The 118,462-nt window shown below is 38.7% G+C and overlaps 1 protein-coding gene across 3 annotated transcripts; it reads left to right on the forward strand.

The window, feature by feature from the left end:
- The first annotated feature begins 24,204 nt into the window (after positions 1 to 24,204).
- ARHGAP18 (Rho GTPase activating protein 18) lies at positions 24,205 to 95,115 on the forward strand. 3 transcript variants are annotated; one of them, XM_013959127.2, is made up of 15 exons: positions 24,205 to 24,238; positions 55,842 to 56,041; positions 57,841 to 58,076; positions 60,976 to 61,048; positions 66,725 to 66,894; positions 69,114 to 69,279; positions 71,961 to 72,052; positions 75,145 to 75,222; positions 76,942 to 77,101; positions 79,630 to 79,712; positions 80,974 to 81,180; positions 81,963 to 82,109; positions 88,092 to 88,216; positions 89,427 to 89,488; positions 92,731 to 95,115. In XM_013959127.2, exons 2-15 carry the CDS (start codon positions 55,864 to 55,866, stop codon positions 92,820 to 92,822), a joined length of 1,869 nt encoding a protein of 622 aa, XP_013814581.1. In that variant the 5' UTR covers positions 24,205 to 24,238; positions 55,842 to 55,863; the 3' UTR covers positions 92,823 to 95,115. The 3 variants fall into 3 exon arrangements, with proteins under 3 accessions (XP_013814581.1, XP_067149842.1, XP_067149843.1); XM_067293741.1 differs by lacking the exon at positions 24,205 to 24,238 and adding an exon at positions 24,551 to 24,618; XM_067293742.1 differs by lacking the exon at positions 24,205 to 24,238 and adding an exon at positions 24,594 to 24,618 and having other exon boundaries at positions 55,848 to 56,041.
- Positions 95,116 to 118,462: the final 23,347 nt, after the last annotated feature.

Raw genomic sequence — 118,462 nt, forward strand, 5'->3', positions numbered from 1 at the left:
AGTGATGAGTCCCTTGGCTTGTAGCATAAATTCCAGTTATTAAGTCTATTAAATATACACACTTGTATCTCATTTTTATTTTTCTAGTCCTTTTATTCATCCATTTTTCCTGTACAATATCCTGGACTTTCTCTAAATTGATATCCCTAATTTCACGCTATCAGCAAATTTCACGTTCTTCTTTTTGTGCCAATGCTATTCATGAAAATATTAAATGAGAACATTAGTGAGAAGGAACCTTGAGAAATTTTATTAGGATTCTCCCCCCTCCACCCGACCCCAGCTCTTCAATTTGCTTCTCAGCATAATATATTCCTCTTTCTTTTCAACTAATTCTTTCCCCAATTTACAAACTTGCACTGTTCCTAGTCTCCTGTTTATGTAACTGTGTATGCAATTATGCTCCTAATGTGGTACAATATCAAACGCAATAGTGAAGTCCATATAGGTTAGATTTACTGCTCTCTCCCTCATTAATAAAACAAGTAAGTTATTCTATGACCAAAATCTATTTTTATCTTGATAAAGTCATGTTGTGTTTTGTCCCTTTTTTCCATTTACATTTGTGTTTCAAAATATCCTTTCCTTCAGAGTTCTTACAAGACTTTCACATTATCGAGCTCAGAGTAAGAGGTGTAAAGTTGCCCAGACCACAGATTTTCTCTTTCCAGTTATATACATTATGTTGATATTCTCTGGTAATATAGCATCACTTGGGCTGATAGATATTTTTAAATACTTACTACTGAATTACTTATTTCATAGGTGAATTGTTTCAATATTTGGGGCAGGAGATTATCTATTGCACCTGACTTCATCTTATTAAACTTCTAATATTCTGCTTCCTCCTTGGATGTGATAATATTTAGTGTTATACACACGCTTTCAGTAGTTATCTGGCGTTTGCTGTCATTCTCCTTACAGAAAATTGAATTAGAATGTTCACTTGTTTTGAGGGGGGCCACACCAAAATTCTATGATCCCAGTTCCATTCTTACTGTGTAACAACTTCACTACAGTTTCACTTCTCTCTTTTTTATTTCTATATTTTGAAAGAGTAGTATGCATTTGTTTTAATTTATATTGCAAAGTCTCAGGACCTGTGAGCTGTCAGGACTCAGCTTTTGGCAAGTCTCATTTTATCTCTATGCTTTTTGACCTCCAAGACAGAGCTTTCTAGTCTCTTCCCCATCACTTTTCCTTGTAGGTCTTTTGCTCATACCTAATACAGTTTTTAGATAAATCCATTTGTTTTTTCAACAGAAGATGCTGGACACTTGTCAGTTGGATTATGAAGCTACCAACTCTTTTCCTTAGAGGATGCTGAGCATATGAGAAGCCCAAGCTGAGGCTGTAAGAACAGAGAACTCAAGATCTTAGACTTGGGCATCATCTGTGTATAAGCCTATAAACTCTTTTTGTTTAAAAGTGACATAGGAAGAAAACAGGCATGCATGCCGCAAAATGCTGTTTTAGTAAAGACTTACTATTTAAAGTAGTTACTTCAGTTCATTTTGACTAAAATGGGTTACTGAATGATTAGGTACCAGCTCTGCAAAGATTTCAGTCTCTTCCATCAGCACATCTGGCTCCAGAAGAGGATATTTGTTCATAGCTGTTTTGAAATAGCCTAAACCACTTTCTGAACAACTTACAATAAATCACAAAAAAATCTCAAACTGAAATAAGAGTGTGCATCCAGCAGTCTACACTCAGTTAAACTTGACCAGCTTTTTGGCCAAAGAAGGCCATCACCAATTTTCAAAGAGCATCTCACTCTTGTGTTTGTGAACGTTTCGTTTCTCACCATTCTGCTCCATGTGATACCTCCCAGAAACTACAAAGGTGGGAGGCTTCACAGAGCCCAGAACACATGGAATAGATGCTCACCATTTCAGTTTTTCACAAGGCTTCCTCCTCACCATCCTCTTTCTCCTCCTTTATTTTTTCCCTTACTCAACCCAATGAATCCTTGTCTTCTACTGTATCTCTCTGATTAATATGAACGTATTTGTGCTAAGCTCTTACAGAAGCGGTGAGTCTTGAGCATCAGTATAGGCAAGTGAATCTGAGCCCAAGGGAGGGACCACAGGTAAGTGAGGCCAGTAGTAAGCCCATAAGCTAGCTTTGCAGTATTCTGCACACAGTGAAGTAAATAGTGTTTGCCTTACCAGATACTTTAGGATTTTTGCGTTGTTGAGCTCCTATATCCTATTAGCTGTGTGTTTGACCTCTCTTATCACAAGATTACTAGCTGCATTCTGTGTTCAGTGAAAAATGCATTGCTTGATTTCACCTTCCTTATCAAAACCTACCACAAAAACAGATTCATCAAGATTAGCACACCTCATGGAAACCACATAGTTGGCTTTTTCTTGATGCCCAACAGCTAGGACTATACCTTCTGCATTTAGGCAACACAGTCTCCGTCCCACTCACTTGAACCAGTGTGCGAGGTGCAGCAGAAAGGAAGAAAGCTCGTATCACTGCCTTGCAGGTGGGAGGTCTGTCATTTGGGGAGCGCTGGCTGGCGGACTTCTCTCAGACTGTGTTCTCTCTTTCTGACATTATCCATCAAGCTGGATCACCCATCACGGGTGATCCATGTGGTGGTTTTTACAACACTGGAAAAACTATAGCTGCAGTAGCTCTATAATCATTCCCGTCATTCTACTGTGAATAGTGATGCGCTGCTAAACACGCATACACCATCATTCCCTTGCTCTTCCTGCTTATATACTAATTTCCTCCTATCTTCACTCACATATCCTCTCAGCAACAGCCTCTCATCAGCAAAACTGACTGCAATGAGTAATTGAAATGCTTAATATTCCCTTTCATTTTTTGCTACAACAGTGGTCAATAGAATCACTGGATGCTTGACTCCTGTCATGTAGTAAGTATAAATTTTTGTCAGCCTGATTCTTCCTTTGTACTTTCAAAACCACCTTCATAATCTCTGGCCAAAAAAATGAAGCTGGTGTAGCCACTGGAATCCATCAGCTTGGAGGGAATAGTTGCATCACTTTAATAAATTTTCTCTCTGCAGCTCAAAGATCAAAATGAGAAACAGTGCTGCATGAAGTAAGCTCTGAAAGATCAGAGATTTACAGCATGAGCTTGAAGTACAGTGAAAATTGTTAGAAAATCCACTCAAGAAAATAATTTAGGCAAATACATTTTCTCTGCTGGAAGACAGCAACCCAGAATAGCTCTTAGCCACTATGTTACTGAGCTGTGGGAATCTGAACGATTATCAGATGGGCTAATCAGAGACTGAATTATTTTATGGACTACTGATAGTGAAGTCTAGCAATGTTATTACAAGAGTCAGTGACTTCGTAAGGAAACTGTGTGTGGTTGCTGTTGTGAAAAATATTCTTCCCAGTGATAGTACTAGCAAGCAGTGAGAGAACAGAAATACATGGTAATTAAAGATGCCCAGGCCTAAACATAGAATACAAGAAAAAACAAATGGCAAGAGTGACCTTTGGAGGCAAGCTTAACACAAAGGTGTCCAGCAAAAAGGAAGCGGTCATAGGTGTGCCATAAGAAGTGAAACCCTCATAGCTCATGTTCTCAAAAAAATTAGTTTTAAGCAGAGACATATATTTTTTTATGGAGCTAAAAATTTAGTTTGGGTCTTTCTTACGGCCAGTCTAGTCAGCAGAAAGATTGTTTTTCTTTCTTTGATTCTGTTTTATTTAACATTGCTCTCCAAGTTGAAATGTTAGTAGTGGGTGTAGTGGGGAATCTCCTCACACTCTGATCAGGGCCGTGTAGTGACATCAGGGACAGTACTGTAATATCTGAAGCAGAACCAAAAGGCTAAGGAATTTACGCAAAATAATGAGACCCAGTACTACTTGCCATGGCTTACACATATCTTCTCCTTCCTTCTCTTTCTGTACAATTAAAGTTTCCTCTAGCAGAAATTAGAGGTTTCTCCCTCCCCCTCTCCACAGGCACAAATCAATACCTAAGTCCATTCTGTAAGGCAATCTGATTCTTTAATTTTTCTCCAAAAAACAGATTTCCGCAGATGGCTTATTCAAGATTGATTCTGAATGTCAGAATCTGCAAGTAAATGTTAAAGAGGCTGGGGACATATCCTCACCATTGTATGCAAGTAATTTGCATTGCAAGTGTACAGGGAAACTCCATAAAGGAGATACTGAAGTGCTGAATCCAAGAACTGTGATAATAGCCTGGTGAATGGCACTGCATTAGATAATTAACTTGTAAAGGCGGAAGCCCCAAAACCTCAGACATTTCAATAAAAGTTTCATTTTATCATGTGAGCCTGGAAAATTAAAACAAAAATATTGTTCCTTTTCTTTGAAGTTGAACAGTCAGATGAATTTTACTTTGATGCTAGGGAATGGTAGTGGTATTCAACTTTAAACAAATATTAATTGCTAGAAATACAACATATCTGAATAAATGTAGCAGAAGAAGCATTTGTGGAAAAATCTCAGCTTCTGTGAATGAACTCAAATTACTCAAACAATTTTTTTTTTGGCACAGGAATTATGGATGCCGCAAATAAACATTCAGCTCTGAGTATGAGAGTCAAACATGAAGTTTAAAAAACAAACAAACAGTCTGCACTTGTTATTAAATCAAGCAGAAAAAAAAAATTAATTAAGTGGTACAACTGATACAAGAACTGCAGAATCAGAACTCTCTTCTTGCCAAATATTTTGCCAAATAAAATTAGTAGAAGTGGTTTTATAATCCTTGGTTATCAGAAAACAAACCGTTTACTAATGCGTTTATTGGAACTCCTTGATATTCTTATTGTTTGAAAATAAATTATAAAACTCCTTGGTACAATTTATTATGATGGGCCTCAAAAGAAAAAAAAGATGTGTATGGAAAGTGGAGCTAAGTAGGTTCATTAGATTCAGTTACAATTTGTAATAAAAGACAGTCTTGGTATTCAGGGAAGTGAACTAGTGGTTCAGTTCATGCTTTGCAAAAATGTCACATTAAAACAGTTGAATGGTTGGGATATTCATTCACTTGAAAGTGAATTCTTCAGCTGAGGATTCTGAGGATCTGTAAGCTTATGCTCCTTCAAGTAAGGATAAAAAAGTCTGACACCCAACCCTCATGACAGTATAATACTTCTGTTACTTCAATAATACTTCTGTAATATTTTAGTTTGGACGTAAAAGTGAACACAAACTGTATGTGCAAATAGCATTCAGTGGAAAGAAGGCTAGACCACTTTTAAATATGAATTCTAAAACAAATTAAAACTATTAAAGTACTATTGTGTCTTTTATGTTCCTTTTGCCTTGGAATTGTTGAATCAATTTTTACGTGAAGTTCTGTTGTATGATACACACTTAACAGCAATTAGGGGATAGTAGAAGCCCAACAGTCTTTAGTGTTTGCGATTGTCGAGCATAAGAGATTAATTTATTAAAATGGAAGTAATGTGCATTATTTTGTACTTCACAATTTCCTCTGTGAGGAAATGACTCTCTCTGAGGGTCTAATAGAGTGGCCATTGACTCTGTGTGCAAACATCCCCTATAGTTCGTGTCGTTGAGATGCGCAGAGGAGTATGCGCATGCAGAAAGACACTTACAGTTGTGATAGCGTTGTGACAACTAGGAGAGAAGTGTGTTTTAGAACCACTTTCAGTCCATGTCAGAGAATGAAATGGAGTCTGCCACATGAGTAAGTTGTGGGACCTTCTTCCCCACAAATTACTGGGTCTGGATTGCTGTAGCGAAGAGTGGGTGCTAGAGTCTCCTGTGTATTTTTCCTATAGGGAATTTTAATTTTGGTTAAACAATTTTGGTCTTCTGCTCTTCGCAGTAGAGAAACATATGGTCCCACATTTGGTGGCCAGCACTAGCTACAGATTAACACCTTAGATAACTGCTACATTTTGCTATTATGACAGTAAATGCAATTAGACCTGGGCATAGTGACAAAGGATTCCACAGCCAGAGAAAAGCACGTGCTCTCTACAAATTAGAGAGCCAGTATTGATTTGTAATTATATGTATGAGATAGAATGGTTTATGCCTCCAATAATCTTTAAAGACTGCCATCTGCTTCTAGACAAACTTAAGAAGTGAACTTAATTTGGAAAAAAGCCTGCCGTGGGTAGTTAAGTCAGTTAAGGGATCAATTTCTAATAAAATTGAAGGATTGGGCTATGTAATAATCCTTTGAACTACCTGCACTAGCAAATTTGTCCTTAGCTTTTGTTCCCCAGTGTTACACTGTCATTCCACTTTCTGTTAAATTATATGCCCAATATGGTCCTATTGAAACAAAATGTAGGCTGTGTTTGAGAGAATATAAAAGATGACTGCTATCATAATAGTAAAAATAATAATAAAACTCATCAAAATGTAGATAATAAAAATATATTAAAAACCTATCATTGTTAAATATAATAGTGATATAAAGTAAATGCTTTTAAGATTAATAATTTAAAATAGGAATTATGAATGAATGCACATGTGCATACACGTACATACAAATGGGATCAACAAAGACCTTCAAGAGCAGGAATGCTTAAGTAAATGTCAGTGTGAAGTATCTTTCTCTTCACAGGCACTCAGAGCTACGTTTTTGCTCCTAAGCAAGAGCAGTTTGCCCTCAGTGAAGTCCCTCGTATACGCTGGATTTCCCCTGCACTCTGCGGCCTTATCCATTTACTTTGGACTTTTTCGCTCGGCAGGATGCAAGGTCAATTTCAGTGTGGTGAAGAGGAAATCCTGTTGACCCGCATATAACAGATTTAAGTGCAGTAAGGGTTGCTCTATTCTCTTTGAAGATGTCTTTAGAGCCAATGGAGAGATATCCTTTTTAATGTTTTTGGCTTAGCATTGCTATCCATTTAAGGGTTTATAAAAGCAAAAAATAGCAGATTTATAGATCCTTCATGACATTTTTGCTAAAGGAAACGCTACATCATCTACTAAACTGTTAACAATGGATATAGTTTTCTTAGATAAGTCAGAAGTTCAGGGTAGTGTCAGAGTTTAGCCACATTAGTCATTTGTGATGGAAGAAAAGCCTCTATTAATGCTTATGCACTAGGATTAAGATGACTTGAATTCTGTAATCCCTCCTTTTCGACTGTTGGCATCATGCTGCCATCTGACAACAGCTGTTTCTTTTTTAATCGAATGTAAAAACTTCTGGGAGATTGTTGCTTGCACCATAACAAGCTCAGTGGTTCGGACTGTTCTTTTTGTTTCAGTGAATGTGCGTGTTCATTACAATGAAGCCCTTTTTAATGTATAGCCCTATTGCATACAGTATAGTCTTGTTTATTTTTGGCATCTACTTTAGTAAGCGCCTAAAGAACAAGAAGTGTTCTTCAAAGCTTTTTTTAGTTCTGTAATTAGGGGCATGCCATGTGGGACAGCAGAAACTAAAACTTGTCATGAGAAAGAAACAGGCTTCTGGGTCACATAAAAAAAAAAAAAGAGTAAGCATTGCATGTTGTGACACTGCAATTTACACTCTTGGCAGAAGGCCAGCTGGGAAGTTCACAGAGCCTTTGAAGCTTCTGGAGCTGGAAGATCCTGCACTGGAACTGGACAACAGGCTGGCACCTCTGTCTTTCCTGCTATCTGCTACTTTCATATCACAAAATGACATTCGGCTCAACTATTCCCCAAGCTTCAAATTGTTGGGTACTTTGGGGGAGCTTGACGTCCTTAAATACATTCATGAGAATCTTATTTGGACACTGTTGGATCATGGAATAGATAGACTCTGGTCTGACTGATGGCTACTGTAATGTTTGCATACATTGAATGCATTTAGTATTGGAGCTAAAACAAGGCTTTGCTAAATGACAAAATATTCCTTGAAAGCAGAAGACAGAACATTTGGATAATTTATAAATGAAATCTTAGTAGTTAGCATTAAAAAAAAATCCTTTTGAATTGGTGATGCTCAGAAGAAAAACACTGTTGGAGTGAAGTGGCAGAATTTAGCCTATAGATCCTGCTCTTCTTTAAGGATGTTTTCTGAGTTTGGAAACTCAGCAAAACGCAGATGCAGATAGAAGGGGAGAAAGAAAAATTGGCACATGTCAAGTTAGGCAAATAATTTTGTCCCTTTCAAGAGCATAAACTCTCAGTTGAAGGATCCCATGAAGTGCTCTATTCCAGATGAAGTCCTTTGAATTCAGAATACAGAGGTACACGTTTACAGAGAACAATGAAGGCAATGAAAGGCACCTGTTTTGCATCCACAGTTATCCAGCATTATGTAGCCACTGTCTCTAATACATAGGAAAGGAGGGGAAGGATTCTCTGAGTGTCAATGTTTGCATCTGTTATGCTCTGATAAGACAATTATTATAAGCAAGCCTAATTATTAATGGCAGAAATGCTCAAAAACAGCTTTTAAACTTCCAGCAGCAAAACTCCCAACTTATGCTGGGGGAAACAGGATCATGGCTGAGCCCTCGGCAAATGCAGGAATCAGTGGCCCAGTAACTGTGCTGAGAGGGAAAAACATCACTGCTTGCTGCGACACAAAGTAATCGGATTGGGACTGTCTCCTAATGACAGACAGAAAGAATAAACAGTCTTATTCTACTGTCTACTCTCCGTAGCACATATGCAGTATGGAAAACAGAATTCTTCATTTCATGTTTGAATATGATGATTTCAGTGGCTGAATGAGTGAATTGTCTCCAGTGTGAGCCCCGTACCATGGACTGCATGGGCATAGAGACTGAACTTCTCATTCACGTCTAGAATCAAGCTCTAGAGTTTGCACTGCCACATACTTGTAATTTAGAGGATCTTTGGACACATTCTGGTGACATTCATGCTAAGAATGTTAGCTTAGCAAATCACTGGATTCTGCAGTATATATTAGCTGCTTCCAATAATGTGACTTGGCATGCAAATATGAATAGTTGGAACAAGATAAAAAGATTACAAAGCCTAATAGGTAGAATGAAATATTGCAAGCATTTTTCTGACACTGCAGAATGTGTAGTGTTTAGTGATCAAAAGAAAGGAAACCAAGTATGGAATTCTCTGCTTGTTATATTGAAGTGATTTACACCTATTGTGTAAAGTTTATGTAATACCACTTCTAAACAGATGAGTTCTTGTGAGTATTCTCAGGAGAGTTTCATTGATTTGCGCCATCTATGTTGGTTTAGTCTGAAGGAAATACAGTTTATTTAAAATGCATTCTTAGGTCCCAATCCCACTGCCAAATAATGCCACTGCCATATAACACCAAAATCAAATAATCAATGGGACACTGTAGACAGCAGTATGAGCAGGATTATGAGCTCTGGGAATGCATGTGAATGTAATTTTTAGAAGGACATAGGAGCTGATAGTCTATATTGACATTTTATAGTGAGAATAGATTTTTTTAGAAAGTCCTCAGTTCAGAGTTGTTCTTAATAGTTGTATTATTCACTTTAGCAAAATGTGTGTGACAGCTGTAATTCTTTAACTCAAAATATCAGTCATAAATTAATGGGCTGGAGCGATGCAGAGGATGTCTTTTTGTTTGTCCATTGACATTTTTGATATTTACATTTCCAGTCAGGGCATAAATACAACAGTTTCGCCTGACTAAAATGCTCTGTTAAAATTTAAAGATGTTTATTTTACTAATACATAATTCACTGAATTAAGATAACATTGAACATCCACTATGAGGTAAAAAACTTGGCCTGCAAATTAGAAAGAGGCCTGTGTTCTGTAGATAAGTGCACTGACAATGTTATTTCTGTGTCTAAAATGTTGCAGCTACTGGGGTTAGATTTGAAGAATTGCTTCATTTCTGCAGCGCAGGAGCAAGCCAAACTATGCATTACAAGATCCAGGTTTAGAACTGAGTTCCTGAGCATTATTTGTGACCACAGTACATTACATGTGATCCAGCTTTCATTCGGTGGTGATGTACCGAAGTCTAATGAGAAAACTGTATTGTCAAAAAGTTTAACAAAGTCACTTATCAAGTTAATGTGGTGTGTTACTTTTTCAGAAGGTTAGTTTTTAGAAAAATGCAATGTAATAAAGTTTTTCTTACTGCCCTAGATACTGAATCATGATTTATATTTTTTTAATCATTCATACACATATTTATTGTCCCAAGGAATCAGTATTGTTTTTAATTAGTCTATTTGAAAATAAAAGTAGCCGCACTGGACTGGACCAAATTGTCCATCTTTGTGGCATCCTCTCAGTGGTTGAAAGACGCCTCTAGAAGAGTTTTAAAGCAGGGCCAACGTTAGGATGCTTTTGCCAGCTTGCAACTATATGTGTTCAGGCAATTGCTGAGCCAGATGTTCTTTCTATGTGCTTAGTAACATTCAGTGGATTTCTTTTCCGTGAACGTGTCTGGCCTTGCCCAGAACCTGTGTAGGCTTTTAGCTTCCACAGCATCCTGTGGCAAGGAATTCCACTGCTTGATTACACAGCATGTGAAATGCCACCACCTTCTGTTGGTTTGGAACCAGCTTGCTTCCTCTTCGCTGCATGGGATTCCCCCCAGTTCTTGTGCTGGAAGAGATGGTGAATTGATAAAATTCTTTTTTTTTCCCCTTCAAGGTTTGTATCTCGCTAATTTAGGTCCTGCTCTTCAGCTACAGACTATCTTCTCTGTCCTATTTGTTGCTTTTTTAAATTGGTCCATAATTATAGTAGCTGACAGTAGAATCTCTAGGATGACTTGTATGAGCAAGGTATACCAAACAAAGCCCTGAATTAGAAATGGTATTTAATATAGTTTAAATATGAATATAGTTTAAACATAAGCACAGCTTCCATTATATTTTATTTGGTGTTGGGGGCAACAAGCCTGTTAACTTAAAACCTGGTCTGACTGTATATTTTAGGCAAATACATACTTTATTATTAATTGGTGTTGTTTACTTCAGCAAGAATATGTTATGCCAGAAGAGTTTACTGCATACCTTTATGGCTTTAAAGACTCATTCTGACATACTCAGAGTACAGAAAATGTCACTTCTGTATGTATTTGTAAGTATATGCCCAGTATTCTTCTGTATTTTGGTATATTCCCAGTATTTAAGAATAGTACATAATCGTATATTTCAAAACTGTTGTACTCTCCATCCCTAAATGTGAATAATACGAAACACAATACACACATTAAATCTTTATATTTTGAAATTTGGGCCCTTGTAAGGCAACTGCTGTGAAACTTTATTTTAAAATATCACCCTTGCTTTTCATAAAAGTACTTACCTGTAGTCAAAAGAATGATAAATTAGGTTGACTAAAATAGTTACAATATTCTGAACTGAATAGTTAAGTGCAGAGAATTCAACTGACTAGAGCAGAATATGCAAAGCCCTTGGAAGTTGGCATTCATGGTGGCAGAATATGACAATGTCCTAAAATTATTACCATTTCACAGCTTGTTGGCAGTTAAAAAATGATGTACTTGCTTCATGGAGAAAAATACAATTCCATTTTTGCCATGTAACAAGTACTTTAGGCAGCACTCAGGACATTTAAAACTATTATAGGTATATACTGTAAGATATATTTCTGCATAACATTACAGCCCACATTATACATTGTGCTGATACCTTATGAAAATATCTTCCTAAGATTACTGTAATGAAATGCACTTTGCATAGATTATGTTGTAGAACCTGATGCTTCCACAAATAGATAACTCTAAAACTTGGGCTATAAAAGGGAAATAATCTTCAGTTTGAAATCTGTTGTAATCATCTTTTGCAGCAATTTTGTATTAATTTCCAGTGATTCCCCAAAGCAATCAAAGGGAAGAAAGTGGCAGGAAATTTAAAAAAAAGTGAATGATTTTGTCAGGCATTTTGCATTTTCCCTTAGCTATTTATTCATGGAAACACACCCCTGGGGAACTGCTCAGGTGACCCAGAAGTAGCATACAGACACATGGTCTCTGTGCTGATGCTTTGGTGAAACTAAAACTAACATGTCTGAAAGCTCAATAGCTGAACTTTGATTTTCCTGATTTTTGGACTTTTCTGGTTGAAAACCAACCTATGTCAGTGAGAAATGAGATTTTTTTATAAACAGTAGCTATGCTAGTAAAAGCACTACTGCAGATGCAGTGTAAAAGTGCTTTATGCTGGTACAGCTACCTTAATTTCTGAACAGGTATGAATGTTACAAGTACTCTTTTTTGATAAAACCATCTAGAATAGGGTCTTCTTGTCTCTTTACCCATTCTGGAAGAGTCAAAGTGGCAAAACTGGTGTGTGGAAGGTCCTAACAAGAAAGCCACCTTTCAGTAATTCTTATAATTCTTTCAGTAAGTGCTCCATAATTGGGCTCTGTTGAAAAGAGCCCAGCCTGAACTGTAAATGTGCCTCCGAGTGTGAAGGTAAGAGGGAGCTAAAACTTGACAATCTTGTCATTTCAATGGAAGCATTTGCAGAAGAATAGTAAGTGAATCTTTGTGGAGTTTCACACTTCTATTCCTTGCCCCCCTCCTATTTTTTACCTGAAAGAAAGGGTGGTCTAAGTTATTGATCATATTGCTGTTTCATAAAAGACTTATGTAGTACAGATAATGATGTTTAAATAAACCAAAATGTGATCTAATTAAAAAGTGCAAATGAAAGGCATATTTGGGAAATACTTGGTTGTCTTTATAAATATCCCCCATGTAAAAAACATGCAAAAAGCAATTTAAACATTACAAAAGTGTCATGAATCCCAGTCCCAAACAGAGAGCAACTACTTCACCTCATGAATTTATGTCAAATTTCTGAACTGACACTCATTATGTCAAATTTACTCCACCTCATGACTGGAGGACTGTCTGCCTCCCACTGCGCCATGCCCTGGTACAGCCAGCGGCAGTGCAAGGGAACTAAAGTCCTCTTAGGACCCAGCCTCCTACATGTCTCTGCTGCTTCCTCTCAGAGGCAGCCATAAGGAGCCCGACTGTTCCAAAAATATGCCCAACTGATGCTGAGCTCACCAGGTAGGAACTTAGGGCTAAAATCCTTGGCCTGGGGAAATCAATACATGCTTAGTCTCTGACTTTGCTGGGGTCAAACTTCTGCTTCACATGTTCCAGCAGTAGAAGAGCTTCTGAATTCCACTGTCCTGTCATTTATAGCCCCATTTCCAAGGCTTTCTCATGCTTTGGTGAAGTAAGGCTATTTTTTTCATGAACAGTGATGATCCTGGTGATGGAAGTCCACTAATTCCTTGTCCTGTGACATGGATGTTGGAATTACCTCTTAGTAATTTGTTTTTGAATATGTTACCTGCATTGGTTGTCACTGAAATTGTTGCATGCTGTTAATAACATTTATCATGTCTCTCTCTACTAAGAACAGAACCTATCACAATGCTAAGGTAATGTCAACTAAGCAAGTAAAAAAGTTAGGAAAAGGATTAAACAATATCTTGTAATAATTTAGTATTTAATATAATTTTGTAATAATTTAATATATATAGAATAATATACATTAGTTAATTAATAATTAAAGAAGTTAGAAATGGAATATTCCTGATCCGTATATGTCTGTTTCTACAGATGATGAATGAGAGATCATATTTGGACAGTTTTAGAGCTTTGTTTATTTGTTTGTGGCATATGTGTGCTGTTTTTGCCACGTTTCCTGATTTGTCCTTTAACTCAATACCCTATAGTTTATCCTCTTAAATCTAGATTATATATGATAGCACAGAGAAAAGTTAAACACAAATAATCTAATTTTCATATGAATGCTACTTGATTATCACTAACCTGCTAAGCTGGCACAAGTGCGATTTTATGGTATTGCTTAATTTCACTGTTACAGTTTTGGAGAAAATCTGGGGCCTCTTGTGGAGCAGAGGTGCTTGTCTGTAGCTGAAGCTTTTGTGTATCAGCCAGCAGGTGGCAACTAGGTGAAAGCTCCTATAGATGATTATCCCCCTGTGTACTTTTGTAAAATGTTCCAAAACAAAGTTAAATTGAATAGGTGCTAAATTCACTCAAGAGCAGCAGAGCTGATAGTATCAGAAGTATCTTCTTTGTAAACAATGTGTTCTACCAAATTTCATCGTCATGCATACTCACATACAAGGAGAGGCTCTTTTCAGCAAGAATTTGTGAAATCCCCACCTTAAATTACTGAAAGCATTTACTTCTTATATAACAGTTAGAAAGATGGCAAAAATTACCTTAGAAAAAGAGGTAAAAACAAAACAGTTTTGAAGCCTACTTACACAGGGATTGCCAAAGTGTTTAGTTACTGATGAGTAGGTGATATGCTCTGCATGGAAAAGGTGTAATTTTTTCAAATTTTTCAAAAATGTAATTTTTCATTAATGCAAAATGCGCTCCTCATAACTTTGTCTCATACACACGAGTTCACATAATGTAAGTTAATAGAGCACTTTTGGGGGGGTTAAAGAAGGGTAGAGAAGAGAACCTGATGATTATTTCCTATCTTTCGATAAACTGTCCCGTGATAAGAGAGCAATGTCCTCATGACAATTTCGAAATAGAAACATTGGTGACCGAATTAGAGTGCCTTCTGGCAATTTGATTTTATATTTAGCAAAAACACATGAAAGTGCGTAAGGATGTCCGTTGATCCTACGAACTGCTTTCTGTCCCTGCGGAAAATGGATGCCTCCACTGATATAAGTTAGTAGCACTGCTATCATTGACGTTAAAGTGACGGGGTGTAACCTGCTCTCTGTAATTTGGCAGAGCTCTTTTGGCCATTTTGTACCTTAGCAAAGCAAGCTAGGAGGGGCGCAGCCCAGTGCGGCCAGCGCGGCACAGGCACGGCAAGGTCTCCTGTGCTGGTGAGGGCTCACGCAGGATTGCCCCTCTTTGGGAGCGATCACCGACTTCTCACGCCAAGTCCTGCTGCCCGTCATGGCTGTATGCCTCAGAGCCCCTCCAAGGGCAGGTTACCCTTCGCCTGGGTATGCCTGTGCAGCCTGCTCTGCAAACAACCCCATGTCCCTGGCATGTCTGGGGCTGAGCTCCGTGGTTCTCCAGTGAAGCTATGAAAGCCAAATCTGCCCAGGTTGAAATCTCAAGAGACTTGATCATAGGTGCCCTCAAAATTTATATAGATTATATATATATAAAAATTTACACACACACACACACACATATATATATATTCCTTTCTTCCCTTTATTCACACTTATTTATAAGATGCTTCAGGTTCTGAGGGTTTTTTTGGAGGACATATGGTGAACAGTATTGTCAATAGTGTGAGTTATTAAATAATAAGATACTATATTGATTTAAATCAAAGTAAATCTGATTAATTTTACATAAATATAATTTTTTGTGAATTTCTTCCGAGTGAACTGTAAATGTTTTGTTTTTCCTGCAGAAACTACAAAGATTATATCCTGATGTAGGCAAACTTTCAAGTTTAGCCTTCTGTAACACCGGCTATTGCTCCCAAAATACACAGCCCTGGTAGCATATTCTTGCCTTGTGTTTCTACAGCTCTTTCTGAACTTTGTTCTACAAACCTGGCACTCAATCTGTCTGCAGGCAGAGATGAGCAAATTAGTCGCAGCAAACAATTTATTAAATTTAGTCATTTGTGACTGTCGCAAGTGTACCCTTAGAAGACTGTGGTCTTAGAGGCTACAAATTTAATGCTTTCTTTAAAATTATTTGTGACTAGAGTGTGTGACTACGCATCAGCCTAGAAATACTTAAGTCCTTTTGATTATTGCTAGGTACACTGCACTGCACTATAGCTCTAATTTTGCTTTGAGTTTTTACAGTTCTTGCTGTATGACTGGTATTTTTTCAGCTCTATCATTGGCTGCATTCACTCAGAAGGAACAAACACTCATATATCTATTTCTTGTATAATTTATTTCATAAATATTCACATTAATTTTCCCTGCAGTTGCTGTTCCATCATGTGAGCTACATTTTGAATGGCTCTGAAGAGCAAATAAAAAGCATCAGAAGTACCCTCAGAAACAAATAATGTCTTATTCCTACAGTATATATTTGTGAATTTTTTTGTTCAAAATTTGGCTAATCCTCATTACAATAACTTTACTGGAAAATAACTCCCAAAACCCAAATATTATACACTTATTTTCAAACTTAATTCAAAATTGCAAGTGCTAAGCTTTGCCTTCAAAAATTTTTTTGCAAAAGACATGGTAAAATTTCAGTTGTGTTAGCTGATGATTTTTTACAGCATAACAGAAATGAGCCTAGCAAGCTGATGAAAAAGACAAGGCAAGAAAAAATAGGAGACTTCTATTCCTCCCTTCTGATTTCTCTCTGATACTTACAGATAACAGTTTTGCGATATGGTATTTCTTAAACTGTAGTCAAGGCTTCACTGGTGGCTAAAGTATGGTGCCCTTCTTTTGGGTTTTAGTGAAATTTCTGGAAAATGCAGTTTTGAGTTGATACAAACCATTTTTTAAATCATGTTGAATTCAGAAGATTGTTTCAATTAAAAATAGCAAAAAATAATATGGACAGCTTGAAATATTCTGTATTAAAGGTTGTAGAATTTGATCTTAGTGTGCACAACATATGAGAAAAGGAAACATAGTTTTGTTTTGTTTGGGATTAAAGAGAATGACCCCAAATGAATATTTTTGTTACTCATTTCAATGAGAAAAAACAAAGAATATTTAGCTTTGGGTTAACCTGAAGTCAAAAGTCTTTGAAGAAAAATCTTTTTTTTTTCACATAGCTCATGACTCATTTCAATTTCAGCTCATGACAATTGTTTCTTTCATTGTTGTGAAGCACCTGTCAGCTAGTAGTGACATTTCTGGATAGCTGTGGCTTAGTCGCTTTAGGATTCTGTCACAGTTTCATGAGCTTTTTGACTAAACTGAGAAAAAGCTCTTCTCCTTCATGGCTGCTGCATGTTTTACTTTACCAGATGTTTCTGTGCTGCAAATTCAACTGTGATCCAATCTGCAGACTACAGCAAAATTAGCAGGATTACAGAAAGAAGAGCACTGAGCCAAAATGCAGATAGACTTAGAGAGCATTTGAAAGATAATGGTCTCAACTTCCTAGCCAGATGTAGACTGAAAAAACTGTTCCGACCCCCACTCAAACCTGATATAAAGCAGCCGGGGAAGTAGCTGACACAGACTGTGGACCTGACTGACAAATACAGTCTTTTTTTTCAAAGCAGCAAATTGTATTGTTATTTTCAAGTAGGTTCTCCACACTTGCTAGCACCATCTCTGTCTGACTAGATCAAACTTCAGCTGGTCCGTTCATCTACCAGCTACACTCCAGATGCTGGATATAGCATTCGACCTCCTGACTTGACAGGATAGGAGAAGGAGTTGTGAATCATGGGAATCATGAGTTCTTCTTAGCTCTGCCTCCTTAATGGGTTTGGCGTTGGAGAGACAAACACAGAATTTTTGAAATTCATGTGACAGCACTCTCACAGCAGAAAAGTGAATGCTACCAAGCCAGTCTGTAGGTATTCCTAACAAGAAATTTCAGAATGACCTTCCTGTTTGTGCTTTGGTGTGCAAACTGATCAGCAAATCTGTTCAAACTGGATCATATACATGTGTTCAAATCAGTCACAGAAGGACTATAAGCAACAATGTGACAGAGACATTTGAAAAGCTAATGTTTTTCACACTAAAGTGTTTGTGATATAGTCAGGAAAGTATTTGTGACCTTGTGCAAGACCCCAGTTCTTCATCATTCAGGACCTTCATGCTCAGGAAAGATCAGTTCAAATAGGAACAGACAGGAAAAAAGGCAACAAGGATGGTCAGGAGGATGGAAGATCGCTCTCTGAAAGAAAAAAACAAAAGCGTGTGGCTTGTTTAACCCAGCAAAACTGTTTTTGAGGCATAATACAGCTGCCTTGTATAAATGTAACATGGAATTGAACATGAACATGAGATCCCATGCGCCAGTGTTTTACTCCGTATTGTTATTTCATTTTCATATACTGGTAGAGTACATCTACCTATGCAGTGAGAGAACTAGTCTAGGAGAATTAAGGACTGAGGCCATTATATTCTGAAAGGACACTGTCTCATGTAATTCTGATAAAAAACTGAATTCAAGTTATGACTAGTGGCATACTTCAAATGATAGTTTATAAAACTAAAATTGTATCAAAACTAGCTCAAGGGAAAGGGGGCATTCAGAGTCACCAGTGAAGATCCCGAGGTCCTCAACATTGATGCTAACTTTTCAAGGGTGGCATGAAACTTCGGTTGTAGTATTAAGTTTTCCCCAAAAGTCTTGTACCTCATATGGAGACACTGTACTACATTTATCATTTGTTCTCTGTGCCTGTGGATGCAGAAATCCATGCCATATTATTCCTTTTTGATCATGCACCAGAAGAAAGTAAGTATAGGAAAAAATATGCTGCAATTTTTTGGTACCTTTTGATGCAATTCAACAAATGGTGAGTAATCTTCATATTATTAGCCCTGTTATATGGATAGAGAAAGGGAGGCAGGAACTGGTATGAGGATTTGTACAAGGATGCACAACAAATACATGTGGATAAATTACCATTACTGAAACTGGTATACCTCTGGTTAATTCAGCAGCTGTCTGACCATGAGCAAAACCAAAACGGATGAAATGGGAACCTTAACCAATCAAAATTCCAGGTGGTTTTTGCAAGGTAAACAGATGGGTTGCACCAGTAATTACTGCTTCACCTTTCCAAAAGTTATTAAATTAAGAATTACCAAAGCAGCCACCAGAGTGCACCAGATACATTTTAGAACAACATGCAAGAACAGAGGGGAACCATACAAAGTGTCTCTGCCTCTTGTTTTTTATTATGGGAAACAAATCAGCTGTTTAAAAATGTATGTGGAGGACAGTGAGGGAGAAGGTCAAAACTTTCAGAAAGCAAGGTTGCTTCTATGTTAATTGCAGGTTGCTTACTGAAATTCCCCTGCATATTGAGCTGTGTCCAGATAGTATTGGACATTCTTTTTCCATAAAAATTCTGATGAAAAATTGAATTGAAGGTGCTCACTAGCTTGCAGGATCACACCATAAGAAATGTTCCTAATGTGCTGGCTATCAAATGTGTTTTCAGCTTTCTGTGTACAAGTGCATGACTTCATCTCCGTCTTTGATATTCAGGGACAGCTAAGCTGATCTAAAACACCTCCTACATACCAGTACTGTACATCTCAAAGTACTGAATACTCCACACTTTGTATGCCATATGGTGCACATTTTAACTGAACATTGAATTTTCTTCCATATTTTCAAAGACAACGTAAAAACATTAAAGGTGAAGCTTATCTAACCAGATGTGGACATTTGCATGGGACTTACTCCTCTAGTCTCCCTTTCTAGTCAGAAATAGACAATTTTAGAGCATGATTCATCTTTTATGTTCTAAAGTGGACATCTAAAATAGGACAGATGATTTTACCCCCTGAAACTGCATTTCTTCCGTGGGCTTTCACAGGAGCTTAAAATGACTAGCATAGATGTAGACATCAAGAGTTAAATAGCAGAAATCTTACCCTGAGTGTGTAACATATAATATTCTTTTCTATATTATTCCTAGCATTGTTCATTAATGGCTGCAGAAGAGTATTCAAGTATGTGGTTCTTTATGTAGCAGAAGGGATCAATACATGAAGTATTAAGCTTAATAAGGGTTAGACTTCATCTTATGATATACAGGCCTTTTCCATCTGTTAGCTGGAACCCCAGAAACACAGTTCAGACAATGGAAGTGCTGCCATTTCATTTGAACGTGAATTATGTAAGTGAGCTAATGAGACATTTTCTGATCTGTTTAAAATCTATCTGAACAAATTTTACATGAGATACCGTCAGGCAGAGGATGAAACTAGTACAACCTGCACCATGTCATTAAAAATATACATTATAAGTCACTGAAGTACAGTTGTGATTTCACTGCAGCACTGCATTGGTTGTCTAAACACTTCGATATTGGTTCCGAAGGGATCTCTGGCTCTCAGTGAGAATAAATATAGATAGTACCATTGGAGACTTGTAGGGTCACCTGTTACTATTTCATTGAGCCAATACTACTCAGTTGATTGCATTTTTACCTGGTGATAATTGATGCATCATCAGCAAACATGGAATATGAAAATCACCCATCACATGGAAAAATAAGAATCATTGTGATTTTTGAATTTTTCATTTGAGAAACTTAAGGGAAAAAAATCATTTGCAGTGATGAATCAAAAATATTTTTCAACAAATATCATACCTTGTAAAAGCAGTGATAAAGGACAGTACTGCTGAGAAGTGTTCTTTTTAGCAATTGCTTTATAAAGAGAGATTACATTAAGCACAAGAATCCTGTGTAATCTGGTTGACTCTGGCAACTGAATATATTAAGTGTAAAGGTACTGCATGACATCTTAATCTAAATATTTGAACTCTTAAAAGGAGTTTTTGGATTCTGTAGCAAGACAGACTGATTTGCAATCTCCTTTCTCAATCATATCTCTTTTTACCATAGAAAGCTATATGTCTCAAATGGTGCACTTATCTAGCTGATAATAAACAACCTTACTTTTCAAATGATTATTCCCATATCTTTTTAAGAACATGAATATTAACTGCAAGCTCAGTAATTACTGACTCTCTCATGGGTTTAGGCAGAAAATTGACTCTGGTCAAAAAGAATGGTGATATTCATGTCAGTTAACAGCACGGGTGCATCTGCAATCCAGTTTATCTAGCTGGCTCCACTGGAAATCCAGAGTAATTTCATCAAAGAAAACTAAACTATGTTGGACTTATGCCGTCCTAACAGGACAGAAAAGAATCCTAATCAAGTTGTCAAACATAGTAAAGGAAGTGTGCCTAGAGTTAAGCTCCTAAATCTGCAGGAGCTGTTATAAGCTCAGCACATTTGAAACACGTCATATTAAAGACAGATTTAAGAAGGGAGTCTGTATCTCTGATGTTTTTGAGTTATCATTAATTTAATCTCTAATCTTATTTATTAATAGAATTTCTTTCTTTCTAGAACCTTTTCCCACCCTCCTCCTGGTATCCTTACAAAAGCTTTCTTACTCCGCTCTTGATTAGTAAAAACTCATTCTGGGTTTTGCCACTCTTAATTTTTTTTTCCCCTGTGGACTAGGCAGAATGCAAACATTCTTCTCATTTTCCATTTGCAGTAAAATTTTCTTTGAACAGTCCCTTGTGACACCCCTTTGGCTGCATCTTGTTTCTGCGTTCTTCTTTTTACAGCGGAAGTACAGTATTTTGTGCCTTAATTTTGATGTGTTTTAACATGCTTATCAAAGAAAAAGCAGTTTATATTTTTATCCTTATAGCAGCTAATATAAATTCTGTTTAGGCACAGAGCTTTGAAAAGTACTCATTAAACACAGAATGTTTTAAATATTTTTGCTTTGTCTTTCTGTTATTTTTTTATCCATTCTTTAAAGTTTTACAACTAAGTACAGTATTGGCATGTAACCAGTTAGCTGAAGATCTTTGAAACTGCCAGGTCCTAAAGACCCTAGTGTTTGTATTTTAGTTTTCTTGTTTTAGTTTTAAAGAAAAAGATTGGTTCCTTAACAAAATAATTTTGTATTCTGCATAGCCTGTTCCGCAATCAGCCACACATGTACATTAATAAAAGAGCCAAAGGCAATAGTCAATAAGTGCAGTGACAGTAGGATGTGTTCTCATTTTATGCTGCTGTACTTCTAGGGTGATCAGTGAAGGTAGCTGAGCCTTGCTTGTATTAGCGGGTGAGAAATCAGGCCCCAGTTTAAGCTCTTCAGACAGAGCCTGAGAGATATACAATAGTGCGGTACATTTGCAGTGGGAGTACAAGGAAATCTTTTTACAGTTTGAAGTTTTACAGTGGTTTCATATCCTTGTGCGTGTGTGTGCATGCCAATAATTTGTCCCAGTGTATTGCGACTGGTGCACACTACTGCTTAAGCTACTGTAGCCATGCTGCTAAGCCCTTGCTTAAGCGTAACTGTAGCTGTGCCTTCTCCTTCATCCATTCCCTTTGGAAACTGAGAATTTCTGGGGAAGTAAGGCTGTACCAACCTCTTTTCTATGCACCGTAAATCTGCCCTGATAGAGCCAGTTAAAAAATAAAGAATTTCACATTGTTCCAAGTGGACCTGTTTTCTTTTTTTCTAATTTATATGTGAAAAGCTGGCTCAAATCTGCTGGTACTACTCCCTTATCTTTTAGTAAAACATTTAACTTTTAAATCTAAATTTGAAAATTTTGATTTAAAGTATTACAGTTTGCATACAAAATATAATTTAGTTAAAACACTTTGGCCAGCCACCTACAAATACTACCATGTGAGTGGAGATAAAACATTTTACAGAAGCCATGGAAGAGTCAGGCTATGCTGAAACCCACCCCTACCAAAACTCTTTATATACATTTAAGACTAAGTCTTAAGCTGACCTTCAGTGGTGTAAGAAGTGGAAGGGCCCCTCTGCAATGGTTGGTCCGTAGAAATTCTAAGCTAATTCAAAGCTAAGCTTTGTTGTGGTTGTAATGTTGAGACTCTTCAGAAAATTTCATGGGGCTACTACCCTTTCTTAAGAGGTAAGGGACATCCACTTTGACATACTGTAAAAGGCCACACTTTTAAGAAGAAACCTATTTGGTGAAATTGTCTGGTTAAGTCAGTGACGAAATTCCTACTAGTTTCAATTATACCTGGATATCACCCATGAACTCTGCAAAATGAACAGCTATAAATATCAAGTGTGTTCAAGACTGACTCTGAAGGACAAGCTGATCTTGCTCAAACATGACGACAAGTTCTTCCTGTTTGATTCTTAGCCGGGCCAATTTTAAAGTGTCCATAGGTCAAAATTACTGTGCTGTCCCTGCTTGACAGCTCCATTCTAGAGATGAGATGCATAGAAAAATGGATAGGCTATATACGCTATTGTTTGCAGCATTGCTGTTTAGGTGCAGGCTGGTTTAAATAAATGGAGATGCAGAACTCCAGGTATCTGCATGCTCCGTAACATCTCACATAGTACAGCCCTTAATTTTTCAGATATTTAATTGCATGCAAAGCAGTTGCATGATTTTTTTTTAGTTTTAAAAGGAAAAGGGAAATTCAGTGCAATAGTTTGATACCAAAGTCAATACATTCACTTAATGTAGCGAGAAACTGTAATTCAGACAAATCATATCCTTCTGTGAATGCAGACACAAATTGTAAACCTACCTACTGTACATACGTTTAGAGGATATGTTGTAGTTGCCATGGAAAGAACAGCTGTCAATGTTGCGGTTCGGATCCTGGCTTACCCATTCAAAATTAATGCAAAGGCAGTGAATCTGACGGCTCTAGCCTTTGTGGATGGTGCAGTGCCATAGCTGCCATTCCTAGGTGCAGAGGAGGTTGTCCCTAAGGAAAAGGCCTACCCAGAGGCTGCCTGTCCTCTGGCAATCCCTGGCTGGGAGAAGGTGACCTTGGAGCTACTGGTGGCAGGGTTTAAGACATTACCTTGTGTCCTTGCTTGTCCCTGCCACTTACTGTGATTCGTATAATGATAGTTTATACATGAAGAAAATCATTTTCATATATGAAATGTTGAAGCAAACAGAGGGTTATCTGTTCTGATTCAGTGAAATGGACAATGCACAAAGCAAACTGATGGAAGAAAGAGGGTTTTTTTTTGTCTTCATACTGTGTTTGAATCATAGCAGTCTTAAAGTGATCTCTAATCAGAGCAAAAATTCATATGTGGCAGACAGCAACCACAATCCCAAAAAACTGTAAAGTTTTCAAAGTGCAGAACTTTATAATTGACTGATTTCTTCTTAATATTTTGCAATAAACTCTAGCCTGAATAAGGAATGACACTGTTGAATATTAACATGGTGTATAGAAATACAAGAATGTTAAAGCTGTCGCATAGAAACACATTTTGCTTTACAGTTCTATTGTTTTACTCCCGATTCATATGGCTTGTTGCAATAACTGCATCTACTCACAAACGAAGCCTTGCTCCTGCAAAGAAAACGAAAGAAAGAAAAAGAAAGAAAGAAAGACAGGAAGACAGGAAGAAAGAAGGAAAGGAAGAAAGAAGGAAAGGAAGAAAGAAAGAGCAGCGTGAAACATTCACTTCACTTTATTCATGTGCGCTCTCGCATTGAAACCGGCGGGGGAAAACCCGAAGAGAGAGGGGCTCCCAGCAGCGGCCGGCACTGCCGTCGCCTTGCGAGCCTGCCCGCCGTGGAGATGGGGTCTGGGAAGCGGCCGTCAGGAAAAGAAAAAGTGTGCATATAGATATAGATATAGATATCTTTTTTTTTTTTTTTTTCTAAAGGGGGGCGTTGTGAGCTCACATCACGGGGCTCATATTTGCCGGGCGGGAGGGCAACCTGTGCCGCGCAACCCTGCCGGCACCTCCCGGGCGGCAGCGGCGGCAGCGGCAGCGGCGGCGCAGGAAGCGCTTCCGCCCCCGGCCGCGGCCCGGCCCTGCCCCGCTCCGCGCCCGGCGGGAGGCGGCGGCCGCGCCGGGCCGCGCCGCGGCCTCGCCGCCCCCTGCGCGCCGGCGCCGTCGGGAGCGATGCGGCCGCGCGCACCATGAGCTGGCTGTCCGGCTCCCGCGGCGTCGTGCTGACGGCCTACCACCCCAGCGGCGACCCCGGCGGGTGAGCGGCGGCGGGCGGGGGCGCGCGGCGGCCCCCGGGCCGGGCCGGGCCGGCGGCAGGTGCGGCGCGGCGCGGCGGGGAGAGGCGCCCCGCTGCCGGCGGCCGCCCTGCGCCGCGCTGCTGCCCCCTCTGCCGCGGAGAGGCAGCGGAGCGGGCTCCGCGCGGAGCTCCTGCACGGGCTGGTCGTGTTTTCTTAGTCCCCTGCGCGCCCTAGCAAGTTTTCTCCGTCTTTGCACTTTTCCCCGCATTTTTCCAAACTTTTTTCCCCCCTGTTCTCTAATGACTTCCGCACTTCACGAAAACCCGAGGCGTTTCGCAGGTGTGCTCAAGGTGCAGCGCCAGCAGCAAACGCCCGCTGTTGCCACGGCGCCTGCCGTTGAAAGCGGTAGCGTGGGGGCTGAAACGAGCTGCGGGCGTCGTGAGCCGGCTCGCTCGCGGCTGGGCATTTTTAGACCTAGAGCGCGGAGGGTTTGTAGGGCGCAAGGAGGGGTGCTGCCCGCGGCTTCGGAGGTGGCTGTGCCCTAGCAGTTTCTGGGAGCTGTTTGTGGGATACCCTGCACAGATTTTCACGCGACCCCTTTGCACGTTACTGCTTTGTTCTTTGCATTATTATTTTTTTTTTAATGAGATGAGCTGAAATATGGTGTGGGTAAGGGCAAGATAATTTTTTTAAGGATTTATATTTTTTGCTTAAAAGGCAGAATTGATGACTGGCCAGCCTGAAGGCTGAGAAACCTCCTAGTGCCTCACAATGAATGTTTAATATAGGCAGAAGCATTGCAGGCTTTTCCATAGCAGCACCCGGAGAGACTGTGTGTGGAAAGGAGTTTTGTCGTTATGGCCCATTCAGTCTTGTCTCTCTCTTGCTGGAACTGTCAACAAAGGTCCTATTGAAAAGGGTGGGACTTTTATTAATGCTGGGGAGCCAGCTGAAGCTGGAAAGGTATTGAAACTGGCACATGACTTACATGCGTGCATAGGAAGAGCATTTCTGATCAAAGAGATGGCAGTCTGAGGGGGGGAAAAAAAAAGGAAGTACCATACGTCACCCTGGACAAAAGATAACTGGTACACCACAATATGTCACACCAACAGTCAGTCCATGGCAAAGGCAAGCGCTGACCTGAGAAATACAGCCTATCCAGTGTTTGAACCACAAACCCTCTTGTTTGTTGAGGAACTCCCTTCCTCATAATTAATGGTAGTAATAATTCTGCTTTAACTCCTGCTGTCAACTTAGCTATGTATGTAAGGGCACTGCAGATCCATTTGTTTACTAGTATATGCAAAATATGTGCATTTCTGCAAGGAAATCACAAAATCTACCACCTTCTCTATTACTGTTTGTGGTGATTTTTCTAATCTAAGGTTTCTCATACCTCTCCTCAATTTTATCACTCAGAAAGGACAGTGAAAACCACTTCCCCTGTTCCTTGGGATAATCCCTGAATAACGATCTGTGTTTCTATAAACTTTGTCAGGATTGGTTCCCTCTTTCTATGCAGGACTGACTAGATACGTAATTGCGTTGAGCTGCAGTTACTCTTCACCCACGGAGGCCCAGGATGAATGAAGGCAGTCCTGGGCACCCGCTCCGTAACCTGGAAACTGCTCTCCTGTGCTAATACAGCAGTGTTAGGAGGAATGATCTCATGAGGTTCCCTCTAATTTGCAGCTGCTTCTGGAGGTTGCCTCTTGGGTTAAGTGAGATATTGCCATACAAATAACAATGATCCTTCAGGAATTGTTCTGATGTGGAACAAGCCCTGTGGGTTTAAAGGAGTGTATGTGGGGGGGGATAAAATGTGAAGAGCAATCTCCTTTTCTTACATATATCATAGAAATGTGTATGTTAAAGCTAGGTAGAACAGGGGGTTCCCACACTGAGTTTGCTTGAGTTCCACCACTGGCCCTGTTGTGGCTTTCCAGGCCATGTTACTGTTGCTATTTCGCTCTCTAAACTAAGATCCCAAAGAATGACTCTCCACCTTTCTGCTGTACCCCTCTAAATTTGGACCTTAGTCCTATGCCTCCCATCTTCATTAACCAGGATCTCAACTCCATGGTTCTTATACTTCTGCTCTCGCCCACCCTATATCCCCAGTCTCTTCCCACTTCACTTCTGAAGTTAAAGACATTTGGAATTTTATTTTCATGGAAGCAAGGAGGGGGGGCAATTACTTGTAATATTGCATTTTTTCCCAAAAAAAAACTTTTCTCAAAGTTTTGAATGTTTCTGTGGGAATTTTTTTCCCTTTTTCTAATCAGTTCCATTCTGCATCAACATTCCCAATATGTGCAGAACTATGTGATAATAATAAAGGAAATTCCCAAAGCTGTATTGTTCTGAAATATTTTGTGGAAGTTCTTCCATTATTCATAAGTTCTTCCATTATGCCCTGCACAGTATGTAAGCATACAAGTTCTGACATCCAGATTCTGATTTTACTACTGGTGTGAAATTGTAACTTATTTTTCTCTTTTTAAAAAGAACAAAACAAAAACAACAAAAACTTCACTGTCTCTAAGTTAGCATCCCTCTGCTTATTTGAAAATTCTTCAATTTTTAACAGGGATCAAAATATTAGGAAGACTAAGAGTTAAACTATGTTGAATTATTTTTTTCAGGGACATTCAAAAAAAATAACTGTTAGAGATTACATTGTCTTCTGAGGATTGGAGATAAATCTCCTACACGGTACAAATGTCCTGGAAAAAGCAAGACATTGACTGTGCTCCAAATGCAGTGACATCCTAGGAAAGGGCTATACTTCCTAACCATTTTTTTTCTTCAGGCCTAAGAGAAGTCTTGCTTCATAAAACTCTGAATTTTACTGATCTGACAAGTAAATAATTTTTCAGCTGTTTTACACTTCTTTCTGGTTCTTTAAAAGCATGCTGACCCTGTGAAATGTAGGAAAGGCCTATATTACCACTGGTTCATTAGGCTAAAATCTAAATCAGCCTTAGTGTGATTACTTTCAAGTTTGACAGTTTAGCAATATTGACTTGATCAGAGCTGTCGTCTTTGCAGACAGTATTTGTTTATTTTATATTTTATGTTAAAGTAACAGTTGGAGGAATATCTTCTTATAAATATATTTTATAAATTGGTTGTGGGTAACTTCTGTAGTATACTTATGCTTTTATCTAAGAACTTTTTAGAGAAATTGCAAAGGCAGATTACCCAGTATCAAACTGAATTTTAATAGCTCTCTTCCCCATATTGCTTAATTTTTCTCACTTCCCAGTTTTAACCCATTAGATCCACTATTGCTTTATTGACTCTCTTGCTACTTGTATTTTGGTGTCATCCCCTTTTCTTTATGATGTCCACCTACAGGGTTGTACATTGTTTCTTCTTGTTTTTCCTGCAGAAGCATTTGTAATTACATGGACTGCAGTAAGTAAGAATGAATCTATTTTTGGTCCAACGCCCTGCTCCAGCAGCCGTTTATAGGCATGCAACCCTCACGAACACAAAACACGCAAGTCACCTGCTTAAGCATAGGTGTTCAGTTCTGTTTAGGTTCCTTGCTGGGGATTTTGCCCCTACCTGCTGTGGCAGAAAGGCCTGCAGGTCCTGTGTCAAGTTTGCCAGCCACATTTCAGGTAGTGACAGGCTTTTCATATGGCTGCGTGTGGCTACCTTTGGGCAGCTGAGTCTCATCCAGAGAGTCGTCTACAGGACTATTCCTGTACAAGAGTGAATGTGTACGTATACATACATATACATACATGCATATATATATATATATATATTTAAGTATATTTAAGACCAGGCTAAGGCCAAGTCAGGAGTGTTCAGTGGATTTGAAATAGGATATAGCAAAACCGCAAGTAACTGAATGCAGGCAGAACTAACTGCATGCGTACCAGTGCACTAGGAAAATAAAATTGTGTTATGCAGCATTTTCAAGATCCAAGCTTAAAATCCAGACTAAGTAACAGTTAAATGATTTTAAAAGTTGTGGCTGTAGATGGTTGCCTGCTTTTCTCTCCTCCTTACCTTCTGTCTCCCCTAGGAGGCTGCCATTGTGTGCTGTCTCTCTCTTCCTGCTCCAAATTGTCACGTGAGTCAGCGTCTCCCTATATCTGTTTCCAGTGAGTCACGGTGCCTGCTCACCAGCAGCCAGCACGTGCCCTTCGCATGCGCTTAAACTCATGCAGAGGAAAACCAGTTGGAGTTTCGAAGCTTTGCAAGCCGGTGCCTTTTTAACATGATGTGCTCCCAAAGAGCCTGTGAGTCTTCACATTGCTAATGGCTTCCGAAAGGACTCAAACATTGCATAAAGACGAAAACATGGTTCTCCTCAGAGGCTGTGTGGTTGGGCTCCCCCTCGCTTATTCTGCCCTATTTAAATCTTGCGCTGGTTAGCTGATACGCACTTGCAAAATGAGAACAAGAAGTTTGGTTTCCCTTAGGTGGAACTAAAAGCCCATCTACTTCTGCAAAAAGTGCTATAATCTTTCGCTACCGTAAAAGAGAAGACTGCCACCTCCTCAAATCTCCTGTTTTGAGTGACGCCTGCTAGCTAGGACCTGCTCTCCCTGAGGTCCTCTGCCCTACTTCATTACTGAATCCCCATGACTTACATGGGGAGATGTCAACTGAAATTTAGAGAAGTTGCCCTTTGTCTGTGGATTACTGTGTTAGTCTGCTTAAAACAGAATATTTATTTTTACGTATCTTTAAATATGGGCCTTACTAACTCATGGCAGTAGTATCTGTGTTCACTGTGGGGATCAGTGACAAGGAAGGGGCACAAAAACTTGGTGTTTTCTACAGACAACTAACCTCTAACCTTACTCACTTGCTATTTGGTCTCCCTGAGAAAGAAATCAGAAGATAGAAGTCCTTTGAGCTTCAAATAAGACAGACTTTCAAACAGTGAATTGTCCACAATATATAATTTTTTTTAATGTTGACCATAATAGACAATACAAATCACATATACAGGAGGAATTTATTCTTTCATTACCAGAATTATCTGCCTTGTTCATTGTTCAAATATTTACTCAGTTTGATCTGAAGACTTAACAGTTTGTATCTCAAGCCCAGAAAAAATGCGGTAGTAAGCCTGAATTCAGGCCTTTTCTCAAGGCCTCATCTTCCTCTCATCTTCCTTTCTCCAGGGAGAAAAGCTCTCATTGCTCTCCCCCTCCTCTTTTCCCACCAATGACTCACTCTCAGCAATGAAATCCTGCGTAATCCAGTATGCAGGACTAAAGCCCTGTGAGGCATACATGTAACACCCAGTGTTCAAGCAGCAAACAAGCTGATTATTAGAACTGACTTACACTAGTAGACCCTTTTGCAATTTCTTTTGCAATCTGCTAACTCAGCACAGATTTCAGGTTTTCCATATCATCATAACATTTGTTGTTGCTAACCCCTGTAATCTGTCTTTCATGATGCCAATACGGATGGCTCAGCACAGAACCTTCTACGTGTTGCTTTGTTTTTGCAAAACAAAGATCTATTGCACCACAGCTGACTTTACAAAATCATAGCAATCTTTTACCTGCTAGGTTTACAGGTTCTACATAAGCACAGTCTTCATCTAAATGCATTAAAAAAATCTTTCCTGCCTTGGATTTGCCTGGTAATTTGTACAGTGTTTATTGTCTGATGCAGACCAACATACTCAAATGGAGCTGATAGGCAGCAATGCACTAAGTCGCTCTGGTCAGAATCGCTTTTGTTTCTTTTGTGCTTTGTGAATATATGAATCGGTAGTATACTGCAGACACTTACTTTGTTGCTCAGTTACCACTGTGTTAATCCCAATAACCTGATCTACAGACAGCGAGATGTGGAAGCCCACCATTTCCTGCTCCCTGGATTCCAGATTCCCGCCTTCCTTGGGTTCCCGCTTCGCCAGTTTGCATGTGATTTCTTTTTTGAATTTATCTGGCTTCTGCCTTTGGTTCTTAATATGTCTTTCTAGACATTAAAATATGTCTTTCTAGATTAAAAAGCCCTCCTAGTGCCTTTTAACCTATTGTTAAGTTACTACTCAATTTTACTTTGCTAAACTGAGCAAATAATTCTCTTTAAGTCTTGCTTTCTCCAGTCTAAAAGCAGTTTTTGTGGCTCTTCAGTCTCTCCCATTTTCAGCATCCTCCTTTACATTTGCCCTGCTTCTTATCCTGTCCTCCCCATGAACCCAAATTACATGGAGTACTTCAGTGTCAGTCTCATGAGTGTCACCTACAAATGTAAAATCACCTCCTTACTGCTATTTACCATCTCATCAAATTGTATATATCACAGTCACATTGTCTTGTTTTGCTAAACGTCCTGGTGGGACTTGCTTTGACTTGCATGTGCTTTCTGAGCCCTAGATTTGCTTAAGTTCTCCTTTTTCGGTGCAGTCCTCCGTTATGTAGACATGGTCACTGTTCCTTGCTCTGACATGCATTTAGCATCTGCCAGGATTATAAAACATGATTCCAACAAGCCCAGTTGATTAAGTGACCTACATCATTTGTCATCATAGATGTAGATTTGATGTTATGTTCTTTGCTCTCAGTGAAAGTAGTCCATTCAGTCCTACTTGAGATTGGGCCCTTAGATAGATATAAGATGAGAATAACTGCGCTGAATCAGTGGAACTACGTAGCATAGGAGGGGAAAATCAGGGCCCTCTGAATGTAGGCTCTCTTTTTTTATCTTAATGACATACAGAGAAAGAGATATCATGCTTGTCTAGCTATATGTGGAGCATAAAAGCCTTTTGAACATTTTAATTAAGGGCTTTCCCTTTTTTCCCCAAGTGTGTACATAGCCAGATAATACAGAACACAGTACAATATGTTACTAGATGTGCTGTTGTTAGCATGCAGACTTTATTCAAAAATAGAATGTAACTAAACTTCCGATGAGGAAAGAGCCAGAGGAGCCTTGTAAATCTGAACTTTTATGTTAGCTCTAAATGTGATATGACAGGAGTATTTTTATTTATGTCTATAAGTTCTTTTTCTTTGAAGAGCAGAATTGTTGAACTTGTTTTCAAATAAGCCTAATGGCATTTTCAATCTGCTTATATTGTCACTCAATTAAAAAATGTTAATTAACTATTATTGCCAGTATTTTACTCTTGTTTTGTGACTGTTACTAGAGGTTGGAGTTGAAAGCTATAAGGCTTTAAAAGGCTATTTATGGGTGCTCCAGAAACATTTGCAATGCAAGAATCCTTTTCTGTAATTAATGTTTTTTTACTGGAGTTACTGAGTATGTACCTTCATTTTTTTCCCCTTATGAACTGGAATACTACAACTGAACTGAGCCCATAATTACAGTAAGTGATACAGAGGAGTTCCTGCTGTGAGTGGCATTGTAGATTCCTGTTATGTGTGGGTCACTGATTATCCACTTCAGACTCCTCAGTTAATGAACTTGGCCAGGGAAGAGAAATTCCACACTTATAATTTTTTGGTATTTCCAACATGACAATGGGCTATTTTGTGCGAGCTGCTTGTTTTTAATGAACCTGTCTCAGCCTTGGAATCTTGATCTCAAAATAATCGTGTTCAGGCAGGGAATTTAAATATTTCTAGCCAAACAAGCAGGAAAAGAGTAGTTTTTTTTTTTTTTTTTAAGAATTTGGAAGTATAAGAATAAATAGACCTGGTTTATGAAGGTTTTCTAAAGTACGATTTTTAACAATCATTTTTTAGGGCACAGTTTTAGTCAAAGCCCAAGTAGTGTAATGGGGTGAGCATATAAAGACTCCCCCAAACTCCCCAAAAGGTGAAACTATGAACCTTTTGGTCATTGCTTTGTGTCAACTGGCTTGTATTAGTGCAGAGTAAAAGTAGGCACAGAGGCAGTTACTTTACCCGGTCACACCTATCCCACACGGAAAAGCGTGGGATATACTATTCAGTATACCCCTTCATTCTGTCATTCTGTGAGTCTTTCTGTGTCCTGTCCTTCATGCTACACCACCCTGGCCCCATTAGCCTTGAAGTGCTTCCATTAGAACTTCAGGGATTTTACTTGACTTCATTCTACAACATCCTTCTTTTCTAGGGAGGCCTCTTAGGCCAAAAGGTGGGAAATGTGTAAAAATATATTAGAATATTTGCTTTGTAGTGCCCACAGTATTTTTTGGAGGACTCAGGGGTTTTGGGGTGAAGTGAAGTATTTGAGGAGGAGCAAAATGAACGTTTCTGGTATGTTTAGAAAGATGGTTGAAGTCATCCCATACAAGAGAAAGCAAAAAGGTAAGAGTAATGCTGTCTTCAGCGAATAAATAAACATCTTGTCATGTGTACTCAGTGCCAAACTGCAGCAGAATAGTGTATTTTGCTTGATTTAACATCAGTACAAGTCTTTAGTTTACAGCTCCTCAGACCTCCTTTTCTTCCTGTCCGCCGGTCCTTAAATCACATAGACAACTTTCACTCTGACTTGGGGAAGTCAGATATTTTGACTTCACTTCCCCATCTGAAAAGAGGGAGACTACTTAACAGGATATGTGAGAATTTTTTTCCAATGTTTAGTGATACAGCATTTAGTAAAGTACCTTGTTTGTTTAATTCTTATTTTTTTAAAATCATTTGATTGTTTTTAGCTGATTTCTGAGTAATTGTCAGAACAATAGTTGGCTAGACTCAAGCTTACTGTTGAAATATTCCCTCTATCAGAAAGTCTCTGCCTTTAATAAAATACAACATCAAGGTCCAGGAGTATACTGTACCAAGATGTAAATGGGAGCTTTGCCATTGATTTAAGAGAGTGCAACGTTAGCCTTTAACTGTATAAAAAAAGCAGGAAGTTCTTGTACGCTCTTAATGGCCCAAGCATTCATTTAACTGTGATTGTAGCCATCCTTATAAGTCTGTGATCCCAGGTACAAGCTAAGGAGCTTAGAGCAATAACCAAAAGTCTCTACTACAGAACAGCCAGGAAGCAATGGTAAATACTGTTATATACACAGCTGTTACTTACCTGCCGGTCATAGCGTGAGACCAGAGCTATGGTTACCATGGGCCAATGGAAAATGCTTTCTCAGCAATTGGTAAGAGGACGATAAATCTAACAACATCTGTAGTGTGGTTTCTGGAACCTCACAGCTTGATTTCCTTTGCTGGAACCAGGTAAGGGAAAGCCAGTAACAGCACTGTCATTGTGGGAAAAGTCATCCCCATCGCTATCGCTCATGGAGAGTGGGTGGTTGGGTCTCACTAAACTAGTTTGGATGGCTTGGCCGTGCCACCTTTCCTAGAGAAGCCTCTATTCCAGGTAGACTTGAGGAATATCCTGTTCTGTTGAAAGTGTTATCTCAAGAGAGATATACCACATTTTACTGAGAGATATACCACATTTTACTGAAATTTTTTACCTTCATCGCAGAATGTCTCCTAGCGCTTGTCGTTAACCAGCAGAGGCTTTGTTGTATAGTGACAGTGGGTGCAAGTCACGGCCACATTAAGTTAAGCGCGGACTGAAATGAGCGTGGACTTTGCTGAAAGCAGAGTTTCCTTCCAGAACCCACCTACACATTCCCAATGTTTTTCTTGCCTGGCAGTGGCATTTCTTAGCTGGTTGAGGCAGGCTGAGTTGGATCAAAAAAATCCAACTGAAAACAATATTTTTTGCAAGTGTGGTTTTCAGACAGACTGGTTTCTTAACCTGGCTCAGCAAGTGACTACACCAATGACAGTGCTGACAAAAGGGGAGTGATGGAAACCCCCAAGAAAGGAAAGATTTGACAGAACTCTACAGCAGCAGCCTACATTTGTGTCAGCTTAACATGTTCCTTCTGAGGCTGTGATTTGATGAGGTCACTCAGTTTTATAAGTCCTGGTACTGGCTATGGCCACATCATGTAAAGGGCTGATTAACTCTGTCAGTTCAGAATTGTTAAAAATATTTGATGGCTTAACTTTGTACTGGCTGGGTTTTATTCCGTCCAGGTATAGTTTGTCCTTTTGCAGCCACTCTGAAGCTAGCATAAACTTAAACTCTGACTAATTTAGTCCTGACTCATAGTGTTTGGTGATTCAGTAGTGCATGTCTTCTACCTGCAAAAAGCATGTTGCAGTGTGAGAAGAGATCCTTGGGATCCAGTTGCATTACCTGGTGGGAAGTGCTGTGGAACATCTGTGCTCTCCTCACTGAATTGTGGGTAAGTTGCTTTTGGTCTCATAATGTACCATCTTTGCAGCGGTGAATTAAAAAAAAAAAAAAGTGACACAAAGATACAAAATGGAGAAATATAGCTCTTATTGCCATTTTCAGGTGCTAGGCATGCAACTGCCATGGCTGCAAAGCTTCTGCATGGGGCAGAGAGCTTGTGCTTGAATCTACAACAGCCAGTGCAAGGAGCCAGTTTTGTGATCGAAGCAACTTGTGATGCAAACCTGATATAGTCCAGAGGACCGAACATTGTGGGTAATAGAGGTGGACACAGACTGCAGCTCTATGGTAGTTAAGCACTGGCATGGAGACTGCCTTGGGAGAGTAGAATTAGGAAGTGATGGTCCTAATTATAGGATGGAGAACTTACTGGCTGCTGGTGACTGGTAACCAGTTTGGCTCTGAAAAAATCAATGATATAGGTTACTGCTGTCAAAGTGAGCAAATCTATAAAGCTTTTCCACAAGATAGCATGGCTGGTTCTGAGGAACAGACAAATTCTGTGAAATAGGCCCTGATGACTTGACAAAGCATTGATGGGTCCCATTTCCATTCTGTGCCACTTCCTTTACCTAGTCTACAATTAAGTTGTATGTAAAAAGCCATGCAGCTTGTTGGATGACAAAAGGTGATGTTCTGACAAAATCAGATCCCCACGGTATTTTTTACTATTCTATTTCTAAGTCATTGCCATATTTGATAGTTTGTCAGGACAGCTGTTCTATTACGCACAGAAGAGCAAATGTGCAAAACGCAACGGAGATTTAGCATCTTTCAAAATCATTTAATTTTTTTTAAACACAGTGAGCAGTGCTTCACAAAAAGAGACAAAAGCCCAACTTTGATTACCACACTCTGTAATGAAGTAATTTAAAATACAACTTCTAAATTACAGTAATCAGTTGATAAGCTTTTGAAAGCTTGCTGGATTATACTGTGTTTAAACACACCTTTCTTTGCTCTGAACTTTGCACCAGAAAGATCACTTTAACTTCTTGGTGTGCAGGGTAGTACATCAAAGCAATATCATAAATGAGAACTATAATCAAAATAAGTCATATGATTTACTGTAGAAAACAGAACCAAGCTGTGTTTTCATCTCAGTAATATTTTCTTTTGCAAGAGTAAAGGGGTTAAGACATTAAATATATAAGATATTATACATATCTTATATAGGTCATTAAAAATATTAGTACTAATTACAATGTCCAAACATCAGTCCAGTGACCTGAATTCTTTCTGCCTTCTCCTTTCAGAGAAGGATATTCACACTATGGTACTTGTTGCTCTCTAAGGTAAAAGCTAAGAAAAATACTGTGTTTGAATTTGTTACTATGGATGGTGTGCACAAGAACAAATTAAAACATTTTTTTTCCTCCTGGTAGAGTAGGGACAGCTCATCAAAATTTATGAGGATTTCACTAAACACAAACCTCAATATAGGTTGTTATGATTTCTTTTAAGAAATTTCGCGTTAGATAAAAATATATTTTTAATCTCTGAAATACAGATTAGGTGAAAAATCAGTTTTTATTGTATACTTTTGGAGAAGTTGCAAAGTGAGGTATAGTTACTTAGCAATGTAAAAAATGCCTTCAGTGAGTGCATCTTCACAGGACCATGCCAGTGGGAAGGGAGGTCAAAGATTAATTCAGAATAAGCAACTTTATGTACTAGTCTCTTCAAACCATTCCAACTGTATGCTGTGATCTAAGGTGTGTAGGTAAAATTTTGTAGGACCCTGGAGCCAGTCTCTTACAGGGATTTTAGCGACTGGAAGTTCCCTCTCCTATGAATGCTGGGATTGCTTCCCACAGCTAGATTAGCAGGCTGCCCTTAGCAGTAGCTTTTTTGGGGCATGTCTCCCCCCATCTCCCTGTCTTGCAATAGTCTCAAATCCTTAAGCTAGCACCAGGCTGAGCCTGTTTGATTGATAGGTGTGTCCTCTCCATCACTATAACAGTACAGCTGTATTAATGTGCTGTTGAGCCTAGGTTGAGAAAGCATTTCCTTTAACCGAGCTTGTGTTTTGGGTTGGTTGTTTGGTTTTTTATTTGTTCTTTTCCCCCACATGTGGTATGGTGTTGACACAGGTGCACAACTTCTGATTTTGGACAAGGTTGGTGGCTTCTGTACCATGCTCCATTATGTCAGTCTCTTGGAGGTTTTTGAACCTCTGTTTCCTTCATGCCCTCCCAGTCTTGTCACATGGATATTTTCACATGAAAATATAATTCAGCTTTAATCCAAAAGGGCTTCAGATCATTAGAGGGTGTTTCTCCAAGTAGATTACCTTGCTCAAGTCACTAGTGGGAGATAGTCTTCATAAACAGAAGACCTGGGTATACTAATACATTAAATTTTCATTTTATTTGCAATCTTCCTTATAGGTAAGGGTATGGATAATCTTAGTGCATGTACATGCAAACATTTTAAAGTGGGTTAATTGGTAAATATTGTTTTTTACAACATATCCTGGCTTCTCACAAAATATCTTTGTATACAGCTATAGTTGTAATTTAGTTTGCTGGCTTGGAACACTAAGTTTTTGGTTAGCAGTGTTGCTCTAGACAATAATTTTTGATATAAAAACCTGTTATTAGGCTACTATATACCTCTGTCTACAATTCTGCTTTCCTTTAATTGTGGCTAGAAGTTCTTCTCTGTTTTGATGGATTTCTGCCCTTCCATTCTATAATACATACATTGTTTTAATATATATGCTTATATAGGGATAGATTATCTGGAATTCTGTGGGAGTCTGATTTCTGTTCTCTGTCGTGTGAAGATTTCATCCCACCTGAGCATACAGGTCATTTTGTACATATGCCTATTAACCTCTTCCTTAAGTTTTGTTTTATTTTCCTTTCATTTTGTTTTATTAAACTTGCAGATGAGGACTGGGAGGTAGAAGCTTTTTGGTACAGTGTGCAACATCATCTGTTAATGAATATCTCTGTTTTAATATATGATATAATGGGGGACTCATGCTCAGAACAGTGTAGAACTGCTTAAAAGCTATAAAAATTGAAAAGGTTTTCTGGTGAAGTCCATCAGATATCCCACAATACTATGGTCTTTGCAAAAAAACTCTGTTCTTCAGAATGCTTGGAAAGTTGGAAGTCTACAAATGAAAAGTAACCAGACAATTTCTCATTTTACACACCATTGTTCCAATAATTTTAAAGGCTATTCAGCTGTTGCTTTCATCTAAAACTTCCTAGGTGATTAGAATCTCATTTCTCATTCAAGTAACTTATTCCCATATCAATAGCGTGATAATATAATGGAATATGATCTATTCATATTTAAGGCTGAAGTTGTCTTACTTTTGTAGGGTTCTGGAATTGCTAAACACGTTTTGTTCTTATTCTTATCCCAGGTTTTATTTTTTAGATGCATCCCTCATTTTATGTATAAAAAGATACATTTATGCCAATACATTCTTTATATCATTACTGAATTATTTTCTGTTTGGTTTTAAGACCTTTTTCTCACTTACCTGTAGCTTAAATTGTATTAGGAGTTTTCTTAAGACTGATGAAATTTGTCTGAGTCAAAATATTAGTGTGAAATTAGATATTTTGACTCAGGGCGGAAAAACAAAAATTGTTCAGGGAAACATACCCTAACATCATAAGACAATTTTGAAAGTAGGAGCAACACTTTTGCAGCTTATAATAATCAGTGGGTGAATTGTAGCATTTTAAAGCTTTAATTTTAAACTTTAACTATCTTTCTTTTGTTCTGTGGGTTGTCCTGAGCCAGCCAGAGATGATACTTTGTCCCATTTCAGGCTGCTGGTGTCACCAGAAGCAACTGCTAGTACTTTAAACACGGAAATGACTTGCAATAATGCATATAATGTGTAAAGTATTTTTACCATACACAGCAATATCTCTATGTAATTGCTAGAGCACATGTTCTTTTGGCAGCACAGCCTTTTCCAAGCTTCCCGTTCAGTAGTAAGCTGAACTATATTCTTGCTGCAGACAGTGCCTTGGAAATACCTGAGTATTATTTGAATGCAGGTGATTGATTGTTTTGCTGCCTGTAAATGATGGTGTTTTTCTCCTCTTCTCAGGACACTGGGGCTCTCTTGCACAGGCCCCATGCATGGGACTTTCATGAGAGCTAATAAACAATATAAGGAATGGGCTGCAGCAGTAGGAATAAAGAGGGAGAAAACCACCAGTGAATCAAAAGGGCCTTTCAGTGGAGGGATAGCTGAACACTCCAGAAAGCTTAAAAGACTGCAATCATAATTCAGTCAGTAGCATATTTTATAGCTAAGTCAAAGACAATATGGAATCCATCTTGCCCTTTTATAGCTTTTGCAATACTACCCCCCCCCCATTACTATGATGAAGTAGAATTCAAAATGAAATGGAGGTGAATTTATATGAAAGAGAATCTGGCATAATCCTATTGATTTCAAAATGTAATCAAGATAATTAAGCAAATTGTCAGGGTTTTTATTTCTTTATTTTTAAGCAGTACCTAATAAATTCCCAGAGTCTTTTGTGGGTGTGAGCTTAACTGTTTGAGCTTAGTAAGGAACAGGATAATGCTGAGGTAACTAGTAGGATAACTACTAAGGATGGCATTTTCATCCATCTTTATTACAATCCACAGCAAACCATGTTCTCAAGAGGAAGGAAGAGGGAAGTTCACCTTCTGTATATCTCTGTGGGACCTAGAGGAATTACTAGAATTACAGTGTAGAACTGGCTATTGTTCTGTGACTGTCGAAGTATGAAATAGGGCACCAGCATCTCCAGCTGGTATTTGTAATTCATGATGAAGAGACCAGTACATCAGAGGCATGCTGCTGAGCTCACTTTTTGGCCCCACCAAGCCCCCAAGGGCTAAGTGGTGAAAATACTTTGTCTGCACCCACACAGCAGGTCCTCAATGCCTCTAGGAAGCACCTTGCAGCCCTTACTGAGTGCCGTAAGGCGTGTATCCCACGAGCCTGGCAGGGCTCACTGGTTGTCCTCTCTGCCAGCAGCTCGTCTACTGTGTGCAGAGTGCTGGGGCATGCCATGTAGCCATACTCATGGCGCCCTGCCTGCTGCTCTCCTCTCATAGCTACCTGATGGATCTTACTATATGACTGTACACGTGCTGTTAGTAAATCCGTAGGGCCATGTCGTCCTCCAGATCAAGAGCAGGACATTCATTTATTGATACAGAGGCTGCCTTTGTGGCTGGTCATCATTATGTCTGGAGATGCAGAACACATGTTTCTCAGGCCTTCATCCTGATCCCAAAGTACATTGCTTTGCTCATTGGTAGTTGTCCATGGGGGTAGTCTATCAAACAGTAGCCTGACAGTTTTACCTCAGGAATTTCACTGTCTCCTTGATGGTCTTCAGTCTCTGTGAGTCCACATGCCATGCAGTCGGCTTCCAGCCAGCTGCCATCTGAGAAGTTTGGGAATGTACTGCTGCGGTGAGGAGTCATGACACGCTCAGCTGTGCCAGGATACGGGTAGGACATCCGTATCCATGTAGTGCCCTAAGGAGGAGGCCCTAAGGAGGCCAGAAGAGGCTATTGGTCTTTTTCCATTACCAGGGCTCCCTCATGCCTCTTGGTTTTACTTTTCCAGAAGCACCTGCTCTGCAAGATTGCCACCCAATTGCTGCTGCTAGGCATTTGGGACTTGGCCTGCTCATCATCTGTTTGGGTGAGCTCTCCATAATATTGAGGAAAACATTAAAGCAAGGAGATGTTGCCAAGATGCCTACATGTTCTTTCTGCTAGATACACCAAGGTCTGCCTGCCCCAGTTCCTCTGGCTTGATAGCTTGGAAGAAAGCCAGGGTGGTTGGCAAATCCAGCTGTGTCATGCTCATATATGGAAAACTGCTGGACAGATGCGACTCAACTGTATATTCTGGTTCCGTTAAAGGATATCATGCAGGTGTTTTCCTAAGGACCTCTAGGATTAAATGGCATTAAGGAAAAACTAATGACAAGGCTCAGTCTGAGTCCTGTGTCCTGTTCTGGGAAGTCTTCTGCGGTATCAAGATGAATGAATAATACAAGGGAAAAAGTAATGGCACAGGGTTTTTTTTGTGTGAGGTGGCTTAGCTACTCAAAGGGTCACTGTGATAGGCTGGCTTGTGCTGTGTTTGAAGAGGCCTGTGTGTGAGGACAGGGGGATCCAGGGATCTAGCACACGGTTGTTTAGGAATCCAGATTTAGGCTACTCCAAGAAGGGTGCTCAAAGGATGGTGTCTGCCTCTTGCAATTACTGGAAAGTGTGGGGTGGCTTTGAGGTATCGCCCTTGGGGGAATTCCCCTGAGGGCCCTCTGAGGTTGCGCTGGAGTGAAGACAGTGTGAACTGAGAAGGACCTGAGCCGAAGAGCATTACTCGGGCAGTCTTGTGGAACAGTGTGGAGGCAGCTTCTGTGTATTATCTCATATAAAGCAATATTGTGTGTACTTGGTAACAAAAAGCCACACTGATTCTCAGAGGGCATTGCAAAAATCTTGCTAACTGATTTGCTTAGTTCAGGATGAGCTGTTGTGAAACAGCAAAAAAGGGAAGTTGTCTAGATGGCAGAGTCAATGCCAATAACCCTGAATTCTCTATTGCACTTTCCAGGTTTTCAAAGAGCGAGGGGATATGAGTACCTCAGGTAAAGACACACAACAAGGATGGCAGAAGCTGTCAAGTATACAAACCAGTCTTGCATTTAGAGAATTGAGAATTTGGCAAATAGTATTGTTTAGGTATAAGGGTATTTGTCATCTTTGAATGTCTGCTTTCTCCTTTATGTTAAAATGTGTTGTAGATTTTGTGTTACAGAATTTCAACTTCCCTTGCCATTGCTCTGTTGACATTAATTATAGGTTTTAAATCCTTCTGAAGCTGACAAGTGTATGCTTCCATTTCGGTGTTAAGCTATTAGAACTTGTACAGTCTTTATAAATATATAATAAGGCTTTGTCCAGGTGCCTTACTTTGGTGAGTGGATTATTCTTTATCCTTTGAGATAGAATTGACTGCTTATACAATTAAATTGACTGCTTACACAATGAAATATTTCTTGTGTCCAGAGAAACTCTTTAATATTGCAAGAGTGTGTTTTCAGGGCAGAAAATATTAAGAAGCAGTTTCCTTTAGTGCCTCTGGTAGGAAAGGGCTGAACTGTGTCACCTTGTTGGAAATCAAAAGATGCATTTCTCTCCCAGATCAGCCTGGGGACAGGCAGTTCCTTCCTTGCCTTCCCAGCATTGCTGCTATGTGCTGGTCCCCATGAGGGAGTGTGCATTTGAAATTTTTAGGCTTAAGGAAAACTTCAGAGCTGGAATCCCCTGGGAGTCCTGCCCGGGTTGGCAAGGCAGCCTGCAGGACGGGGACAGATGGAGCCGTAGGGCTGTGCACCTTTGGAGCTGGGAGTGGACTTGCTGGGCGCGATGTAGCTTCTGCCCTGTTTTGCCTCACATCTTGTTCCCATCCCTGTCTAGATTTGTAAGAGCTCTGTGTACCTGGATCAAGCCCATTCAGTCTCTCTCTCTTTCCTCCTTCCCCTTTCCCCCAGATTTTAGGCTTAGGCCACTGTCATAATATGATGCTTTCAAATTAATTATAATGGAATTTTCATATGTGACTTAATATTGCATGCAGCAAATGTTCTTTTCTGTGTACATACGATACTGTATAAAGACATATGGTATTTATTTGTAGAAGATGCGTATCATAATGTGAAGTACAGATGTCCTGCTTTGGGAGCTTGGTCCTGTAACTAAAAACCGCAGATAGCGATACTTAAGAGTATATAATATTGTTCTTGTTCTTCTGTACACAGTGTATGAACATATGGCCAAAGAAAGTATAAATTTGTATTTATAGAAGCTTCTGCATATGGATTGTACCTTATTTCAGGTTTTATGCGAAACATTGTATTTCATTTTTCTTGATTATTATTGGGATCTGTAATTGTAGCTTCTTAGTTTTATGAAACTAATATGTGCTATTTTTACCTTGTTTATGCAAAAGAACATGTCTAAAGTCAGTCATGAATTTAACTCCTAGATATATGGCGAAATTTAAAAAATAGTACAGTGTCATTTTTTGCTTGCATATTATGCCGTTGGTGATTGACCCTCCTCTGAAGTTTTTTGTTTGGGCATGCAGTGTAAGGGTTGTGACTAATGCTAATGATGCAGTCATTTCGAAAAGACTGATTGATAGTTAGTGTTGCTTTATATAACTGATTGGCATCTTCCCAAAATAGGCTGATACCTTTTTAGAGCAATAATCGTGGAGAATGTTATCAACTGAAAAACTGCATGTGCCACCTACATGCTGATTTAGAAACTAATATCTGTCATATTTATAAGATGCTAGTAAAGAAAGGGGCATTGGTTGGGAAGATAAACAGAGGATTTTCCTAAATAATTTCTATTAAGAATTATCATCTAAATAATTTCAAAATATAAGTAATTCCTAAATTGTTTTTACATAATAGCTAAATCCCAGAATTCTTGCACTCCCTGTCTGCATCCTCTTTTTGGCATACGTAATTTAAACTAAAGTTGGTAAGAACTCTTTTGTTTAGTTTCCATAATTTTTAAAACATGTTTTCTCATTGTACTAGCAGCATATTTTTTTCGACTGTAGAACAAACAGCCTTTGCATTCTGTGAATATCAACCTTCCCTTTTCGAAAACAGTTTTGAACGTTTCCTCTTGTCTACTCAAAAGGATGACCACAGTCTTCCAGGCCTGTGTTAAGTTTTCGTGATCTCACTGCCCCTGTACCGACATGGAAGACGCTACTTACTCCAGAAGGAATCAGATTAAGAGTAAAGAAAGAAAAAAACCTAATGCTGTGAGTGGAAATAAGGATTACTTGTGTAAAATGCTAGATTAACTAATAACCAAGTACATATGGGATTGCTTTTTAGGGTTTTTCATTCTGAACAGTTGGTCGTATTAAGTAATTAGTTACTTAATTAGTGTATTTGTTTATTTTTTCTTAATTTCCAGTGTTTGTTTCTTTTCTGTTTTTCCCCTATTGTTTGTTTTGTATTGTGTTCCCTTTGTTTTCCCCCTCTCTTGAAACAAAACAAACCCTCTTTTAAATCCTCAGTGTTGGAAGTTTTGTTTTTATAATCAAGTCCTGATGCCCAGACTTTGTTAACAGATAACACAGCTGCCAAGGCCGTGGTGGGCATTTAGTGGTCTGGGACATCCTATCGAGGGAGACCCAAACTAATTCACTACTCTGGATAATCTGACTTGCCCTCCACATTGTTCTTCTAGAACCTGGCATCGGAAAATGCACGGTTGCTTCTTGAGTTTCTCCTTTGCCTACATATTGGAGTATAGAACATTTCGGTTGCGAGCGGAAAGGGTTTTTTTGTTGGTGGTGTTGGTATTTTTTTTTTTTTCTCTCTTAACCTGTGGTAGTTTGAAACAAATGACCAGTTGGAGCTCTTAAATTACAGACCATGCTTCTACGGCATGGCTGCTGCTAGTTTCCAAACTTGCACATCTGTGTACTTGATCTGTAAGTGAAGTGACATACAGTATTTATGCATGCAAGAACCAGTAAAGCTTTGCAGGGAGCTTGGTTAAAAAATCTGCCCACTTTTATATCTATTCTACCAATATTTGGAAAACCAGAGATGGTACCAAAGGCAGAGAGGGAAGGGCTGACTCTGTGGTCCTTAATAGCTTCCTGCTTTCTAATTTGTCTACTGACGTCTTAAAAACAACCACCAATATGAGGGGGATGGAAGATATTAACATAATTTTATTTTATTTTATGGGGTTGCTGCTGGGCTGTAGAACCTTTGGAAGTGTTCATTAGTGCCTGGGATATAACAGAGAGGCCTGAGAACAATGTAGTTGTTACATCCCAGGAACAGATATTTCCCAGGAGTGTTTGCTGAGAAAAAGGAATGCAGTAGCAAAAGAGAAGATGCAATGGCTGAACCTGAATTAAACCCTGCTGCCTGTCCCTTGTGGAGCCCTTGGGGCTGGTCTCTCTTAACTTCCCCTTGCCTTCAGGGGTGCTTTTTGGCCTCTCCAATGTTTTGCTTCGGTTTCTGCACAGACCAGCATGCTTCGGTATCGTTTAGTGGTGGCCTGCCTTGCGCAGTGCTCTCCCACCAGCTCTTCATGCAGGCTCCTCTGCTGCTGGATCTCCATCTCTTGCCACTTTTGTACGAGCGTGTTTATCCACTTTGTCTTCGTGGTTCGTTGTTGGTGGTTTGTTTGGATAATGAAAATAGTTTCCTTACCGAACATCTTGAGACTCTGGCATAGATTTCCTTGCATTGCTGTTTGGGAAGGCTCATACAAATTAATTTATAATTTATTCTGGATATTAGGTTATATTGTAATAAATTGACTATGTATGCGTGCCAGTTTCCTTCAGGCATAAACAGTTACTGAATTGTGCTGTAGGCCTTATATTTATAACTAACAGGGTTATAGGCCTAACTAATAGGTTCTTTAACATGGTAAGAGCTAATGCTTTTAGAAAGCTAATCACTTTTAGAGGCACAAAAGTGACTCCAATATCATTTCATGTCTGTAACTGTACTTTACTAGATGGTCCTGGTATTTGTCGGAATAGCTGAAATCGGGCTTTGCTGACAGGCTTATTTTTTTCACTGTGAAAAGAAAAATAAATTATTTAAATCTTTCCTCTCTGTGCCTCTCAATAGTGGAATTACAAGTACTGTATCTATTTCACTTTCCATTTTATTCTCTTTGATATTTGTAGGGTCTGAAGTAATCTTACACAGGTTTTATTCTCTTCTTTGTGAGAAGATTAGTTCCGGTGGTTTTCTTACAAGATTACCGACTTTCTTTTTTGAACAAAATGGAGTGTACTTTTAAAATACATATGATATGTCTGAATATTTTCCCAATAAGCTGCATGAGAGTTATTATAGAGAACATATTTTGCATATATTTTTGTAACGATATTAATTGTAGAGAATGAAAAGAATCAAAATTACAGAGGAAAATGTGTGTCCATAGGAGGACAGATGATGTGGAAGGCAGTTAGAAGGAATGAGAAAAGTATGTAAATGGACTAAGGGACAGAGTGAAAGATATAACAGAAGAGATCCAAGTGGCTCCATTATTTTCCTTGTTTTCCTAGCTCTGTGCAATATGTTTTGTTTAAAACTAGAGCTTTAAATATGATTAGGGTTGTCTGTAAAGGAAATATGCTGTGTGTCTGTTGAGTTTGAGGACTAACTTCTGTTTTCATTCAGTGGGACTCAAGGTTCTGTAATGACTTCCAGCTCTTCTGAGAATGGGCATGAGTTGCTGAGGTACTTATAAAAATGTTGCCAGTTGTGTGACTGTATATATACAGGTCATCCATTAGGTTCCCTCATCCCCATGTTTTTCTCTCTGGCAGATTTGGCCCTCCCAGGAATAGTGATTTCTCTTCCTAAAAAGTACGCTCTTGCACCAGAAATTTCTATATGTGGGCAAAAAATAGGTATATATTTTCAAAGCCTTTGAGAGTCTTAGAGTTTTCATTCAATCAGTATGAGAATTAAAAAGTATTAGACTGGCAGAACCTGACATGCTAGACTCTATTTCACTTGGTCAATACAGAAGTAAGCACAGCATTTTTTTCTTCTGGTGCTTAGTTTAGCAAATTGTGGCAATTTTATCGCAAGTCTGATCGTATGTGATTTGAAGCCACAAATCCGAGTGCCATGAGACTCACCTTTCACTAAAAGAAATAAGCAGGCTTCTGTCTCTTATGGTTGCAGAATAAAGCTGAAAACATGAAATGAGAATATTGAACAGCTCAGGCACTGACAGACAAACAGCCCCCCCCCCCCCCCCAACAAGAAAACCCAATTATTTCAGTTATTTTGTGGGGATGGTTTTTATGACTGCAGTTGTGAATCCTGCATTCCCATTTGTTCAGGTTCACTTTTATTCTGAAACAATCAGGAAAGACATATCAAATAATTTTTTTTGCAAATGTTCACAAAGTTAATACACAGATGTGTATATATGTTACAGTTGTGACACCTTCTTTGCTAATAAATTATTTCACATATGCACACACAGGGACCAATGATCTTGAAACATACTATGTAACACCATTTTAGATGGATGTGTATGTGTATCAGTTTACCATAATTATAATTTATCTAATCAGAAGTGGGAAAAATAGGTAGAGTTTAAATGGCTGTGTAGGAACAAGAGGTCCTATTAAAGGAAAAGTCATGAAATATTTTAGTATTCTTAGAACTGCTGTATATAATTTGGGCAGCTTAGCTTTTGGCATCATATTTGGAATATCCCATTTTCAGTGCAGTGGATTAAAATACTAAGTGTAATATTCTGTGTCATTGCCACAACTTCCTTACAGGTTTCTTCAGTGACAGGGGTTGAGGAAGGGGGGAGGAAGGTCATCTTTACTAAAATAAAAAATCTATGTGAGTAATAATGAGGATATGGCTGGAAGCAGTGTAGTTGAAGTAATGGATATACGCTTTTCAGACTTACAGTCTGGCAGCTGTTTTGCATTTATTATTCATGGAGTTGTTTAAAATGCCAAAGAGTTTGTGTGTGTAGGGTTTGTTGTTGTTAATCTCCAGAGAAGTTTTGAGCAGGTATTAACAGCAGCTGACGGTATTACAAAAAATCCCAGGAGGCCTGATTCTCTTTGCTCAGCCTTTTGGACACTCATTTAGGAAGTTAGAACTGTTTTACACGTCTTTGCAATTGCTTGGTACTCTCTCTGAAAGGAGAGCAGAACTTTGCCTAAATTCCTGCGTTACGGCTTTGCTTCTGAACTTAAGGAGGATTTGGGCAAGACCAAGCTTAAAAATGACATTCAAAATGTCCCATAAGGTCATGACATAACTATAGGAAAACTCTTAAGTTGTGAAAGAACTGTACTACTGGAAATTGCTTCTGTTTTGTTCTAGTTACTGTTATCTTTGCATGTCCTGTATGACTTTTTTGAAAAGATTGAATCACAGAAGAGTTTGCAATCAGCCATGAAAAGAATAAATAATAAAGAAGGTAGAAAGGGAAGGATGCAGTTGTTGCAGCAGATGATGAATGAAATGCAGAAAGAGAAGCTCAGTCTAAACCTTCTCTAATGCCTTTGGAAAGTTATAAAGCACTTTAAAAGGGTGAGAATTACTGCATTGTTCTGGACATCAAATGTCCAGACTTGGGTCTAGTTAGGAATTACTAAGGGATTCCCTGCTGCTCATGAAAGCTGGTGATACCAGCTTTTGTTTGCCAGGATGTTTTAGCTGTCAATGAAATAAAAAGAATCTTTTTGATGTGTTAAGCCATACAAAAAGTCAAAGACATTTATATATCTCTTTTTTTTTCTAACTTCAGTTACATAGTGTCACTACTCTGTCACTTTATGCACAATAAAGCAAAATCAAGTTACTTCAGAACAACCTGCTTTGATGGGCACATGAGTTACCATTTGATCTTTTTTAACAGAAGACTTTCAAAGATGCTCAAAGCTGCACTGCAAAATACTGAATACTGTGCAAAGGAATAGGGTGGCAAAAAAAAGATTTCTTAAGATTGAAACCAATTCGAATAAGTGATTTGGTAATAAATGTTCTTGACTTAACCACTTCCTTGGAATCAAGGCCTTGCATTATCTTCAGGTCTGATCATTTGGATTGTAGCTTTGCCTAGAAGCCATGAAAGATCAGGGTGCCCTCCTGGAAAGCAGCATGGCTATAAGAAGTTCGGTAGGAGCAGGCACTATGAAAATTTTATCAAAAAAAAAAGGAAAAAGGACAAGGTCTAACTGATGCACTCGTGAAAACCGAATGCTTCTGTGGTATGGTGCATGAGAGAGCATAGTGGCGGTTCTGGTGATTGCATAGCAGAGTGTTTCCTGCCTCAAGCTGGATCTTTTCTGTGCTTTCTCCCAAGACCTGGCTGTCTAAGTATGCAAGGGTAGGAGACCCAACAAGTGAAGTGGCTTGTTGGAGATCACTTCCCAGGCAGGAATATGCAGCTCAAGCCAAGCGACTTCTATAACCGTTAGATTGGCGCTTTCTCAGCTAATTCAGTTAGGAAGTCTTTGCACCTCAGAGCGTTGCTTGGCTTTTTGGATGGTGGGGAGGGATGGGGGGAGCTCTGTGCTTTGGAGCTTTATTTAGCCCCTCACTTGTGTGGCACAGCTCTTAGGATGAGAAGTGGAACAGGAGACCACATTGTTTCCCTCTCCTTATCTTTCCTTCTTGTTTATTTAGTTTTGAAAGAACGTGGGAAGTTCTGTATTTATATTTAAGAGCACAGCATCTCATGGATGTGATTGCTCAGTAAATAGACTTCAAAATGGGTTGCAGTCCCTGAAGGCATTTTTTTGGTTGTTTAAATCTAGTTAGCCTTTGTACAAACTTGAAATTACTTCTGTAAATCACTGTTTTACTTTATAACTTCTATGTCAACAAGATAACTGTTTTGAGAATGCTGCTCTATTTATAGCCATAGTGCTCGAGTCTTTCACAAATACACAACAGTACTTCCTTGTATCTGCCTTGCAGTTCACTATGGGTCAAATCTTGATCTTTAAAGCTACGTGGTCCAGTGGTGAACGACTCCAGAGACCTGAGAAGTATTCTTTTTCTGTCATGGATTTGCTCTATGAATTTGAACAGCACACTTCACCTATCTGGGCCAGCCAACCATCCTCTTTTTTTTTTTTTTCCTCTCCCAGCTTTATTATCTTGTTTATCAGGTTATTAACTCTTACTTGTGTTAGCATGATGCTCTGTGTCAATGAGCCCCTGTATCAGCTGAGGTGTGGCTGCAAAGGTAAGAATAATAGCTTTTAAGTAAATGGCCAGACTTACACTGGCTTTGGAATCATCACTCCCCTGGCATGGGTGTTTTAGAAGTTGCTGCGTAATATAGCTGTAGTCAGATATGTTTTCTATCGTTTTATTTAAGTCTGGAAGGAAAGTGCTATTTTATTGGAGTACCAGAGCATGTACCTGAAGGGGTTGCAGTGCTTTTGGTGTTGCAGGAACCCTAATACAGGAACCCTAATAGCAACAACCTATAGCCAGGACTACTTAGAAAAGCTTTTAAGGCCAAGGACATGGGGATCATATTTTCAGTGCACAGCATAGGTATGTGTAATAATCCAGTTTGACAAATAATTCTACCACTTGATAACACAGTGGGGGTTTTTTTGCATTGTTCTCAATAGTAAAGTTGACTAACATAAATGTTCGTAAAACTTTTAGTGTGGTAGAACATTGAATCAGCGTTCAATTTAGAGCCTGTTTAAAGACAATGTTTAAGACTCCCATAGACTTTGTTAGGCAGCTTGCAGAAGACCCTTTTTTATATAACCCCAAAGAGCTGAATCCTAGTTGAGGTCAAACCCAGAAAGGAATCAGGTGGCCTCTTCCTTGTTCTGGTTGTAACACCTTATAAAGTTGTGACAGTTTTTACTCAGGCCTGAATCAGCAGATGTTTCAAGTCAGACTTAATGTGGCAAAAGCAGCTGGAAAAAAGGACTCTGTACAGAAATTCCTGATTTGCCTGCAGGAAAGTGTTTCTTACTGTTACCCCATTCTTCCCTTTCAGTTACGTTTCATTTTTTCACAAAGTAGATAGATAATGGATTATAGGGACTGATGTCTTCTTTGCTTTGTGTTCATACAGTATTTAACAGCTGGACCTTGTCCTTTACTGGAATTGATGAGCTTTCCTGTAATAATACTGTTAGACCAACTCCACTTCTCTTTCAACAGTGCTAGTCTCTTCTGTTTGCTTCAACAGTCTATTTATAGTTGCTAGTTTTTATGGCAGTGAACACGCTTGCATTTAGTATTTCTACCTTTTAGTATATTTGCACATCTACTATATGTGTACCTACATATAGTGTGTAAGGATACCATACAATTATTGTGTTTATATAGGGGATGTAGAAAAAAAGATGACATTCAGATCCAAGATTAGTGGCTAGTACTATAGAAATTAAAAAGCTACCTTGTTCTGATCGTTCACTGTTTTAAAAGGCAACACAATCTATATTTCTTAAGGAGGAAAGATGGAAGTGAGGGCGAAATTAGCTTTCTTTGAAATGAATTTATCTGCAAAACCAGTGAAGCTGCAATTTACTAACTGGTTAATCTCAATTATCTCAAGTAATCAGTTTCTTACTATCTGGCTGCTGTGGTTTATATGTAATGTATTGCTTATAAACTGCAAAAAAGACAGAGGGACAGACAAGAAAATTTAGATTTTATAGGAAAGAAAATAAGGAATAAAGGCAACTGCACTAGGATAAAGTGGCTGTTGATGAAATGAAAACCAGGCTGACAGAACTTGAAGAAAAAAGTGACTCCCTTTTTATTACTGTGTAAAACAGTGATAAATGTTATGGGTCATATTTTCTTACAGCCTGAGAAAGGCAAACTGTTGGTTGCAAAAGGAAAAGCCTAATAAAGGAAAAGCAAAATATTTATCTTCTCCCTTAAGTACTTGCTGCAACATGGAGCTCACCAGTGACTAGTGAAATACTCCAAATCTGTTTTGTTTTCTTGTAAATTGTGCCCTCATAATTTTACAAAGTACATAATGTGTGGTGCTCATTACAAGAATTGTTTTTAATGGCTCCCCTCTGGAAGATCTGGAGTGCTTCGTCTTGCATCCGTGATGTTTCTAATAAGTAAGTGCATCTCCAGTGGGTGGGGCAAGAAGATTAACTCTGGTAAGAAATTGCAATAAAGGGATGTTTAACTACATAGAAGACTTGGTTTTATACCTGAGGGCTCAGTTTTGGACTGAGATAAATAGGCAAAAATCCCATAGACTGCAAAGAGCATGAGTCTGAATATCAGAGGTCAGAGCTGACTGTATAATTTGGAAATATGAGTATTGCACTGCTCCCAGTTAAGCTATTTGAAGAATAAACTACGTACTAATGATTGGAAATAGATGTTAATAAGATTTTAATGGAGAGAGTTTGAAAGTGTTGTTAGCTAAGACTTTAGTGCAAATAAGGGTTTTCTGGGGGCGGGGGGAACTGCAGGAGAATAAACTTCCTGTTTAGTGGTCAGGAATTCTACATGAACAGTCTTTCAGGATTACTCTAAGCGATCGTGTGTGTTAGCAGTAGTTTAGTTTTTCCTGGGGGAAGAAAAGGGGTTTCTCTGAAGTGAAGATATTCATGGAAAGCAGCTGTGTTCTTGAAATTCTACGTAGAAAAACTGAATACCTAAAAAGTGAAGAATGTGCTGGAGAAGCAACATCTTTTCTGCAGCCAGATTAATAGTTTTTTGCAGTGGACTGTGCTTATTTCCTAGTGCTGTTTTTTTTTTTTTCCTTTTCTTTTTGGAAAGCAGTCTAGAAAGCTTTTGAAAGCTTGCAGCATGGGATATTTGAGATCCTTTTTCAAGTTTAATTTTTTTTATGAGTCTTGCTTTTAATGTGTCATTATTTTTAAAGCATGTCTCTTACAGATTCTTTAAGATCTTATTACTAAAACTGATGGTTTGCTTCCCTCCTTCTCTTCTCTTTTTTTCTTGGCCTTAACTTGTTCCCCTCTATGTATTTTTATTCTGTGGCATGCAATTGGTGCTCAGTAAACATATTTTTGGGAAAGGATTGAATTTAGTTGGAGACCACTTCAGAAAACCCATGTTCTTGGTCTTGTCAACAGAGAACTAAAAATAAAAATCTTAATTGTCAGCCTTTTTTTCCCCATGTTGCGCTTTGTTTTTCATTCTTTTTCTTTTCTCCTCTACACCAACGTGATGATCTAAAGGTTATCCTCACTATCCTCAAAGTGTCTTTCTCATTTGCATCTCTGTGTGAATGGGGGTTTGTAGGGCAGAGAGAGCTGAGGATGCCCGGAAGAGCTATTGCGCAGTCCATACAGCAATCCCGCTGCATCACAGGCATGCCGCTCAAGTGGGGCATGCAAAGGAAGAAATGGGAAGTAAAGGAAGTGAAAACGAGGACAGGGCTGAATTGTGCAGACCTGACTGGTTCTATCAGCTGAAGTTTTAGCAGCTATTCTCTCCCCATGTGAGGTCTATTTGTGTCCTAGCCCACAGAAACAATAATTGTGGATGCGGACAAATGCAGAACAAGAACATGACTTTGAAAGAGTTTGCAATCTAACAAAAAATTGGGGAGAGCAGCTTGACAAAGCCAGACAAGGGAATACAAAGAATCAGTGAGATAAGTTTGAGCAGTGTGATCATCTGTGACCTCAGCTCTTGGAAAGCTGGACTGCTGTCGACTCTAGGTCTGATAGCTTTTAACAGGCCTGGAAGTAAAATGGAATTTGAAGGAGAGACTTATAGGAGGGCGATGAAGTTTTTGTACAAATATTTCTTGGGTGGTTTTCCTGAGTGCTTGTGTGCTCCTCGCTGTGGTCTTTCACAGTGAGAAGCGACATCGTTGCTTGCTCAAAGGTGGGAGTTGCTGTATTGATTCATTAATGAGATATGAAAGGGTTAGGCTGTGAAGAGAAGTAGCTGCAAGAGAAGTAGCTTATGTTTGGTCAGCTGGAGCAGGCCCGTTGGTTGAAACAGTGAGCAGGAATGTGCTCCTGGAGGCAGCTCTCTGAGCAGATGCGAGTGACCTGTGCTTGAAGGGTGCAATCTCTGAGAATTAATGGAATATTTTTAATATATAGCCCTTGAAAATGGGCTTGAGTGCTTTCTGCCAAATATCAGAGGTACATTTCCAGACACAGACTTCTCTGAGTTATAATTTAATTTGGGTAACATAAGGGGTTTTCTTTTTTGGAAAAACAGGGTGAGCATTTCCTTGGAAGTGTGGCACAGAACAGCTGTCTGCTGCAAAATACTCCCCGTGAATTTGCCGGAGCTGCTCTGAAAGTGCGCGCTTTTCACTGATGTGGCGTGTTGCATTTATGGTTTGCACGCTGCGCTTGCGGTGGTTAAATTTCAGCTGCGGTGGGTCAGCAAGAGCAGGGAGTTCCAAAGGTGAAAGGCCCCTGCAAAACAAGTGAGCGGCTTCACATGCCGAAATGGAGGGATGATAAGCTGAAATTTGACCTCACTAACTCCACAGTTCAAGTGTACAGAGTCTGCTTCTAAGAAGGATTCAGGCTGCTTTGAGCACCTCGAGCCGGACAAGGAAGGGCGCTTGAGCAGTGGCTGGCAAGTCCCTCTGTCTTCCTGAGGCTAATGCTGCTTGGTTAAAGAGCTGTGGTGCTCTGCAGCCACTTCACCTTTTGGGGAGGGGGGAGTTCTCATGCAGCTTCATGAACATCTTTTTACAACAGTTAGTGGCGAATTTGCAAGGAGGTCACGAACAGAACATGTCTGCAAGGAAAGGTTTAAGAGCGTAGGTAGTTACAAGGAGAAATTGTATTTATTGGGTAACATGTGCTACCAGTAAGAGGTTATCATCACCATTGATGCACAAACTAAACACTCCTTTCTGTTTTTTTCCTGGGCTTTCAAATATGGAGAGGTTTCGAATGGTGTTGGGGTGCATATTAGCTTGGGGATTCATTGTCATTTATTAACTTGTACCTGGAGCAGAGAGGCAGGGTGGGAGGGAACTGATAGACCTTCCATAAGATTCTTTACCAAGGCTCTTTACCTTTAAAGGCAAAGTCCATATAATTAGTATTTCTTATCAGAGACTCGAGCAAGTATGGTGTGAAAGGATTTGTGACTTAGACACACAAGGGGCTTATCATCAGGGAGAAAGGTATGGCTTTTTTGCTTTGGGGTAACCGACAAGCGTCGCTTGTCCCAAGATAAAATGTGAGGACTAGGTGCTTTTGTTTTAACTCCAGATAAACTGGTGAAGTCAGCCAAATGGGAAGGTAGGACGGACTTTACTGGGTTTACATTGCGATAAATCCACAATGCTTGATCTTTGCTGTGTTTTTTCTCTCAGGATAAGTGGTATTTATTAGTTAACCCCAAACTATGCCTTCTTTTTTTAGCTATGGAGACAAATTCAGGCATGAAAGACATCTGAAGCTGTTCCTGAAATGCTAAGAACTTACTATTTTATTTTTTTTTCATACAAAGAAGAATTTTGGGTATACTGGTGTCATAGTAGAATAAGTTAATTTAGAAAAGACTTCTGGAGGTCATCTTGTCCAGCCTGCCCCCTAGTCAAAGTAGGGCCAACTTCAAAGTTAAATCAGGTTGTTATTCATGTAATCCATCTCCTCCTTCTGAAACTGTGAATCAGTTTGAGGCATATGATTTGGCATATTCGACTGTACAGATGACCTGTAACTTAAGTGACATCATAATAAGCTTTGCACTTTTAAAGATGAAATCTTTGCTAGGTCAGCAGTAATTTTGCCATTGACCTCATGAAGTCAAGATTAGCCCCAGAGGTATCAGCTTGTTTTTTTTTTTTTTTTTTTCCTAGTTGAAGCTGTATTTAAGATGAAAGATCCCTATTGAAAGCCTCAGCAAAATGCATTTGCTAGGGTGTACCAAAAACTAGTAACATCAAACTATAAAAATGGTAAGCCTTCCGTCAAAGAGGAAGCAAGATAGAAACAAATAACTTTTATTAAATATTTAGACTCAGCTATTTACTTTACAAACTATATCTTTAGTAATTCTACTCTGTCCTTTCCCAGCTGTGATTAAGGTCATGGATATCAGAAATAACTTTATAAAAATAAAAGAAGCAAAAAATCAAAGCAGAGGGTATGAGTAGTGTCAAGCTGTAAGAATTTTTTCAAGCAGAAAGCACTTTTCAAAATTTCTTTGTGAACAGTGGTGCTGGGGAGATATCTACCATGAAGTTAGTGGAATTGACTATTTTGAGTTGAATTAAAGATCTAATATAACTAGGATTAATAGAACTTGGAATAGTTATTTCCTCTTTAACACAGATTCCTGTGCTCTTCCAGTTTGGGAGGTATGTATAGCAGAAATGTTAAATTTAAAATATATTCCAGGTATTAAAATTTATTTTTAATATCTTGGTTTGCATTTTGACAGTAGCTTGCTTTAATACTGTTTTCATCATTAGCTCCCATCACAGATATTACTATGGCCTGTATTTTAAAATACTAACCAAGAATTGATTTTTGTTTTATGCGTATAAGCCGCAGGTCTGGCCAGTATACAATGAACCATGAAAACTCCAAGAAGACCCCTGATGGAGCACCGTTTGATCGTTCGGGTTCCCAGGACTCCTTGGATGAATTGTCTATGGATGACTACTGGAAAGAACTTGAAAATATCCATGAAACCAGGGGAAATAATCATGAGGAACAGAAAGCACTTGTGGTGAAAGAGCCAGATGGTAATGAAATCCATTGTTGTGAATGATCACCAGTTTGCTGCTTCAGGGATTTACTTTAAGTCTTATTTCAAGAGATGGCACCCAGCAAACATACTTATATCAAGAAGGAGGTTACTCTATTAAAAATTGACTATCAAAAATTCAGTTGCCTCTGACACACATCACCAGAAACACAGTGCGCTGAAAGAGAATTGTATTGGAGAAATATAAAATAGCAGTCTTCCTTTAAATGATATTTGTAGAAAATCAGAAAGGTCTGTGTATTTGCATATTATAGCAGCCTAAGCTTTATTTGCAATTTACTGTTAAACTCACTTACCCTTTTGTTCCTCCTTGTAAGTAATTTGTTATTCTAGCTATTGTGGATAGCAACCTCATGATTTAGAAGACAAGTCAATGATTAACTATATTTAAGTTTAGTAAGTAACTTCTGGACTTATAACCATAACTGTTGGAGTTGGTTCATTGTATTATTTCTGTTTCTCTGAAGCATCAAGCATGGGTCACTCCTAAGGGCATGAGCTTAGAGGAAATGGGCAATTTCTTTATTTTTAATGTCCTATCAGACAAAAGAGAAATAATGTTCTTAATCTGACTATTCTCTGAAAAGTTCATTTTTAACATTACAGTATCTTCCCCTCTCAGATTCTTACAAGAGGCCCACAGCCTTGCAAAGAATAGTGAGTTAAAGCAGTGAGCTTTGCATTTTAGTATAGCCTCTATGTGACTGAGGAGATTCATTAACTTTCAAAGGTGTTTGTACCTCCGACTCCCTAGGTGCTTTGAAATATCACCATTATTTACCAATAGCCTGCAGTAGGTAACAGTACAGCCTCTGGAGAAAGTAGGAAGGCTCAGCGCCGGTGTGCCCCGTGAGCCAGGCACCCGATGGAGTGACAGGGCACTCTTCTGAGCAGCAGCGCCAGCCTTTCTGCAGTGTGTGAACCTCTTCTCTTCCTCCAGCTCACTGATGCCTGCTATTCAGGCTCTTCACTCCAAAAGCCACTATTTCCTTTTTCATTTGCCGAGGGATGTCAGCAGTCAGCACAATCCAGACTGCTACCAATCAGAACTTAGTGGCAGTGTTTAAAAGAAAGTATGATTTGATGGATAGTGATTTCAGAAGCAGAAGTTTTGCCATCAGTGACAGTATTTAATAGCTTTCTCCTCTTTCATGTGCAGTGATATGTTGATAAAGGATACTTCATCAGCTATAAGACTAAAGCAACAATTGTTTTGTGGGCTGTCAGCAGTCTGGAGACCATGTCATAAGAACTGATTGAAAAATAGCATTAAGGTGACTCCTGTAGACTGGTTTGTCCTTCATCAAATTGAGCTAGTGGAGAGCTGCAGGATTAATGTGTCAAGAAAACTGTCCAGAATCCGTGTCAGTAAAGGAGCTAAAAAGATTGAGAACTGAATTAAAAATCAATGAAGCAGCAATGATCAGAGGCTTTCAAACTTCCTCATACACATTTATAGCTGGGCTACATTTATAAAATGGTGTATAACTTAATAGATGTGCTGTAGATTATTATAAAAATTGTCATTGCCCTATAGCAATCTATAATGGATTAACTATTTAAAAAACTGTTATATCATATCTTAACCCTTTTTAAGCTCTTTAGTAACAATAGTTTTTTTCCAGATCATGATAATGCAAATAATTGCGCTTAATCGTGGACTCCTTTAGACCTTTCCCTGTGAACCACATTAGCTTTGCCATGTCATTAAAATCCAGTGTACTTAAAAATACTCAAAACCCAATATTTATGCCCTTTTCTCTTTTTCTTGCTCAGAGGGGGAATTGGAAGAAGAATGGCTGAAAGAGGCTGGTCTGTCAAATCTGTTTGGTGAGAGTACTGGCGACTCCCTAGAAAGTATGGTGTTTCTGTCCACATTGACCCGAACCCAGAAGGCAGCAGTTGAGAAGCGAGTAGAGACTGTCACACAAACCATGAGAAAAAAAAACAAACAGTACCAGATTCCTGATGTCAGAGATATCTTCAGGCTACAAAGTGACTCAAAGGGAAAAGTAAGTTGCTGGCTGTCATTTTGTTGGATTCTGGCAGAGGGAGGAGAGGGATATGAAGGGGTGGGATGTGGGAGAGAAGAGAAGGAGGCAGAGAGACAAAAGAGGTGTTTCCAGAAGATTTTTGCTGATTTTTGCTAACTTTTTGCTGATTTCTAAAGGAATTTTTTATTGAAATCATGGGAATAACATTGACCCAGAGCTGACATTGCATTAAGCACTATTAGTATGCAGAAAGGAGTATGTATGCTGGCATCCTGCTACTCAAGAGTGATGAATAAAACAACCACTCCATGATCAAGATACTAATCAGATTTTATTTCAATGTGGACACAAAAATCAGGGTAACAAACACCTGAAGAGTGACCAAATGCCCACTTTTCTCTTTAGGCAATAGTACCCTGTAGTCATTCTCAGGGACCAGTCTGTCACTGAGGAATATGGAACACAATAAGGAACATAAGGAACATAATAGCTCTTACTTATGGTCCTTTTTTTTTTTTAAGAAAAAGGACATCAATCTAACCTCTTCTCTCTCTCTCTTTTTTTTTTTGAATAGGTTTTTATGCCTGTCCGCTGGGGGTTAAACCCCCTGTACTAATTCCCAGGATCTGTGTGTTTCATTAAATGTGGCCAGTTGCTCAGACAGGTCCTGCAAGGGTCTATATTTCCTCTGCTGAGTTATTGAAAAGGAGAGAAGAGTTCCTGTTCCATACACAGGAAAGGGGAAGGAAGGAAACAGAGACTGTATTTAGAATTCCTCTTCTTTGGAGAAGAATGTGTCATCATTATTCCCCCCGAAGCAACTACATCTTCAACTGCAGGAAGACACTGATCACTAGCTTACTATATTTCAACTTCATTCCTAGTTGTTGTTGCCAGTGCCATTCAGTGTGTTTGTAGTGGCAGTAGAAGCACGGAGAATTTTGAGAAGAGTTGATTTCTGTCCTCCCCCAGCAGCCACCTTTCCCTGGGCAACTCCTTTTAAATTCAGTAGAGGTGAAATTTAGTGGGGGCAGTTTATAGGCTCAAATACATACTTCAGAGGAAAACTTTCCTTTCACTGTTCTGCTTTGCATGTGGTTTCAGATATTAACTCCATAAAAGCTTTCTGGGGTCTGTTTTGGAACTGACTACACCTAAAAATTACAAGATCTAATAGTAGAATAATTTAGATAATATATCATGCAGTTTAAAGCAATATAATTTCCCTTTCAAATATGTTATTTCAGCAAAGTACAAAAAATACTCATGTTCCTGTATTTAAGCTACGCACTGTAATTTTTGAAAATTATATGTTGCAGTATTGGTAGACTACTGTTTCCTCTAAATGACGTGCTGTAATATTGATGACATCAGGGAGAAGTCATATGAACATTTGAATGATTGTAATTATGTAACATGTATAAAACAGAAGGCCAGGATATTGATTAAATATAGTAATAACCAAAAAAAAATCCTTCTAAACCATTCTCCTTGATTGAAATAAAATAATGCAAATGTAGGCTCTCAAAGCTAGGCTGCATTTCTTTCTCCAAAGCAAGGTAATTATTCGGAAGTCACTGCTGGTGGTCATTTGTCTAATCTGTCACAGAAAGGCAGGAGTGAAGTGGATCCCACCACCTCCCTAGGTAACTTGTGTCAGTGCTTTGTTACTCTCCCATCATTAAAAAAAACTTTTTATGTAACAAAAGAGGACTGAAGCCATCTGCAGCTGTGTGAAGTCATCCTGGTTTAATAATAGCCTCTGAAAATCCTGTAACCTCCCTTCACCTGAGGGAAAGCAGGAGGAAAGGTAAAACAATAGACAGTATTGTGTTGATGTTTCTGCTAAATTTCCTGCCATGTCCCCAAAGAGAAGCGAGGCTTTTGGTGCCCTGACTGTTTCCTGGTCAGCTTCTATCTTTGCTCTGTGGAACACTAGTGGTTTTCTGAGCAGTCAGGCTCTTCACTCCCACCTCTTAAGATCTCTGATTAAAAAAAAGACTAGACAGATTTGTGTTGGTAGGAGAAGACTTTAAAACTCAAATTTGTGTTCTTAGTAAGTAGGGGTTTTACAGTGTTTGATTAAAATACCATTAGAAATACAGAGTGCTAAACAGTCAATGTTGATCTGAGGTGTCAAAAAGATGATAAAAAATAATAGCGTGGATAGAAAAGTACATGGGTTTATCTATAGTAAGGTTTTCCACATGTTCTGAAATATTTTACCTATAATAGGCGTAATACAGTTCATGAAATGCAAGAAATATTGAAACTGGGTTGTGCTTGGGCTTGTATTTTGTTGAAAAACTCAGGGCTGTACATGCTTCTGTTTTCTACTGGCTTATATAGGGTTGGTCTGTTGGCATTGTAGGAAGGAGAAGAAGGTGCAGACCTTTCCTGTTTCGTTGTCTCTTCAAGTGTCATAGTTTTGCTGTTGGGAATCTAAGCTGGAAGCACAAATATTACTGTCAGGCTACTCGCAAAAGGGATGGGATTGTTCTCTAGGGGGAAGCGGCCATGTTACAGTTTGCAAGAGGAAGGAATTTGGACTGAGTCAGTCCAATTGTCTCTTCCAGATTCCCATTTCGTATCCTTTCCAGTGTAAACTATGGCTTCAAGTCAAAGACTACACTGTGTTAAAACACTGGAAATTTAAGTCTTATACATACCTGTCCTTTTGGGAAGAGGGGGAATAGACTTAATTGCTTGTTTTTTAATTACTTAGATCCCTTTAGACTTTGGCAAAGGGGTTTCTATTAAAACCCCCATCCAGCAGCTGACAACACACAGGTGGACTTCTGCATACTCCTGGATTTCAGGAGTACGTGTTTTAATCCTGCACAGTCAGAGTCAAAGGAGTTTCTACAACCCTGCTTTTGATTTTTATAGGTATGCATATTTTTTGTTTCTTTCTTAGGTCTGTGATGGAAGTGAACCCTCGACTGTGAGAACATGTGAAAACAAAAATGAAACACAAGATGAAGCAAAAGGTGATGCCAAACAGCTCTCTTGATTTTTTTTTTTTTTAATTGTTGTTGCTGTTGTTTGTAGGCTTTCAGCTTCACAGTCTAATACATAGGTCCTCATTTCAAATAACTTCAGCAAAGGAAAATAAAAATTTTATAAGAAAACCTGTTCTAGCCTACGTTGTTGCGCACTTGTAAAATTTTTAAGTGTGGCTGTAGATATTGTCCTCTGAGCCATCTGGTGAATCTTGTTTGTTACCAGTGATCATCTTCTAATTGAGTCATCTGGGAGAGGTCTCCTCTCACAGCTTATGCTTAGGTCTTTCCTGGTCCTTAATTTATCCCTTCTGGTTTATCTCTGTCATACAGTACAGGAAATGAAGCGCTATAGATAAGCTCATCAGTGCATACAAGAGAACAAAAGTGAATGTACTATAAACATACAGAAAAGACGAGAATTGGCTGTATATCCGCAGCTCAAAATGAGAGAAAAACACCACTGGAAGAAAAAATAAGTTGCTTGCCCTCACAAGGAAAATGGAAAGGAAGTGTCATTCCACGTGCATAGGGCTGGTTGTGGGATTCGATATCCAAAGCAGACCGGCAGAGCTTCAACCTCCCTCTCACTCCCACATAGGGCAGAGCACAACAGAATTGTTGGCTGAATCCATAGTTTTTGTTATGAGTGTATAGATTTTGATGCAAGACTTTGATGAGCTCTCTGCTCTTCTTCAGTGCCAATAATGAAAGGGTGGCTACCCTGCGTTGCCTTCTCTTTCTTGCAAGCAGGGATTGCACTGTACCTGCTATACCATCATACCCATCCCTGTAACTCTCACATGCTGTGAAATGTATTCAAGATGTTGCTGGCAGCCATTTAAGCTTTAAGATCTGGTGTAAATAGCACATTGCTTTTCTGCTTTGCTTTTATGTCTTTTCTTCTTCTTCTTTTGGGAGACCAGATAGCACCTAATTGTTAAACTGGATCCTACAGCCACTTAAATAGTCAGGCAGATAGATCAATGAAGTTCCCTACTACAAGTTCACTTATCCATAATTAAGCCAGCAAATAAACTTCTGCTATAATTCTAGAACATCGACCTGTAGTATTCTGGATAAATGGTTACTTCATGATTGGAATTAGAAAACAGCAGCAAACAATACAAGATGTGCATGGAAGTTGAAGTGGGAGAGAAGAAGGTAAAACAGCCCTGATTATCACCAAATCTGTGTATTTCCAGAAGTGCTATTAATCCTTCCCTTCCTCGCCCTCAGCAAACCTCACTCGAATAAGAGCAGTAAAAAATTGGGAGGACTGCCAAACTGCTGGTTCAGCACAAGGGAAGGAAGAGACGCCTGGTGCTTGTGTCAATAAACTGCACTGTAGGATTCAGAGCTGGAAAATTACCAAGCAATTATTACAGAGTTTTTATCACATCTGGTTCTTTTTTTCCGGTGGCCCTGATGAACCCTGCAGAAATGGGACGTTCTGAAAGGCAAGCTCCATATGCTAGCTCTCCACAGCACAGATTGGGATGTGGATCGCAAATGCAGCCTACTTGCATCCTGATATGCTTCTGCTCTTGTCAACATGCTAAAGTGGGCTCTGCTCCCAAGATTAGAGCAGGAAGAAAAATTAGTTCGATTTGCAGGCAAACCATCCAAGTTCAGTCGTGTTAAAAGTACCGCACCTGTTCCAGTGCTGTGCTGTAATCTTTCCTCCAGAATAATGAGCTAATTTGTGTTATACAAACAGTGAATGAATTTAAGGCAAAAAGTAAACAATGCTTGCTATTTCAGAGTTACTAAATAGCTATGAAAACAAATCCAAAAGCATTATTTTAAAATGAAAGCCCTTTTGACAAAGAAGTAGTACCAATTTTACCTGAAAAATGTGAATATCTTCTTGGACATTAAAAAAAAAAAATCCAAAGCTTAAATTGAGATGATGATGTTTTCAGAGTTGTATGTCTTAAAACTACTAGAGTGAATCTGTTTGGCCCTTCTCCACTGGTGATGATTTTGCTTCTAATTTGATATTTGAATGTGGCATTCTCAAGTGTTTCTGCCAAACAGAGGATGATAATAGTTTGTCCTCAGAGCATACACGGGCTGTGCTCACTCCTCCTTTCTTGCCAGCCCAACACACCTTCTTTCCTCTCTGAACACGTGTAAGCAAACTCGGGGAATAATATGAAAACATTATGCTTTTGTACTTTTCTGCCTAGTCCTGATCAAACAGAACAGTTGAATAAGTTCCTACCTCTTTCGCTTTTATTGTTAATAGAGGCATATGTGATTTTTTGGAAGGCCCCTTGTTCAGTGCTTTTAAGTGATTATTTGTTGTATGTAGTATTGTTGTATGTTGTATTGTTAAATGTGTCTACAGTAAACAAAACAAAATTCAGTATCATATATTAAGCTTTCAAAATATGTTATCATTTTAACTATCCATAACACTTGCTAAAATCCCACAAGGCTAGTAATTTGTTCAACAGATAAAAAAAGAAAGAAAAAGTAATTCTTTTTAGATGTCTATGAGTGGAGTAAGTATCAATGTGGATAAGACATCTTAGGAAATGAGAAGCAAAGAATAAAGCAGATGGAAAGCTAAATACTAATTAGCTTAAATAGGTGAGAAGCAAAGGTGAGTTTAGTTTAGGGCTGCAGTTGTCCTTCTAAACATAAATGCTTGGCTATAAGGGAAGAATGTTAGAGAAAACCTCTGTATAAGGGCAACCTCAAAACATAATGATCTGGCAAATGGATGAAAGAATTGAGCCTACTATGTGGAACATGAGGGAAAAGAGCTGTATTGTTTGCTTCTTAATAGGGAAAAAGACTGAAATGTGGGTTTTTTTTTTAATTAAAGGGTTTGTTTCTACTTTTAATTTTCTGTGATAAATAAGGAATCTATGGCTGGAGTGCTAGAGTGTTAGTGAAAAGATAACAAACTCCTTTATTTTCTATTTAAAGTCAGCAACAAATTAGCATTTTAGAGAAATGTTTTGTCAGTTAAAGAAATCAACCATTCCACTTTTCCACTTATAAATTGAAAGCTATCAGTATAACTCCATTGTGTTATACTCTGGATTCTCTAGCAAAATGAGGAAATAGCAAGGTTGATACTTCTGATATTTCCATGTTTTATTAAAAAGAACCACCAAACCTAACCCCCCACCTCACTCCTGAACAATTCCCGTCGTTTTATGTGATCATTAAATAGCACTGTGAACCAAGGGAAGCATACCGGACTAATTTAAAATATGGTTTCCACATCATTATTAATAGCCAATATTTGCATTTTCCGCATCACACATATTTCACTCGTGAAATATTGCATGCAGTTGGCAGATTGACAGAAAACCAAATCTGCTTCCTCTTGCAGCTGCTTCCTAGTTAATAAATGCACAACAATAGCAACAAGGCTATACAATCGGGAAGAAACTCTGCAAAACAGCGGCGTTTCCCGACTTTTTAAATGTGTGTATCATTACCAAGACATCTGCTTTAAACTGTACCTTAGTAAGACCGGAGGACTGAAATAGGAGCTTTATTGTTTGTTAACACCAGTTCCATCCCACTCTGGTATGAAGTACATAGGTCACATATAGGCCACATTAGCATGACAAAAATCTTTGGGGAGGGGGGAGCTATTTTCCTTTAGTTAAGATGCATGAAACAATTTAAATGATGTACATACATACACTCACATGGAGGCCAAAGACCTGAGCGGGGGATGAATTTGACCTTGCATATGTTTGGATACTGAGATGTCATATATCTCTAGTGACAGCGGCAGCTCTGGTTTCAGGATCAGCTTAATCTTTAGCGTATGCCCCAGGAAGTCTTCCAGGTTCTGTCCAAATTGAGCAGAAGCCGCTCTGAAAAGAGAATGGTGAATAACACCCAGCACATGTAAATTTTGGAAATGCTTTATTTGCAAATGCTTTATTTGCAAATGTTTTCTTTGGTTGTAAGTAGAGTCAAAGTGTTAACACAAATTCACCTTCTCTTTCTGGAGCTGTCTCAGCTTCAGATCAGTTAAACTGAAGTGAAAGTGTTTGCACTAAACATTGTGGCCTACTAGAAAATGGCTGTTGGTGGTTGGATCCATTTTAATACAATACATCAGAACCCCTGAGTTTGGCCCTGATTGACTGAGATAATTTTCAGGACTCACCCTAAATTAGTGACAGTTCTTGTTTTATTATTTAATCATTTTAAAGGAGAAATTTTCAAGTTGGCGTAATTTTTTTTTTTTTAGTTGGATACTTCACGTGTTGTTTGGGTTGCGTGTTTGCAGCTCAGCTTTTTGCAGGCTGTTGAGGCTATCAGTGTACAGCAGCACTTCCCTGATGCCTGCTTTCTTAGTCAGATTATCTGCAGCCTTTCCTCTGCTTCAGGGTCAGATGTTGCTGTAACTATATTCTGGGAAGCTTTTCTGACTTGGGTTAGCTGTACAGCATGGTTGTTTCAGGACATACAAAATTTCCCACAGTGCTGAAAACAAAATAATCTATTATGTTACCTGATATTCATATATAAAAGCATATGCAGTGCTTCTAGTTCTCCTCCTCAACTCATGTCTCTTTCCATCCTGCTTTTTCTACACTTGTATGTTATCTGTGAACATGTGAGTAGGAGGCAGCGGCAGAATCATGGTCCCAGTGAAATGAACAGGATTGATTTATTTATATTTGCTCCGGTTTAAGGGAAGTCTGAATTTCCTAACAAAGCCTTGCAAAGTATTTGTAGTGTCTGTTATGTGGAACCTAGTCTTGGTTGTGTCCTTTTAGAAGTAGCACATCACAGGTAGTGCTGGAGATGTCAGAATCTTTCTCTGGCTAAATTATCTTTGATGGTTTGTATTACATTGTATATTTACAAAATAGGGTGATTTTCCTCTTCTTTCCTCTTACTTCCTGATGTGTTTTAACTTCACACTGAAAATCAGTGGTTGATTTGCTAGGAAGGTAGACTTCTTTCTCTAAAAGCAGAACTGCTTCTCCCTATTTCTTCTCCCCCCCCCCCTTTTTTTTAAACAAAGTATTCTAAATTTATCTAGTATTTGATGCCCGTATAAGGAAAAAAGAAAGAGAAGTAAGCCACTGTTTTGTACTTAGTCCTTCCCTGTATCATGGAAGCATGTCCAAATGGTTTTGAGGAATCTAGACTCTTCAGGTTGAGGAGAGGACAGGAATGTCAGGACTAGGACATGATCTGTCTAGTCCCCATTATTCCCAGCTGTTATTTCTTGGGTCCTAGAGTAAGCATTTCAGTTTGCTTTTGAAATTATGGCAGCAGAAAAAAATGCTGGTTTGGTTGCAAGATGTTACAGTCCTTGAGGTTGGAAAGTGTCTGAGGGCAAGAAACTTCTGATGTCAGAGCTGTTTGCCTCTGGAAGATCCTGGAAATCTATTGTTAGTTTGAGATGGATTGTTTTGTCTTTTCCACGATAGATAAATAGGTGAAAACCCCATGCCTGGCAGAATTATTCTAGAATAGCTACAAGAAATGGAGCCCTGTAAGGAGCTGCATTTTCAACTGACGTAAAGAACCAGAAGTCAATGAATTTGCAACCGGGAGGTCCATCTCTTGCACAGGATTAACTTCTGCCTGGTTTTAAATACTTACTTTCAAGCACTGAGTGATATTTAATAGTGCTGCTGTTGATTATTTTTTTCTCACTGTTTTCAGGTCCGAAGTTCAGTCTTGGGATTGATGAACAGACGAGTCCGCTTGAAGATATGCGTCTTTCTGAAACTGCCATCAATTTGGAGATATCATTTTCGGAGCAGGCGGCTAATCTCAAAGACAGCTCAGTAGGCAAAATGTGCAAGGGTGGAGGGGATGACACTCTTCTTCCTGTACGTGTTGCCTATTTATTGCTATTATTATTTGTTTCTTGTAGTGGAACTGTTTGGATGATACTTATGTGATATTGGTTGAATTAGATTTAGAAGGGCCCAACATCTCAAGACAACTCACGTTTCGGAATTATATTCTCAGTAACATGGAAATAGTACTTTCATGCCAATTTGTTATTGTCTTTCTGGCAAAATGCACTTCATGTATAAGTAGTAATGGACTATTAATATTAATCAGGAATAGTGGTTTAGAGGTAGTTACCTTCACTGCAGTTCAGAAAGTCCAGGTTATGTTTGTTGGAGCAGACCCTCGACTAGAGGCAATGGAATTTTTGGTAATTTTACACAAACTGCGTCTCTACTTCATGTTTTACAGCTTCTTTTCCTGTTATTTGAGGTGAGATGCTTTACCTCTGTAATAAAAATCTCTGTCCTTTGGAAAGGGTTGGTGGATGGATGTCTGTAGAAATCTTGTGCAGTTATGCAATGCAGATAGGCGAGGGAGGAGAAGGAAGAATGGAAAGGTTTGTAGAAGTCTGAAGTGAGGTGGCTGGAAGTTAAGGATTAGCTTGTGCTAATTTGTACTTTCCTCCAAGGCATTTTGTCATTGATCCTCAGGCATCTCTTGAGGATCTCTCTCTGCCTAACACTTTATGAACATGCAGTCACATATGAACTGCAAACTAATGACCTGTGTGAAAAACGTTTCTTTTGTCTAACAGCATATTGCAAACATGTCTGAGTAAACTTAGTGTCTGAAGTAATAATGTTTCACAGTTCTTCAAACACTTAATTTAGATAAGGACATATGCAGTCCTTCAAATAGTGATTACCCCATGGTATCCTAGTTTAAACATTATAAACCAGACACAAATGGATATTTAGAAATGAATTGTAAAATGTTTGAGTCACATTTCAATAATACACCCAATAACAAGAAGACTATGGCTACACTATAGCTTATTTCTGTTTACTTTCCTATTACATGCTACATACTTGAGCTATACTTTTAAGCTAGGCTTGTGAAAGATTACCAAAAGAAATGGCTATGAGATTTCTCTTTCAGTGATGAAAGGAGTTGCAAAATGTTAGGCAAAGGAAGGGAGTTAACTATTTAAACCTCCAATTTGTTGTACCTTCATCACTGGCAGCTATTTTTAAATATATATGTTTATGTATGTCAGTGAAACCTCAGGGCGGGAAATGAACATAGCTACCATTTGTAAATTGCATTTATTTACAGTTTAGATATGTGCCATTAGAGCTATCACAGCTAGCAATTCAGCTATGCTATTGCTGGGTACATACAGGATGAGAAAATCATTCTAAAATATAATATTTGTTCTTTCCAAATGGAGAGAATGTGTTGGCAACTGTTCTGCATCATGCTTTGAGTCATGCATCCTGCTTGTGTGAGGCACAGGCAAGAGCCCTTAGAGGCCCGTTAATGAGATGGAGTTAAAAAGTTCTGTGAGGTGGGAAATCTCTCTATCTCTTTTTTTTTTCTTTTTTTTTCTTTTTAATCTTTCCTGGTTGCCTTAGTTCCTTATATTGGCCTCTGAGAGGGGCTTCTGGGCATTTATTGTAAAAGAAATAGAATAGAAATAATCCATAATCATTATATGGGAGCTAAATATGTGCCTAAATGCATATGGGTTTCTTTTCCCAATTGTATGGGTTTAGGATTGTGCATGGACAGCTATTTCCACCACTATAAATTGCAAAGGGAGGCAGAAGATGATGGGGTTACAAGGAAGACAGAGCCAGACTTTTCTTGGAGGTGCACAGTAAAAGGACAAGAGGCAAAGGACACAAGATACAACAAGAGAAGTTCTCTTTGTATGCAAGGGAAAAGAAATTCCCCATGAGATTGTTAAGCACCTGAATCCCAGAGAGGCTGGGGAAGCTCTGTCATTGGAGGTTTTCAAAGTTCAGTTGGACAAGGCCCTGAGCAACCTGGTCTAACTTTGAAATTAGCCTTGCTTTGAGTAGGGGGTTGGTTTAGGTTACCTCCAGAAGTCACTAAGAACCTAAAACCTCCTCTGATTCTAAAATTGTCTGCTTTGCAAATTGTTTGGGGGGGGGGGGGTCTCCCATGATTTAGTCAGTAGCAGCAGGCTTCATTATGAAAGGTTGTGCCCTGAGAGGAGCACAGCCTTCAATCTAAGTAATTTGTTATGACTTGGGTTATTCACTCTGCTGCAAATCTCTGCTTTTAGAATTTCAGACTGCCGAAGGACAAAACGGGCACCACAAAGATTGGTGACCTGGCCCCTCAGGATATGAAGAAAGTCTATTCTTTAGCACTGATTGAATTAACTGCTCTCTATGACATACTTGGAACAGAATTCAAGCAGCAAAAAGCTGCAAAAATCAAAACCAAAGGTGAGTCAGAGAGTTTCATATTCTAAAACAAATGGGTCTGTTTAACCTAATAAAACAAATGTATCTACTTCTTTATGATTTTTCCAGCAGAAAATGTATATAAATATATAAATAGTAATAAAGGTCCTGATTTTGGGCATCATCTAGTTGTAATATGTTACCTGAGGGCACATTTTAGTCAAATTCATGGGCATAGTCACTCCAGCTAAGGGACCATGCTCTCTGTCTAAAGTCAGCCCTCAGGCCAGGCACTGAGCAGATAACCAAAGAGTGGGGAAGGGGGATCTTCACCTTAGTAGTGTGCTGTGCAGGAGGAATTGCTTCACAGAAGCTTCACAGAAGTTTGTATTCCCCGGGAGGACACGTGCACGTGCTCAGTGTGGGTATTCTTTCTGTGCTCTGCTGACAGTAGGTACTGTGCCACTTCTACCTGCCCTTGGCTGGAGATGCTGGGAACCTTTGCCACCTGTTTGCTTGTTCTGTCTGGAACTAATTTTCCTGTGTCACATACATAGCCCTTGCCCGCGGTGCAGTTTCTGCGCTGAGTGGCATCACACTGAGTGGAAGATTTGGGCTTTTGCAGAGAGTGTTGTTGCAGCAGACAGCTGTAACAAGTCATTCCTCTCTGCAAGCCACTGAAGCATATATACAGTCCCAGTGCTTTCCTTGGAAATTTAGGGTACATGGAAGCCGATTTCAAGATGCTAGAGGTTTTCAGTGCCCTGTTTGTTTTCTGTATTTCTGGTTTCCGCTAAATGTTTTACATGAGCTTGAAATGTGTTACCAGTTAATCACAAGCCTATTTTGGTCAAAACCCTGTTGTCAAGGTTCAGCGAATGTGACAGTGCAATAGCTCACTTTAAATAATTGAAAACAACAGAGAGGGCTGAGAGCAGCAAGGTACAATAGGTTCTTGAGAATACACTCTTCACTTCACGGTAGCAGGAAATAACTTCTTAAATGCGAAAAATATACACAGAAACATCTATGAGACCTTGATCCGGTAATGCATTTTCATCTTGGAGAAGTACTTGTGCTTTCACTAATACATGGTGAAGAGGCGAAACATTTCATTCGCTTGGTTTTTGTATTGTAGTTTTAATTGTTGATTCTTACCAAATCTTATTTTTAATTGAGCTTCACTCATAGCATTATTTTTTTAAACAACAGGCAGTCATGAAGAATATTAAATTGGTTAAAAACCCTCTGTTTTCACCAAATCCAAAAAGATGGTCTAGACTACTGGAAGTATATAGGCAAAAGATAATCATGTGTCATCCTCTCTCCCTAATAAAACTAGTTTTGCAACATAATGGCTTCAGTGCTCTATTGCTCTGCCTGACCCCCTCCTCTTCACTGATGAAGTGTTGTTTGGTCAATTGATTCATACAGTGCTGGATCTATTAGCTGTTCCCTGTTGCGCTCGAGTAGATAAAGGTGATGAAAACATAGTTCCTCTGTGGAATGAGGTGCTGTTGCCAGCCCAGTCTTTATATTGGCCTCCTATAGTTTGTTTCTGCAGCTTCATCTCAATAGAAACTTTTTATAGGATCTTCAAGATGATAAAACTGAGATACGGCTATTGAACATTTGTATGGGCCTCTACATATTTTGTAGGTAGACTTTTTATTCTGATAAAGAGATGCAAGAACTGCCTGAACTGGCATTTAAACTGATGTTTCTTTGACATATATTACATTCTCGCAAAGGCTGACATCTTTTTGGTATTTACAGCTCTTCTGTGCTTGATATTGGCATGGCATCATACCAAGCAGGAGTTTTTAGCTACATGTAATGTTATATGCTGTTTCAGAAAAACTGCATATACAGCCATTACCAGTACTTCTGACAGAGGAGTTCAACAGAGGAGGACAACAAACTTTGTGTTAGGGGTTGCTGGTATAGGTCTCTTTCAGAAGCCATTCGTTTCTATTCAGCTGGGCCATAAACTCATGGGAGTCCCATTTACTTCACAAGGTTTTTCATCAGGGCTAGATTACCTGAGACTAGATTCCTTTTTATTATTTATTGTTTGCATTACCTTTGCAGTATGGTAAAGGCCATTTTCTAACCAGCACTTACTGTACTTTTGCTCTCATTTAAAAAAGAAGTACCTTTGGCAAGATGCTATCTTGTTGTTCTGCTGATAATTGTATATTGCAAAAGCACAAGAAAGGTTGAAAAGCTCTTCTTTCAAAACACTCGTGGAGACAAGTGTTGAGAGTAAATCTGGATGATAATTACATCTACTTCATTTTAGTAGCCAAATTTCTGGATATTTTACTGATGCCATTTGCATTTTAACTATAATAACTTGCATTGAGTGATGATGATGTGCATTGCAGGGTCATCATCACAACCGTTCTACAAACCAGATTCATGCAGATGGTTCATTTATGCAATTTACTTCACTATACTGCAGAATATGTGGATGGCAATTTGAAGTTGAAACAGAAGACTCCTGATTTATGGGTGAAGGAAGGGATGAATGAATCCTTTTAGCCAAAATGCTTTGTTTAATGACTTGATTGACAAAGACATTCAGATATTTTGAACAAAAGGTCAATACCTCTGAATGTATTGAATAGGTTTATTGCTTCAAAAATGTGTTTTTATGCCATTAGCTCATGTTTTGGAACAGATGTGGATAATACCTTGGTTTCTTTTGCTTTACTCTTCAGACTCTGGCTTGTTTGGTGTCCCACTCTCAGTTTTGCTGGAACAGGATCAGAAGAAGGTGCCAGGCACCAAGACTCCACTGATTTTTCAAAGGGTAAATAGGCATGAACAAGTCAACTTATTACATACCTGCAAATGAGAAACAAATAACATTTTGTCCTGGGTTTATTTGTTCCCTGTAACAAAGCTTTCACTGTATTTACTTTAAGGGAACCTAAGGTATATTACTCTAATCGAAGTTATTGTAGTGTTTATTTGCAGCTTTATTTTTTAATTCAGTAAGTCTGATACTTCATATCAGACATATTTTGAGTTAAATGAGTGGGGTTCAGTTTTTGTTCTAACTGATCTCTACTTTATAGGTATCGTGAACTATTATTGATGTGCTCCAGGGCCAGAGCAGTTAGGGATATTGAATGAATGATATTAGAAAAACATGTCAGTAAGATGTGTGAAGTAAACCATGATTTAGGCAAGCTTATTAATAAGCCTGTGAAACTTTACAGTTTCTATACTATCAGTGTAAGAATTCTTATAGAATTAGAATTCTTACTATCAGTATAAGAACCCACTGCAGCCAATTCCATTTCACAAGGGTGGTGTAACTCTCTTCATCTAGAGGATGTCTTCCAGAACAAATACTTGAAGTTCTGTAGAAATTCTCAATCCTTGGCCCACAGCTTAACCTAGCTTTCTAGGAAGTGGTTTTCTGCTCTCAGAAGTGATTTGGGCCAAGAGGCAAGTGGCTAGGGAGTGGGCATCAGGCTGGATAATTGTCTTGGGTAGCAGCAGCAGTGCTTTTTCAGCTGATTTGTTGCTTTAGTATGTGGAGGGACCTTTTGGCCTGTACCATGTCATGTTAATGGGAAAGATGATGGAGGCCCTGGCTTTACTGCACTTGCATAGCAGATCTTATCATGTGAGAAGAGGGAGACCACAGTGTGTGGATCTATCCTAACACTGAGAGAAGCTCAATGCTGTCTCATCACCATTTCAGAGCTCTTTTTGTTAATTCTTTTTCAAGAAACGGAAAACTCCAAGTAATTTTCCATCACTCTCTCGATACAGTTGCTGTATCATTCATGCCAGAACTTACTTCCTCAGGACCATAAAAATACATTTCTAGGAAAGGTGGTATCCAGAATAAGAGAAATCGAAAGACAAAAAGTGATTGAGCACTGAGATATACAAGCAACATGGTAAGCATAGTTTTCTGGGAAGCATAGTTCTCTAGGAAGAAAATTCTGCATGAACACATATATGCAATTTGTTTTGCAAGGCACAGATGTCATTTGACATTTAGCTTCTCTTTAAATGAGAAAATAAAAATAAAAAAGGTTCCCCATTTCTTCAGCATCTTCTCTGCAGCAGACATTCTCAAAGAAGAGGGAATTTCTATAAAGTGCAAGGAAGAACATTTTTGTGGAAACTGCTTTTAAATATAGTTTGTGTATCACTGACATGAAACAAACCAAACTAATAGGAATGCTGCTTAAATTAAAAGAAACGTTTTAATAAAAAAATCACCTAGTTTTTATTTCATTGAAGAATTATGGTTAAAAATGGTGACACAATATAGCCTATGGGATTTCTGACTGGAAAACTGGAATCCTGCAGTATACTCTAGCTGTAGTTTTTGGTCTGGTTATTGTATTCTTCCATAGATCTGTCAGGATTTGGTAGATTTTCTCTCATTTTCTGTCAGTTTAAGACAGGCTGTCTTTTAAAAAGGTAGCTAATCTTCCAAGCAGAAGTTGTGAACTTCATACAAAGTGGAATGAGGACCTACAGGTGCAGTCCTGCAGACTATCAGATGCCTCTAAGAGTCTCCTCTGACTTTAAAAATTACAAAAGTGTGCATAAGTAGTCAGAGGGTGATACAAATTCATACATCTCCACAGGAAGTTTCTGCTGAAAGTCATTCAGGTCTTTGGCCTGCTAATGAAGCAAAGGCAGAGCAGTCTTAAAATAGTTGGAGAGGGAATTTCCTGTAGGCAGGAGGCTGCTGGTGGCCAGCAGCCAGCTCTCACAGCCTGCAAAGGGGGTACTCGCTTGTGAGTGCGCACGGAGGAGTTATGGCCAACTGTAGTGCTGCCGGACCTCACCTCCCTGTAGATGTGAGGACGGTGGCCAAAGGTAGGACATTCCCACAGTGTCTTTGCGCCTGACAGATGAGGGTGGCAACTGCTGCTGTTATGCGAGCTGGGCATGGTAAGCATCAGATCTGGGCTGTCAGCACTCTCTCTCTCTCTCTTTCTCTCTCTCTCTGTTTGTTTGTTTGTTTGTTTTTAAAAAGCAAGGAAAATATACCAGGTTGACAACTTCTGTGGTGTGTTCCAGCTTTGTGGCTTTTTCTGTCTGAGCTTTCCTGTGAGGTGTATCAGTTACGTAAATTCAGTGGTAGGTAACCCCCTTTAATTTCTGCAGCTGCAGAAAGCACGACTTTTGCTGCATTATTTTTCTTACACCAGAGCTGGCACAGGAAGGTGTGTCACAGAGGCACAATGCTAGTTAAACGCTGTGAGCATCCATTTGTGCTAAAATGATGTCGTCAGCATTTCACATTTACAGATTTCTTTGGAACACTTTTAGGTTCATCCTTTAGTGAATACTTCTACACTTACCTTTTAGAAAAACACAATTCATGATTCATCTGTTAAGTGATTTTACAGAATTTGTACTAATTTAAGCCATGCATAGGATTGCAGACTGATGAGTTCGTTAGCAGAATGCCAGTATTTGCAAAACTGAAGCCTCTTTAAAGGCTAAGAGTACTTAGATCTTCTCTGTAAAAGTTGTAAAGAAGAGTATTTGTGAGAAAGTTAGTACTGTATTTTATCTAAATTAGTTTGAATCACAGCCATTTTAACAAGGGTAGTAATTGGGATTTTGAAATTGGAGTAGTTATAGAAATAAACTGCTTCCCTATATCTGGAGGTGGTCTAGACATTGCAGTTTTCTTTTTTAATAAAACAGACAAACTCTTTTTTAATAATGTTTATAAAAAGGATAAGAGCCATATTAAAGGTTTCTCTACATCTACAACAACAGTAATCTATTTGTAAACCATGTGTTTGTGTGTGTGCGCCCACCCATACATATATAAAGGCTACACTGTATTAGAATTAGCTACCAGTAATTTTTAATTAGCATCTTTTTTCATGCAGTTTGGTTTGTTTTTGACAGCTGATTTCCCAGATAGAAGAGGCAACACTGGAAACAGAAGGACTGCTTAGAATACCAGGAGTTGCAGCAAGAGTAAAGGTAAAACGTTGCACAGATTGTCAACACCCCCAAAAGCTTATCTGCACTTGCTGCTGTTATTTTTGTCTTGAAAATATATTTTAATGCCAGGTTGTTATTAAAATCTTTTTAAAAACAAAAAGCAAAATGTCTTTACAAAGAAAGCTGAGTTACATTAGCCAGGAAGCTGATGATTTCATCCAGTGTAGTTTTAAGTTCAAGTTTGAAGCTGAGTCAAGGCTATGTTTTAAATTCAGTTGTGCCAAAATCTCATTAATTCTAGGCACGAGCTTTCCAACCTCTTGTTTTTTCCCTGAACCAGCAGTTCATGCATAGTGTTTCTACCCCTGGAGGAAGCTCTTCTCTGGCATCGTGAGCCTATTTTAAAAGCTAGACTTAACCTGTGTTGCAGGGCAAAGCAGCTAGCATTCACTGAAGAACCTCTCACATTTATTTTTATGAACAGCAATATAACTACTCAGCTCACTAAGCACAATCTTGTTAGGCATGTCTGTTCACACTGACACTTAGCAGAGTGAGTGCCAATTACATGCAGAGTCTTCCCCGGTATTTGCCTTAATGCAGGAAACTAAATACACAGTATGATTCACACCAAGAGTCAATGTGTTAAAAAGATGGTCTAAACTGGCCTTAAATTCTAAACAGAAAGGACCATTTAAGTGGATTCAGCTGTCCGAAGACGTCTGCCAGTCTCTGTCATGTAGAACTTTGTCCGGCAGCTGGTTCATTAGAAACAACTGAAAGAAAGGAATGTTATGGAAACTGGCTTTGTTTATTCACCAGTAACTAAGTTTTTTTTTACAGTTTTCCTCCATTCGTATTTTCCACTTTTCATCAGTTCTGCATACTGGAATGATTTTGTTTATTTGTTTATTCTTGGATTTTATTTAATACAATTTTCCGGGCAAGAGATCACTCACTATTTGACTTTCATTAATTTTTTACCTATTTATTTCCAGGAGCTTCTTCTTTGAATTAAGCAATTGCTTTGTTAGCTAAGATGTTAAGTTCACTTACTTATTTTAATACAAAACTTTATAGAAAATCACAGCATTTAGAATATTAAGACTGATGTTTTCTCTAAATGTTTTCTCAAATTTTCTTGAACTTTTTTCTCCTATACAAAAAGAAAATATTTTCCTTCTTAAATAATTTTATTAGAATGGCACAGATAATCTCCAGAAAAGAAATATTTTGCTATCTTTTTGTATAGATTTCAGAGTAATTTTTAAAAAATATATTGCATATCTATGACACCCCCAAATATATATATTTACCTTAAAATCTAAACATTAGTCCATTAGGATGCATAGTTGATGTTTTTGCTCTTGCCTCTCAGATAAAATAATTCATTTTATCTAGTTGTTTAATACTACATTTGCCACAGTGATTTGGCTTGAATGTGGATGGAGAAGCTAGTGAGGCTGTGAGGGAAAATTTTCATGTTTATTTGTAAAGCTCGTTTTTGTTGATCAGCAGGATATTGCACTATGATTTGGCAGTCTGCTACCTATTACTGTTTGTGTGCTTTCAGGGCTTCTGATCTTCAATTTATCTTTTCGTAGTGAAAGATCAGTGGCACCTGGGGTTAAGTGATATTTCAGATGTCCTTTTTTTTCCCCCCCTCCCTTCGAAGCATGGAAAGTTTTGCTATGCGTATAATGCATAACTTCCAGCAGCCAAGTGTTATTGGTGCTCTCTGTGTTTGTTGCCTTTCAGAGTCTTTGCCAAGAGCTAGAAGCAAAATTTTATGAAGGCACTTTCAACTGGGAAAATGTAAAGCAACATGATGCAGCAAGTCTTTTAAAACTCTTTATCCGAGAACTGCCTCAGCCACTCCTCACTGTGGAATATCTCAAAGCTTTCCAAGATGTGCAGAGTGAGTAGTGTCCTTTCCGTCTCAATTGTGAAGAAGTGAGACCATGAACATATTGAGTGCAGAGAAGTGCTTCTTTGTCATAGCAGCATTTCCACTAATAATATGTTAACCTGAAAAACAAACTAAATAGCAGCAATATGGCTTCACCTGACAAAAGATAGGGCATAATTTTACTGACATACAAATAATATTTTTCATGAAACGTATTTTAGTAGTTTATGCATAAAATAAAAACACCTAGTGTCACACTCTGCTCAGATGTATCTAATAGTCTTTAGGAGGTATAGATGAATCATAAGGAACTAGTGGTATGTTAAAATGCTGTCAGTTTGTAAACAATTATTTGGTTCAAAAGAAAACAGTACAACAAAGATATAATAGTTCTACAGGAAATCCAGCAAATGGTAGTTCATACTGTTTAGTGAAGTATGTGGAGGGTGTTTTATCCATTTGCAAAAGGTGAAGTTACAGCAGAATAGTCAGAACTGTTGATCATCCCCGGTCCCTTGAGGATTAGCAAGCTCCTGTGTAAATGTCCTCTGTGCCAGCTGGTCACCAAGACAGCAAACGCATCAGTTGTAATAGAAGGAGAGTGACTTGGTGATAATGAAATCAGGAATGAGGATCAACATATATTAATTCTACAGCCAACACAGTTGTGTCGGTTTCAGAAAAATCTATTCATGTTGTTTGTGGGCAAAGTGATGGCTCATTTCTAAGGAGCATATTCAGGACATACCAAAGGACAGACAGACAGTGGGATACTCTTAAAAAGCTTGGACTGTTTCACTCTCCAGATTGTGAGCTGCTTTTCAAGAGCGCATACCATTAAGTTAGTGTGAGTAGGGGGCTGGTGCTTAAGGCCATTACAAAACTTTGATTTTGCAGTACTGAGTACTGAGCAGCAAGTTAAAGCAGGCTGGAATGCTTTTAAATGATGCTGGCTGCTAACATCTCCAAAAGGTTGTTCCACTTACCAGATACTGACTGGAACCAGTACTGGCTCTGCTTGCCGCTCCTGAGCTGTCTAAAAACTTATGTGGTTTTACCTACCCAAAATATTCAGGTGCCAGGACTGAAAATACTTTCTATGTTGAGCCAAAGGATTTGAGGCAAAACAGACAGAATGCTTCATAGCATCCCACTGTTTGTATTGTCTGCCTGTCTTGCTGTTTAAATGTAATAAGATTAGGTGTTGCAGAAAAGGGGCCACCTTTATGACAGTAATCAGTATCTGTCATGATACGGTGATTAACCTATGTGGTTGGACTTAAATAAATGCAATTTAAAAAAATCATTATTTAAGTGAACAGACAGAAAAACTCGATTTAAGTTACGAATTTTAATTGCTTTTTGACCATTGTGACATGGTGCTTTTCAACTAAATTTAATCCCTACTCTTAATGTATGTTTTTCTAACCAGATGCATACACTGTTATCTCTACTGCACATGTTGAAATGACTATATAATTCACCATTCATTTATTCAGATCCTTAATTTTTATTATGGTAGAAAGGGGTGAGCAAGCGTATCTTTTTTATTTAATAGATGATGAATCTTTTTTGCTCTTTCTCCCAATCTGAGCTGGATGGAATGTGTTTGAAATAGCAGTTCAGCAGGAATTCCAATGGAATGCAGAAAAGCAGCTCCGTTGAATTTTGCATTAGTGTAATAAAACTATGCCAAGTGCAGATATCTCCTTCTTAATTTGTTTTATATATGGCCTGATTCATTAGGAATCCTCTGAGAACACTTGACAGACCATGTCATCCAAAGCGTGACCAGAGGACATGGGAACTGCAAGGACTTAGGAACTCTTCTGGGAGGTGGAGGAGTGTAGAAATGTACTTGTCCTGCGTTTTGGGTGAATGATGCACCATTGAGTTATTGGGTAAAAGTGAGAGCCAACATCACTATTCTTTAATAGAAGCTTTGGTACGGCACTCGTTGCTGTAGATATGTGTTAAGGTGGCCTTGAGTATACCTAACAGATCTTTAGTTTTACAAAGATGGTAGTTGATTTGTAGCTTCTCCACTATTACTTTTGTCCCCACCAGTCTGCCACTGCTGTGGCTCATGCCCCAGGAAACCTGCCTTATTCAGCAACACAGTCATTCTGTGTGGGTAGACGTGGGAGACCATGCAATTGTTTGGGCAATTGCAGAAACAGCAAAAGCAGTTTTGAATGCACCCTTTCATATATTGGGGCACAGACTCAAAAACGGAAGAACTGTTAGCTGTCTAGTTAATGTTGTAACGTTGCAAAATAAGTATATAATAAAAGTATCGCAAGACATCTAAAAAGTATTGCCAGAAGACTGTTGAGTCATATAGCAACTGAACCATAAAAGAACATTTGGAAATGAGTATTAGAAGAGAAACATCTCCAGTCCTTTGTCGTACAATAACGATTAGCTTTGTGTATGCATTCAGCATTTTACAAGAGGATTCCACTTAAAAGTCATGTTTTTTTCAAGAGGACAGGTGACAATTTTAAAATACTGAGGTTAATGTGCTTCACTGGCAGATCTTCCAATGAAGAAGCAACAGCTACAAGCTTTGAATCTTTTGGTTCTCCTTCTACCTGAAGCAAACAGAGACACTCTGAAGGTTAGAACTGCTAATATTTTTTTCCTGTACGAATAAGAGAATTTTGTTGATTTCTCATGAATTCACCATAATAAATGCTGTTGTCTTTTAACATTCTAACTGATGTGTGAAATATTATGATTTCCCTTTTTTCAGTTCAAAGTTAATGCCGAAACTTGTGGGGGTTTTTTTTGTTTTGTTTTCATATTTCACAGAACTTCGGAAAAAAAATAATTTAGGAGTCTAATTCCAAACATCCAAATGACTCTTAAGAGGGGGGCTTGAAATTTTTCCAAGAGATTGCAATAATAATCTCTCAGTGAGCAACCTCTTCTATTACAAGTTTATTTCCTTCTTTGCAGGAACAGTCGCTGATTAGTTAAATGGAAAAAGAAACAGTATTAGAATACTATGGATGAGACTTGGGTTTTAACGAATGGGTTTAGCTCTTTGTTTTTATTCCCAGCTTTTCTATGTGCTGTTTGTTTCAACTCTCAGTAAGCTAGAAATGTACACTTCCTCTTGATATTTGCAGCCCGTTACATGGAATCTTCCAGCCTGGGCTTGTCTTCTTGTATCAAAACTATTCATCTTTTCTCAGAACATGCTTACTGTTAAAATTGCTCCAAACAAAAATAAATTTGCAGAATATGTGTAGGATGCAGAGTATCTTGGACACTTTCTATTCCGGGCAAAAATCCCATTAGTTCTTATTGTTGAAACATGCTTTCCTTTTTAAATGTATTTACTGTGTGGAAGCGCTCAGGAGGGCTCCTGAGTTGAGTTACAAATATCTGGAAGTGAATTAATTGAAGACTGACAGTTTCTAACTGCCTACCTGTCATTCATAATTCAGTGGTTTACACCAGTTGCATACATGACTGAACTAGCCACATGGAAACCATGACAGCTGGCATTATTGTGTTCACTTTTAATTTAAGGAAAGCCAACAGTAACGTTTTCAAAAGCATCTTTGGGATGCTACCTATGCTCCTAAATAACAAGTGTTTTGAAAGTCTTACTGTGCAGGGCTTCAAAGTCACTTGAATGCTTTTGAAATGTTATCCACAAAATTAACTAGAATGATTTGCTTCATTAGTTAAAGGAAAGAAAACTTGCATTACATTCTTATGAGTAAATATATCCATACTTCCTATTATTGATTGCTTTTAATATAGCATTATTAGGAATAAAGGGCCTTTTCCAAGGATATATAATATGATGTTTCACTCTTAACTTTTTTATGTGTAGAGATAAGGTTCAAATTCTGCTATTATTTCAGGTACTGCTTGAATTCCTCCAAAGGGTAATTGATCATCGAGATAAAAATAAAATGACACTGAAGAACGTTGCAATGGTGATGGCCCCAAACCTTTTCACATTTCATGGGTTTGGCTCAAAGACTATTGAACAAAGCAAGTTTGTTATGGCAGCTGGAACAGCAAATGTCATGCGCTTTATGATTCAGTACCAAAAACTTCTCTGGACAGTAAGTAGGGGGGAAAAAAATCATAAACTTCACAAACAAGGCATCTGAACAAAGAAGTAATGTGAACTATGAACTTATTTCCATGAAATAGAGAAGGATCAGCCCCATCCTGCTGAGCTTTTGCTCATAGATAATTCTTAAGAGAGTGAAATAAAATCATTACATGTTATGGTAGAATTAGCAGTGGTGGTTAGGATGTTAATATTGTATACATAACATGTGAACTCACAAATAAGTCCTTGGGGGATACTTGTGATTGGCCTATCAGTATGCATTCTTACGAGGAATTTATTCTTTTCTGCTTGGAGATCTTTGTCTCTTACCTTGCAGGAGATGTGCTGTTTTAGTCCATTTCTCTTTTGGGCCAAACTTCATATTATATATGAAATGCTAAAACATGTTTTGATAAAACAAGATGTTGAGTCATGGTCTCAAGCAGGCTCCTGAACAGGCTGCAGAACTTCAGGCTTTGTTGTCCATCAGCAACTTTAAACAATCTTGACCTTTGCATGGAAGGGTTATTATCACCGTCGCACAAACTGTTGAATGAATGTTTTTGGCTAAGGAAAGTAAAAACACTGTATAAAGTCTTGATTCTGCCTCTATTCACAAGTGCAGGTTTTCTAAAATATTTTCATAGCCTTATATTATTTGAATCTTTAATTATTACAGGAAATAGATAAAATTTTTTCTAGTTCTACCTGATAATCTGTCAATTGATAAAGTTCTGATAGTTAAGGAAATGATGCAGATATTCATACTTACTGTCTATATTCATCTAGATTCCTAAGTTTATTGTTAACCAAGTGAGAAAACAGAACGCTGAAAGCCAAAAGAAGGAGAAAAAGGACAAAGCTGTGAAGAAACTTCTGAAAAAAATGGCCTACGACCGGGAAAAGCATGAGAAACAAGACAAGACCCCTAATGATGTAAGGAAAGATACACCTGATAAATACTTTATTAGTAAGACTCTCATATCTATTGAAAACAATGGACATAGCTGTGGAGACAGAGCTGAGAGGATTTGTTTAACATTTGTTTAACTGAGAATTTCAATAAGTGGTAAATTAGTATGGCTTACATAGTTTACGGGTTCCCAGCAAGACATGTCTTTGAGGATGGGTTGGCTGGTTGTTTTTTATTTATTTATTTATTTATTTATTTTTTGCACAGATTTTGCAAAACATCTGTATTCTGAAAAATGTTATCCCACAGGTGGTTTCAGTTTGGGCATCTGAAACAAAAGTACCTGAAGTTCTGTATTTGTATAGGGGAAAAATGTTGTGACAATGTTCAGAATTATTGTACCTAGGTTTCGGTGCATTGCTGCCCAATGGAATTCACAATAGACCATGTGTTTATTTACTATTAGATTTCAATATTTGATATTTAATAGTCGTTGGAAACAAAGCTAGTATTTAAGCCTTCTTCCTCCTACAGGAGTTCCCAAAGCACTGAACTCTGCCTCAGTGAACCTTTAAGTATTCCTTGTAAAGAGGAGCATGCTGGAGTATGCACAAACGAAGATGAAACATTCAAAAACTGATAAATTCACCTATTAGGGAGCTACTGTCTGTGTGTCCACTCCCACGTTATCCCTCTAAATACAAACTACAGTTCAGTATCTCTTTATTAAGTAATTGACTTCCCCCAGAGCCCTCAGTGATGGCTAGGCAGATGTTTCAATGTAACAAACATTCTTCACACATTCTTTAAAAAGAAAAAATAGTCCTGTGGCATTTTAGTGTGAATTTTTCCTGTGCCTTAGGAATTTTCTAATTGAACTTTTTCCCCTGACATGGAAACTTTTCAGAAATGTATCTCATGTACCTAGCAATTACTTAGTATTTTTAATTTCAATTAAGTTAATAATTACAAATATTTTTTAGTTTATTGGCCTATACAGCATGGTTTCTTATATTCATTCTTTCTTTCTGCGTTACAATGCATTTGACATACACCTTTGCTAAGTTGCTTTAAATCATAAACAGGTAACACCAAATATATGTATCCTCATAATATAATGAACACAAATCAGATTTAAATGATGTGAAAATATAATCTTGTGACTTGAAGTCATATTCAAGATTCCGGTGAGTTAGAGACATCTTGTGGTAGCTTGTAAAAATGCATTGGCCTGAGTCATCTTTCTTCTTACCATGTATATGTATAGCAAATTGTTAAAGCTGTTAAGCCAGAAATTAGAATAGGGGATATGAATATGTTGTAATATCCCACAAGTCTTCTTGGTTTGCTCTTGCAAGTATACTTTCTTTTTTAGACGATAGCAAATCGTATTTTGTGCAGGTTGTAGCTTTTGGGGGGGGATTTTTCTTAAAGGGTCAGGAAAGAAATTTGAAGTATATACACGTATTTTAAAGGGGACTTGATAACTTGCTGGTAGTGCTTAAGTGCCAGTTTCACATCAGAATTTAAAAAATGGAAAAAAAAGAAAGACTGTATATGCTTGAGGGACCAGTGATTTATAAGCTAGAAATATATTTTGTAACTTGTTACATCTGCATATTTAAAAACCTTTTTATGCAGTAACCATAAAAATACCTAGTGAAGAATGTACATGGTGCAGAATGTTCATGATGTGACACTTTGCAAAAGAACAAGGTTAAGAGGTGATTATTTGGATAGCAGCATCTTACAGTGCATATTTCCAATGTTTTGAAAATAGTATTTGAGATGACTAGTGCAGAATTGTATCTCTACCATTTCAAAAGAAGTTTAGTGCTGGAGTCTGCAAAAAGCTGGATCCTTCAGACCATTGCATCCAATATCTGCCGCAGCCAAATTTTTCAGCATTCCTAACTCATTTTCTGTACAGTATTTGACACCTCTAAATGTTGAATAGGGATTAATTCCTCAGACATCACTTTGCCTTACTTTCATATCTATTTGTTTATATGAATATAGTTGAAGGAATCCACACACAGAATCACAGCTTATCTAAAATTTTAAAATAAAGCTTATTAACACTGACATATTTGTTTTATACTGTCCAATAAGAGGATTCCTTGCAAACAATTCATCTGAGTTATGATGAGCTGACACTTAAAAGAATGCTGCCATCACCTGTTCAATGTAGAAATAACAGTAGAATACACTGAAATAGGCAAATGATGTTGCAACTTTAAATATTATTGGGGTTTTTTTGTAATTCAGTTTGATCTTTTACAGTAAAAGTTTTTAATCCACCAGAGAATTAAAATTGAAGTCTCAAGTAATACATTCTTACCCAAATGTAAATGTAAAGTTGCTATTCAATAATTTTCTTCAAGCTTTAGAAATCTCATGAGATTTTCTGAAAAAATTTAATGGCAGTACTTTTCACAAGTCCTTTCATGCTTTTTTAAAGTATTCCATAATTTGGGTGCCTGAGAACATATTACTCCTAAAATCATATTCCCAAATATGATTATGGCTTCATCATAAATGATTATTTTATATATGTTCCAAGTAGCTAAATTTGTCTCAGTTCTTTAAGGAACTAGTCCAGGACATACTTAAAAATTTATTTTTTCAATTTGCAATTTGTGTTGCCTTATTTTTAAATTGAGGTGATTTTAATGTGCAGTTCCTGAACTTATTTCTTTTCCATTATTAGACAGCAAGGGATGCACCAAGATTTGTGGTGAATCACTGCTCCAGTGAAAACTGTCTGAACCTTTTGAGAGTTCGTTATCTTCCTTGCAACTGAATAAAAACTACATAAAAGTAGCTATTTCCTATACCAGGCTGTGCCACCATAGATGATTAACTGTAGCTGGACAAGGCTTGGGTCACTTTCATAATCTTTAGAAATATCTCAAAATCTGCACTTTAAATAGCAGATGAGACCTTTCAGTCAATCACTTTTCCCTTTTTAAGACAGAGATTAAATAGCATTTCCTGGGGAAGGGGAGGAGACTTTGGGCAAGATCTCTGCACAGGGCTAGGAGTGGTTAATATTAGAAAGCTCTTGAGGGTTAACCACTTTTCCAAGTATCTGTGCATCCAACTCTGTGGGCCAGGTCTGTGTTAGGGATTAAGTCTTTATGTTTCTGTTGGAGTGCAGTGTGTCCTAGTCAGGCAAAGAAAGAAGTCCTCAAGACTGGGAATTTTTCAGCTCTCATAGCCAGATTTGCACCATCCGTTGCTCCATTCCTCTCTATGTTGCGTTTGTTCCATAGAAAGGAGGAACCTGGTTAGTGGTATGACGCAGTGCTACTGGGTGTATCTCATACAGGGTAGAATAACCACAGCATCATCTAGCCATTCTGTTTATATAACCTGTTTGCATTTTCACAGTATAACATTAATGACTTCTGCTACGTTTGTGATCCACTGTAATCCCAGATTATTTACTAAAGAATTGCTACCTGTTAAATTGTTTCTCTTTATATAGTTGTAGAACTGATTCTTCCAAACTAGATGCAACACTTTGCGCTTGTTCTCTCTGAACTGCATCCCACTTTCAGACTTTGTCTCCCATTTAGCAAGATCATTTTGAATGCCAGTTCTGTTCTTCAAAATGTCTGTGCCCTTTTCCTGCTTGGTATCATTTGCACATTTAATAAGTGTATGGTCTATTCTATCACCTGAGTGACTAGTGAAAATACTAACTAGTCATTTAATTCCTCTCTTCCTCCAACCTGAGGAATATTTAAGTGTGTCATCCAAAATGGAACAGGAGAATCTGTAAGAGAACCACCCCGGATCCTATAGCCAAATAGCTGTGGTTCTTTCATAATATAAAAATTCAAGTCCCTCTGAAAATAAAGGGTTTGAAAGAAGATGAGTACCTCACAAGTGAATGCAGGTGCTATGCCAGTGTATTTTTGCACTAACTGATAAGGACAGACCTCTCTTCGGGTCTTTGAACCTTGTGTACGTACCTAACTCTGCCGGAGGTTTCAATGTTATAAGCTTCATCCGGAGAGCGCTTGTGAGACAGGAGGGGGTACTTCAGTCGTGTTTTACTGACCAGGATAGGTGGTCCACCCTTCAGCATGTTGTCAGTCACTTTCTAGGTATTTTGCTGATACATTGTAATGTGGAGTCTGAACTTGGATATTTTGAACTGTGCTAGGCAGAGGCTAGTTTCTTCTGTGACTCTGTGGTTGCTTTTTTGTGGTCACTGTGACTTTATGGTCACTTTTTCTTTCCCATCAGCCTGCATTGAGAAATGTGCTCAATATCTGTTCTCTCTATAGTTAGGCACCGTGAACATATTGCACAGCTGAGCACAAGTTCTTCCTTAAATGGAGGTGGTAAAGTGGCAAAATACATTCATTAGGTGAGCTGGTTTCCCCTAGATACAAAATAATTATTCTGATTGATCTGTGACTGTAATGTTATAGCTTTATGGACATTTCTTGTTCCTTCTCTCATATACTCAAGGCAGGTAGCTTTTCAGATAATTCATCACATGCCTGATGTACAGGAAAAAAAAGATTGTTATCCAACTGAAAGTTGGAAAACCTCCATTAATATCAACTGAGACAAAATGATGCAGAATTGAATACTAACATAAAAACTGATTTAAATTTACCATGCTGAATTTGATGAAAGACCCATTAGGGACATGTGTAAATATCCTTTTCACCCTTAAAAGTTGCCCTTCTTGTTGCCAGGAAGTGTGATCCCAACTGTTTGGAAAGAGACAAAACAGGTTTAAGCAGGAGTTAACTTTTTAGCAGATAGCTACAGCCATTTGTTTCCATAGGTGGCAGCTTTAAAGAACGTGTTAGACAAATTTAGGGATAAATTTAGAGAATTGCTCTTTGAGATCCACTGCAGCCTTACAAATCTTTGATTCTGTGTGATTATTATGAAGCAAATGCTCAATTTGCTGATTCAATAATGAACCTTTAGTTTTCTCAGGAAACTGTCCTTTTGATTCCAATCACATTTATACTTGTTATATATTAGTTTAACTTGAATGGTTTCAGAGGATCTATTCTAGATTCGCTGGTGCCCAAATTTGTTCATTGATTATGGAAGAATGAATGTTCAGTTTTACAATTGCAGTAAATGGAGGAGGGGGAGAATGAACTGTCATAATCAACCTTGACTACTGGTATTTTTACATTTCTTTTTCTATCAAAATGAGTACATCTGGGTAAATGGTAGTGTAATATGAATAGAAAAATTATCCTAAGATTTTCAGGAACAGAAATTAGGACCTTATTCACAAATAAATTATGCCTTTTGTAACTTCAAATGTCATGTACTGCAAGTTGAACAGAAAAACAGTCCTTTGGAGCCCTCCTTCTGTATAACTAATATGATTGATGTTCATCATCACGGGTTTCTGGGTTGAAATAAAATGCAAATCCATTATGTAGTCAGACCTGCTGGTTGACTAGCTGAATATATTCTGGAGAATAAGAAAAGGGGAGAAAAAGCTGCACTAGTGAATATCTGTGTTTTAAAAGAAAATGGTATTTGAAAAGAGGAATCACTTAAACTAGACTGACCCATGAATATGTCGTGATTTCTTTTTGGTACCAAATTCAGGTGAAATGAAACTGGAAAGGCTTCTTCTGAGAAGAAGGGAGGGAGGGCAGGCTGCCTGGCTTTCAGGCGTACAGCAAGTCCTTTCCATATCAGTCTCATATGCTGCATATCATACCAAAATATAGCAGTAATCATTATTGTTACCCTTAACATCTTTGAAAAATAATTAAACACTACTGTTCTTTTGTTCTAAAGTTCTTCCTACCATTAAAAAGAGGTTTGAAGGTCTGATGTAATTTACTAAATTACTGCATAGTTATCATATTTCTGCAGTGAAGTAGATAATAGTTAAGCATACTTACAGAGCATTGTACTAAGTTACTTATTCCATACTGCATTTTGAGAAACTCCTGGAAGCCAGCTGCTAGCAGCTTTGTTCCAATATCATTATTGCTTTGCAGGCTGATGTTCCTCAGGGAGTGATACGGGTGCAAGCGCCTCATCTTTCGAAAGTTTCCATGGCAATACAGCTGACAGAAGAACTGAAAGCTGGCGATGTAGTAGCCAGGTTTCTCAGCCAAAAAAGGTACAAACACATTTTCGTTTTGTTAACATTTCAGGATAAGTGGCTTTTCATATATTATATCAAGAAAAAAGTTTTAAAATAGTTGGAATCAAGGTGAGGTCACTGAACTTTTGGGCTGAATTTAGCCTCTTGGAATACATGCTTGAGGAATTAGTGTTTCCAATGCTTCTAATGCTGTCGCAGCCTTCAGGAATATGCGAGCGCCCTTAGAAGAAAATGAATTGCTGTTTAGTCAATTGGGCCAGGAATACTTTTGTAACTTTCTGAAAAGAAGTTAGAGGGGAACTCCAAGAAAATAAGTCTAAGAATCAAATGGATTAAGGAAAGAGGAAGAAAATATTTTGTAAAAATTGCATTTATATGTAACAGCGGTCTAGGTATGGGAATATAAATATGAGAAAATGTCATGCATGTGCAGTGATTTAAAAGGAAAGCTACATTTGAGTCATCCAAATCCACTGAGAAAAGGAGAAAATTTAGTTAAGTCTACTTACCTGTATATAATATCTATTTATTTGTATAAATTTGCTCATATATATGAGCAAAATAAGAAATCAGAATAGATTTAGTACAAAATAACATTTAGCACAAGCATGTGTGCATCATAACATTTTCATGTAACTGTTTGTGCTAATATGGTAACATGGCACTCTAGTTGAGATTAAGAAGCTCTTTCTTCAGGGGCCCATACTTCTGAGAAAAAGTTATTTTCTGGCTGCACTTTAGCATATATGTCTACAGTTAAGCAGTGAGAAAAATAAAATCCTTTTGTAATTGGGGGATTTATTCTTCCACTGTCTGTTTTCCCCTTGTTTTAGTTGCAAGAATGTGGTTTCCCCTACCTAACTATGAGGCTATTTCAGAAATATGAAGTGCATGAGGGGAGTACTTATTTTGAAAATGAAAGAAAATTAGAGGGTAGATATCAGGCTACTTGCTATTAAAGATGAAATTGTTTTCTGAAAACCTCAGTTTCTTCACGTCTGTCTTATTTTACATTTTCTGTTGTTCATTTGCAGGATTATTCATTTGCACTAGTGTGCAAGGGTATTCTTACTCACTTATTGTATTAGTAAATGAGTAAAAACATGAAGGGATGCCTTGGTACGCTGTTGACTTTAACTAGCGTAATTTCTCCTGGACATGTTTAAGTAGCTGGTGCACAAGCTCTTTGGCAGTATAGTTAATCATTTTGTTTTGTTCCTGACAGTGGAAATGTCCAAACACTCAAGAAAGAAGAGGTCTTTCTGTATGAAATAGGAGGAAATATTGGTAAGAGTGGCTTCTGAACAACTTCTTTTGTTAGAATACGATTCCTTGGCACTTTGTCCATGGACTTCCCTGTGGTTGCGTGCTGATGTAAATAGGAGAGGAATTTGCCCCTTATATTATAATGAATCAAGAGGGTGCTCTTTCAGTCTATATATTATCCTCAGGCTCACATGTCAGCATATTAGTCCAGAGCCAGCTGACGGAGATAAAGATTGCCATTATGGAGGGAGAAAGACTGCATGTAACCAGGAAATTTATTTACTTAGCACTTTTTTTTTTCCTAATCTGCTGGCCTGAGCTCTTTGGAGCAATGTCTAAAGCTTAAATCTGCTCATTCTTTTGTCCTCCTTCTTCCAAGTATTTCTATTTATCATTAGCTGGCTGTGATAAAGCTGGATTCAGGTAGTATAGTTTTTCATCTATTCCCATCCAGCCAAAGGTGAGGAGAGGTGATTCTGAATATTGTTTTTTTTTTTTTCTAGGTAATTGGCAAACATTTGAATGGGAGAGAAATGTTTAAAATACAGATGTGAGGATGGGCTTTGTGTTTCCCTGACATGTATTTTCCTGCCAGCTGATTTTTGGGGCTTAAACCATTTTTATTCATGTCCTAGTTCACCTGATGCCAACACAGAAAGTTAGCCTTGGGGAGAGGGAAGCAGAGAAGCTGGTGTGGTCATCTTTAGTAATATCTTATTATCTCTGCTAGAGGAAGACTGCAGTTGTTGCAGGTGATCCTGATATGTATGTACAGTGAAGAACCATAGAAAGGTTGAATAGGAAGGTGCCTGAAGTTCATCTTATTCATCTCTTTGAATTGAGGCATAATAAATGAACTTACAGCCCTTTGTGCTCTGCATTTGAATGTTTCTTACAAGTTCCTATGGGGAAGTCACTGCTAAAATGGAAAGAACCTAATCTTCTAGTGATGAAATTTTCCAACTGTTCATCTTTCTTGCTCTGTGTAACCATTGATTAAAACAAAGAGTAGATCAGCAAGGTTAATGCCAAAGCATTATTTTGAATGCAGTTCTGAAATTTCCTTTAATGAATGCAGAAGTATTTTTGGATTAGGAATCAGTTTCTAATCACAGTTTCTTTCGTGTGTTGAGCAAATGAAAAAAAAAAAACCTAGAAAACAGTATTGGATTGGATTTACATTTACTTTTTCCCTACTAACTGTGGACTATTAAAGTTTACCTGAAGTTATTAAATTCCGTGAAGACTCAGTACTTCTGCACACTGCAAATTTTAATCCTGTATGTAATTGCTACTTTGGCACTTTTCCCTGTACCTGATCACTACTTTAAATTAATTTAAATGTTTTTGTATCTCAACTGGAAGACTTAAACTGAAATAACACTTTTCTATTTCCTCTATTACAAATTTGTTTTAGTGTTTTTCAGTAAGTCTGAAGGCAAAAAAAAAAAAGTTACTAAGATACTTGGATGCCAGATTAATATATTACCTGTTTTCTTGCATATCCAATATGTATGTATGTTTGCCATGCCTGTTAAAGCAGTTTGTGTTCCCAGATATGTATGACTTTTTTAAAGGAGGGGAGTATCTTGTTTATTGTATAGAGGTGTTAACATTATAGAAGAAAAGTTTGTAACAGAATTCCAGTGAAACTGGAACAACCTAGTATTACATAAAACGTGACAGAAAATGTGTGCGTCTCTTAGAGCATAGATGTGGCTAGTGGCAGATATATTTTCCAACTGTTATGCAATAGGATACAATGCTTAGAAGCCTTCTCTCTGAATAGTTTATTACTGGAGAATTTCAGCTTTAATTAGCTCTTATAAATACTAGTCCTAATTAACTTAGCAAATATTCTTAAGATAAGTATATAAAGCAAGTCCCTGACTTTAACCTGCTGTGCAAGTTTAAGTAAACTATGTATTCTGATCTTTGCTGTTTCTAGCTTTTCTGCTACTGACTGACATTCAACCTGATGTGACTGACTCATGTAAAGGGAGCCCAAAAGAGGGAAGACTCAACAGGCTCATAATATACTCATACCCTTATACTTAGGCTCTTAATTGCATCATGAGCAATACTGTGATCCTGTCCCCTAACAGAGCTGCTGAAGTCTTGAGACATTTTTTGAGTACTGAGTACACTATAGGGCTTTAGGGTACTGAACAGAACTTCTGCCACTGCTTCATGGCTAGGAGTGGACAAAGAAACGAGAAGCCACTGTCCCTATGCTCTCAGTGCCTGAACGTGCTAAACAGTGTGGGCAAGTACACCTAGTTCAGGAGTGTAGGTGCTAGATTGGGATAAAAAGCCTGAAGGGAAAACAGGCTGCAAACTAGTGAGGAGAAGGGATGGAGAGAAACAGAGCAGAGGGAGACAGGGCATAGTTGAGCAGGGAGTCCAGACAGCTGGCAGACAGTCTGGCTGCAGCAGGGCACCTCTGCTTGTCTTCCACTTCAAGAGCACATGATCCAGGAACATCTGGCTGGCTGATTAAAGGGGCCACCAGCCATCTATCCTGACACTTGCACAGTGGAGTAAGAGAGGGGCTGTGATGTAGAGCTGGAAATATATGAGACAAGGCTCTGCCTGTGAGAGAATGGGAGGTGTAAGCAGATCTTGATGGACCAGCAGATCTTGATGGACCAGCATATGTTTTCATTAATAGCTATTAGACATAAATTAATTGTTTATAATACACCAAAAATAGTGTACTACTTTTTCCCTTCTATGACTGTAACCATTACAAGTGTTAAACAGGAACTCCTAACCAAGGGGAGCAGGATCGCAAGTAATGCCTCCTTTAGCAAGGACAAACCCTGCTTGAACTTTCCATCTAAGAAAAGGAGAATAATTGGAAATTTTAATGGGCTTCAGCTCAAATGTGTACCTAGCATTTGGATTTAACCACAAGAAGACCAGGGCATTGCTCCTCTTTTCCTAAACCCTGCACACAGGGGAGCTCCCGGGCTCATTGTGTGAAGAATCGGACCTAGAATGAGCCATAGAAGTGGAAACAACTTCCCCAAATACAGCTCCTGCTCTCCCTCTCTCTCTACCTCCATTCCCTTTCTTCTCCAAGCCAGAAGGGAAGGATAACAGATTGCTTTTAGATTATAGCTGTGTTGTCCTTTTTTAAATACCATAGAGAGGGCATGAAAACCTAAATGGAATAGAAAAGTGTCAGGAATTTTGAAAGTCTATTTATCTATTCATTTATTTATTTATGGTACTAATGTAACCACACATCTCTTTACTAGGAGAACGCTGCCTTGATGATGATACCTACATGAAGGACCTATACCAGCTCAACCCAAATGCTGAATGGGTTATAAAATCTAAGAATAGCTAAGCTCACAAGAGATGGCAAAGGAACAACCTGTGGACTGACTTTGTAATGCTGAATGTTTCAAAGGGATAGTGTATCCTTTCACCATTCTACTGTATTATATATAAATTAATAGAATCTTATCTAGTTTAAAAAAAAAAAGGTAATGGGAAACACAACAGTGATTACCAGTAAATTTTCACTTTTACTTACAGCAAAATATTGGAGATAGCACAGTTTTCCCACTCATATTTGGAATGAGACTAAGAAGTTAAATATTTTAATGGAACTAATCTACCTAATGATAGTCCCGTCTGGTAGATCTTGTTTCAAAAGAATTTGTTTTTCAAACAGATGTTTAACCTTTTTATATTAGAGATCTACAACCTGTTTGCGTAGAAGTGTGTGTTCATATAGATTTTTACAGTGTTAGCGCACTGGAGAACCAAATTCTGATCAGCACTTCTGAATGGTACAGTATTAAAAATACTTAAAACCAGTCACATGAATTTCCCAAGTGTGAAATTCACAGGAAATAACTGCAATGCAATATATCCTGTCTTTGTCTTTGGAAGTCCTGTTTTTTCACTTTTTAGGTAAAGTTTGATGAAAACTATTTAAAAGCAACTGTGGAAAATGCTTTCTATACAGCTCTTTTGCTAAATCTTTTTAATATCATTTTTTATTCTTATTCTGGTTGTTTGATTGTATTTTTGATGTTTTTTTTTTTTTAATAGGACAATATGACAAGGTGAGTCATTGTAAAGCTCACCCCTCTTGGCAGTAGCCTTTCTGGAATATTATCATCCTCTAGAAAGACCTTTATTTTTTTCAGCAATTATATGCAGCCATGTTGCATACACTGGTTTCACTTTTCTTGAACATCTCATTGATTGCAAAGCATTTTGTGAACTGCCAAAAACTGCCAATTATTAGCAGAATACAAACTTTCAGGATGAGTAAAACAATTGTGGAGAGAAACTGTAGTCTGAATTTCATAGCTACCAAACCTTTCACTCAAAATTAATGTGAGGGTTTACTGTGGAGTTAACCCATGCTTTTTGGATAATGTCTCAACCTGACTACCATTAGCTTTATAGCTGATGTCTCTGGCCCACGCTGACCAAGCTAGAAGTCAAATTCTGATTTCCCTTAGGCTGGTGGATGCTGTCTAAACCACTTAAAAATGAATAGTCCATCAGGCAAACTATTGCAAATCCTTCTCTTTGCAGGGAAGGACTGAAAGTTCCCCATGGAATTCACTGATAATGAATTGCGGATTGACAATAACTTATTGCAGTGCAAAGTGCTGTGAACTGTAGCTTCAGAGACCTAGCCCTGCAGCAATACTTTGGGCCCACTAACTTGTGTAACACTTTACAGTTTATTTGTAAACTAGCTCACCCATGCTTAAATGCTTACATCTGCATGCTGACAACCGGAAATAACAACTGTGAAATTATACCCTTGGAGCTAAATATTTTCTTTCAGCGCACATACAGACTTATATTGACCTCATAGGGAATATTCTACATCCAATCAAGGCCAGAATTAGATTTTTTTGACTTGATCAAAGCCACTAATGGCGAAAAAAAGGGCCTTCCTGTTGAGTGTTGGTACAGGCCCTGACACTGTGTTGTTCTCAAAATAACAACTGGAACTCTCAATCTGATATATAAGCAATGAAATAGAACTCTGAAAGGTCACAGAAAAATTAGGCACAGCGTACGAACAATTTTGGGGGCATAAATGTTTATTGGTTCTTAAAAGTCAAGGCTATGCTGTTCTGGAAAGGAAGTATTGTTCTGAAGGATTCTGAAAAGCAGGATGTAAAAAACTGGGTGGAATATTGTTCTAATGTGACTATACTGGTCTTGATGCCCCATCTAGCTGGGTAGCCCTACATGGCATTGCACTGTGCCATTATGGGCAAATCCCATAAGACAAATCATTTTTGTCCATAGAACAAACCTGTTCTCTAAAAATGTAAGGAATAGAGTAGAAAAACAGTACAATGCTTAGGTAAATATTTATGAATCTAATGTAATAATGTAAGGTGTTTTTGTCATGTAATACAGAAATGTGTGTTCATAATACTTTATAGTTCTGTAAAAGATTACTTGTTACCGGAACTCTAGATGTTATTTTAATCAAGAGCAAAGTGCAGATGATAGGAACAGCTGTACAGTTTCAGCATAAAATTATGCAGGACTGCCCTGTGGCTATGATCATTTAAATAACTTTGTTTCTGGTTTAGTGCCATTATCTTTTTTTAATTTAAAAAGCTCTTTTATAATTAAATGCTTTTTTTTCTGAATTCTTTTCTCATTGGATCATTATATTTGTGCATAAGATGCACACGAATAGCACTGAGTGCTGATTGCTAACATCACGCATGGTACCTCGGCAGGTAGCGTGTATTTCTGTACCTAAAAAGAGACATCGATAAGTTGCACAGTAAGTTGCAAATAGTCTTGCAATCTGCCTGCTGGAAAGGGAAACGGGAGAGGAGGGGTTACGGGACTGAAACTTGGTCTGGCTAGCGGAGGAGCTCCAGTTTGAAGGTACACCACAGGCACTGCGCGCCTTAGGTAAATCCCTGCTCCAGCACTCCTTGGGCGCACGTGACAGGACAGCTCCCCTCTCAGCATTTACTGGAAATACTGACTCTTAATTCCTCGTAATTAAAGAATTAAGTTGGGGCACGAGGGAAGACCAAACCGCATGCAGGTAAGCTGATAAAAAATCTTTTATAATTAAGGAGACGATACCACCTTGGTGGCTTATTTAGAGTAATTTAGCAGCCGACCTCCATCTGATTGACTCGGGAAACGCATCGCAGGTTTTTCACCCCGCTGAGGGATTAGTTTACTTAACACATAAAAGCGGCGGTGCCGGCCGTGCCGCCGAGGGCAGTTGGGAGCAGCGGCCGCGGTTCCGGAGAACCGTTACGCGGGGGGCGGATGGGGGGGGGAGGGGCGGGCGGGCGCCCACCCGTCGCCAGCTGCCCTAGGGAAGGGGCATTGGCGGGCGGCGGGAGCCCGCTCTACGCAGGGCCCAAGCCGGACTCCCGGCTTCCGCCAGCGGCAGCCGCCGCCTCCTGCCTCGCTGACAGGAACCGTCCCCGCACCGCGCTCCCGCGCCGCTGCGACGCGGCTGGCGGGCGGTGCCACGGCGCCCCCGCGCGGGCGGAGCCGGCGGCTGTGGCCGGGCGGCGCCCGGCCCGCTCCGCGCGTTGGTTTCCGCCCCTCGCCAGCGGGAGGGCGCCGGGCCGGGCAGGAGGCGGTGGCCCCCGCGCGCTGCGGAGGCCGGGTGTCGCCTCTCATCCGAGTGCCGCCGAGCCGTTTTGAACGGCGTTCCGAGAGCGGGTTTGAAATTCTCCCTGCTTTGGGGTCACGTTTGAGGTCTGAATTCTTACGTTTAGGGGCGCTTTTGGCTGAAAAGTGGTGGTGTGCTCTGCGTCGGCGTGGGGCAGCCCCAGGGCAGTTTTGTGCTCAAAAAATTGCCTCCCCGAATGTGTTTTTGTGGGTGTTTTTTTGGTGACACTTGTGTGCAGTGTTATCTCTTAACGCTTTTCTACTTGGAGCCCGCAGCAAGCGGCCTTTGGTTGGGTTTGGCTGCCCCCTTCGCCTCGAGGTGGGCCATGGTCCCTGGCTCGGGCCAGTGGCAAGGTATGAGCCCCACTGGGCCTGGCAGGCCTTCCCTGTTCCCCAGGTCTGCCTGCTTCCTTCCCAGCCCTTGGCCTTTCCTGTCCCTGCGTGCCTGCTCCCTCATCCTTTCCCGACCAAGGTCACAGTGGGGGCAAGGACAGCGTGGGCCGAGGTAGGTCGTCATGCTAATGCTGGGGTTAGGAACAGCACCGATTGCTGCTTTTCAGTCCCAAGCTGTGATGTTACCTAAGGATGAGTTTTGAAAACCAGGCATATGCTCCCCTGTGTACAGTATGATGATGACAACTGTTAGTTCATCTCTCTCTGCTTGTTCATTTCAAAGGCCAAATAGTTTATGCTTGTTTCCCACAATCTCGTCTACTTCTCCTACCTTGTATGAAGTGTGCATGTCATCCAGATAAGCCTGTGGGCATCAAGAAGAAAATTATCATTTACATGACCCGCTCCCTTCCTGACCACCAGCGAGGCTGGCAGCAACATGGTAGTTCAGTTTGTGTTGCAGATAGATAGATTGAACAGTATGTGTGAGCACATTAGCATCTTCACAAAAGCTCTCCAGAGAGCAGAAAGATGAATGGTTCTGGATGTGTAGAATTATTGGCAGAGTTTTCTTGAGGTGTTTCAATATGGGGCAGAATGACTAATGTGCATTCAAGGGGTAAGGAATGTTTTTATCCGGTGAGCACCCACTGAGAAGGAAATGTCTGGGGAAGTCCTGCTTAAGACTTTTTCCAGTCCGTTATTTCTTTGTCAGATATTCCTCTTAAAAGGAACAGACTTGTTCAATAAAATATGCCTTTTAGTAAGTGTTAAGAGTTAAACTGCAACAGAAAGCTAACTTGGTAAAAGATTTTCTAAATGAGTGCATTCCTTCTGCAACACACCTAAATATACCTAACCGTTAGACCTCTATATTTTTATTTTTAAAAGGATACAGCCACACAAAAAGACTAAAATATGTATACACTAAAACTACAGCAATTTTTATAATAATTTTTATTTATATAGAGCAGTGCTGAAGATCTTCAAACCAGTGTTTGCATTTGCAAACAGACTGCATCTGAGGCAGGTAAGTACTTACCATCTCCATTTAACAGATGGGAAAACTGTTCATAAATGGCTGGCATGCAGCCAGAAGTTTGATTCAGTCTGATTTGTAGAAACTGTATATATTCCTCCAAAAATTGTTTTTAAAATCTGCAGTATTGCCAATAACAAGTTCAGCAATCACAAGTCTGGCTTCAGGGGACAGAACTGTTTTAATAAATGCCGTGATTTTTAGCCTGGTTTCCAAAGGAAAGGTGTCTGGGGTAATCTTGCTGCCTGTGTGTGTGTCCCCTCCCCTAATTACTTTTGAATCTCTTGGCAGACTTCAGTCATTTTTGGCAAATGGAGCAGGGGGGAGGGGATGTCTCAAAAATAATTAAGTTCCTACAAGCTTCATAGAACTAGGCAACTGGAAGGAAGACAGGCAGTACAAGCCATTTGATCAAAGGAAAGATGACAGTATAAATTCAGCCTTTATTTAAACACTAGAACGATGCAAGAGAGCGAACATATGCATGCTTTGAGCATGGAAGGAAGTTACAACTGGAGCTCACAAGCAGCCATAGGAAGTTAGCATTGTTCATTTGGATGCTCATGAAAGCACTTGCTTGTGTTGCCTTTCCTTGTTGACTCCATGCGTGTAACTCTTGTTGCTTGTGCTGCAGTAGTTCTCATGCTCTTGCTTTTGTGGTGCAGCTTCTCTGTAGCTTCTGATTAGTATGGCTTATCCCTTTTCCTCTCCCTTTGGGTTCAGCAACTGAATGAGCACCTTCCTTGCCTGAGCTCTGTCTGCAGTGAATGAACTTCACACAGGCTGGGAGGTGGGTAGTGTTGCATCTCTTCTCTCCATTTGTAGGTCTGTTGGGAATTATTTGCATCTTGGACAAAGGTCAGATCACATCTAAAATACATCAGTATAAAATGGTAACCTTCACATGCAAGTTTAAAACTGTAAAAGGAATATAATTTACTACTCAGATTGGCTGTTCCAAATCTTGCAGAAGTGGTGCTTCAAAATCCCTACAGACCTTACCACTCCTTGATTACTTACTGTTGTCTGTATCTCTGGGAAAAATCGAAAGGATCCTTGACTCTTTCTGTGGTGCTGTAAAACCAATAAGTCATATTCAGTCATGCTGAGAGCCGAAGTCTCTCATATCTGCTAAATAAGATTTTTCCCTCTGTCTTATCATTATGTCTCTGCAATACCTTACGCTTGATCCTGGTTTTTTTTGGTTTAATGGGGATCAGTTCCTCTGAAACAATCTGATCACTTATTTATAGTTTTTTAGATCAGGTCCTGCAGTTAAGTCAGTTCTGTGTTTCTTTCCCATGGGATTTCTTGTGTCTTCAGAGGTGTGAAACTACTGTCTCGTTATTACATTAATATGTGTTTGCTGTCTGTTATAATTCATTGCCTCATTTGGAGAGAGCGAGCGAGCTGTTGGGAGTAGTGGAGGATCAGTCTTACAACATGCACATCTTTAATTCCTTGTCTGAATGATGCCGTGTTTGTATAAAATCTCCGTAAGCTACCACAGGCAGTGAAATGTTGGTTTCCTGACTCGAGTGCGACTTTCTGTAACTACACTTCTCTGTCTTTGTTTTAGGTTTTTTTTTTTTTTAAACTGCTGTTTATTTGCAGGGTTTCTGTCAGAATTGGCGATGTTGCCGCGGTAGGTGGCAGTGTTGTGTAGGTATTGTTTTCATGTGTGCCTGACCGGGCTGTCTGTGTTGAGGCATGTGCAGTGCTTGACACTAAGGGTAAGAAATTTTGGTATGTGTGGCTACGTATGGGTATGAGAGATTGACTGTCCGCAAATGGCATGCTTAGTGAATATGAGAATCACAAAACGGATTACAAATGTCTGATAATCTCTTGTCATTTTTGCAACATATATAACAGTAAAAGACTATGTTCTGGAGAAAGTGAGAATTTAAAGTATCAGATAGTGTTCTAACTATATATATCTAATTTATGCTAGTGGTCATTTTTGTGTTTCTGTCTGCTTTCATGTCATACAACCCATCATTTGCACAAAGAGTTGACTTCCTAAATTGATGTTGTATTTTTTTTCCCCTCACACCCACAGATGATCACAAGGTACATCACTCATTTATCTTAGATCACACATTGATCATATACAACTTTGTACAGTCTAGTTGTCTGGACACTGAAATGGGTCAACAGTAAAACTGTGAGAATAGAAAACTTTGCAGTAGAATCTCACTAGCTCATGTGAATTACTGGAGTAAGTAAACCTTACTCCTTATCAACATATGCAAATGCATGACTCACTGAACATGTAGTTGCTCAGAAACATTTTATTGTCTGATTGAGATTCCAAACCTTGGACTGCATTGGATTAGCAATTGGAAACTGGTTTGCTGCTTATTCATTCTTTCCTAATCTGAGAAGAGGTTTTTGATTCAAGTCTTGCTTTCTGATTTTGGATTAGTCTGAAACTTAATAAATCTAACCTAATTTAATTGTCTTAATTATGTGCTAGTATGCTTACATGTTATGCTCTGTAAAGCAGGTGAGTTTCCAAGCCCTTATTCTCAATGCTCATCCCTCACTATAAAGAAGCAGTCCTTATTCATGAGTCTGGTTCAGCCTGCATGAAGGGAAAGTTTCTTTCAGCAAGAACCAGAGCCTGAGTTGGTGAAATGTTATTGAGGCTCATATTGTGGCATTTTGCATCTGCAAAAGACAGAGCTGAGTGTTGCCCATCTCAGTATTTCAGTCTGGCTCCTTTTCTTCTGTGCGGTCTCATATATATTCAGTAGAGGTTTTTGTTTCTATGACTGTAAAATTTTGGGATGTAGCCAGATGACATCCATCTGGGATGCATTTTTTTTGTTTAAAGTACTTTGATCTTGAAATAAGCAGTCTCTTATGGTGCATGATAAGGGTGATATAGATAAGAAAAACTTTTTGAGACTATTATCGTGCAGTCTTGGAGTCCTGGCAAAAATCTGTGCAGGTTCTTTTAACTTGCCATTGTGAAACAAAAGAATTAGGTTTCTCTTCTCATTGAGTTTAGCAATGAGATAATAATTAGGAGTTCAGATACATTTTTACAGTACAATAAAAGATAGGGTAGAAAACATACTGTGCAAAAACCTTGCTTCTTCAGCCATTCGACTTTTTCCACTAAAAGGGTGTGTTTTTCTTTGTAGATCTCTGCAGGGAAGATGCTCTGGTTTTGTTCCATTTGTGTCTTGGTAGACAGCAGAGGAAGATGTGAGAAAGTTATTCTGAAAAAAGTCTTATTGTTAAGAGTATTGTTATGATAACAATGATGGGCCAGCTTGTGAACATGAAATGGAGTACTTCAAAAAAGGATTCTTATTTATTCCAGTTCCTTCCAACCTGAGAAACTAGGACAATCAACTGTGTAGAGCAAAACTTGCTGTCATTCACGCAGAACTGTTTCACCCACAGTCCTCTAAGAAGAGTCAAAAGAAGTGAATACCCGTCTCCCAGATTACTCTGGAGTAAGAAACTGATCTCTAGGTGGTGTTGCCATCACTCAAAGGCAGTCTTGAGAGTAGTTTAGACTTTTTATTCTTTTTAAAAAAAGTTGGTAATTTTTCCTCTTTTAAGATTACTGTTGTTGGGAATAGTCAAAACAATGCTGCAGGAGCATAGTTAGAAGAATCTTTCTGCACAACCAAAATGTGGACGTTTTGGGAGTGTATATATAAAATAGGCTAGATTACAATAATCTGCTCATGAGTTTTTCCAAAGAATTTCTAAGTTGCTTATAACAAATCAACTTGCATCATTGTAGGAGGAATCGAGTTAATAACTTGCTAAGCCAGCGATACACAGCTGGTAAAGCTAAGAAAGAACTGATTCTTCCTCCAAGATACACTGAGCTGTGGCACAGTCTAAATTCTAAAAACGTTTGTTTGGTTCTTGGGGAAAATAAAAGAGCACATAAATAATACTAAATAGCTAATAGGATAACTAAATAGCATAATTTAGTATGTTGATGGTGATAGGACTAGTGTTCTGGGTCTGTTTATTATGTGCTGTCTCAACTAGTCTGTTTTGCATCTACCGTTACTTTTAGGTAATTTTATGCCCTCCCACTCTTTTAACAATATGCAAGCAATTAGTAAGACAGAAACAAAAGATAAAGTGTATATCCTTTATGATGTTTTTATCCGTGCTGGTGTACATCACCTACAGTATATACAGAGGAATAGGCAGGAAATAAGAAATACAATTCATTTATGTAAACCCAGAAGGAATAGCTGTTCCAAACAAACATATTTTAAAGGCGAGCTGGTGTTCCTTAGTGCTCCAAAGAGCATTCATGAGTATAGGGGAGTCTCTTGGTACAAACGTAGGAGTGGTTGCTGCTTGAAGTGTGTATATATGCTGAGCTGAAGCACGATGCACTGCTTCTTGAGCATTGTTGAGTGAGTGTGAAGTGACTGTGTATTTTTGGAGTGAAACTACATCATCCCCATCACTAGCAGAATTATCAGAGTAATTAACACTGGCTGCTTCAGCATAATCTCACTGGACTTGGTAAGCTTTGATAAAGAGTTTTTAGCTACCATCTCAGTCTGTGTGTACATGTGCACTTTTGCTTTCTGTCTCACCCTCATCCTCTCGCTACTGTTCTTTAATCAAAGTTCAGATAAGCCTGGAGTTTTTCAAGAAAGTGTTAAGATAGTAAGAATAGCTGTGTTGGGTCAGATCAAAGGTCTGTTTAGTTTTATTATCTCCTCATCTCTGGCAGTGGCTAGTAGTGGATGTTTAAGGAAGGACTGAAGAACGGGGCAAGCATATAGTGACAATTTCCTGGTATACTTTCTCAGTAAGTTTATAGTTTACATATAGTTTACATGTAATGTCCTTGTATTCAGTAGCTATTGATGAGGTTTATTGATGAGGTTTACTTCCACTAATCGTTGTAATTGTTTTTTGAACCCCTGTAATGATTACAGTACAATTAAGGGACTGGAACATCTGTGATATGAGGAGAAGCTGAGAGAGCTGGAATTGTTTAGCCTGGAGAGGAGAAGAGAAGGCTCAGGGCGAATCTTATCAATGTGTATAAATACCTTATGGGAGGGTATAAAGAAGACAGAGCTAGGCTGTTTTCAGTGGTGCCCAGTGACGAGACAAGATGTGCTGGGCACAAATTGAAACACATGAAATTCTCTCTGAACATGGAAAAACAATTTTTCACCGTAAGAGTGACTGAGCACTGGAGTGTGTTGCCCAGAGAGGTTGTGGAGTCTCCATCCTCGGATCAGATGATCTCCAGAGGTGCCTTCCCACCTCCATGATTCTGAACTTCTAGCATTCTTTGGGCCTATCCTATGGGAAGAAGTTTTGCAGTATAACTATGTGTTGTCCGTTTGGAAGGGACTCCCTTACACAATGAACAATCCTACCTCTTTATTGTTGCCATGCCACTTAAGATTTTATAGACTCTCTTGGTTGTCTTTTTTCCTTTTTCCTGCTTGAAGAGTTGCAGTTCTCTTTATTGTCCCACATGCAGAGGCCATTTCATAAGTTTGACCATCTTCATTTCCCTTCTGAATCTTTTCTTACTCTGTTCTGTTTCTTTGAGTGAGGAGAAATCAGAAATGTACCTTCCGTTCACATGTTGTCAGGAGGTGAGTGTGCCATGATCTATACAGTGGGACAGTATTTTGCTGTTGTTTTTTTTATTCTCTGTTCCCTAATGATTTCTGATATTTTGGGGCTTTTTTGCTTGCTCTTAATCACTGAGTTGACATTTTCATAGAGCTATCTGTATTAACCCAGTGACCTTTCCTGTCTAGTAGTAGTCAATTCAGAGTTCATCACTGTATATGCAGTTTTGGACTTTTTTTCTCATATTCATTGCTTTTTTAGCAACACTGAGTTTCATCTGTCATTTTATCACCAGTCAGTCAGTATCATGAGGTCCATCTGGAGCTCTTTGCAGTTGGCTTGTTTCTTTACAGCCTTCTGTAATTCAGTATCAGCAACCAACTTTATCACTTCATTTATTCACCTCCACTCTAGGTCAACTGTGAGCATGTTGAACAACGCAGGCCTCGGTGCTCCACTGGTAACCTGCCTGCAATGTGACTGTGCATTTGTACCTTTTATTTCTCATTTCTTAAACTGTCGTTTATCCATGAGCAAGTACTCCTCCCTTGCGCCTTCCCCTCCCCCAGCAACTGAATTTATTAATTAAGAATTTCGATGTAGATTTTTTTGGGGGGGTCTTTCTTATCCGCTTATTTATGGACTTCCTCAAAAAACTCTAGTAGGTTCATGAGTCATGACTTCTTTTTATAAAAAAAAAAAAACCCTGTCATCTTCAGTAATGGATTACTACAGTTAACAGTCCAGCTGTGTCATATTTGAGTTCCATTTCAATTTGTTGGTAAAGACCATCTGGTGCTGGTACCTAGGCAGGTTTAATTTACTCAGTTTGTGTTTCAATTTGAGACAGTTCCTCCAGAGTCACTCCTGTAACTTCCTGAAGAGTTAATATGCATGAAGAAAATTTAGTTTTTCTGTCATGGTCTCTTTTTTGGTCACTCCATTTATACATTAATTAATGGTCCTACAAATTTTCTGGCAGACCTCTACTCCTGAGAAGGGACTAACTATTTTTATGCTCTTCTAGCAAAGCAAAATCCTTTACTGGTCTGCTTGCTATAATCTTGCTCAAAACATGACAGTGGTCTTTTTTTCTCTCCTCTTTTTTTTGTTTTTTGTTTCTTTAGCTGTTTTTCCTCGCTTAGACATGGCCTTAAATTCTCAAAGGATACCTTCTGGTAGATTAAATAACAAAAACATTAAATTAATTCAGAGAGCCTCCACTACAGTATTTTTGCCACTTGCAAACACTTTAACCATTGGCTGACCTCCTTACCCCCATTTTTAGTTTTTCTTTTTCTTTAATGGCTTCTTCGTTTTTATGTAATTTCACTGAAAGGAAATGCAACTGTATGAGATTGGGGAAGGGGCTGTTATTGCTTCTGTAGTTTAGTATATCTTAGGTGTGACAAAGTGAAATCTCTGCAACATTTGGAACTGGAACCCATGCATTGCTCAGAACTAAGTCAGGAATTGCTTCACCTCTTATGGATTTCCTGGCTAGTACCTCTGTGAAGCAATTACGTGTTTAAATGTGTATTGGCTTCATACCTTATACAGCACATACCCACTCTATATAGGGATAATTGGAGTCTTTCACTGTTGTGTTTCCAGCACTTGATGCCTCTCTGATCTCTCTCAGTAGGTGAAAATCACTGCTATGCTCATGATTGGGTCCTAGTACTACATCCTTTCTATTTATGGATAGAATTTGAGTCCATAGGAATTCTGTGTTATTTCTCAGTCCTGTTAGTTTATCTGATTTAATCCAAGCATTTTTTAATGTACAGCAGTTCTCCTGCACATGCACATCTTACTCCCTTGCATATGTAATTTCTATCTGTTATTACTATGTTCTGTTGGCTATCTTATTTCTCCCCAGGTTTTTGATATGCCCATTATAGTAATTCTAATCAAACCCAGGTATCTGAGGTTCTGTTTGTCTATTTCTATTTTTTTGTGTGGTTAAAACATCATTCTGAACAGTGGGCTCTTCTGCATTTGTCTTTGGCTTAAAACTCTTCTGTAACCTTCTAAGTGGTAGCAACATGGTCCTGCATTGGCTTAAGTGAAGACTTTTTTTCATGTACAAATTTCCTCTCTTTCCTCTTCCAGAAGTTTCCTCAAGTGCCAGTGAATTCATACCTTCTGCACAACTTCTTTAGCAACCTTAGGGCCTTTTCAGAGAATGCTACCACTGATGATGTGATCTTTAACTTCCTACCTAGTCGATGACCTTGCTGTGTAGAAGAACAATAAAAACACATCCTCTCCCTCTGTATTTTTCTGATAGCTTATTGAAGTCAGCTATTTTTATCCCTTTAGGCCAGTCAGTACCCAGGAATCCCTAACATCGCAGGTGTGAAACTGTTCACACTATGGCCTGCCCCTTTCCTAACAACTAGGATCACTGTTCTGACCTCATTTAGGGGATCGTTTCTGTATTCATTAACTTAATGATGTTCCACCGTGAGACTTCATGCCACGTCAGCAGTATAGAGGAAGGAATACGCAAGGGTTGTTAATGATATCATCAGTGAATGACGCTGCTGAGTTCCTCCATATCGATCAGCTTCGTTTTGTGTCTCCAGGGGCCAAGAGCTGCCTGCCTGTGTGCACGCATGTCACTTGGATTAGGGTAGACAATCATATGTGACAGTCATGCAGGTATCTGGGAAACCTCTTAACTCTGCATAGAGTTTCATCAGCATTTTGTTTAATGTGATGTCCACCGGTCAGATGGTCTATTTGGTTTCTCCCTTTCCTGATCAGACCCCAGAGTTAAGAATGAAATATCTAGAAAACTTTCCTCACCTGCTGTGAACTCAGACTTCAGCCAACCTCTCTTTTTTACCTTGATAGCTCTCTTTGTTCCAAGGTCTGCGTGCTGTGTGCTAGAGCTCTCCTTGCTCAAACAAGGAACCCTTGCTGTGGTCTTAGATTTTATGCCTGTGACAAAGGTGTCTTTCAAGCTATTCCTGTTGTCTTCCCCACCCCAATCATTTCTGCTTTTACTGTTGCTTTTCTATTCCTCCTGAGAACAAAGGGAGGAGGGAAATCTCTCCCTTGATAGCACGTGATGCCTTTTGTGAGATGGCCTTTCTCTGTGAGTTCTGGTGGTTTGTTATGATCGCTTATTAAATACAGTCTCTTTTCTGCATGTCTCGCATAACATTTAATTTGCCAGTTGAAAACACTCTTCCTGAAGAAAAACTTTTAAGAGAAGCCTGAAGATCTTGGGGACATATTTGCTCACTAGTTGAGAGGTATGGAAAACACTCCAGCCTGCTATGTCTGTAGCTCATTCATGATCTGGTGGGCTGTGATAGTGCTGACTTCATGTATTGTTTCCAGTTAGCTAAAGAACAGTCCCTGAGCAACTCAGGTAGACTCTGTTGGGTTATAGCACCTGGACTGGTGTAGAGCTGTTGTGCACACAAGCTTCTGGTTATCTAAATCTCTGGCTGTTGTACAAACTGAGCAAGGGAAGTTGCTGATGCTGACACTGTCGGATTGCCCTGGAGCCTCGCTCCATGTCTAGCCAAGCCCCAATGGAGTGCTGAGGTCCTTGAGGAATCCTTGTAATTTCTTGTCTCTGAGCTGTGCTTAGGCTGTTTGTGTTTTCCCTTCTCCTGTGTATAAAGTATGTGTTTTGAAGCTCCTGACACAATAAGCATTTTGGATATAGTTTGTAGGATTGACAGTGTTGGCCTACTCTTTTGCACTATTATGTTAGGTATTACGTAGTAAGCAGAGTTCAAGAGTGTCCGATGTTCTGTGGAGTTTGCCTTTGAATGATGTGTTAGTAAAACAAGGCTATGTAAATTTAGCTCCAGCCATGTCAGTGCAGCTCTAAGACCTCCCTGTTCTCTAGCATGTTCCCTGTAATGCGATACTTGAAGGATACGATTCCCACCTTTGGGCAGCACCTTTATCTTTTAAATATTTTCCTTTTAAATTTTGCAGCCAGTCTCTGTTGGATTCCTTGCTGGAGTAGCTCCCAGTTCACAAAAGCATGTGCATTTTCTCATAGAGTTCAGTTTAAAAAGTGCCTGGAGCTCTGACAACTTAATATCATGCCAGTTGATATCAAGATGTGCATTGGTAAACCAAGGCAGGAGGTATTGTGCTCCCCAGACAGCATTTTATGATTTCTGTGGTTAATGTTTAGCAACGTATTATTTTTTTATTTCCCAGTGGTGCAAAACATTTACAGTTTCTCTTGAAACTGAGGTTTTTCTATCCTTGCAGGACTATATCAGAAGACCCAGAGAAAAGTTTGAACCACAGACTCCTTTTACTTTCAGTGCTCACGTCTTCCCTGGCTCCAGGTCACACTCAAAACCACAGGAAAATTTGCCACCATCCATTCGCCTACCCTCTTCTCAGTTTGTTCCAAGGTCTTCTATTGTTCCAACTTAAGAACCAAAATGAGAAAGAGTGAAGCAAACACCTATTTTCTCATTTCTGTTTAAGAAGAAAGAGTGTCTCTGGAGGGCCGGTATTATGCCAATTTTCGTCCTTCCAAGGGTGCATGTTCTGATGGGCTATTTCAGACTGACATTTCAAAAACTGAGTCTTGCTTGGCTTTTTGCTCTGACACTGGTCCTCTGCTTCATGACAATTTGATTATTAATTACTACTAGAAATATCTTCATGGAATGCACCCTTTTCCCTTCCAGCTTTGATTTTTTGAATCCTTATCTAGCACTTTCTTGTGTCCCTCCAGCTCAGAAACAGCTTCTTTTCTTTTTAAAATGGTAATGTTTTCTCTTTTTCCTCTTCCCACACCTTTTGTTGCCTTCTAATGCATCCATGATGTTTCAGTGTCCCAGTGACCTTGAAGGCAGCCATCCCATGCAGAAGTGAAGAGGGGCAGCTGTGCGCAGTTTTTAATTGTAACTCAGTAGTTAAGCTTCTGAAGACACTCAATATATTCAGGCTTACACTGACTGCAAACCACCAGCAGTTTTGTGTCTTTATGCTTTGTCTCTTCATTCTCTTAAATGATCATCCAAAGACCTGCTTAGAAATGTTAAACAACTACTATAATTATCCAGTCTTTCTTAAATCCTTTTGATCTGTGTCACACTTCTTAAAAATGCCATTCGTTTCTGAATGAAACAGCATGGGTATAAATGATCTTTTCTTAGGCTACTAATTTATTTCTCCTCTGACCTTTCTTATCACTTCTAAGTATTTACAGTGTCAGAAATACATTGGCTTGCCACATTTCAGTGCAGCTTTTATCTGCTTTTGGATTCATTTCATTTAATTGGTCCCTTATCAATGCACCTGCTATCTACCCTCCATCAACGAGGGTGTGAAAACAAGGAGGTAGCAATTTGTAGTGACATGTACAGATATTAACTTAATAAGTTAAGGCAATGGCTGAATCTTCAATATGAAGCCCTAATTTTCACTCTTATTTAAATCTAGCATAGAAAAACTTGTTTAGGTGAAATACATGCAGCAATTTTGGAAGACTTAGGGAAGTGTGCTGCAAAGTTCAGAGATAAACGATTAATTTGTTTCTAAGCTAGAAGTTGCTGCAAATTTTTTCTAATCTGGTGTTTACTTGTGTCCCTACAGCCCAGAAATAGCTTGTTATTATTCCTCTTCATATTGTCCTGAGAGTGTAGCTAGCTGGCTTTTGAAAAACGATGCAAGAAAAAGTTGAGTAGTCTTATATTGGAACAACAGAAAATGTAAAGTCAGCAGGATTGTTCAAGCTAATTGTCTCTGGTGTCTCATTGAAGTTTATAAGGAATGGAAGGGTCAGTTCTAGCTCTTATGGGCCAGATTTTCATAAGAGCTTAGCATATTATATTCTGTCTTCCTTATACTGCTGTGTTACAATGGAAACTGTTGGTTCTGAAGTGCTGAGGTTTTTTTTTGGTTTTTTTTTTTTTTTTTTTTTTTTTTTTTTTTTTTTTTAAACATGGTCCCACAGGCTCATGGAACAATATGACACCTGTACAGTAGGATACTGGTTGATGGATGGTTTAATCAGTTATTCTTTGTAGGAGTGGATTTATAGCAGATAGCATCTGTTTTGTTTTTCTTGCATGTTCAGTTGTATTTTTTAAACTTTATATTCATTATCCTTTATAGCTGCTATTGGAAAAATTTTTTTTAATAACATATTGGAAAGTCTTGTGGAACTGGAAACAACTGACTGGTCAAGCAAATTTCCAAATATGAATTCTTGAGCCCATTTTTAGATGGTTTCTTTTTCAGAGGTCTGTGCCCATGTGTCTAAAGTTACAGTTTGATCTTCAGATTTCATATTCTAACAAAATCTATTAAAAGCAAACAAAACCCAAACCAGCCACCCGTACTGATTAAGTATCAGTCCAATTGTGTGGTCCAGCGGTGTGCACTCTGAATAGCCTGCATGGCAAAGTGCGTTGCTCATATGCAGTCTTTGCTCAGCTTTGTAGGAAATGAAATTACTTCTCAGTTCTGTAGGGCAGAAGAGGATTTAGAGAAAGATTTATGTTGTGAATGTAAGCCAAAATGAAACTGGAAGCATCTCTGTTCATTATTTTACAAATCCAGGCGAAGGGAACAGTCAGTGAAACTGGAAAGTGTCAAATCAATATCTATCAAAACCTGAAATTGAATATTTGTGTAAAAAACAAGGCACTGATGTTGCAGCAAATGAAGCTAAATTTGAACTGGCTTGTTATGTGGTTTGGACTGAGAGTTACATTGTTCAGTTGAACAGAGAGCAGTGTGACACAGGATCTTGTCTGCTGCAAACTGAGTAGGGTAGCCTATTGAGAGAGACTTGCAATTTATGTTATTTGTTCTGTTAAGAGGAGGACCTTCCCTTGATCCATCTGTGGTTCACAAATTTGTAAGGTTCCACAGGCTGCTAGCAAAACTGAGGAGAAGGAAGTGTCTTGGGATAAAAACTGTGTGAGTAATGAAAGCAGATGGGAAAGCTGGATGAAGGGTTTCTTAAATTTCATAAACTCTACTGGATTATATGTGTTCCCAAATAATTATTGTGCAGGGAGGTGGGGTCCTTCAGTACAGAATATCCATAGTTCAGGAAAAAGTGGAAGGCAGTGCCAGACTGTGGGAGAGTCTGCTGTACAGTGTGCTGATGAAGTTTTAGAGGAGCTCTTGCTTGCTCACTTGGTATAAGCCATTCTGTAGTTATCAGAGGTACAGCTGAGTCAGGTCCTCCATGAGGGCACGTTATTCCTTTGTCGGCCTACTGCAGGCTCCTTAAACCTAGTGTATCTGTGAGATGTCTGTGGTTGCTCTCTGAACACTAAACTAGATGAGTCTGACTGAAAGTGGCAATTCCTGTGTCCCAGTGGCGTGCGAAGTGTTGCAGTCTAAGTGAAGAGGCTGGTAGAAATTAGGAGTTCTACTGAGCAATGGCATCAAAGGAAGGGTGGGAACCACGCTGAGCTCATGAACTCTGCAGAGCAACGTGAGCTAGATATAGTCGCAGTCCTCATAGAGCTCCTGAGCAGTATTCCTCAGAGAAGTCGCAGAGGGCCAGTGGCAGCATTGAGAGCAACTAAACTCCCAAGGTTGTGGTAGAGATGAGGACAACATCTATTACTCAGTGCCTTGTAGGACTTGTACCTTAAGGGAAAACCTGGTCTCCTCCCTGTCCCCGCAACAGTGGAGTGTGTTGTATATCAGAATGCCTAAGAAAGGAAAATTATGCATGCTCTCCCCCCCCCCCCCCGCCCCAGATATAACAAATAATCTGTCTGTTCTCACTTCCACAGTTAATGGCATTTATATGCATGAAATAAGGGGGATTTATGAAATGCACACTGCATAATGCTGATTTTGTTGCATAGTTAGTAATACTTTCCAGACCTTCATCATTAGACTGGATCAAGCAGCCATAATACAGAGGATGCCATTGATTAACATCCATTCTGCCAGCAACTGTCTTACTGCAATTACATTTCAGGATGGGTTGAGTTACAGCTTTCTAGTCGTGAAAAAGAACAGAGAAAAGGTTCAGGTTTTTAAAATTTCCCTCATGAATACAATATTCACCAATGTCTGCCGACTCTGAACCTTTTATAGCCCTCAGGGAAAAAAGGTAGGGGAGGTAAGAGGAGAAATTCTGTTCAAGTATTTGGAGTTCATTCACATAAAGATTTGCCATTTCTTTGAAGACATGACAGCTGCACTAGCCTTTAATTCTGTGCCTGAGATGCACTGAATTGCAGCAGGGAACATGGCAGATGTATAGTTCCACTTTTTGTTAACATGAAGGTTTCAGCCTGATTTCTCTGTGTACCAGGCTGAAAATCAACCAGGAAAGGCTTTACAGAAGGAGTATCAATAGACAGTGTTTTTGATACGATATTGAGCTGAATTCCTCAGATTCAAAAATAAACTGTAAGGCAAAGCCATTGAGGAGGCTCTACGGAATTCAAATTGAGAAGAAAAGGCAAGCGATGTAGTTAATACTATCCTGCTAGTCCCTATGGATATGGATCCATGGAGAACTTCTCAATAGTCTGTAGAAGGTGTTAATATAACTCTTACTTCCATAGAAGCTGACAATCTTTGTATGTTTATACTACAACACAGAAGTGAGGTAAACAACCTTATTTGGTGCTCTGTGCATTAATTCCATTTTACCAGTGAGGTAATACATGTTTAATGTGAAGAGTTGTAATAGCATCTGGCAACTTCCGAAAACTGGGTAGCAAGATATTTAGAAAAGAGTATAATCAAAATTTTTTTATATCTGAAGCATTTCATTTTTTTTGCTCCACAGAAGTGCTCCACTGGCAAAACTGGCATGTTTGAGAAATTTGTGTTATAAACATGTTAAGTCTGGGAGTTTGTCTTTAGAGATCTAGGCAGTACTTGAGTGGGAAATGATGTCAGAACTCTAAGACCTATAGAGAATAAATGTTAAATATTGGGGAAGAGTAAACATGGCTTTTGTAAAGGGAAGTCATAGTTTGTAAATCTTTTGGGATCCCCAATATCTGAGGACCTCTGCGACCGTTTGGGAAAGAGGGAGGGACCTGGCTTAGATTTCCAAAGGGCATTTAATGAAGGCTGTTCATGAAAGTGTATTAAACTGAGCAGCTGTGGGGTTAGAATCAAGATCCTCTTGCAAATAAATAATAAGCTAAAGGATAGGAAATGTGATATAGCACTTCAGTAAGAGTTTTCATAAAGGAAAATTGTTTAGAGTCCTTTGTGGAAAAACTAGGCTGGGACCAATTGTGATTGGCACTTTCTGAAATGACCTGGATGGAGATGAATAGTGAAGTGACAGCATTTTCTGATGATTCTGGTTTATTCAGAATAGCAGACAGGACGGACTGGTTGAGAAGAATTGCAGAGCCTTATGAGAACCTGTGACTGGGTGATGAAATGGCAGATGAAATTAATGTAGGTATGTTGTTTCTTTTCCTCGTCTTCTTCACCTATGATATAGCTATAAAGCTAGAAATGTGAAGTATACTGAACTGAGTTTTACATTATAACATCTGACCCAGTATGGTGGCATTTGTCTTGTCTCCCTGTTGCCCAATAGCAGGTACTTATAATGCAACTGTCTCCACAGTAAGCTTAAACACTTTCAATATAAAATGACAGTGAAGCTGCAGTTTGTGTTCTGGCTACCATTCCAATTAAGTTTGCAGTGCATTGAACAAGAGAAAATACTTTTCTTGGTAAAGTCATTTATGGATCAGAAAATGATAGTAAATTATACAAGAGAAACATTGAGAAGATATTGCTTACAGACTTATTTGCTGGTTTGATTTTTGCCATTGAAAGACACATTTTATATTTAAAAAATGCATTTAGATTTCTTTTAACAGCAGCAATAACACTATGTGTTATTACCTATTACAGCAGAACAACTTTCTTTCTCTTTAGAAAATCATTTTTTTTCTTTTTAAACTATGTTAGAGGACTGTACTGAATTGTTCCAACCTTTCACTTCTGCACATACATCATCCAGAAAATATAGTTTGTTGTTTTCCATTATTATTTACTTGATTCTAAGTAGCCCTTACACTGGGGTCATGACTGCATTTTGGTAATCTGTTTGCAGACTACTGTGGTTTGCAGAACACTAATATCATGACACTAAGGCAAATTGGTATACCCAGAAAAGCAGGGGAAATTAGTGTGAGTTATATAGCAAGCAGTTCCAGCTTTCACACTATGGCTGATCTTTCAAAATGTGACTGGTGATTACAGTTGTTTGATTCTTGTTTCCCAAAATGCAAACAGCTTTCCAGGCAAGCAGCCAAGGAAACTTATCTGATGTCCCAGGCCATAGTAGGACAACTGGAGTGTGCCAGTTTCTGTACTGGTGCAGGTTCACCAGAGGGCAGGTCACTGGAAGAACCCCTTCCCCTTCTTCCCCTTCACAGCAATAATAGCAGGTTACACAACAAGAAGCAATTAACCTTGTCCTGAGCACCTGTGCAAGGAAGGGAGGGAATGAAGTTATAGTTAAGCCTTGTTTGTTAAGGCCTTTGCTTTGTGACACAGCATTTGTAGATGTGCCAGCATTTTGCCTCCTCCCTTGCACCAAGCTTGAAAAAATTCATAGAGACAGATTGATAATGCTAATATTTTGTATGTCAGACACAAGATAAATTACCTTCCCTTTTCAAAAGGGCTAAACAGAATTTGACTTTTTATTTTTTAATAGTAAGGAGAGAATGGTCTAGTGACAGCTGTCAGGGGAGAAAAAAATAGAGAATCTACATACTGCAGGTGAGTAAGAAGTTTCCAAGCACTATGCCCGGCTGCACAGTTTGGTGCTAATCTGGCTTCTGAAGCTTCCTGAGAAAGAAGCATGTTGTCAAGTTGAGCATGTACTGTACATAAAATAATTACTTCTCTTTGTCAGCTGGCATTACTTTAGATGAGTCCTTAAAACAGAGAGATTGAGTTGAGTGTCTAATAGTGAACTGCAAGAAAGCAATTTAGAAATGCAATAATAAAGTGGTTGCTACTGACTGGAGTCTTGTTCACAGTGAATTACCTTAAATATATTTGCCACTTCTGATTTCTAGTGTTTCCTCTAATTACATAGTTGCCTTGAAGGGACGGTAGTTCTCTATCAGCTTGCTCAAATTGGGTCTGGAGACAACATGGCAAAATGTTGTTCAGGCAAGTAAAGAATCCAGGCATAAAGGGGGCAAAGGGGGGATGGGGAACTGTAAAGTCAGAAATGGAGAAAGAAATGAAATGGCTCAACAAGTAGACCAAAAAGAATCATTTTAGCATGGTACAAGCTGTCATCTTCCTTTAAAGTGAAAGAAACCAACAAGAAAAAACACTGATTACTTAGAGTCATGCAGTTGCTCACTAACCCATGAAGAGAATGATTTTGTCTATTTTGCTGCAGTGGTTGACTCTTCCATGCCCCTTGTGTCTCCAGTCCCATTAAATAGGCTTCAAGGCAAGGAAGTGAGTGATGAATATTTATTCCATTTATTAGTCTGAAACTTTGCTATAACCACATCAGCAAGAGACAGACTGACAATACGTGTATGTCTGACTGCTGAAAAATGAAGAATGTGCACCTTTGCTAAATAAGTTCTTTTTTGTTGCTGTAGACAAGGATGTTTAATTTTGAAGGAAGGAGCATGGAGAAGTAAATCGAAGGGCTTGAACTGGATTTAATTTGTACTGGCTTTTAAACCAACGTTGCTCTGTACTGTACAGGCATAAGAGGGTTTGCTGTTTACGTAGACCTTCTCTGGAGACACTTGGTTGTCAGCTGTGTTCCTGCAATGGGAGAGGGGAACATGAGATTGTTTCATCTTTATGTAATACAGGGTTAGATTTTACGCATTGTCCCTGTATTTGGAAGAATGTGTGCCTGAAGTGCCTGTGCAATTGATAACTGAGTGCTAATTGCAGTGTTGGCAGCAGTCCAGAAAGAACAAATGTTACAAAATTGCAACCTATGAGCAAAACCCTGGGAAAATCTCCAGCTATATCATCTCTTCCGTGAGACTGCAGTTTATGGAGCTGTAGCTGGGCTATAGCTAATCTGATACTAATAGTAGCAGTAACTGGTAACATGGATGCTCAGTATGTGCAAAGGGTCTCAGCAGGGGTTTTGTAGTCCACACTGAGACCTTTCCATACTGTTCATTGCTGTTTGTATACATACCAGCCAGAGCATATGCTCTGTTAGCAAATTTCAGCTTTGCAGCGTAGACATAAACACTAAATAAAATGCTGTGTGATCCAATAGCTGAGGTAACCCCAGTGGGATATACACTTGAGGATAAAAAGAGAGTGAGTAGACCACTACAGTTCTTCATTTTTATGTTCTTGATCTATGCCAACCCGTGTGCTCCAGATGAGTTGGTTTTGGAAGGAGGAATTCTGAAAATGGTAATTTGTTTTACATAACTTTATATAAGCAATGGAACAACTACTGCTGATTTTTGATAAACCTCTTCCTCTGCTGGAATTAAAACTTTAACACTGCTGTGGTTTCCTTTATGGTTTTACTAGTTCTTTACATTCCTTCATTCCTCAGGATATTCTAGATCAATACATCAATTTCCCCTAGTGCTCAAACTGTCCTAATTGCAATTGGAATAACCCAGAATTGAAAGCCTTTTAGACTGGGGACTGTGGAAAGTGTGGTTAATTCTGTACCTATTCCAGTGAGTAATATTCTAGTATACTTACTGGACTATAATTTTATGTGTAAAGATGAAAATACAAGTGGAATGCTTAGTATAGAAAAGAAGTAAATTTTCTAAAAACTCATAAGAAACAGGAATGAAAAACACTTGGACCCAGATCCAAGAACTTAATTCTGTTCAGAGCATTTGGAAATCCTGTTCTCTGTTGTTTATCAGAGAAGAACCTTGCAAAGCAAATTAAACAAGATGATGTGTCCAAGGATCTTAATTCTAGTCTTTTGTAGATATCTACAACTTTTTGCTCGATACAGCAGGCAGAATTCTCTTGGTGACTACTGTTTGAAGAAATGTTTTCTTCAGGTGCTCTCTGCTGGCACTCAGTGTTGACTTCCTCCTTACATCCTGTTCTCTCACCTGCCTGACTTTTCAGTGATGTCCTTTTTCCATTTTTCTATCCCAATTGTTCAGTGAGGACCAGTCACACACATTAGCAAGGTATGCAAATCTTCTTTATAAAACAAAGCAAAAAAACTTTGCTTTTTGGCAAATTTTTCCCTACCAAGGAAGAATTTACATTGAATTGCTGGTGTTCTTGCTAAAAGCATGCTACTCACAGCTGGCAGTTTGCCTACAAAACGACAGTTCTCCAACATTTAGCCTCAGCCCCAATTTATCCTTAAAGAAATCTTTAAAAAAATTAATGGTTGTTGCAAAGCACTGAGTATTCCTACGCCCATCAGCTTGACAGCTGAGAGAGGGAGAGTCAAGTCTCCACCCAGTATATCACAATCACAAGTCCCCTTTCCATTATTATTGCCATCACTGTTCATGGCATATGTGGCATATGTAGCTACATCAGAGCTATGCAGGCATGTCCAAGGAAAATCTCTCTTTAGTGTATCTGTACATAATTCTTTAACGTATTACCTTAGAAACCACAACAGAGTCTAATGTATTAATTTTTGATGAAAATTAGCATATAGGGAACTGAAGGCAGAAGTTACAAAGGCAAAACAGATAAAATGGAATGGTGTAGTTGTTGGATGACTTAATTTCCTGTTTTTTATGGGTTTGCTGTAGGCATGCTGTTTGTAGTAAGCCCAAATTACTACTTTTGGTTATTAATAGAAAAATGGATGAGTTAATATGCCTAAAACATTTTATAGATGACAAGTATTTCATAAAGACTACATTTCATTAATTGCTTGTATAAAAACACTTCCCGGTTGTTACAAAAATTAGTCTGCTAGTTTAAGACTTTCAGCTCTAGTGATATATTTCAGTTTATTTTACACAAATCAGCATAGAATATTTGTACTGTTTTATTAACTTTTGTAACACTTTTTTTTCCTCATGGCAGCTAGATACTTAAATTACAGTTTGAAACTTGAACTGAAATTGAATGTTCCAGCTGTTTAAAAAATAAATACCCCTCCCCCGCATCATATCTTGAAGATGTACCAATGGTAGTAAAGTCTAACAAGAATACTTAGTGTAGCCATAGTGCCCTGTATCTTTCATTCCTCTTGTTAGAACAACTATTGGTTTTTGTGGTGTAACTTGCATTATTCAGATGTTATTATCTATAAGCATGCAACTCTGAATGCTATTGAACAAATACAGGTTTTCTTAAGGTAGTGAAAAATATTAGATGCTGGCTTCCATTGCTAATGCCACCATTGTGTTTAAGTTAAAAAGTCACTGCAATAAGTTATATTACTGAAATACTTGGGAGTAAATTGTTGTAGAGTTGATTGATAGGATCTCCCATCCATTTCAGGAGGATCCTGGTTTGGATGTAGTTCATTAAAAGACAGAAGGCACTCTTGACTGATGGGAGTGTATTACTTTTTTAATGGTTACTTCTCAATTGCAAATCAATGTCCCTGTCTGAGCACTAAGCTGGAGAGAGATCAGTGTGACTCAAGCAAATTTGCACTGCCATAAAAAACATGTACTGACACAGTGCTCTTATAATTTTATGACCTTCTCAGTAAATGGATACAGTATACTAGATGGTTGAGACCTTTAAGAATGACTATGGCTTAGCTAATGTATGCATTAGCAGGGATATTTAAGTGCATCTTTCTCTACTAGTTCCTTTTCATTACACTGGAAAATGAGCTTTGGTTGCTGTACTTGATAAAGCTATGTATCCTTCCTGCAATTCTGTTTAAAAAAAAAAAAAAAGTTTATAGAGGCCTAACTGTAGGTCTCTATAAACTACATCTACATCTGTTAGAGACTAGCTAATGATATCTAGTGAGAAACATGGTCATTAGTTGGAGTGGTGGTGGGCTCCTGAGCCAGCTCTTCCAGCGTAAGGAAGCATTTGATGCTCTTAGGAACTTGCTTATTTCAGTGGGTGATGGTTCTGTTTATTGAGTTTGCGCAAGTGCATTTGATTTAGTCAATTTAGGCTGTGCATTTAAGCAAATTACAAGTTAGGATTTGATCAGTGAGAAGTAAATTAGTTTGAATGCATATAAAAGGATCTTGCTGACAGTAAATTTACAGTCAAACCATTACATGGAAATCATAATGTGCGGTACATGTCAGGTTTGATAAATGAAGCAGGATTATAAAATTGCCCTTATCTTGAAGTGTGCCTGCATTTGACCAGCTACAAAACTGAAGAGCTGTTATGCCTGTTGTATTGAACTGGCTCAGAGGGAGATC

This window comes from Apteryx mantelli, chromosome 3, assembly GCF_036417845.1.
Source record: "Apteryx mantelli isolate bAptMan1 chromosome 3, bAptMan1.hap1, whole genome shotgun sequence".
NCBI lineage: Eukaryota > Metazoa > Chordata > Aves > Apterygiformes > Apterygidae > Apteryx > Apteryx mantelli.

What these genes read in the sequence shown, in the direction of transcription:
- ARHGAP18 (XM_067293741.1), top strand. Translation starts at nt 24,551, where the DNA reads ATGAGCTGGCTGTCCGGCTCCCGCGGCGTCGTGCTGACGGCCTACCAC. An exon ending in AACACAAGATGAAGCAAAAG is followed by an intron (nt 61,049 to 66,724) that starts GTGATGCCAAAC and finishes CACTGTTTTCAG; the next exon opens with GTCCGAAGTTCAGTCTTGGG. An exon ending in TGAAATAGGAGGAAATATTG is followed by an intron (nt 89,489 to 92,730) that starts GTAAGAGTGGCT and finishes TCTCTTTACTAG; the next exon opens with GAGAACGCTGCCTTGATGAT.